At 34.7% G+C, this 121,896-nt stretch overlaps 1 protein-coding gene across 1 annotated transcript; it reads left to right on the top strand.

Moving 5' to 3' along the window:
* Nucleotides 1-4,679: 4,679 nt before the first annotated feature.
* Nucleotides 4,680-61,670, top strand: LOC145692593 (uncharacterized). Its single transcript, XM_081767913.1, has 12 exons — nt 4,680-4,709; nt 15,937-16,225; nt 18,897-18,950; nt 20,121-20,202; nt 20,637-20,731; nt 22,412-22,700; nt 35,239-35,394; nt 35,844-36,023; nt 40,330-40,452; nt 45,758-45,842; nt 55,585-55,870; nt 61,618-61,670. The coding sequence occupies exons 1-12, from the start codon at nt 4,680-4,682 to the stop codon at nt 61,668-61,670; spliced, it is 1,722 nt and encodes a 573-aa protein (XP_081624039.1).
* Nucleotides 61,671-121,896: the final 60,226 nt, after the last annotated feature.

Raw genomic sequence — 121,896 nt, 5'->3', positions numbered from 1 at the left:
ATAGGCATAGCTTTATCAGAACTAAGTATGAGATCTAGCTTCTCATAAATATATGTCATAATAGGTTCTCCTTCTTTTTGATCTCTAGAACGAATAGTTGTTCCTTAACCTCCTTAATTACAAAACATTCAAATAATGTAATCATACATCTCTTTATGTCAACATACGACAAGTTCACAAATTCGCCTGCTCCAGTTAAAGCTAAAAACCACCCTAAGGCCCCGTCCCGTAATAGATATGGAAGCAAATGACATTTCTTCACTGCATTCAACTCATAAATGACGCAGTAAGATTCAAAATATTCAAAAAAACGAACAATGTCTTCCCCACACTTGCCGTGAAAAAATGTCGGGCGCACAATAGAATCTAGAGACGTAAGTCGAGCTTGTGCCATAATGCTAGATTTCACCATTTTCTCTAAATATCTCTAAACAGTATGGCTAAAAATGCACACAAAACAAAATAACACAACAAATTGAGAGGGTGGGGAGAGGGTGGTAAAACAAATATAATGTCATCAAATTCTAACGATGGGCGGGAAATAGACTAATGTAAAATAGATTTTAATTATGTTCAGCTAAATGGGAAAAATCGAGGGTCACAGATATGTGTGGATCCACACAAGTTAAAACCACATCTCCGCCATGTGCATCCGCCCCTTGTCGGTCTGAGAGCTTAGATAATGCGCTTATAAATAACGTAATTGGGGATGTCAGAACCGACAAGTTGCGCCCAGGATTTTGTATACATTGAATTTGACAGAACGTAAGATAAGGGATCTGACCTGGGTTTCATTTCAATAAAATCAAACATATGCAAAAGAAAGACTGTGATGTTAAAGGGGATGAGAGGGGTGTGAAGGGAGCAACTTTGAGGACAGGTTAACCTACTTGCACTTACTTGTAGATCTGGATGTTGCCTTCTTGCTGATTCTCACAGGGCTAATGTCCGTCCATCTCTCTATATGACTGGCTGATCGTTCAAGCAGTCGAAGGTTAAGGGTTAGCGAAACCCGGACAGGAAAGCCAACTTTACGAAGACCGCAAGTTCAATCAAAATCGAAACTTCCTTTTAGAAAACAATTCATCGTCGTTAACAGCTATGTAACGTTAGCTGAAACAAAAGTGTTCTTTAGGACAGAGCATGGCTAAATTTGTCGTAAACTTGAAGATGAAGTTCTCGGTCTACATCTTAGCTCGTCTCTAATTCTATGTCGACTCTCCCTTCCAAAAGTCTATCGATCGTTTTGTTTAGCATCTTTTCCGGGTTCATATCCTCTGTCATTAACTATGTTTTCCATCTTGATGAAAAAGTGCGTGCTCGTAGATTAACCAAGGAAAGGTGATGGTAGGAATGCGGACGGGGAAGCAATCTGTTGTTTTTATTAATTGAGAAATTGCAAGTGTAAGAAGGAAATAACAGACAGCAATAAGACTTCCTAGCAGGAAAGGCAAATGAACCTAGAAACAAATCGAAAAGTGATTTAACATTAAATTAATGATTATGCTTTTCACTGTAATGATTTTTAAAATAATATGTAACATAGTTCGAAATAAGATATTTTGTTGTCTAAATACACATATCTTCACAGTACTATAGTAGTTACACTGGAGGGGGAGGGGAGTGTCTAGAGTCAGAGACTAAAAGAAATGCTGGCTTAAATTTACGTACGGTGTTTGACGTTATTCCAAATGTTTCTCTTTACTAATAAATCCAACACATTATTTTTCAAACAATGGGCAATTATTAAGATAATTTTTTTGCTACAGAATACATATGAAAGCTAGACTATTGTTGACTTATGTAATATTTCTAATGTTTCAATTTCGAAAATTGAATTACATATTTATCAAGTGCACTTAAAACGAGATGTGGTTCACGATTCTCTGTTTTTTAATACGATTCTTGGTTAAGTTAACTTGATAGTCAATGTCAGCCTTTGGTCAGTGTTTGCCTAATGTACTTCACAGTTTGAATAAACAAACAGATGAATAGAATTAGTACAGAGTTACAATAAATGCATATGTGATAAAACACGAAGTCTTTTGAAAGTAATTTTCAAGCACTATGTATAAGTTCTGCAGTAAAGGGGCACCATTAGGCTTGAAACGTATCTGTAAGTCTTAAACGAATACATAAAATTATTGGAACTTTGCACGGTAAAAGTATGGACAAGTTATATTATCTTTGGCAGATTCTGCAACGCCGTAAGATTATTGTTGTTCTAAAACTAAGATATATAAGACTTTAATCTTATGTTAGGTTAACACGTAATTCAAATTTACATGTTAAACTAAAACGATAAACATAAATTTATTATTCAACTATAGCAACTAAGGACGTTAAAGTGTTATCAGAATTCAAACGTTGTGGGAGTTTATAACAGTAACAATGCAAGTGAGGATGATGTGACACTTCTCTGGAACATATCTTCGTGCAAAATGCTATGATCATGATATTGCATATTCCGAATGACTGGGAAAAATTACAGAGGATTGGAAAGTTGACATTTTCCCAAAACATCACTTCAAAAATGTGTCATGTTATGTGCCTCGCCCAATACACTGATAGTTGGAATAGGATGTTAATATAATCGCAAAGGAAGCCATTTCGTACAGTTGGCCCTCTATCATTCTGACCACCTGACCCGCTATCCGGAATGTATTTCATATCCAATCTCATAAACTGTATTGATTGTTTTTAATTTCTTGAGTGTGATACTTATCTCTTGCGACTTATCAGTGCTAAATAAACGATGCAGACGCCAAAGATTCTCTTCATCTTTTATCCAAATAGGATTATTGCCTAAACCTTGGTCATGTTTAAAGGTTTACCAACAAAATAACTGAGCTGAAGTACCGGTTTTCACGAAACCAGTACAGCACTCAGATAGAAGTAAAGATAGATTAAGGTTGATTTATTTGGCAGTCACCCTTGAACAAAATCATTTCAGAGAGGTTATTGTAAAAAAAAAAAAAACTAACTTTTTGGACAATACTTTTTTTGAAATTGCCATTGCTCATAGAATACACTACAAGTACATGTGTTACATCTTAATGCAAATTTAGTAGTTTTCAATATGACATAATCAATTTGATTGGAACCTAATTTCCTTTCTAATTACTGTCTATCTTTTGAAATTTGTGGGAAACCTACTATTTTTCTATTTACGCTTTGACAAGTAAAACTAACTTACTTTTATGTAACGTATTGTAATACTCCGCTAATCTTATCCAATTAGGTAAGACTTAGTTCAACAACGGTCTCTGAACATTTCACGAAGAAAACGTTTCAGCATTCGTTGATTTACACCCAGTACGGATTGTGTCATGCATTCAACACAGCATTTGTTTCTTCATTCAGGTAAGACATGGTAGTGCTATTGAGAGTATTTATAAAGGATGCTCAGGGCATCATGTTTGTACCATTAAGTTTAGATCCATTTACATATATTATAATATATGAAATTTAACATTGAAACTCAAGCCAGAAGTTTTTCTTTATTTACTTTTTCCTACTTCTCTTTAACTTTCGTTACAGGTAGCCTGTCTTATAAAAGCAAAATACATGATAATGTATTCTGAAATATCATTGGTAAGAAATAAATCGTTGACACACAGATTTGTGTCCGTAATTGTTCTCATAGTCGTTCGGAAGCTGTTTGTATAATGTTGTGCGATATAATCTTGGAAATGTTGGATATGCGTAAACCCACACGACTAGCTTTCATCATCAAATTTTCATTTTCATTGCTCAATATCTACTATATACAGCAACGCCAGAATATATGAAATCGTGATTGCGATTAGAACAAATATCTTTAACATTTTCTTGAGGAGATTCACATTACATGCACAAAGAATAGAAGAATCATTATTTCAAAACTTGCTGGATAATGTGTGTCACTCAATCAATTTGTTATATTGTTAAGAATATGCAGTCATAAAATGATTGTGCTGTCATTGCTGTGATTGTGCTTGCGCTTTAAAACCGTAATTTGATTGAAAGTTTTTAAAATTCATTAAATGCGTTATTTAAAGTAGGGGTCTGCGAGATCTGCAAGTTGTGACTTTTAAACTAATGGCTATATTGCGGACACGAACAAGTTTAAAATGCATTAAATGCTTAATTAGGAATGTTTTGTTTCAGTCCATGAGATATGCTGATTTGCATTTAACAGCATATAACACACCATAGATTTGATCTAAAGACAAAACATATATCTCTTTTGAGAGGTAATAAATTATCCTTTTCAACTATGTACATGTTATTGCAAGCGTGCCTATAGGATGGAAGTAACAGAGAGATTTTTTTTAAAATTGCCTCTAAACATTTTTCTTTATAGTTATCTCCTGGTATTTAGTGAAAACTATATCAGAAGGGCAACCAACGTAAACTGGATAAATGTAACATTTTATGTAAAAAAGGTAGTTAAAGATTAAACGACGCTGGAAAGGGTAGTTGAGGAGAACATCATGTTGTGACTGGAAACCGAAAAAAGAAATCTTTCTTGGTCCATTCAACTATTTATTTCAATAATATTTAATAATAATTTATTGTTTTGCAATAATAATTATTTACAGTAACAGTGTCAGAGGAATTTTACTAATTTTAGAATACAAAACAAAAAATGGTTCAATACAAATATGCAGTATGTAAGAAAGATACTAAAAGTATAAATGGACGCGGATTCTGTGATATATACAAGGGTAAGTGCAGTAAGAGAAGATAAATAAATATCGATCAGAAACCTAACGTCAGGATTTTCGACACAGTTTATGATGTGTTTTCAAAGAAGATTTTCCAATACATTACTCTCTTCTTCGATGTATTTTGCAGTATAAGTCATTAGATCTTCTATTGTCCTGTGGTATCTTCTATTTGGTTGTTGGTGTTAGTAAAAGCCTGGCTCGATGTTCTGTATTAATTCGTCTCTTCAACTAAATTTTTGACTGTATACCATGTTCTTCAACCATCCCCAAAAGGATATGTCCATATCTGTTTGGTCGAGAAAACGAGGTGGCCTGTTAACCGGCATTTCCTGATCGATTCAACAATTAGAAATTTTTTGAATCATCTACTGACGTACAACGTGAGTAGCATGAAATGTTACTTCATTATACTTGTATATTAATGACAACCTAGTCTGGAGAGGTATATTCTCTATAAAAGAAGTATATTAAACAATTGCATAGGAACTGTAAGTAGGCTTCACCGGTCAAACGCTGAGATAGGAAAAAAGAGACCAATAATCTTATTATTAATAATCCCCGCCCACATTTTTATAGCAATATTTTTTTAAAATAATTTCTTGCTGTCGTTGCTCTAGGATTTTTCGTTACTTCAACGATGTGAGCTGTAAGTGTTCTTGAGTCTCTTTCTGGTGAAAATCACCTTATCAGTAAAGAGAATCTATGTCGAAATGTTATAATGCGTCTCAACTCATTCGCAAGAAGCAATACGTTGTTCACTGTTTCCTTCAAACATTTTATGTTCATGTGAAAGCGAAATTTAAAGCCGACGTGAAATCCTTCTCTCATTTCCTGTTGGGCTTTGCTGCAGAGTTTAAGTAATGTCCTCATCTTCTTCAGGGGATATCGTGAATATCGCTCTAATGTTACTAATACTGAGACTCTCACCAGTCTGAAGTAACTGATCATACACATGTGAAAACGTTTGTGAATTTGAGACTCTACGATCAGGAAACCTTCGATAGTATTCCTCTACCGCAATTGTACACTTGACACCATAAACATAATAGGAATACAGGATGTCCACATTCTGAACATGTGTGACTATGTATGAACGACATTCCACTGTAAATCTTCTCCTTATACACTACCATTTTAGTAATCCTGAAATAAACGTCACTCTTAATATTTGTAACTAAGGAAGTAATAAATTATATTTAATAGTATTTCTATTTTTAATATTCTGATGTAGTTAGCAAGTTATACCGTCTACCAGGGAAAGAGTTTTGACGTTATTTTACATCTTACGTTATTATGCTCACCAATACCCTAACAAAATAGTATGAAGTACCTTGGTGTCACTTTCGACAAACATCTCTCTTGCAACGCCCATCTTTCAAATTTTCAAGGTAATACACACCCTCAGATCAACTTGATACGCAGTTTGAAACAAACTCATTCTTTGTACGTATATTTTTTCGTCCGTCTTTTGCCCATGGACTCGCAGCCTGGTTATTGACTCCTCATAAGTTTTATGATGTGGAATGCCATGCCTACAAGTCCTGGAATGCCATGCTTTACGTTTTCATGTTTATTCCTTAATAATTTGGACGTCAACACAAGAGATCTGCCGTGTCAAATCTAAATCAATACTCGTACCGAATCTCAATACTCTTCACTCTGTTTATACTATTCAATGTCACACAGCAGAAGCTCTTCCGATTATGCATAAACTCTTAGACCAGATCCAACTCTACCATGTCACTCATATTCACTGTTAGATCATCTTCTTATTATCTATGAACATGATCGGGTATCCTCTCATTATAACCTCTGTCGTTCTACATATTGTCGCAAATAAGTCATCCATTCAACATTATTTCTGAACTGCACACCTTTGTCTTCTAAAATAAGGTTTTAAGTGTCTGAATAAGTTCTTAGTATTCAAGAGCAAAAGATTGACACCTTCGTTGCAACACTATAAATCCTTGTGCTCTGCTGCTAGTGCACTTCATTTCATCATATACATTATATACCATGCTCAGATCACATTTTCTATGCTTAGCACATAAATACACCAAGAAATAAATAAACTCTGATAACCATCTCGAAATGAAACTAAAAATAAATAAATACTCGTGGCCCCAGAGAAGACTAACTTTTGCGTCCTGCCGATCTTCGGGTGGGAATGAAATTGCACTTTATACATTACAGATACTGTTTTATTTGATAACCATCTTACATGGATTATACACGTCCATTATATGTAAAGCGAAAATTTACTTAAAACTGTCTCTGGTACAACCCAGGACCTCCATTCCTCCACGCTCATAAACAGGAATAAAGTCCCCTCCGTTCCGTTCATAAGTATAGTTTCACCTCATGCATATCAGCAAACTCAGAACACTACGAGAAACTGTTAATACTACAAATTTAAACATTCTGGATTTCGTGTTAAGTAGTACTTTCTGCATTTAAGCTCAAATAACGTCATTTGTGTTTCAGATTTATTTGACCAAAAACTGTATATATAATAACAGGTAGCCTCAGTTTGCTTTTAGTGTACTGATTGGCTCCCTGTCCATGAAGTCATGTGTAGGTATCGGTGAAGGTTTTCTCGTCTGCCTGGCTGTTACACTTCGTCTTTTATTCATAAATATGGATTTAAAACATCATTGTGCACTTCCTTATCTTTAAAAAATCATTCATTTCTCGGGAATCGATGATATATTATTACATTTCTCTTGCACCCTCTATTATTACCATAAGCTACCGCAAAACTAAGATGGATTTTGCTCATCTTGAATCTTGAAACAGTATACGATCAATCAGTAATTGCTTAAGAACTAAAATACATGTTCTCTTGAGTGATACTCTACATGAAATCACGGGCCGCAAAGTATGCTCGCAAAAACAGCAGAAATGCCTAATAAGGGTTCCCTGGTATTTAAGTTTTCATTTGAGACACAAACTGACTAGTTTATCATTGTATCTGTACTGAACATTGGTTTAAGTAAACAATGTGAGAAGCGTTTTTTTGTCTTAACAAACACACAAGAGTGAAACCCTCTCACGTCAGGCTACGTTAATATATGTAAAGTGTTTATATGTACTACAGATAATAGATATTTTACAAATTTTGTCTTTGTACTATGATAGGTTATACTGCATAATCTGTTCTCTAGGACACTTGACTGCATGTTTTATTCTACTGCCATTTGTTGTTCACAAACGTAACTGAAGACTGTGTACATCTGTCGAGACTTTATCCTACAAAGTTTAAATTTTTTTCTGTAGGATAATTGTAGCATATATTTTTACGATATTTCGACGATACTGTTATTCAAAATTGCACATAAATAAATCATTGTTGAATTAAACGGTTGTAATTCCCAAGATGCATTGCTTTTATTGGCGTACAGTACGAATATGATGCTTTCTCGACTACTATTCCTACCGATAACGTAAATTTTTTAACAACTTCCTGGACATAGAGTGTAGTATCCGCCCTGGTTTTACTGTTGCCCTAGTGATATCGTTTCCCCTCAATAACAGGAGATAATTGTAAAGAAAACGGAATTTAGAAGAATAATGTGCACACCGTTGGAAAGCTTACTTCAATACAGTTTCTTTTTACATCAGCTTCAAGGAGTGCAATACGATCTTAAAACTGAAACTCAGCAGCTTTCAGGAGCTGAAACGGTACTACCCTAACTAGAAAAGCAAGGGATCTAACTAAATGTTCATATACACCTTTAACTTAGTGTGAGCCCCCAGTATATATATATATATGTATGGTTAATTGTGAATAATCCCTTATATATTGCATTTCAGTGACGTAAGTGATACTAGCGTTCGAGAGAGCAAAGTTCAAACAATATTCAATGTAGAAGATTTCTTCAGAATATCCGTGTTTTATCCAGTCAAGAAGTCAAAGGTAACTCTCTTAAGAACACACAAAATTATAGGAACAATATACGTAATCATTCTCTTAATTCATTATAGCAAATTTTGTAAGATATTTTACTGTAAATACAGTGTAGTGAAGTGAAATACTAATCGATATTTACTGATATATAACTTATCAAATAAATATGGCCGCAGCCGTGGTAATATCTAAAAAAATTATAGTTTATAGCAAATAATCATTTTAAGAATATTAATAATTCTCAATTCCTAAAGATTACACACGAGGTGATTTTGAATATATCATTGTTTCTAAAATTTACTACGAAAATACCATTATGTTGTTATTAGGAATATGCAATACATAAAGAATAGAGTACATAAGTGTTCTTTAGAATTCACTCTCTTATGCTGGTAGTTACGTGAATTATAGAAATACTCTATTTCCATTCTTCATTGTCATTCCTTTCTATCTATAACTACACTAGTAAATATTCAAGAAAGTACAAATAGTAGTATTCAAGAAAGCCTATATTATGATGTACACTCATAGCCAAAGTTATTGTCGCATGTCTATAAATATGTTGTTGTAGGAATATAATTTGATAATGAATTCGCCCGGAATTTCTTACAATGTTAGTATGTGTATAATCAGCAATGACATGTATGCGGCAAATTTCATATCAAAAAGAGCAGTAAATAAGAACAATAGAACAAAAACAAAACTTTCTTGTTCATTTAGCAACATTTTCTTTTACTCATTCTAATTTTGGCATTTATATCTTTTTTCCTATGAAATTTACCACAAATACATATTTCCCGATTATATACAAAGTATCCTAGTAAAAGCACCCTGCGAAACCATTATCAAATTATATTCTTACAAGAAGACAGTTATAGATATGCGACAATCATTTTGGACATGAATGTACATGATAGACAATAAAGTCTCTCCCTGATAACAAACGTTAATAACAAGAGAACTTTTAATGAAGGATGGGGATTACGGAAAATAATAGCAAAAATCAAGTAGTGTTATTACCTGATTTAGAGATTTTCAACATGTGCTCCATTAGTTGGCCATGCTATGTTGCATGCGAGACTTGTGCGTCGGAGATGGTCTTTTTATGTTATATTGAATAATCTGCAACTCATATTCATATAACTTCAAGCTTTTGTGTAAAACTTTTAACACATGTGACTTCGGGATGTCCAGTTCACATGACGCAACGCAAGGATTTCCCTGGTCTTCGGGTTAAAGCAACACGAACCGAATCCACACGTTCCTCACTAACAGCTGGTCTACCGCTTCTATCATGATATAAACACTTCCTGTTGGAATACACGTGCTATATCATTCTTTTATGCTCTTAAAATCTGGTTGTTGTTCTCCATACTCTCTTCTGAATGTTTGTTGAACTCAGTGTTTGTACGTTTCTCTAAGAAAATTTCCCTCGACTGATACAAAATTGACCCTTTCCTTATCAAATTTTCCCTAGTTTGTTGAATATCCATTACCTATATTAGCTATATACCAATACCTATATTAAAGGAAATATCAACCACATTTGTTTTATTCATTTGCTTCTATATTTCGTCTACTTTTCGTTCACTTTTTTTCTACAAAAGTATACACACACATACACGAAGCTAAAAAAAAGAAATGCAATGAAATCTTTCAGCTGAACTTCCCACGATTATGCCTTTAGGTTAAGAAAGACGATAATTAAAGTAAGTGAATAATCATAAAAGAGAAGGAGTGGAAGTCTGATGAAGATAGAGTTATTGTGTTGAAACTGTTACGTGATACTGTTTTTTTTACATATTATCACATAGCCTTGCTCAGTGTGTTATCGTGTATTAGTACAAAATGGAAACAAGGCCTGATAGAATAGTTATCATAAAAGAATGTGAAAGTGGAAGGAACGGCAATACCTCGAGAAAATCTATGAGCACGATATTGTTTACTACAAGTTCACTTCGAGCCAGGGAACCTACGCACCAGACGTAAGCACTCTACCACTGAGCCACCGTACACTTCATCAGCCAATAATGGGTAAAAATTATGCTACTTTCAGCACACACAAACCATTGCCATTGTATTGGTTTACTTCTGAAGAACAAAGACAAATTTAAGTGTTTCTATTGTTCAATCAGTCAGCTAGTGAATTTCCCTGGATTTTTCACGTTTTCTCAAAAATTTCCCTTCTTCACCTTTTTGCTAAATTTACCTATGAAATTTCCCTAGACCAGGGAAATTTCCCCCAAACTACGAACACTGGTTGAACTGTGACGGGAGACTTTGTTTCATAGTGTGACAACACACTTCGCTTTATGCTGTGCTGACGTCATTTTAAACAAATGACTGTCGCGCTGTGATCAGCTGCAGTAGATACCAGCACAGGCCGTGGCAAAATCTTGCAAGCATTATCCAAGCAATTATTTAAGACCATATGCTTCTATCACTCTTTGTTTTCTTGTTATTAATGTTTGTTATCAGGGAGAGACTTTATGTCGATTCCATGGTACATGTTGGAGTATTTTTTCCAACCTTTTCACGAAACATTAATTTCAAATCACAGATAGCATTTCAAATCACACTATTAATCCGTTTGAATTCCAAGACTGATATACAATATATAACAACTTTGCGCAACATTCCACAGATTTTGATTTTTTACGAACAGTGTCTTCAAAGTTCAAAAAAAAAAATAATATGGGGCATAAGATTATTTCTACAAGTAACTTAAATATGAAACTGCTCTTATCTTATAAAGTCTCCTTAACCTGTTAACTGGTGAGTTTCCGAATCAGAAAGGTGCATCAGAATGGGGAATAAATTTGTTAAGAACACGTATTATGAAATTAAATAAAATTTTTGAGTTTTACGTTCCAATGAGAATACCTTTCAATTCGTCATGCCCAATACGTCATCTTATTATGACTAGCGTAGTCGTCAGACTGCAAATTCAAGTGAAATTCTCATGACGAGTTGAGTCGTTATTGGCAATTATGAGGTTCAACATATATTTCATTGAAGTTAAATACTTCAAAACGAAAATCGCATTGTAACGTATGTTTTAAAGATAGGATGATATCATATTAGTGTTGCGTTGTGCAGGGGGAAAATCCTGAAATCTCAAATTATGGTTCATATTGCACAAAGATCAACTATATTTTATATAATTTAACTGGAAGTTATTTTTCTCAGTGTTACAGTTCGGGATAACGTTGATGAGGTAAATTCTCCCTTATTATTGTCTGATTTTAATTGCACATACTGTGGACAAGGGAAACTATAATATCAAGAAAATTGGACCATAACCAAATATTTTATAACGAAAACAATCATAGAATTTTAGGAAGGTTTGTTTCATTCCGTAAGTCAATACTTGTTATAACTTCATGCAGAAGGAGTGATTGGGGCAACTACAAATAATACATATTCCAATGATAACTTATAACTGAAAATTTTATAACGACAATTATAAAGGATTTTTTTTAAAAAAATCAAAAATGTTTCTTTGATGACAACCTGCAGCAAAATTCTACAAACTGGAGAAACATTTACGGAAACTGCCTTTCCGTAAAAGACCTTCTTCAAAGTTACCTCCGTGGTTTGATGAGCAACTAAAGTGCATACTTCGCAACAAAAAAGTGCATGAAAGCTATGGAAAGATTTTCCCAGTGAATATACCTACAAGAACTTTACAGATATTAGAAGACATAGTAAATATCTTATGAAAAGAAAGTATGAAGAGTACATTGAACACATCATACTTGATACACGTAAAAACCCTAAGCGTTTCTGGACCCTAATAAACAATCGAAGAAATAGTTCTCGCATACCGACAGAACTGACCTACAAAATTGCTTGTGTAAATGAAGAATACATGGCAAAGGTATTTAATGAATATTTTGCTAGTAACTTTGCTTCATCCCCTCCCACTTCACCTTCCTTCCCCCACTCTCTTTGTTTGTTCTGAGTCTTTGTCTTCTATCAGTATCACACGGACTGAAGTACTCTCTGTTCTCTTGTCATTGCCCCAACAGCGCGCTTTAGGGCCAGATAATATCTATACTTGCTTCCTACGCAGTGTTGCCAGCTCGCTTTTGGTTTTACTAAATCGGTTTTCCGCAGGTGTCTTTCCCACCAGTTGGCAGAGAGCTAATATCACTGCAATCAGCCAGGTGAAAACTGGTGGATAGGCCAACGTTTCGAGAGCTGTCATCGTTCTCATCATCAGGGCAATTATGTAGAGATCAGCGGATATAAGTAATATATACTCTGGACTGGCGAGAATGCTGGTTCCTGATTGGCTGAAAATGCTGGTTCCTGATTGGTTGATACAATCTGAAAAACTGGAGCTGTGATTGGCTGGCTATGTTCCGTGGTCCGTGGTACTGATTGGCTGAGGGTTATCTGGATGTTTGAGTGTCGTTTTCTTTGCTGTGGTACTGATGACCGGGTTCTACAGGTGATGATGGATGGATTAGTAGTAATGGACATTAGATTATTCCATCCAGAAAAATCAGGTTTAGCTGAACACAGTTTAACTGAAGGACATAAAGTTTTATTTAAGGACACATCCATCATTACTAAGAGCACCAATTACTGGACCAGGATAGTAGCTGAATCTCTTGCCATAGTTCATGAACCGAACAACGTTAATAGAGACACTGGATTTCAACTCAGCCCCCTGTGGAACCCGGTCATCAGTACCACAGCAAAGAAAACGACACACAAACATCCAGATAACCCTCAGCCAATCAGTACCACGGACCACGGAACATAGCCAGCCAATCACAGCTCCAGTTTTTCAGATTGTATCAACCAATCAGGAACCAGCATTCTCGCCAGTCCAGAGTATATATTACTTATATCCGCTGATCTCTACATAATTGCCCTGATGATGAGAACGATGACAGCTCTCGAAACGTTGGCCTATCCACCAGTTTTCACCTGGCTGATTGCCCGAGAAGAACTTTATCATATACGCCGCCAGGAAAGCTTCAAATCTTACTTCAATATCACTGCTGTTTATAAGTCTGGTAAACATAAAAATTATGTGTCCTCCGATTGACCTATTTCTTTATTATCTCCACTCTCACTTGTTTGTGAAAAGATAATCAAAAAGAGGCTCTTTCAATTTGTTGCTCCATTTATAAACTTCTAACAACACGGCTTTTTGTCAGGAAAATCTTGTCTTAGTAATTTATCAGTTCTTATGTCCGATGCTGTGGGCAGCATCTCAGAAAATGCTGAACTCGACATTTTGTATTTGGACCAGTCTAAGGCTTTCGATTCTCTTCCACACCATCTTCTTCTATACAAACTCAGTTCTAGATTCAATATACCTGGTAAATTACTTAGTCTGCTAGAAACGTATCTCAATAGTAGGACACAACGAGTTCCATTTTCAGGTTACTTTTCTGAATTTATTCCCGTAACTTCTGGAGTTCCTGAAGGCAGTGTTCTGGGTCCACTTCTATTTTTATTATACATGGGCGATCTGCCTTCTTTGTTCACAAACAGCTCTACCAATATTCTTCGCTTTTGCTGATGATTGCAAACTCTACAGACAAGTTAAATCAGAGCACGATGCTCTTGCTCTTCAGCAAGATGCTTCAATTCTTCTGAACTGGTGTAAGTCTTGGAAACTTAATTTAAACATCTAAAAATGTGCTTCTCTTACGGTTTCTCTAAAAAAGAAACCTATAAACCACGTCTACAAAATTGATAATATGAACATAAATCCTGTCACCTCTTTCAGAGATACTGGTGTTATCATTGACAGTAAGCTTACTTTTGCGGAACATATAAACACAATTTCTTGTACTGCTATGAGAAAACTAGGACTCCTTTATAGCTTCACTGACGTAAAAGATCCTAATTCCTTAAGCTTGTTCTATAAGTCATATGTTGCTCCACCTATTGAGTACTGTTCTCCTATCTGGTCTATGGCCTGTCCTACTCATCTGAAAAAAATAAATTCTGTAATTAATTTCTTTTTAGCCATTGTATCCTACGGAGTACCTCACCGTGGAACACTTCCAAAAACTGACGTTTTAACATTACTCATTATCAAACCTCCCCTACTGAGAAACAAAATTTCTTACCTAATATTTTTGCATAAAATTGCAAATGACCATATATCATGTGAACAGTTATTAAGTCAGATCAATTTTCGCGTACTCACTAGAACAACACGGTCTAGTGATCTCTTTTACACTCGAGCTGCGAGAGTTATTATTGTCAAATGGCCCCTTCTAAACCGAATTGTTAGCACGTATAATTAGTTACCAGAAACTGTAGACGTTTTTTCAAATGAGCATACCTTCAGATCAGCTATAAATAAACTATCTTTGTAACGTTGTCATTGTACTGTACCATCTCGATTTCAAATTGTGATTCTATTGTTATGTTACATAATTGTTAAAATATTTCAGTGTAAAATGACCTAGTGCTGTATCTGAAACCTATTATAAATAAATAATAATACCTTAGAAAAACCTATAATAATTACGAAACCTATAATAAATAAATAAACTTTTATAAGTTAGAAAAATGTAATAGTGTTAGCAAAATGTAATAGCATTAAACATGATTTTATGTGCAAAGTTTAAAATTCCAGTATGAGATTTAATTTAAAACTTTTAGAATTTTTCTGTCCACGGATTGCAACAATAAACATATTGCTAATTTTGAGAGATTGGTGTTCTAAACCTATCAAATTTCATTAAGATCGAATATGCTTATGTTTTTCTCGTAAAACAAAGAGACGGACAGACGAACGTCAACAAGTGTCGATACCGTCAATATCAATAGTTCCTCATTCATTACTGATTTCACTTACATCTATCAGAGGGGCCAACCCTCACAAGAGTAAGAATGGGTCTATTTTACCCCAGCTGGAGATTTTGTACTTTTATCTGCGTTTAGAAAATGTATGTTAAAATTATTTGATAGGAACTGTCGTACAAAGATCTCTGACTATTTTATCTACTTAATAATGTTATTTCAGTTTAATTTGTTTATCTATATAAATTGCAAACGGGATCACATTTAATACACCTTAGGTAACCAGGGAAGAAATGAAAATTTTCGATCCCTTGTCACATTCCGAGAGGAAGAAACAACATTTTTCGCAACCTGACAAATGTAGTTCGCTAGAGGCGCTGAAAGTACGGCAATCCCTACAAGCAACTGCAGGCCTCTCCCTCAGATCGTTTGTTCGTGCTATGTGATATGCAATTTGTAATTTTGACTGTTCAATTCTGTTCACATTCTGATATGCAAAGCACAATAATGCTCACTTACGTTTATATGTTTTTTCAGGTGTTTTTAGTATCACCATATGAGTTGCCAAGTAAACAAAGCGCATATATTTCCTACATGTTTCTCTCAGACGATCCAAATCTCATTGGTTCCATTTTTCAAATAATTCCAACAGTTACTTCTCCGTCATTGAGGTATTTAAGTGTAAGTCAGAGAAAGTGTTTGTACGGAGATGAAGTAAAATTAGAAATCTACAGCTTATATTCAATGCAAACTTGCCAAACAGAACATTACTACGCACATGCCATGAAAAAGTGTGAATGCTTTCTACCAGGATTCTTCAATTCAGGTAATATAAATTATCATACTTACCGTGCAATTTTTGTTTCGAGTCTGTTCCAACATGATTCCGAAGTAAAGTACTGCTGATAAAATATTCAAGCAAATGCGGGACAAGCGGAACTTTTTCCACTTACTTTTAACAGGTTGACTGCCATGAGTGCGAATAATGGTACTCACATTACTTGCCACGGTTGCCGTGAGTATCAAATTTGGTATTCGCCACGTGTCTTCCGTTCTTTGATATGGGCCTATATCGGTACGTGTTTTATTATCTGTTTGGAGAGAGTAAAAATCATGCTTTAAAACGGTAGCTTTAGCATTGAAATATCTTTATTTTAAAAAAGTTATTACACTATAGATATCAGTTTTCTGTCCGTATATTACTGCCCGAATTACTGTGGATTTCTACATGCTCGGGTTTCGTTTGATCCCACTATTGCAAAAAAAAGCAGACTGGTGAGATATGGAAGTTTTTGACATAATTATACCCTAGCACCATGTATGGTACTGGGATATAATTGCATCATCACTCTGCATATCCAGCCAAAGAATGAATCTTTTGGGACTGACAAGAGGGGAATTCGTCCCTCCCACCCGGAAATAACAATTCGGCTGATCTTATGCAATTTCTCCCATTTGCCTTACTCTAGGGATTCATTCCTTGCAAGAATATGGAAGTGGAAATCGTCATTATACCCAAGTACCAAATTTGGTACTCATCTAAGAAGAGCAAATTTTTATCTCGGTTGCCATGAATAACCAAGATGGTACTCGGGCATAGTTGCGCAATGAACTAGCATATTTAACCAAAGTCTGCATTTTTGGCAACTGTGGGGCCAAACGAAACTGATAATGTAAAAAAAGTAATGTGGCCTGGGGGGCAATGCGTACCATAATGCCTTGGCAGTCAACCTATGAATCAAATATATACGCCGAATACAATTAACGAAACTGTTAAGCTTAGAAGCTTGAAACGTTGTGTGGTTTTACTACAAACAGAAAATGAATATGTAACAAAAGTAAAACATATTTTCCCTCACTTCTCTGGGTTTGGGTTTCCGAAACTCTCACCAGTGAATTAGATCTTCAGAAATTACTGAACTAAGTATTTATTATATATCAGGAGTGGTTGAATCAGTGATAGAGGGCTTACGTCTAGAACGCGAGTCTTTTGGTAGGAACGACGACAACATTGTGTCAGGGGGTTTTCTTGAGGTGCTTCCATTTACTCACACACATTAATTTACCATTTATTCTTACACCATGAATGACTTGAATTACACATTCGTTACACCCATGAACATATTCAAAACACCTTACATGTAGCATTTCAACAAGTTGAAAGTTGGTAAACCTGTAGGGCATTAATTTAGGTTTCGCTTTTGAGTTGACGCACGAAGAAATTTCTGTATTTAAGACTAATCTATATTGTTTCGACACGAACAGAAATATGTCGTTTGGTCGCGGTGTTCTTGGAGAGACAGTCCCAGAAATTGAGACGTAAGCCATCTGCACAACGGGATATACCCCAGTTGACTACGCAAAAAACATGAAGCCACTGCCGAACTAACAGAAGCTGTGTAACAACGTTTCACCAATTCGTGTAGGGGTTTTGTCCTCATGTGTTACACTTTTCCAATACCTCGCGCGGAAGTTTAAAAACACTGATAAATTTGAAACTTCTCCGAGCTACTTTCCTCCGAGTTCTGGTGAACGACACCATATTATAGGACCCAGATCCACTTGATCAAACCAATACGGCTTTTCGTATTAACTCACATAGTACTTAAACCTTAAGTACTACGCGGAGTCTGCCGGACTCCGCGTTCGCCATAACTTCCTGTTCTATCGCCTCTCCAAATTGTCGCTTCCTCTACCTTTTTGGTTATATTGAGTGTATATGCGAAAATTAACAATCTGTCGTTAGTTTTTCCGTAATACATTGTTCGGAGTCTGACATACTCCGCGTAGGAGTAATGTGACAAAAAACATGCGTAGTACTTAAGGGTTACATAAATTTCGTTGGATTATCTGCTGAAAAAGGAATAACATGATTTGTTTATAGGTCCAATTACTTATGTTTCCACTTCTATTTTGAATCATCATCTATGCGAGCTTGATACCCAGATAATAATTATGGTATGTCGTAAATTTGACAAAGTAATTAAATATTTAACCTATAACTAAAACGAGAATGGAAATAGGTGAAGAATCATTACTACAAAAATACTATAATGATTAACCATCTCGTTCACGTGATTATCAAATCGTTTCTCAACATATTCAGACAACCAACTGATGACATTTATCTTTAAAGTTGTACTAACTTGGGCAACTGTTGCGCAATTATTGTGTTGTGTTTATACTTCTATTGTTAAAAGTTTAATGGCAGTATGTAACAATTAAATATTGCAGAAATTCTCATAATTGTTGTGACAGTTTATTTAATTTTAAACGTTCCTGTTTATTTAATGTGTTATCACATAATCATATTTCAGTTGCTTATTTAAATATTCTTTCATGTCCGTGAGAGGATTTACTTTTTCGTTATTAGCAATTGTGAAGTATATTGATATAGGTCTTGTTATGAACAATAGCTGTTTGTTTATATTATTATATTGATTTGCTATCGCTAATAAGTTACGGAATATACTAAAATAAATTTATATATATTTCAGGAAAATTCAAGGAGTGCACCATTGAAGACCTTTATTGCTACATTCATCAGTTAAGTGAGTAACAGCTTTTAGTTTTTGAATATAGATGTTCTATTCAAATAAGGTCATTGCGAATTAATTGTGCATTCTAGTTGCGAGTCATTTAGTATTTGATTGTGCTTCATACACACATATATTTAATATGAGAAATGATTGCAAGCGATTAATATAGTACTTGAATTTATAGTTGGATCTGAATATAACGTCAGTTACAACAGACCTGAGGTCGAGCGCTAACCATTTGTAACACACATTTACCAGAAATATTGTATCCAGAAACATTTTATGTTCTTCATAAATCATCTTGTTAAAGGTATATTTTCTATCAGAAGGAGTGACAATACTTTGACCGTCTCTATGAAAAGGGTGTAACTTCAAAATTTTAAAATATCCAGGAGGAATCTTTCAGCTTGAAAATCGCATGTAAATCTCAGCAGGAGACTATTATTCGCCATAAGTATTAGAAAATAAATTAATAAGAATGCTTTTCTTTGTAACTAGGAAAGACATATGAACACTTTATGATATAGTAAAAGTAAAAATTCTGGAATTTTCACTTAGGATTTACACTACTTGCTGTTCACGCGTGGACTTCCAAGTATTGTGAGAAAATATTCCAATGTAAGTAAGTACGAGAGGATTAAGTTCAAAATGCTGGAAATTAAACAAAAATGTTTAAGTGTATGAAGTATTAATTACTGCATACAATTATGTTTTATTTATTTACTTTCTTTAACATATTTGTGACCGTTACCAGTAACTACGATCTTAAGCAAGTCACGTATTAGCGATTACGTTTCTCGATAAATACACTATTCGGGAAAGTGGAAAAAAGAAACAAATGGGGCGTGTCAGGACATGTATGTTAAATATCATCCCACCATTTTACTAGTCCGAATAAAGAAAATCCAGTAAGATTATCACTTAATTTCTAACCTAAAAGTGCGGATCCTGTTTGACCGGGTCGCCTATACGGAATAGAACCACATATTACCCAAACTAAGGCGAGAACGTCAGTCGCAATTCTTCTTGGTGTCATTTATATTTTCTTAGTCAAATATTTTGTTGTATTTTAGTGATTCGCTGTATAACTATAGACTTCTAATTTCTACTATTAATGTTGACTTCTGACAAGCATCAATAACTGTGACAGATTAGAATATTAACACACACTATGAATTTCAGGATCTGATGCTCATCTTGAACATAAATGTCTTCCTTCCTGCGAATACATTAATATTCTTCAAAGTGTAGCATTTGAAAGCAGGTAAAGTAGCATGCTTGATTGCTTTGCTTTTAGTTAGAAAACGGACATTCTAGTCTTTAGTATTTTAATTAAAAATATTATGTGCTGTCGTATTTTTATATAATTTACAAATATGTGCTGTCCGTTATATAATTTACAAATATGTTTTGCCATACGGCAACAGCGGCTAGTAAAATATCGGAATTGTGCACCATTAAAAAAACTAGATATGTTTTATACTTGAGAAACCTAGTATCAAACAATAATTTTCATTTAAAAGTACGGAAAATTACTTATTATGATTAACAAAAATAATAAGCAACAAAATAATTGATTGTACTAGTGCAATTTAATTTAATTCGTATATCTACATTATAAAGAATTGATCAGAGTTTTGTAGAATAACTCTTTCTGTAACTTTGACTTCCCTACTTACACTTATTTAACATTTTTAGGTCGAAGATGGGCAATGCTGTTGGATATGTAATGGACGATTTCCCGAAAATTAGGTATATCCGAGAAATTCTTTTCGGAAACTTGGAACTAATTGGTAAGTACATGTATGCATTAGTTTTGTAACATTTTACTCTGAATTTTAACACATATTTTCCAAACCATTAAATGTTTAATTTCAATGAGTGATATACTGTAGAGCTTGGTTATAAGAGATAGTAAAGACCGGACAAATTTTGGGTAATCGAAATTCGTATAAAATAAACTTCTGCTAATTGAAGAGCAGTACATTCTGTTAAGAAGTAAAGGTCTAATCCATGGGAGTCATTTGGTTAGGTAATGAGGCAATTGTCTTCTCTGAGCTTTAACAATAGATAATTCTTGATAATCTGTATAACAATTTGCTAATAAAAGAAGCCGAATTCTTATGTCGGGGTACAGTCACGATCGCCTTGACAAAATCTGATTGATGTAGTTGAGGTGAAGTCCAGTAGATAAATGTGCGTATATTAATCGATTACATCACGTTCAATAATTACAATGTAAGTTGAAACGTAAAACAATGCAAGAAAGAAACTTAAATAAAAAAAATTACTGTCTTTCAAAAATATATTATAAACTAGTACTGAAGAATAGATACCGTTGATAGCAGTGTTTCATTATCTTTGCCAGGGTGTTTACACGGATGTTTATAAAGCAAAAATACTAGTAATAAAAACATATTTGCAATACGACAGTGAGAGTGGTAGTATAGCATTTGGGAGGCCTGTACACAGTGTCTAGCCGACCAAATATGCGTTAATCAAGTGTCAAAGTCAGAGATCACGGTCAGATCAAGATCACGGTCATCTTGAGATTCTACTTGAATACACTGAAAACAACTCAATGTCCGTTCCTCATCATGTCAAATGGATTCTCAAGGTAACCTGTGACCTTGATCTGACAGTGACCTCTAACAATGACACTTAATTGACGCATATTTGGTTGGATTGCGACATAGAATCATACCATACAGCTTTTTCTTTGTTATCACTTTGATTTACGTTTTTTCAGGCTCTTTCGGAATTTAACATTGGAATCCCATAAGGAAAAAATCGAAATTTGATCTTTGATCTTCAATACAAGTAACATACTTCTATGGCGAAACAAAACTTATGTCCTTCGTCTAAAGTTACACGAAATTCCACGGCTTTACCTCACCACTTTTGCACACTGAACAAATGAAATTGACACACGAATTATTCAACACTCTGTATATATATAAATATATGAGACACAAAAATAATGTATTCAGTATTATTGAAAACCACCCAAAAAGCTGGAACAGCATATACATAACAATCTTAATGTAAGGCGTAAAATAGATTATAAGTACAAAACGTTTGGAGATTTGGGTTTGAAATTTGCATTATTATTGTTTTATAGAAATGACACAATTGTTTAAATTATTGAATTGTAGTGTAATTATTTTTTCGCGAAACTTTGCAGTGGTGTTTTATATTACTCTTTTATCCTTCAGAATCCAATTAGTATTCTTTCTTCTATTAGTATTCTAAAGATTGCTGATATGGGTATTTGTATTCTTTATTTTTTGAAAAGCATTCAATTTTATTTGTTTCCTAGCTTTAAACTATTATTAAATAATCTTTAGCACGCAGTTGAATATTTAATTTTTATTAAATATGTTCCTAACTTATTTAAATCAATCACTGCAAATAATAATTATCTAAATGCTACACAAAGAATATATCACTTACTGTCTTACTTGCTTTTTTAGTGTCTTTTGGAGGAATTTGTTCCTTTTTTTTCGGTGGCAGTCTACTGTCAGTTGTGGAGATAGCGTATTTTCTAATTACACCTGCTTGTAACTATTTATACAACATAGTGAGGCAATACAAGTGGAAAAGTACTAAAGTAGGAATATTACCTCTACGAAAACAAACCCAGAGACTTCCCAGGGGCATGGAAAGTCGTCGAAGAGTGTTGGAAAGTTACCAGAACTGTAACCAGAACATGGAGTCTGTATTGTGGATAAACTTTCATACATATATGAGAGGAGGCAATAGGTAAAATATCAATAAATATTATATCTTTTAAAAATTTTATTCGAGGCTGAAAAAATACATGTTTTACATTTTGCACTTAACATTTCGCAGAATTGGAAAGAAATCAAACTACAAATGTTAAAGTATAGATTAAATCAGAAATTTGAAGAGAAAGCTATGCTAACGAATGTATATCTAATATCCATAGAAGTATTCTTATATATTTCGCCGAATTTTTTCAATAGTTTTCAGCAATAAATAGCTTTCAGTAGAGGGGAGTTTTCTGTTCGGAAGTAATGGGTAGAGATGCATTTATATCCAAAGTTTTAAAACTTGAAAACAGCAAAGTGCAACGTCTAAGCATTACCTGAAGATAGCAGATCATGTAGTTCCTTTCTTTCTCCTAATTTACAGATTTTTCAAAGCCTTTGATATTCAAAGGCTCTATATATCTAACAGTTTTTGACTTTACAGTTAGTACACATATGTATCATAGGAAGCTAGAAATTCATTCACAAAGTAATGCAAGAGAAAACAAATATTACTAATAATTTATATACACATTTTCCAAGTTGCCTTTAGTTTTTATTGTTTTCTGGTTAAACTAGAAGTATAGAAATGTCATTGTGATAGGTAAAAATTTGAAAATCTTTAGTCTTACACCTTTATTAACATTTAATCCCAGAAAGCCCAAGGGTGGTCAATTTTTCCGCTAGTTCTTTTATATTTAGTTTATATGAATTAACATGTATTCAGTATTCTGTGTTTTTGTTATTGTTTCTTTTCATGAAAGATTTATTTTTGCTTTTTTCAAGTGGAATATACTGCATTGTTTTTCGTAAAACAATCCATGGTGTGCGGATCAATTTGACGTTTCTTGTTCATAGGGCCTACCCGATATTTGTTTTCCCCCCAAAATTCCCTTAATTTGTTTTTTATATCTAAAAGTTGTATTAATTTTCGAAAATTTTATTTTTCTCCTTTATATAACACTTAGGCTTTCATAGAACGTATCGAGTGTAAGTTATAAATACTGGTTCTGCATAGTATTATAAGAAATATAATGTTTTAAACTGAACAAATATGTTCTGAAAACTACTTAAAACTGTCGCTGGAAAATTCCCTCTCCCACTGGTCCTTGACGTAGCAAATGCCTTTCTAAGGCTAACAAAATCTGAATGTAAGAAACTAAGATATATATAAAACATTACAGACATTACTGATATGAAAAGTATTTTAGATGTGAGCAGACGTATTCAAACATGGATTTACAGAAAGAGTAAATGCTATTATTATTTCTGTAAAGTAAACAGAACATAAAGATTCTTTACAATTATCACTCTAAATATAAACATAAATTTGATACTAAAATACATTGTCGTCAAACATTTTCTTCTAACACTAATAATATAAAGTACACTAGAGGAATAATCAAAAAAAAGCTCAAAACTTTTATTTGCCCCTATATTTTGTTATATTAGCCATTGTAAAACCATTATGAATATGTGGTATCGAATACTACTCATCCTAGCTTTAGAACTTCGTGTATAAAATAAAAGACAAATTCTCACCAAAGCGTATATCATCTAATACATAATAGCGTTTCAGTTTCAGCAAAGTATTAATACAATCATCAAACACGTTACAAATACAAATTCTAACACTATGGCTTAAATATCTCAACAAATGAGAGAAAGTCAAATCTAGGAACTAATAAAAATCCGTCCTTTCATTTTTAACAATCTAATTGATTGCATATTTTCTACATTTAAAGGCACAACTTACACTTAAAAGTTAAACTTTTACTTCACACATCTGTGCTATATTCAAGAAGAACTTTAAGAGGAACTAACCTTAAGCTTTTAATTATCTGTTTGCTAATCAATAAATCTTTTTACCTCTTCTATCTTCTCAACTTTATCCAATATTTTTCTCCACACATTATGAATATTTAGTCCATTCTCCAAGTTGATGAGTTCCTCGTTTTCTTCCTATGGTATCCATTCCGCTTCTTTCCAGTTTCTTACAATGTTTCTTTTCTTCCTTTCCCGTTCCTCTACACTTCCTAGTCGATTGCAGATCCTGTCTGCTTCGCATGTTTATATATTACGTTACTATCTCTCTTCAGTGTAACGTCGTCTCTGTGTTGTTTCGTTCCTTCTTCCAGCCTCTTACCTGTTTCTCATATATAACTACCAGCACATTCTTTGCATTTAATTTTATAAAGAACACCTTCATCTACTAGTTAAATCTCTGTTTCCTTTCTTTTCTTCCTTTTCAATATATCTAACGTTCCTCTATTCCCTCTACTGTATGTTCCTACTCCTCTTTTCTGCACTAAGTTCTTCATAAATTCCATTTTTTCTCCAATGATCTCTATTTCAAAACATCTTTTCTTTTTTCTGCTCAAAGTTTCTTCCTCTCCTTCCCTTTTCTTTCTTGTCATTCTTCTTCAATTTAGCTTCACTATATCTATTCTGCACTAGTAAACTAAGGAACTATTCTATGTTTTCCTTACTCTTCTCTCCACCACTGTGTATGATTTTCATCGTTTCCTTCACGCTTATATTACAATTCCTTTTAGTTACTTCATCTACATAATTCCTTGCGTAGTAATAAACACATAGTGAACCATCTTTTCTATACCACAATTTTTTGAACCCTACTTCATCCTTCCTTATTTTCATATTTAAAAACTTCACTTTACCCTATTGTTCTAATTCCATTTCTTGGCTTATTCTTTCCTCTTTATCTTCTATTCTTGTCATAAATCGTTCGAACTGAATCTAATTTCTTTGCAATTAGCAGATATCAATTTTCAGATAAGTGGATGATTGCTTAGGTACTTGACAAGAACCTAAATAATCATCAAAACAACATTTTGCATATCTCTAAAACAAGACTGAAAAAGGCTTCTTTCATCGTCATTGCTATCAAGTTATTGCTATACTTTTTCATGTGAAAAGGAGTACAGGCAAACCTTTGCGGTATGAAATTTTAGAATTATTTAACTGGGGTATTTGACTTTGTTATTTTTTTTAGACACATACATATAAATATTGGTGGCAACACTTCTATTACACACACCACAACTATAAAATTATTTTTTTTCTTTTACATTTATTAGCACTACGACTGGTAACCTCCGGACTTCCTTGAGGTTAAGTTCCAGTCCTTGGCAGGGTTTCTTTAATATTAATCAGTATTATATTATAAATCATTTTTATAGCTGTTACTTTTTTTAGTACAATTTCAATTAACTATCATTTAATTTATTATTAATTTTACATTATCTTTCAACAAGAAGAAACATACATAATACAACCTAATGACATAATATGATTATGATAGATAGTTCTTCACAGAAGCATTCGCTTGTGAGTGAGAGACCATCTTCATAAAGTATATATGAGTGAAATTTTATCATTTTTATCTCTTTTTTCTCTTTTTCTTCCTTCTCTCTTCCATTTTTTAAAAATAAGCCTCCCAGTAGTTGTAGATAAGCATATTTCAAGTGACGTTAGTCGATTATTTACTAATTTAATACATTAATTTAATACGTTAACGCTCTTAAGTCATCATTCTTTATTTCCTTTAACCAATTAGTTATTAGTATTTTTAATCTATGCATTTTTCTTCTTCCCTAATTTGTTTTGGAGTATTATTATAAAGTTTCGGAGCCAAATAATATGTTTGATTTTGTGATATACCCTTATTTACTTTTATTGTTTCAAGATCTTTTTGAGTTACTTTTCTTGTTCCATACCAATGAGAAATTTTATTCCATTCATTTTCATGTTTTTTTTACATAGAGTAGGACTGCCTTTATATATAATTTTTCAACAGTTAAGACTGAAAATTCTCTTTACAGGTTTTCTAGACTGTCTTCTTTGTTTTTATTTAAACACATTCTTATAATATTATTTTGCTGAATTTTTAAAGGTCTTATATGCGTCTCATAGGCAGATCCCCAACTTAAGATACCATACTGTAATATATTTTGTGTTAGTGCATAATATACCATACGTAAAACTTTTAATTCTAAACACCCTCTTAATTGTACAAATTTATACAGCAATTTTCTTAATGTCTTGGCTACATGTTGAATATGCGATGTCCACTTTAAATGTTTATCAATTTTCACTCCTAAATAATTTTGTTCAGTTACTTTATTTATTGTATTACAGTTACAGTCTAAAGTATTAATACAGTTATGATATTTTAAGATAAAATTTTGTGGCTGTCCGGTTATTGTTGGTGAGAAAGCAATATAATTTGTTTTCGTTACATTTAGTACCAAGGAATTTTGTTCAAGCCATTGTTTTACTTTCTTTACTGTTATTTCTGCTTTTTTTTTATAAGTTTCTTCCCACTTTTTCCCTGTTATTGTTATAGTGGTGTCGTCTGCAAAAGATTGAATATAGCCATCAATGCCTATATTGTACAAATCATTTATATAAATTATAAATAAAATTGGACCTAATACTGATCCTTGTGGCACTCCATAGCTAACCTGTGTTAAGTCACTCATAAAATTTCCAAATTTAACAGCTTGCAATCTATTACTTAAATAACTAGTAAACCACGAGAGTACTACACCTCTTACTCCATAATGTTCTAGCTTAGTTAACAATATATTATGAGATATTGTATCAAATGCTTTGGTTAAGTCCAAAAATATTGTTATTACTTTATCATTATGATCCATGTAATTTGTTATTATTTCCGTTAGTTTATAAATTGCATCAGATGTACTTCTCTCTTTTCTGAAACCAAACTGATTTAATGCAAGTATGTTATTAGCTTCAAGAAAGGAAACTAATCTCTTTTTAATTCATTTTTCTAATATTTTAGCACAATTACTAAGTAGCGATATTGGTCTATAGTTATTGAGATCCTTTCTTGACCCTTTTTTATATACTGGTTTCACGAGTGCTAATTTAAATTGATTAGGGAAAATACCTGTTTCTAAACTCATATTATATATATGCAACAGTGGTTTAGTTATTTCTTCTTTTACATTTTTCAATATTTTAGCAGTTATTTCATCTAGTCCTGGAGCCGATTTTGCTTTTAGTTGATTTATATAAAATGAGATTTCTTGTTCAGTAATAGGCGTAAAAAACATACTATTTTTAGCTTTGTTTCCTAGATTTTCATTCATTTTGATTAAATTTACATTTTTTACTAACCTGTCACCTATATTGCAAAAGTATTTGTTGAATGTGTCAACTACTAGTTTAGGATATTGCTGAAAGTTAATGTTACCCGTAGCCGTTTGTATTACTTTAATGTCCATGCTTTGGTTTTCTTTTTTGTCATTAATGTTTGATATTACATTCCATAATTTACCTGTATTGTTTTCACTATTAACAATCTGCTTTTTATAGCACTCATTTTTTACCATTTTTACCAGTTGAGTTACCTTATTTCTATATTTTTTATAATGTTCTTTTATTTTTAGATTATCTTTATTTTTTATTACAAGTTTGCTTAATTTGTCTCTTTCTCGTATGTGTAATATCAATTCATCAGTTATCCATGGCTTTAACTTACGATATTTTGGGATAGTTTTTTCAATTACTATTTGTGAAGTTTTAATACATTTTTGTAATGTCAAAATGAAAGCTGAAGTAGCTAAATTTACATCCAAACTTTGATACACATTCAACCAAGTACACTTCTGTATTTCATTTTTTAGTCTTTGGTAATCTATAATAGTTCGAGGTTTGTTTGTTATTGATTTATCGGCAATTTCCATATTTAAGTTAATACTAGTAATATAATGATCTGTAATTGCCGTATGCAATATTGCTGCAGTGACATTTTGATTATATTTTTGCCTTAAAAAGATATGATCTATACATGTTTTAGTTGTTTCAGTTACTCTTGTATAATTATTTATACATGAAATATACCCGTTTTTATAAAGTATGTTTAAGTAGTTGTCTACATTTTCGTCGTACCTATTATTTAATATATCAAAATTTATGTCTCCAATAACCAACCCATTTGTTTTGACATTTTTAAGTTCATTTTCAAAGGAGCGTAAGAATTCTTTTTCATTACCACTTGGCGTTCTATAAATACACATTAAATTGTAGTTTTCTTTGCCATATGAAATATTTAAACTTAGACCAGAAGCATCATTTAATTCTAATTCTGTAATATTCTCAATACTAATGTTATTATTTATAAATACCATTACACCATCTGCTTTATTTAGAGATCTTTTTGTGAAGAAACAATGAATTTTTTTTAAATTTATTTCATATTGATTATGCCATGTTTCGGAGAGAACTAATACATGTATATTAAAATCTAAATTTTGTAATAAAATTAAAAGCTCATCCCAATTTTTACGAACACTTCTAATATTAAGATTCAAGATGTTGATACCAATTTTATCTTTAAACACATTATTAAATAAAGTAACAGTTTCGCATACCTTAGTTTCGATATTTTGTTGAGTATTTGTATCTTCAATTATAGAACATGTTTCAAGATTTATTTAACCCTTCCTACAATTCTTACTACCTGTTTTTGCTGAAAATTACGTCAATTTATCAACATCTTCTAGGCTACGTAATATAAAAAACATCTTTATCTCCCTCTCTTTTACGCAACTTTATGCTACCTGTACTATCTACCCACAGGAAGGCATAATTCTTTTCGCTTTTAATTTTCCTGGCTTTTCCAAATACCTTTCTGCGGTTTAGAGTTAGACTTTGATTAACATAGATGGGTTCATTATGGTTATATCCTAAGTGGGTACAATTGAGATTCCTCTTTACTTTACGTTTCTGGAGGAAATTTTCTTTAACCTCTCTCCGAACAAACTTAACCATTATTGTTCCTGATGTTTGGTGAGGAGCTTTCTTTACTCTATGGCACACATCTATCATTTCTCTTTCAATGTCTATGTCTAAAGCACGGCCCAACTGTTTTACAACTTCATATGTATCTTCGTTCGTTTTTTCTGGTACACCCTGTATTTCTAGCGTGTTTCGCCTTCCATACTGGTCGAGATCATCTAATCTCATCTCAGTGTCTAGTAGCTGCTTTTTGAGAGCGATGTTTTCTTCCTTCAGCCGTTCAATAGTAGCAAGGCACGCAGAATGCTTTCTGTTTGTTTTTTTGATGATGTCTGCATTTTCATCCAGTTTCTGATGCGCCAGGTCAAGAGACTTTCCAAGTTCACGCTCAAGGTCGGTGTTGTTTTTTTTAATCACGGAGATATCATCTTTTAGTTCTTTTAACAGTTTATAAATGTCTTCGATAGATGGAAGCACTTCATTCTGTTCTGAATTGGTATTACGCCTAGCTTTTATGCAACCTTTACACTTCCAAGGCAAATTTGATTGTTTCATATATTCCACGTCACTTTCTTTTAACTGGGAACATTTTAGGTGGGACCAGTTTAGACACTCAGTGCGCTGAATTTTGGAGGTAACGTCTTGTCTCAGAACAGGTTTGGAACACTCAATGCAGGAGCTCATGATGTTTGTTTATATCTTATGATCGTACTCCTATTCAGGTATTTGATGTTTACGTGTCAATCAATTTATGATTTTTGCAACAGATAGTAAAGTCAGCGATATTATTTAACAAAATGTATCTAGTTAAATGTAAGAGTACTTACCGAATTCGTTATTCTTGTATCACTTCACTCACGTAAACAGTATCATTTAAATTTAAACTAAATATTAGGAGCACTTTATAATGTGTCTTTACACATCCATACCAGTGTTGCCAGGTACTTGAGGATGGTGGATGATTGCTTAGGTACTTGACAAGAACCTGAATAATCATCAAAACAACATTTTGCATATCTCTAAAACAAGACTGAAAAAGGCTTCTTTCATCGTCATTGCTATCAAGTTATTGCTATACTTTTTCATGTGAAAAGGAGTACAGGCAAACCTTTGCGGTATGAAATTTTAGAATTATTTAACTGGGGTATTTGTAAAAAAGTGGTGTTGATAAGCAACTTCATAGTTGAACATTGTTTTAAGATGCATGGGTTCGTCAGTGTCTCAGAGCAATTTCCGAATAGAAACGGCATGTCTTAATCCCCTGTTCAATTTCAACATCATTTATGATTTGATAAACATTTTAACGCCCCTATTCCGCTAGAAGTCCAGCAGAACACAGAACAAGCAACCAATCGTAAAAATTAAAAAAAAATATAATTGACTAATCACCTTGTATTCAACTAATATGAACCCCACAGTAGACGAGGCTACGGGTACTAGGAGCCACAAGATGCAAACTACCTGAGTGCTTGAATAATTCAATCACCAGAAATCTGGAATAAGCTACAATACATATAGGTATATAAATAAATCAATTAAATACCAAATTTTTAATTATGACAATCTTTATTACAAGAAAACCTTGTGCTGAATATATACTTATACGTTAGATAAAATATATATTCAGCCAACGCAACACCAACAGCAATAATTAAAAATATTGATCAACCTGCGCATATATACATATAAGCACGTTAAGATTCTTCAAATTTCAGCAGGTGATCGGAATATTAACTAACAAATCGTTTTGATAACAATTGATAGCAACAAAATTCAATTCCTATTTCTGTCTTAGCTTGAAAGGTTAAACATTTATCTATTTCTCCTAACGATTAGGAAAAACCTAAAATTAATCAGAAATTTGCAGAATAAATCGAGGCAAATTGTCAATATAATTTAAATATCCAACAATGTTGACCAAAGACGCGACTCAATAATTTCAAATCTCACAAACAATCTCACAAGACGACAATCTCACAAACTTACTCCAAAAATTCCGAGTAATTTAGCTAATTCAAATTCGGTTACATTAACTACTAATCTGTTCATTTATAAATACTCTATGAACTTGAATAACCAGAATTACAAAATTTGTTGCTAGTCACAAGAACTCCAACTAATAGCTAGAACACCATGTTCCGCTTAAATTGGACTTATCATTCTCTGACTAACAACTTTAATTATACCAAACTTAATAATCTTAGTCCTTTCATTGCAAACCTTCACTAATTATCTAACCAATTCGGTCATTGATAATTCATTAACGAGTACTTTCACTTTAGAAAGTAAGGCATTGAAATTCGTTAATATTTTTTTTCGGGAAAAATAATAAAAAAAGATCTGATCCGGAAAAATACATTAAAACAAATTCTTTCGATGAATTGGTTCATTCAGACAATTGACATAGTCAACTTACTTCAGAAAGTTAGTTCGGAAATTTTTCTTGGGGCGGGGAGAATTCTTAAAAAATTCCTAGTTCTCCCAAAATATTGACTCTAATGCAGAACGCAAAATCTCAATTAATCAAATCCCCCTTCACCAAAGGTTTAATGAGCCAACTCTTACTAGCTGAAGTCGGACACTTACCAAATTCAAGCAAAATTAATTTCCACTCATTTATCTTCTAAATAACCAGTTACCCGCCTCAATCGTCTCTTTTTTTTGGATGATAATATGCTCCAGATGTGACAACACATTCACACAGCACAAGTTGAAGTGCGTCGTTATCATTCCGTCAAACAGATTATCGCAATGAAAAACAATTTCTCAATTTACGGCGTAATAGATAGAAAAGAATACACTGAAATATCATTAATAAAAGAACAAAATACAGCTTTAGCGTGCACTTCGGAAACACCTAACTGCTCCTCACTTAACTTTTTTCCGCGATTTTTCTAAAAAGTAATTTCTCACAAAACACCAACATGCGAAACAAGGATACGAAATAACACTAATCCACAGCTAATATTCATAATCTTCTGTTCGGTAACGTTTAAACCAACTCACTTCTGTTGTTATACTCTCTTCCTTCATTTAAACGCTCCACCATTCGACACAACACTACATCAGAGGGAAAGCTAGAACACACGTCGTTCATAGCGAACAAACAAGAAGCTCCTCACACCTCAGAAGATCAGAACCTGCTCTTGCCAGCGAGGAACGAGCCCCGCAACCAAGACACGGTTCGAATGTTGCCAGCGGCTATTCCGATCTCATTGCCTTTTCTTCCTTTTTTAAACATTTTTAAAACTTTACATTACATAACCAATTCAGCTTATATATCTCTTTAACGATTTTTACAACATTAACGACGATTAACATTAACACTATTAACGTTTTTTTTAATAATTCATATTCCCTATTCTTTTTCTTTTTAAATTCGTCCACTTTTCCTCCTCGACCAGCTACCAAAAATACTAAAAATCCAAACCAGTTGAAAGTAGCTGCCTGCTACAATATCCTTATCCTTTTATCTGGTTTGTCTCTTTGTTGAATATTTTTTTAGGTAATGCCGATTTGGAGATCTGCGCAGGATATGGTGACTCTGTAGTAGAGAGATTATCTCTGGTGCTTAGAGTCCTGTTTTCAATCCCCGGCCAGGTAACTTTCTGGTGGATAACATAGAGTGTGCGGGTTTTATATGGGTAATTGTTTTTCCTTCAACAAGATCATTGCACCAATTTTTCCATCGTCGTTGACTAGCTGCAATGAACGTTCTCCAATATTCTTAATACCATAATCTTCGAAGGTTAAAATGAAAGATTACATTTTATTTCTATATTCCTTCCCGGAATTTTTCAACAACATCAGGTAACACTAAATTGTGTTTTCAGTTATACGGATTTCCGTAGAATACTGGGTTTCCGATCTTTAACTAAAAAAATCAATGTGTGCATTTTGCCATCAACAAACTTCTCTTGTTGATCTGGACTTGAATTTCGGTGGCAATCCAGCAGCTTGACTCTTGATCGCTGATGAGGTTGGGAACGACCAGTTTAGAATCTTAAGTATTCTTATTTTCATCCTCCGGATTTGGTTAATGTTGTTTCTTGCCGCAGCTGATGTGCTTATTATGTCTTTGTTTTTTTGCGATTCTCTTGCTTTATTCAGAAAAATCGTAGAATATATGTTATTGTTTAATCGTGTGCTCACTTCTCTCTGCTGAAACGTCTTGACAGAGCTCTTATTATCTAGGCTAGCGGTTGGTGCATTCTGTGCTGTTTTATTTTCTAGGAATCCATTTGCGTTCTACTTCTGAACATTCTCAAAGCTTTCCGTTACATGGTGGCAGACATACAACCGGAATGCAACGTGTTCTCGCTCACACTTGTAGTTTGATTATGCTTACAAATGCCTAACAGAACACTCATTTCCATGGTCCTCTGTGTCTTTGGTCCGTGTTTGTACGTTTCCAATATTTATATAGACTTATACAAGAATTGAATTTAGCGTTACATCACTCAGACTACAGCATACAACTAAGAAGGAATTCCAGTAAATTGTTGGAGCGTTTCTGGAATAGTGGTTAAATGTAATTGTGCTTTATGTTGACATAACGAAAAGTATGACTGTGACTGTGACTGTGTTTTTCTCACAAGGAAGATTATTTGGAATTACTCTTTGTGGCTTTTGTTCTATGGCCACTGCCACATCTAGGGCTGTTGAGCAAGGTCTCCACCACGTACTTTAGTATTTGTTTGTTGTGCTTTCGGTACTTAACAGAATAAAAGTATCTCTCAAACATGCTTTCTAAAACCTTTAAAATATTTCTATTATTGAAGTTCCAAGTACAATAATTTCTTGAGAATGCCATCAGCATCAGCAGCAGAACTGTGTATTTGCTAGGTGCTGGGCTAGAATAGATTTGGACTCGGGAAATCGAGCATACCGACACGGAAGTCAAGAACTTCACATTCACTATGGTTACACTGGTACACACACTCTAGTGCTTTGAATTCTCAAACGGATACGTTGCGTCTGGCATGCGGAATTGAATAAGACTAGCGGATACACACTTTATTCAGTAAAACCTTTTTTCGGTAATTGGCAAACATTACCGCGGATATGTCGGCTTTATGAAGTGATCCTGAGAAACTTGCCTATTGTACACTCAAATATTGGATGTTTCAAAGTAATACGTACCTTTACCCATAAGTATGGGGAAGGGTATATTGCTCTACAGAATCCACCTATTCACAGTATTCTTCTAGAATTTCCAGAATAATCAGACGACAGACTGAATAGGATCTCATCATGAGGATAATCATACTTTTAGGAGACATATCATCTTTAGTGCCAACATTCTCATATTTGTTTGTGTGATTGTAGTAGCTAAATGGCTTTGGGCTATTTTCTTCTAAATGTGTTTTTCTTACTACTTCTGTTATGTCTGTTTTAAAGTTTTAATTTTATTGTCTATGTTGTGTGTCTTATTATACCTAGGTATATATATTCCTTTATAATTTTAGCGATTTGTCTTAATTTTCATTCCTTTAGATATACACCTTAGTTTTTAATTCTTAGTGTCAACTTAAAATGCACAGATTCTAGTAGTCATTGACGTTAGCATGGATGAAACATTAGTCTGCTTCTGATGTCCGTAATAAAGTCTAAGTAATCAATATATCAAGATCTTAGAATCTGAAATCAGAGAACGTAAACTAGCTTTACTGTTTTGTGAAACATATATAATATAAATGTATATACTTAGTTTTTAACTCATTCAGATAATGCCATATTTTTAGAGATCATGCTTGCATCAAGAGGAGCAGGAAAATAAAATGGCAGAATTTATTATCTTCACTTTCATCTTATGTCAAGACAATATTAGAAGAGTATCTGACACAAAGTTCTATGGATGGTGTAAAATATATTTGGAAAGCTCCAAATAGAATGTTAAGGTATGCCCGTAGAGATGTAATGTTATTTCCCTATTTTATTAAACTCTAATACTTTACACACTGAACCAAAAACGGAATGTTAACTTAGGACTGAGGAGTTTTTTTTTGCAAATCGTATCATCTATCAGGTGTCATATAATATACGATTGTTACTATACAAAATATTAACAGTACTGTATTTTACATGTCACTTGGTAGGCTATAATATTGAAAAAAATAACTCACACTGAGTCCTAAATTAACATTCTTTCCGTTTGTATTATGTGACGAAATAAGTAAATGTGTATTCTCCCCTCTGAAATTTACAACAGCATCTGATATTTGGATAGCTTTCTCTCTATATTTTTAATTCCTTATTATATGTTGTATACACCTACTTCAGTGCAACACTTTCAAACCCGATGATTCATCTATAATCATCCTAAATATTTGATATGTTCTCCTTTCAGAATATTCTGGATTTCAGTGTGGATAATCTTTGCAACAGCAAGTTTGATGGCAGCTAAATCATTATTGTACAGCTATAGTAACAATGCAGTGTCATATATTATGGAGAGGAATGACAACCTTTTCAAAACAACTCTACCAACTATTTGCACTTGCCGTATTGATGCTCAGTATTCTTTAATGTGAGTTTTTTAATTATAAACACACATTTTCTTCAAATTCTGTTTACTTTCATCCTTATAAACTAAATTTATCTATTCTTCAACACAACTTTAATTACATTACGCATACAACATTTTACAGCATCTAATATGTGTCAATTGTTTCTTATACCCATGTATTAGTATCCTTGTTAGCAAGATATATGAAATGGAGCGGTTGGATGCGAAGTGGTATAAATCCAGAAATTGGACAAATGGACTAATGCTTCCATTCCCTTATACTTGGTACCTGCTTAAAATAATTTTGTAAACATTAAATTATAAAACTACAAACTACAAAGTTATGATTATGGCTGACAACGCAACTTTAATCTCCATGTTCATGATACATTGGACTTCAAATTCCACTCCTGCAATATATAAAGTTTTGGTACAATATACTTGCCACTCAAGCGATTTACATATCTTTTATATTGATTGTCTTTGGTATTTCATGAGTAAATCAGTTCTAAGCGTATGGGTAAAGATTGCTTCAAATATCTTCCAACTTTAACGAAACAATGAAAAATATATTATCTAAAAACTTTATATAGCATATGAAATCATCAAAGAAGTATATAAAATAAGAAAACAATCTTGTAAATCTGAAAGAGTTTTGTAAAATAATAACAAAGTATGAAAACAGAAAACCTCTTGCACAATACCAACAATAAAACTGAGACAAACATTTGAGTAAAAGAAACTTCAAAGAACTAACTATTACTAGCAGTTAATGTTCTCTCGAATATAAGCGATAACACACGAAAGAAAAACATATTTATTCAACACAACGTGACTAATATTGTCAAATAATGCCAAATATGCTCTTATATTTATTATTTCTTACATTTTGCAAGTATGTATCAAAGAATAATATTAATGCAACAATCTTCATAGTAGGAGTCCTCATGGTATGAAATATATAAGAACGTGAGATGTGGAGCACCTGCAGTGAAAGAGTGCACAATTAACCATTACTAATATGATACAAGCTCTACCAGGTATTCTAAATACACTTTATGGATTGAAAACACTTTTGCGTTCCATAGTACATATTTATCTGTCAATGAGATATCTGCTGTTGAAGAAAATAGATGTAGCAATTCAGACACCGATTATTACAAATCAGTGCTACTGTTTCTAGTGAAACTTGCTTGGCGTGTGAAAGAAGCATCCTGAATGGTGTCGAGGATTGACACTTCTGACACAAAGGTGATACAGTCCTCTTATTGCAACCCAAAATTATCTTTTACAAAATCGTGTTTATTAATTATGTCTGCAAATTATAATAACTTATTGCGGAGGGATAGAGATCAGTGCACGACATAAACTAATTAATACGCTACATTAATTGTAGGTCAACTGGTGAGATTCAAAATTAAACACTGAACACAGGAGACAAAATTTTAACGACTTGGAGGTTGTTTGAAAGCAGATATTATAATGAGGAACTATCTCTACAAAATGATTGAAATGGCCGTTCCAGTAATGATCAAACTACTTGCTGTTATTTAGGGCAAGTGTGTTACTCTGCAAGTTAAGCCAATTAAATATGTAGACTCGGGAGGATTAAGACACATTTCGTAGCAGAATAACATGAAGGCTAACAAAGAAAATTCAAAATAAATACATCACACACATCTGAAGCATGTGTACCATAGTACGTAGGTAATAGAAGCACTTCAGAACTGAATAAATTTAGGTAACATGCTAGCAAGAAACATCACGGAAGAATGTACATGGTGTACTAGGCAGAGGTTAATACTAGTATGTGGTTGACTAGTTAAAGAAAAAGTGATGGATATTTAGAATAAGTGTCGTAAGGACAAAGAATAGAAGGAGTGAATAAGGTAACCAAAACCTTCTGTCGGATTTCCCATCACGTTCAAAAATCGTTATGACACCTGGGAGATTAAAAATAGTCCCCATCAGCATAGACGACCTTCTACCAACTTTCTGGAAAGCCATGGATTCCATCGCGGTAGAACTAGGTGGGCTGTGAAGCGAAGAAGGTATAAAGTGCATTTTGCACCTCTACTAGGGATTTTAACTTACGTCCTCAAAGGCTTTGTCCAAGCAATGGAACAAGGAATAATCGGAAGGTGTAAGTCTGGGAGTATAGGTGTTGCAATACTGTTTTACATCCAAGGCGTAGAATGGTGTTCCAGGTAATGCTAACCACATGGAGCTTAACTTGTTCTGCAAGAGGAGGACCTATTTGCGATTCAGAAGTGCTGGCTTTAAATTTTTCTTGAAAACGGCTTAATTGCTGACAGTTCACAGTTGCATTTATGCTCTCCCCAATGCATGAACACTCTGTCCAGAAATGGCTCCTTCCTCAGATGAGACAGGAAAGTAACACAGGTGTCCGCTCGCGTTGCCTTCAGACCCAGAGTCAAATAATGTGGACCCATTGACGGCGCCGTGGAGCTTCGTATAAGATTCATTTCTCATCACATGTCAATACTCTGTCCAGAAATGGCTTCTTCCTCAGACGATAGAGCAAAGAAACACAGCTGCCTGTTCACGTTGGCTTCTGACCCACAGTCAAATCATGTGGACCAATAGACCCAACATGTACTGCTTCCCAAGTGAAGATTTCCATTTTATAAATGAGTTGGTGTTCTGGCACGTGGTGCGTTTTCGATTGTTTCGTCACCGTCCTTAAACTTGTTAAGCCACAGCTGGACTGTCCGCGTACTCACAATACCCTCACCATAGGCCTGGCGTATGATTTGCCCCGTTGAAGCGGCGTTTGACTCCAGTTTGAAGTCATACAACATACACGCCTTATGACGCTCTGTAGAAGTCTCATATTCACTCTGATCTTGTGGAAGTTCACGAGGTAACTGAACTGCTGCAGCCATTTAGTATGTTGTATATGCCCACACCAACAACTGACCGTCTTACTCAAAGTGTTGTGCCCAATGGAACACATAACTCCACAAAAAGCGACAAAACCTTCTTGGTTACTTTTTATAGTGTTATATGAATTTGTAAGATTCCAAAGGTATATATTATTAAAAAAAGACCAGAGAACAAGAGCACTATTAAAAGCAAGAATAAAACGTGCAATTTGTATACGAGTGAACACATTAGCTTGATTAATGGTGCAATACGATAGAGTTATTTTAAGATAAGTATAATTGGATGCTAAGTAAACTAGCGAAAATACTCTTTAAGAAAAGTAACAGTTTTACATAATTCTTTATAAAAAGATAACGATGGAGATGGTGGAAACGTAGCGGTTAGTGGAAATGTAACGAAACATAAGTGCTTACTTTTTGAGAATACTCCATTCAGGTACAATGAGAAACTACACGAAGGAACTTCATAAAATTGTCGCAAGGAAATAAACACACTTACAGGGTAATACAATTATATAGCAAAAGACCAATCACATGACAATGAAAGCATTCAGTTTTACAAAACGAAATTCATTTCAATTGAATATATTGACCCGGTTGAAGTAGTTCAGCTTGTAAACAAAAGATTGTACACTATGATGTATCTGAACTAAGAACGATAAGTACGAATCATTGGACTGTAGAAGAAAACGGACACTTGATTTAACGCGAGCCATTTCCAATATCTTGAAGGAATAGAGAGCGACATTAAGTATAGGAATTTTTATATTAGAGCATAACAAGAAATTGGAATTTGTACCTGAGTCAGGCTTCTCTTGTCGGCTACAGCAGAGAGTAAGATAAAATAAATGAGGATGGGTGTAATTTATATCAATGTATATTAAAAGTTATAAATAGTAAAGTCTGTAACTTATGTAGTATTTGCACAATTCTATAATGAAAACATTACCTCATCTGGGCTATTAGAGGTACTAATTACAAGTAGTACAGGAAATATTGAAATAATTTTATCACTTGATTATTACATTTATAAACCATTGTTGATTAGAAATTTCCGGTCCTAATAAGATACATTGCAATTTTCACGTGATTCACATAAGTTTGATATTAATAACAATCAATATTCTGTTCATTAACATGAATCAATGTTGTTCCGTGTATTCTTCATTACTGGTTCTTTTCATAGGTTACATATCTATTCAATAATGCTTTATTTTTTTGTTTCCTGCAAAAAGGAACAATGAATAGCAATTCAATGTTAGTAGGAAACCTTTATTAATTTTCACACTATACGTGTTGCAAGTTTTTATTATGTAAAATTAGCACCATTAAACTATTAACATAAATAATTAACAGAAATATACCCCATAAAAATTGTTTGCATGTAATTGTATATACTTCTCTTTTTTGTATTAAATTAGTCCATGTGAAGAAGTTTTCTTAGAGTGCCAAGTAAACGGGGTTAGATTTAACTGCTGTTCACACATTGAACTCTTACCGTCACCAGGGTTTAACTGCTACTATTTCAATTCGAAACAAACGAGGTAAGACAAATACATGTTATGTTCATCCATAGATTTGTAGACATAATTAATTATTTTTATTTGTTTGAAGCATGTAGTTATTTTATAGTGCCAAGAGCTAGATTATTCAAGGTTATGAAAGTAGTTATTGCTCTTCATGGTCTTAAGAAAACGAGGCATACAACACACGGCACTAAGTGTTAAGTATCTTAGTAACCTTTGTCGGTAGCCAGTCTCTTTATTTTTTATATTTACAATTATTTTGTTTTTAATTTTATTACATTTTTTATTTAAACATTTTTCTTACAATCTCTGAATATTCTTTAAAATTAGCCTTGCTGCATTTTACTTCTACATCGATTTTTCCTTGTCCGGGCAAGCTATTTTTGTAACGTAAACGGCAACTAGGGCCTTACCAAATCTATTACCCTTACCAACTCAATATGTTCATGACTTTAACTTCGACTAAAGATAGAAGAATTCAAAATTTTATGTCACCGAAACATGTATGGTTATTGAGAAATTCGAAAATAAATATGAAGCTACTGAGCCTGGATACTATTACAAAAGAGTAATCATATAAGGTACTTATTACAAAAAGTATGTGCATTCTATAATATATAATATAAAGGAAGAATTCGCATACTTCTTATTCGCGATACTAAATATTTTTATTTTTTCTTCAATAAGTAAAAGTACATTATTTTGTGAATGTTACTATTATAAAATCAGATTCATTAAATTACCATTTTATTAAAAATAACTGATCCCTCTAAAACACTATTTTCTCTGGAAGAAGAAATTTACAACAACAACAACAACAACAACAACAAAAATGCATATGTTATTGTCACACAGTGGGCGGAACAATCGCGTCATCGCTGGCGGGCGTTCTGAAGTTAAATATAGAAAATCTTCCTCCTTAGAGCTAATAAAACAAATAGTGCTTTCTAATAAGAATGAACGGTTTTTAATGAACATTCAGGTGCATTATGCATAATAGCACTAAATCAAGTTACTATTGGTTCAGAAATAGGTAGAAAGGAGGATAGGTAGGTCCTCTACGAGTATAACTAAAAGTACCATAATTGCCTATTTAGCCCCAAAACTAACACAAATCATAAAAAACCGTTTCCAGACATTTTACTGGGAAACTAGAAAAAAGCCCATCTTCGGGATTCCCTGGCAACCAACTTGCATTTTGAATGCAAGAAAAATACAAGTATATGAGTGCATGCCAAACGTTTTCCTCATTGTTGAAGGATTTCGCAGGATAGCTTATAGACTGAAGTAGGAGGAGGTGATAATTTATATTTCTGTAACATATGGTGGATGGACATGTCTACCAGCAAAATCGCAAATGCTATCCCTAGTTGTCCTTCCTACATGTGGTTTCAGGAGGTTGTTGTGCACGTACATAATTTCTTAACGATTACACAAACCTTGCTTCTTCTGTTGCAGTAGATATTATACACGTTCCAACTGCAGCAAGTACAACTCGGTAGTAATGGTCTTGATGGAATATGAGAATGGTACAAAGTGCTTAAGAATGTGACACTGACTGTTACTAGGTAAAATGAGAGATAACCTGTGCAAATAGAATGCATATTAGATAGAGCTTTGAAGATGGTTTGATCTTGTGATTCAAGATTATTCAGAAGATTATAAATGTTAGAAATACTATAAATATTGGAATGATATGCTAAGATAATTAATTTATGAATGATGTAGAGTTGAAAGATTCAGAAGATAGTCAAGGTATAGATTAAAAATAAAGAGATTTAACAAGATATTGTCTTTTGTGGTTATTGATGAGTTTTGGTAGTGTCACGATAGTCATACACTTTTTGTAACGCAAAAGATCATAGAACTGATCTTCCTGTCTCTTTGTTTGGATAGAGTCAAATAGATTAACAATGGGGCAGTCGGTAGGGTAACGGAGCTACGTTTTCAGCAGCATATGAAGAAAAATACAAATCCTTAGATTTTGTTACAAAACGATGGATGGCAGCGGAACTGGAGGAACGAGACGTGCAGATAGCATTGTTAAAAGAAGAAATTTCAGTCCTAAAACAGAGAATAATGTCAAAGCATGGTGTCTCAAACGATAATTAAGGGTTCAGCTACACAGGACATATTATACCAAATATTGCAACAGCTCATGTATGCAAAAGATGTTGTAGAGCACATGGAAACAAAGTTTGCCCAGCTAAAAACAAAAGATGTCATCGTTGCTTATTTTTTGGTCATCTGGCTCGAGCGTGTCTAGCCAAAAGACTTAATCCAGCTTTTAAATATCATAAATATATCGAGGGTGATGAGGTCGGTTGTTTTCTGCGTGAGACGCCAGCTAACGAGAAACCATACACTAACTCAACCAATAATAGAGTGCGATCCAAACCAAGAAGATATTCTAACAACTTAGGCGTAGTAGAAGATATTAAGAATCTTACACAATCTAATAGAATGGACGAACATACTATAGGGTCGCCATCATCGTTGAAAAAGGCAGGAAGACTGAAGAAGGAAAGAATATTGCTAATCAAAAGCAGTTAGATCAAATATTTTCTGAGGACGTGACTGAGGAGGCAAAAGATGGAATTCAACAAGCGTCTACGTCTGATCAACATGAAGGAAAGAAGCGATTTAAACATGATTGGCGAAAGTGGCTGAATATTCCAAGTGGGACACTTGAAAGACGGAAGACTACTGACAGAAGGAATACCAAGTGTAATTCTAGGGAAGCGCCGAAGAACATTTTTTTTTGCCGGAACAACGGCAAGATCGAGATGAACTTATCGGGTTGTTCAAGAAGCAGAAGTTCATGCAGGAAAAGATGGACTTTCTGAGGCATAGATGGTACGAACGGAAGAAAAGAATTAAGCCTGAGAAATGACAAGAAAAAATCTTATTCAGAGTTTTAGATTCGGGTTATTGTTTTCGTTGTAAGGTTCTGTTTCATGTGTATAAGTTCTCATCTGATAAAGGGGGAAGAATGATGGAATATGAGAATGGTACAAAGTGCTTAAGAATGTGACACTGACTGTTACTAGGTAAAATGAGAGATAACCTGCGCAAATAGATGCATGTGTGTTGTGTTGTGTAACTCTTTCCAGAGGCTGCTGAAGACCGACAGAGTTTAGGTGAATCTTTCCTTATCAATTTTTTGCGTTGCTAGTATATTACATTTTTCATCCAGTTAGGTATGCATTCTTTGCAGCTAGTTAACTCACAAATCTAGTCTGGCAAAGTTCATTCTTTAAAAAGTCATTAGGAATTACATGAAGTTTCTTCTCTTATCTCAAGTATTTCCCATAAAGGAATAAAGAACGAAATAATCGTATACATTTTAAGGAGTGTAGAAATCAAATTTTGTGTGAAATAAACCTTGCGCACGTTTTCTTATTTATCAATATTATTGATTGTTTAAAAGCATTGTATTTGTGAAAAGGGTTCACTACTAGTAGAATAATTTAAGGTAGTCAGTAAGACATTGTAATGTTCAGATTTATATAAGAAATACCGAAATTTTTGTCGGCGGGCATAAACGTCCTGAGCATGAACTATTTTTTTTAATATTTGTTCGTGTAAACGGGTTATTGTGCCAATCACATATATATCTCAAGATTATTTTAAAACTATTGAAAATTAACAAAATTGTTACAAAATTGTTAGAAGATTAAGTGGAATAGAGAGTTAATAGTTTTAGAGGTAATTTGACCTCAAAAGAAATAATACATTGCTCAAGAGATTGTTCTTCGCTGATTTGTTGAAAATCAAAGTAATCTTAGTTGGAGTTAGTTATATATCGTTAAATATATAACGATAACTAACAATTTAGTGATTTCAATAATTTTTGAAAATTTTCTCATATGTTCCAAATGTCTTATTGTCTGAAAAAGTGAATGGACTTAAGTTTAGAACAAGCAATTAGGTTTGCAATTTGCATGAGAGTTTTGGGTTCCACTCCCTTGACAAACATTTTTAAATTCCTTTACTACTGTTAGTATTATTATTATTGGTAATAGTAGTAGCAGCAGCAGTAGTAGTAGTAGAAAAGTATTCTGCCTTCCGGCAGGTTCTGAAACTATTGATTTTTATTTTCAATTTTGAGCCTGGAATTATTTCTTTTAAATTTCTGGATATTCAGCTTCCTCTTTTAACTTCCAATATTGCCCTCTATTTTTTATTTTATTCGATCACTTATGTTTTTCTTTCCTTCCTTTCCTTCCATCTTTCCTTCTATGGCGGTATGAAGGAGAACATTTCTTCACAAGATGTGCTTAATAGAGGTGGCCTTCCTACGAAAGATGCTGGCTAAAAATATCCTCTTCTCTTCTATCTATTTCAAAACATCTTCGGCTTTTGCTCCATTTTTTCGTGTCTATCTTCCTGCAGCACTACTTTTCAAAGCTCTGTAAATATAGGAGAGTATATTCCTATAGGAGAATTCCTTTATAGGGAACTATAAATTTTAGCGTTTATGTAAAATCTTCATCTATATTGTAAACTATTCTGCCCTTTATTTCTTTAAAAGAACAAATTGTACATAAAATTTTAGCATTGTGTTGGCTCCTAATTATAATCATGCTAGTACTACATATATGTATATGATATTTCTTTAAGTTATTATTTCGTTCAAGTGAATAAAAAATATTTTATTATACTTTTAAATTTCCATATCCTCTTACAGCTGATCAGTGTTGTTTGTAAGAGTTCCAGGCTAAGGATTCAATTTTTCTTTTTTAGCAGCCAACCTTGTTAAGTTTCCGGAACATTGGACCACTCTTCTGTGGCAGTGCATCATAAAGTACACGACAATTGTGGCTTCTAGTATTAAAAGCTGCGAAATTCATTTTTTTAAATCCAAAATTGAGTTATATATCGCTCGCCAGAAGTTTGATTTAAAGGAATTCCATGGAAACAGAATTTTATTTAAAAGCTTAATATTCCATACTAAAAAAACTATTTCATATGTCGGACTTTGTACGCGTGTAACTTATATGGAGCTTCACTACGTGTTATGCGAGATTATTGGAAGCAAAGCGAAATGGATGTGGCGACTTTTCAGACTAGGCGCTTCAATTGTTTATCGTTGTTCGGTCTTTAGTAACTAAACATCATTGAATGTATGATTTACTACATTCAAGTTGAATTTCAGAGAAATTGTTAATTTATGTGCGTGTGTATAAACTGTTTTTTACTTTTATAATGTTTTCTCTTTAACATTAAATTGTATAATTAATGTACAGTAACTGAATAAAAATGCATACTGACCAAAAAACGTTAACGGTAGAAACACACGTTTCTAAATTTTATATTTCAGGGTATCAGCAATGGATATTGAACTCCACATTGGCGAGACAATAACAGTCGAAAATTTGGAATTAGTGAATGCAACGATATCTACGGTATGTCGTTATGTTATAAAACTTATCACGTAGCCTTAATTAAGTAGCAACATATAGTATAGAAATTTATTTAGTATTTAGTTTGACTCGGTCTTCATTATATATACAGATTTCACTAAATATATACATATTTATAAAGATCTTAGTCTACAATAGAAAAAAAAAAAGAACTCTGATTTCATTAGTTGATCTTCTGTTTTCCATGGCAATTCATTTACCCTTTTATCAATGTGTAATAAATTTCAAACCTGTGCCAAATAAGTCAGTGAACAGAATAAGTCAAATAAGTCAGAAACACAATAAATTCATACTCAAAAAGTATTTAAAATATAAAGTAAACGTGGAAATTTCTACGTCTGACTGTCTAGGATTCACGTAAGTCGAGTGATAACTATTAACAAATAAGAAAAGAAACTACTTAAATATGTTATAACAATAGCACATTTGGTTTCATTTCTATCGTGAGCGTACGTAATATGCTTTATAATTTTCTGTAAATAACATTGGATTCTGTGAAAACCTTTTTGTCTTCTTATAATTTTCATATCTTTTCTTATAATAATATTTGGGTCATAGATGCTTGAGGAACCAAGTTAATAGATTAATTTGTGAACAGCGAAGAGTTAATTTTGTACATTTTAGTTTACAAATACCATATCATTATATATTGTCTATGCAGAGATAAATGACGGTGAAGAAATCCATACTTCGTTACTATTAGCATAATTAATTTTGCAAACAACGGCAGAGAATTACAAAATAAATTGAAAAAAAAAACTTTATTAAAACTTGTATCTGGAAATGTAAAGACTAAAGGAATGTAAAATAACTAGCTAACTATGTGACTACAAGGCTAGCTCAGAAGTCATGCAATATTTCCACAACTCGAGAAGCGAAGGGTGTACGACACGATTGACCTTAAGCACAACGCCTATCTCGTAAGAAGGCGGTTGTGACAAGCGTAATATGTTACACGAAACCTACTATTTCGCAGGAACGATAAGTGTTCGAAAACATCTAATATGCAATATTTGTCTTTGTGAACTTGCACTCGTGCATAACGACAAAGCAGCAGTTCTAAATAATTTCCCATTCTTAAATGGAAGTATCAGTGACTACAACACAATAAGTTATTCGTTGCAGAAAATCCTTGAAGATTGTATAAACGTCAAAGATCATCATACATTCGGCCGTCACAGTGTAATATATTCTGAGGTAACAGACACTCTATAACAGAAAATAATTCCGCCAACACAAGAAAATTTCCAAAAAATTTGAGATGTCCCAGTTCACTGTAGGGCTTTACGTTCAAATCTTGGAAGACTTTCCAGAAGTTGCCTTGTTATGCCACATTAGTTGACACCATTTGGGGCGACTGGAGTGTGGATATTTGGCGATAAGAGTTTGAAGATGTATGTAACGTGGATTTTTTAATCGAATTGTTACATTCGTCGAAAAATGAATGTAGTCTGAGGTTTGAATGCGCACAAGTATTGGTGAGTTGAGGCCCAACTTCACGATGACGTTGCTCAAGAGGAACATGTCAAGCAGAAAATCATGATCTCTGTGTGGTAACCACTTATTGTAGTTTAGTTCAAACTCATTTCTAACTTTAGTGCGATCAATGTCAATCATTATTCTAACAGTTGAAGAGAATGTATGCCGCATTATGCTAAATATAGAGTGTGGACACAAAGCGCATCCGGCTGCAAGAGTATAACACAAACTCACATTACCCTTGAAAAACACAACAAAATATGCATGTCCTTAATGGCATCGAAATGTTACAACACCTTGGATACGGTCTTGACTTTGATAGTTCTGAATACTTCCTGCTGCGGTCGATAACTTACTTTCTGAAATCACAATGCTTCATGATCAGGACTAGATTGACAGAGTAAGGATTTACTTCTTTGCTATTGCAAGACGTGGAATCGATGACCTGGCTGGAAGATCGCTTCAGTCGGTCCAACATAAGAGACTTCCCGCTATACTTTGAACGTTAACCATTAGAATTACATAAAATAATACTGACCCTAAATACCAAAGGGGTCCATTAAACTCCAGGACTCAATACTCATGATTTAAGTGCAATATTCTTCTATGTAAATGAGAAATTGTATTGTCAACAACAATCTTTAGGTTATATTCTCACCATAGTATAATAGTGGTTTAGTGATAAGTATGTGGCGGCAAAAGATATTTAACTGATTAATAACATGAAATCCCTGTTTTCAGTTAATACAGGGTTAATTTACACGTGATCCTAGACATTTGAAAGTAACCGTTTTGTCTAAAGTATTATTTGGTATTTTAACGCATCCATAAAATACAGTACTAGTACAATCCCGCCTAGCTTCCATGCATTTAGTTTTTTTTCCGTATATACTTTTAAACACATATCCTTGCAAGCGTTAATTAAGATTTCTGGAGGGAACAAATGTGAACGTTCTACCAATGATTTAGCGTGTCCCTTACACATACATGCTTTGTGAACTCAAACTAAAGAAAAAAGTTGGTTTTTATAAACTTAAAGAGACAAGGAACAAGCATCTCTCTTTACAATATCATCTAACCAAGCTAAAAAGCTTTTCAGAATCCAAATGAAGCGAGAAATTTTTTTCTCTTCATTACGAATCCTCGAATGAAACAAGAAGAAAATACATTTACAGATCTCTAATAGCATAGGCGAGCAATCTAGCACTGAGCTATCATGTCCCTGAAATTTTCAAATTCATTTTTATTCATACTTTGTGAAATCAAAGCAAGGAAGACTGTTTTTAATAACTTAAAGAGAGACGGAAGAAACATCTCTAATAGGACAGGTAATCGCTCTACCAATAAAGTAACAGACCTTGTATACGTACATAACTAACTCAAAGTTAACTTATCTTTCATTTTATAATATTTCGTTTTCTTTATCATCCTTCATTCGTTCATTCTATTTATTCAAAACTATGTACCGGGATCGATTTGCAATGTGGACACTCTATCAAACATTTATGCATAATAGGTTAAAATACATTATGATGATAATGAAAGTGCACGAAACGAGAGAGCCCTCAAGATCTTGCGTATTCAGTAGAGAATCGACCTCCTAATCACAAATAACAATTACTTTAGAAAAGTCTCATCTTGATCCTGGGTTCGATTTCCGAGGTGGTATCATAAGTAATTATTAAGGAAAACAAGATTAAATGTAGAACTATATGAATGTTCGTAATAAGATCATAAGAGAGAACTATAGAAATGTAGAATGGAAAGCAAAAATTGTAAGCGATTTCCTGCGCTTCCAAGTAGGGTTGGCATATTACCTGATTTTGCGGGCATCATCCGAATTTTGAGAATAATTTTTGCCTTAATTTATAACAGTGCAAACAGAATGGAGCCCTCTTCTATGACTCCCATCATGAAGGTCACTTCGACACTGCGCCTACTCATAAATTTTTGTAGAAGTCTCGGCTGATCTTGCTTCTCGAAGTATTCTATCTCGCCTCCATTCTCAAAACTTTTGTCGCCTCATCTCATTTGGGAAATTTAAGTACGGAATATATGCCTTGATTTCATCTAGAAGTTATTAGTATCCTTTCGCAGCTTTTGTCGTCTCGTCTCGTTTTGGAAATTTAAGTACAAAATATCTGTCCTGATTTCATCTAGAAGTTATTAGTATCCCTTCACTTTCTTAGAGGTCCATGAAGGGTGTGATAAAAGAATATATAGACGGTGATGCATTTATTATTGTAGTGTATTGTACAGTGATTAGGTATTTTCAAACCAAACCTTGAGAAATGTAATTCATCGTGTTCGTACAATTACTTTATCAATTTATAGTTTTTATACATGACTCATATAACATTAAAACAGTATTTAAGATACAAAATTTGGGTGAACTAGTGTTGTCCATAAGTCTCAGATGTTTCTGTATCGTCTCGAGTTTGAAAATGTACTTGTCGATTCGAGACTTCCGTTTTCGTACCGAGAAGTTTCTAGATTCATTGGGAATACTAGTTTACCCGAGTAATAGTATTTTGAGGTTTCAGCTTTAGATCTTCCTAGCAAGTCCATCAATCCCTGCATTTGTACATTTTGTTTTTACTTTTATATCTCGGTAGTTATTAGATAAGACATAAAATGTGAACGTGATTTAAAAACAAAGATATAGTAGGAATGACAAAAGAAACATTTAAATAAGTAATAACCTATTTTCTGCATGTTTGAATAAGAAAAAGTTATGAAAAAACTCTATGGAATAGAATCAAACGTTACCCATTCACACACGATGAATGTACACCACAAAGCTCATTAGAAGGGAGCCGGCATTGAACCCGAGGCCGTACACTACATTTGAGGTACAATTCATGTTCATTCCTGTTCTTCGTTTGTTGTGATAAAAAGGTGTGTTCAAGGTCCGACTCCTATCATTCCTTAACATTCGGACTTTTATGTAAATTTTGTCTAATGTGGACACCTCCTTCATCGAAAGGAATTTCTGTTCACGTCTCTGGTTGTAAGTATTAAACAAGATTAATATGAGATATTTAGCTTCATAACTTTGTCGTTCTTTTTCTCTGGCTGCAAAAGTTTGCATAAATTGTTAGTATTTATCTTATATCTATCACTACAGACTTGCTTATCCATGGATCATATGAAAGACTCGCAAATGTTGATTCTTCAAAATTTGAAAAGAAAAATGAAATGTTTTTAATTCCACCTGTAAATTAAAAAAATATATCTACTTCGGAATTAATACATCCTTACGTTTCCATTAGATGCTTATCAGCAGTCACATTTATAAATAAAATGTGATGTATTTCGAAACGTCTCACGCTCTTGGTCCCGAGTTCACGCGAGTTATTCATCGTGTTCGTACAATTACTTTATTAATTTATAGTTTTTATACATGACTCATATAACATTGAAACAGTATTTGAGATATAAAACTTTTGTGAACTAGTGTTGTCCATAAGTCTCGGATGATTCTGTATCGTCTCAAATTTGAAAATGCATCGTGTTCGTGCAATTACTCCCAGGAGGGACGAGTGTTGAGTGGGGGTCCAAACTAGGTACCCAATGCAACTCTCTGAGGATATAATCAAGCACTCTCTTCATGAGAGACAAAACTTAACACACTCACACAGGATAAAAAATTTTAAGCTCATCAATTCTCCTGAGCATATTCTGAGAACATGATATCCTAACAAATCACACTAACAAGGCCATTTCTTTGATCACATAGAAAGTAAATCGTAAACGAAATATGAATAAGTTGAATTGCGTAAATAATGAAATTTGCAACTAAGCCAACGGAGAGTGTAATGAGATAATTTGCTCATCATGAGTACAAAGATTTATTACATTAAAGTTACAACTAAACTTATACTCAAAAAAGTGCTAATGCTATATACAGGCATATCAATTATTTATTAACTTGAGAAAGGCCTAAGACTCGATTATGTGGGAAACGTTGTATAACATTCTTACAGAATTTGAAATACCAAGAAAAGTTATTCGTAACGCCGTCATACCTCTCTGTGAATGAATGTATCCATCACAGTTCATTATATGATAAGGACAGTTCTCAAAAGCGAGATATGTTTATTACTCGTTCGCACTCGGAAATGATATGATATTGTATTCTTCTTCTTCTTTCACACAAACTCTCTTCTTGCAACGTGATACAAGGAATTAGCTTACAAACCTCAATCTAATCTTGCATTACATGAAATCGAAGAAAACGACGACAACGTCTTATGAAGAGGCATCTTATCAAATACATGAACTTTCATAGTGGTTCGAATTCCTTTACTTTTCGCATCTTCGTACAGCCCCCTCAGCTGATGCAGCGTAATTAAACTATAATTCCGTGTAATTCTGAAGAATTAGGTTTCTTAAAAATTGTCTCCGTTTATGCTATAACTGTACGTAAGCCAAAGCTATATGTATGCAGTAACTCAAGGGTTTTCCTTACGTTTTTCCCTATAATTCAGCGCAGTTCTGCCAGCTTTTAATTTTCATGAAGTAGAAGGCATCTTCTAACGACATTCACTTGCTTCGCGTTGAAAGCATATTTCTTTCTTTACGTTTCAATACTGCTTTGATCAGCATTAACGAGTTCCGTTATACACATACCCATTAACACATGTTTACTTACATGGGGTCCGGGTTCGATTCTCGATGAAAGAGGGAGAGAGAGAGAGAGAGAGAGAGAGAGAGAGAGAGAGAGAGCATTCATACTTGAAAACATTATAATGCTACGGAATGAAGAGCTTCGAACGATGAATATCGTATACTATACTACATGGGACCCAAGGCTAATCGATTACCGCTGAAAATTTGGTGCTCTAGTGGTTAGCGCAGGTGTCATACACACAGTCCAAAGCTCGATTCCCGTTGAAAGGAAAACATATTTTTTAATACCATTTTGTTCAGCATTAGGGAGTTTGATTGTACATACAACTATTAACACGTCTTTCCTAAGCTCGATTAACGTAATTTCATACTTGGCCTATCCGCAAAAGTGATTTTGAATACTAATCATAGTATCGGTTCCTATTGCAATGTGTTTCGAAAAAATATTTAATCACAGCTTCAACACAATCATCAAAAATCATAAACCACAATATTGATCTTAGCAACCCAACGCTCAGGAAATGTTCCCAGGGCGAAACTTTTCTCACAGAGGGTCCTAACACTTAGCAACAGCATGTTTCATGATTTCAATTACTAACATATTACATAATTCATGTTTCATCGTTTTCTATGGGAATGTGTTGCGAAACTGCATCTGCATATACGGTTTCTCATCCCACGTTTTCCAAAAAATTATGAAATACAATATTCATCTTAGCAACTAAGGTCAATTTTACAGTCAGGTGGGAATCTGCGGTCATTGAATATCACAACTTCAGTTCATAACCTACAGGCGTTTCAGTAGGGGGTACGACCAATGTTAAAACGCTTGAATGGGCTGCGGTGAGAGGGGAAAAACGTTCTTAGCTTCGCAAGAGGGACGAGGTCTGTGTGGGGTGTCCAAAATAGCTACCCAATCCTATGAGAAGCTTCCGAGGGACGAGGGTGGGGGTACGTGCATTGAAGACTTGAAAGCATTATAATGATTCGAAATGAGGAGCTTCGAACGATGAATATCATGTACTACAATATTCGAGATAATACAGAAACATCCAAGACTCGTACTCAACACTAGTTCACCCAAGTCGGGTGCTATTCTCGGTGAGAAAGCATTGAATGTTTTAAGACATAAGTTAATTCGATCCTTTCTGTCGTGAAACGAAAATCAATGCGAAGTGCAATATACGTGAAATTCTTTCTTCATGCAAGGGCTAATAAAACTCTAAACCGTGAAAGCAAACCATAGTTTCTTTTTTACGTTTTAATATCACTTTGTTCAGCATTAGGTAGTTCAATTATACATGCATACAACCACTAACATATCTTTTCTCAGCTCGATTAACGTAATTTCATATTTTGTCTATCTTCAAAAGTGATATATTTTTTTCGAAGCTTTTTTGAAATAAAAGTCGAATCTATATGTGGACACTGAGGCTCAGTGGTAGAGTGCTCACCTCGAGTTGGATTAAATTTATGGTGAACAACATCGTGTTCATAGTTTTTCTCGGGGCGTTCGATTACACATGAAACCAATAACACATCTTTCTTAAGCTCGATTAACGTAATTTGATGCTTGGTCGATCTGCAAAAGTGACTTGAATACTAATAATCATAGCATCATACTATGGGAATATGTTTCCATAAATATCTTATCACGGATTCAACACAAATTCGTTGGCATAATTTGATCTTGGGGGTTCTCTGCATAAGTGATTTTAATTAGTTGGGAATATATTTCAAGAAAACCTTCTCGTCACGGCTCATCATTACAGAGATCATTAGTTTTCGTTGATGTAGTTATTAACATAACACCTTTCACATCAAGACTTGGGAAAGTCGTATACCAACTACATTCATTTCTATGGGAATACGGCTACAAAAGCCCCCCTGGTAAAACTTGAATATACAAATTTTCCTCCTACGTTCTCAAAATATTACGAAATGCTAAGAGAAGCTTCCGTTATTAGACCATGCTCAATCTGATGTGGAAGTCTGTCGAAAATCTATATATTTCAAATTAACTTGAAGATGAACGTCCCACGAATATATTCAACTATACATAGTGAAGTACCAAAATCGATCCCAGCTCCCACCAGAATGGATTTTGTGCACAGGATCTTAATCGTGAGTTAGCGAAGCTACAAAACTTCGATAAATTAAATCGAGTACTATTCTGATTAATGCATCTACCTTTAGTACTTACATGAAATAATAGTTCTATTCTAGTTCCTCCCTAAGTTCGATTCTAGCTGAGAAAGTACACATATATGCCTTTAGGGAGCATTATGTCCACAAGTTAGTGAACAAACTTAAAAAGTTAAATGCAAACAATTTGAACGTACAGTTAAGCAATTTTAACATATAGCGTACAGTAAGCCAAAGGCTTCGGCTACTACTAATAAAACACTTCTTTTTTTAGCCTTTAAAGCTGGTCTAATATCTAGCACGCATTTGTGGTGAACATGGTCCCAAGTTCGATTTCCAGAGGGAGAGCATTGAAATTTAAACGCACTTCACTTGTTTGTATTACAGTTTAAACTCTTGATACATGCCTCAAATAGTCCCGGTGCTGCAAAGAAAATATGTCAGTTTAACGTCCCACGATTATGTCCATTCTGCTAAGGGAGACGGATGATTAAGGAAAAATAATGATTGACTAATTCGTAGAATAATAATATGGGAGTAGTGCGTGAAAACCGACCTACACAACATTGTCGATCATAAGTTTACTTTGTTCGGGAATCAATCTAAAGACCCGGTGCACCAAATACGAAAACTCATGAAAACCCACGGACACGATGTTGACCATCGTTACTACATGGGACCCAAACCCAATCAACATACAATACTATATCACATAGCAATTGCTCCCTTGGTAACTAAGATCATTTCGATCAAAGATCAAATCACGATCTTCGCGAGAGACGCAGGGGTCCAAAATAGTTACCCAATACAAGACGAGAAGACGAAAAAGAAGAGGAAAACGCAAATTTCCATCCTACATTGTTAAAACTTTATGAAATGCTATAAAAAGCTTCCGTGCTTAGTTTCGCAGGAGTAACCAGGACGTGTAGGGGTCCAAAAGAGCTACCCAATGCTATGAGAAGCTCCCGTTTTTAGCTTCGCAGGAGATGGCGGAGCTGGTGGTTCAAATAACTACCCAATACAAGACGAGAAGGCGAAGAATAATAAGAAAAAAGGCATATTTCATCTTGTTTCTATAGTTAGTAGATGTCCGTGAGCATGAACTTACGTATACTAGCTTAGCAACTGCGTCGAGGGCACGTTCCCGTGGGAAAATTTTTAAAAAAATTTTGATGAACCCCCTTTATTCTACTAGGAAGTTGCTCCAATGTCATATTTATTAAATAAGTTGCTCGTCTTCCTAGATTTCTTTTTATTATGATATAGTATATGATGTACAATACTTTTGAGGTAAAATAAATAACCACTCATCTTTCAAACGTACATTTTTATTATTAGATAATTATTGATAAGAATACTGTCACAGCATTAGGTTATTCATTAGACAGCACTAATTTTTATGCAATTTATTATGAATTTCATATATAAATTCAGAATAAGCTTATTGATATTTTTCCATCCATTTCAGGGTAGAGTAATATCCCAAGAAGATGTGAATATGATGAAGCAGTTTGTTGGTCTTAGGGATGTGTTCACCAAAAGAGCATATCTTCATGTAAAGGTTACCGAAGAAGTTGCAGACGAAGAAGTACATGTAATACCAATTGAGTCCAGAAAATGTAGATTTCCCGAGGAAACGGAAGGATTATGGGCTTTTAAATATTACAGTTATAACGCTTGTATATCCCAATGCATCACTGAAAAGAAAATGAAGGAATGTAATTGTACTGACAAATTAATTGGACACACAACAGGTATTAACTTTTTCTGGTATACAATGTATCCAATATATACTTTGAATATGTCACATTTTGTTGACATTTTTGAAACTGAAAAAATGTTTCAATAATGTCCAGATTGGACTGAACGTGACGGATAAATTTGAAAATGTTACATCAATGATGTTCATATTGCGTACGTTCATGAAATGCCATGTTAAAGGATGAGGATCCATAAGAGGAAGTGTTTGGCTCTAAGGAGTTAACATTCTGAGTTATGTATTTATACAGTAGAATCGTTAGTATAAAAATATATACAAACTAAAGCCAAGAATTTATAATAACTTACCTGAATACACTGAAAAATTCTTAGTGCAACAAATCCCAAAAGCGTAAAACATGTCTGTGGTTTGTACGATAACCAAATAGATTATGAGAAAACCTACGCAGTAATTAGTCTGACTCCTCGTCACAGCTTTCTGCACTCTCAGACAAATGAGAAACGTCAGCATTAATGATATAGGAGGCGTGCTTGTAAATATCTTTGGTAATCCAAATACCAGAATGCAGGGGCTGTATGTTCACAACACCCAATCACCTGTACACCAACTTTGCGTTCACAACAGCAGCCACGTATTGAAAGTGGAACACCATTGTGTTACTGAATCCATGCGTTGCGTATTTGGGAAGACGTTTAATGTGATTTTAGTTGGACACGAACAATATCATGGCGCTGTTTGTAAACAAATAGTACATAAAGACCCAATTTACTCAAATGCTTCTCTGTATAGGACTTGGCCTCCTTAATTCGATACACCATAAGCGTCATGTCGCTCAACTCTCTAACAGTCAATCTTGAGAAATCTATTGAAGTGTCAACAGACATCTTGTATCAAATACTCTTTGAATTTTTCCAGTTTTTGGTTTCTACTAGTATTTGTTCACCAAGGTTATCATTAGTTCGGCGATGATTTTATCTTCCATATCACTTGAGATACAAGAAGGTCGAAAAGCATTGCGCATAACACAAGTATTTCAAACAAACTCGCCAATTATGGGTATGTGTGTATTCGGCATCACCTGTTCTAGAGTTTTCCTTCGTTTACCCTTTTCCCTTTCAGGATTTATAGTATATTTTTATACCATGGCGTAGTGTCGCCTTTGAGTGCATACTTAGGTTCTGTAACAGATACGTTTACCGGATTACTTTATTGGTCAAGTCAAGGATTGACCAAGGAACACCACAGATGTATTTTGGAACCGGATGATCAACTTGGCAGCGCCATGTGGGGGCGGAGGATAGTGAATTCTTATTTCTTTCTTAAGGCAAATTTTCGAAAATGTTTCACGCCTTTAATTTTCAAGATATCAGATTGAAGCTTTGTACAACGCTTGTGTGTACGTTGGGGAATTTCTCAATTTTTATGGAGGCGCGGTGGCTCAGTGGTAGAGAGTTCACCTCCGGTGCTTGGGGCCCTGGTTCAACCCCAATTCGCGCCATGTGGACTTTGTGGTGGGCAAACACTGTGCTCGTGTGTCTTTTCGGGGTTCTCCTGCTTCATCCCACTTACTTCATTCCACAATTTCATTCATTTCTCATTATCACAGTCTTCTTCAGCCTAACCGGCATAATCATGGGACGTAGAACTAAAGATTTCATTTCATTTTTCTTCAGTTATTTTTGATACGGGGCCGAGACAGAGGGGTGCAAATGTTCCGAGGGGGTGATTTTCTCAGAAAAATTCAGTTTTTTCCCGATTTTTCCCGTTCAGATAAATAATGCGGAGATGTGAATCGTACCGTTAGAAATAGTTGTTATACTGATGAAAATGACTCTAAGGCAAATATTTTCAACATTTTTCCGATCACTGTTCTCAAGATGAAAGATTGACATTTTGCACACGTATTATATATATAACAACATATTTTTAAAAGAAAAGAGACTCATATCCCTACGTGAACGCAGGACCGGGCCAGAAGAGCAAAATAGTTTTGTGGTAATTTTTAAAAAATCCGGGTTTTTCCCGAATTTTCCGGGTCACGTGTACCATACGGACATGCGGGTAGTACCGTTGGAAAGGGCTCGTTATACTTAAGAAAATGATGTTTGATCCATGACTCTAGGTTAAATAGTAATGACGGAGTACATTTTGAAATATATATATATATATATATATATATATATATATATATATATATATATATATATATATATATATATATATATATTAGGGTGGTCCTTAATTTTTGATTTCCGAATTTCTTTGGTCTCACCACCTAAAATGGTTCCATGTGGGACTAAATTAATCCAGAAGAAAAATTAGCTTCATTGAATAATATTAAATGGTGCCGCAAGCGAACTAAAATTTTGAATCAGATTACAGTACATAATATATGGGAAAAATCTGGAATAAAATCTTTAATTTAGAAACGGCTTAAGGGAATGCAAAAATACCCTGGATAATGGAACTAGAAGAGGAAACACACCTAATGTTGTATAGTATTGTCACAGCGGCCATCTTGAAGTTTGCCATTTTGGATTCAGATCGAAATTTTTAAATAGGAAGAGGGTCATGTGACATATCGTTTTGAGGTGGCGTTTCACCAGAAACACAAATCTGGCACTATTTTAACGATAGCTTTAATCGTCTAAGAATTATCACCTGTGAAAATATCTCTCTTTTTCACAAGTAATAACTCTTACACAACTAAATGTAAAGACATGAGTTTGGCTCGAAAAGAACAAGAGGGATATGTGCGGCTTCATTAGAAAGAGGAACGCAAAAGAAAAATGCACTTCTGAAAATGATTTGTATGAATTTTACAGCAAAATACACAGAGGTAAGCATTTCAAGAAATGAAGAGGAAAACCCAGTTGAGTATGTAAGATAAAATGTAAATATGTGCCTGTGTGCGCCCGGACCCTGCAAGAGATGTAAAAGGGGAAAAACTAATTTTAAAACTCCAAGACAGGTTGCTGCTCTTGATCGATATAAGTCCACTGATAGAACGAGAATTCATATTCTGACAGCGACGGCAGAAACATTTGGCCATAATGTAAAGGAACTAGTAATAAATATGCATCGATGCTGAGAGAAAATCCGTAGCGAAGTTGCATAAGACCACAAAAACAATTTCGGAGTGCATCAAGTGCGTTAGGTGTGCAATGAGACGGAAAACTACTGCCGAATTTGACTGGTAGAGAGACTATCGACGGGTTATCAATATTTATTACAGGAGATGCTCATGAGAGGCTAATTGGTGTTCTCAGTTTGTCATCATGAAGAGGAGAACGAACATATTATTTCTACTACAGTTCATTAGCTTGAAGAATGGAACTTGGTAAAGTTCGTGCAGGCAGTTTGTTGTCACACTATTCCCTGGAATATGTGTCATGGTAACGGTGCTTTCATTCTGCTAGAGCAGATGCTCCAAAATGATCTTCTATACTTTCCTTGTAGACACTACATTTATGAATTGGTTTTAAAATGTGTATTTGACAAGTGTTGTGTTTCGTTTGCATCTGGACCGGACGTTCCCCTATTTAAGCATTTTCAGCACGATTGGTCTAAAATAGATTGTACTAACTTTATTCCAGAATTGATGATGATAATGACGTAAGGAACAACATTTCAGATGTAAGAAATGAAGTATTGAATTTTGCTATCAAACTTGTAGAAGCAGGACACCGCAGAGAAGATTACAGTAAATTTTTAGAACTGACATTCTTGGATGGCATACCTCCTCGAAGAGTTTTCTTTCGTTTGCCTGGAGCAATTCACCATGCAAGGTAGATGGGAAAAGCAATATATTGTTAAAAAGTATTTCTCTTTCGCCAACATTTTCGTTTAACGAAGCAAGTAGAAACGGGTCTTCGGAATGCAGGATTTTTTCTGATACAACTATATGTCCAAGCTTGATTTAAATGTGATCAAGTATCCCATTCACCATTACAAGACCTGCAATTTTTGAAAGCTTTGTACAGTTATAGGCAAATAGATAATGAATTATCTGAAGTGGCTCTTTCTAAATGTTTTTCGGCATCTCTGGTACTTGAAGGAGGAATACGTAGCATTGGAGTTTTTTGATGATGAAGTTAACATAGTGGAAAAACAAAAATTGGTTGAAAGAATTAAAACTGTAAGGAGAGACCGTGAAGCAGCAAAGAGGCTTGACGCAAGGATAATATCATAAAAATCCTAGCGAAAAGAGAGATCAGTGATTTTGATACAACAAACAATTTTTTCTTGTGAGATTTAAAATACCCAAAGGGTTTCTTGAGTATGATCCGATTTCATGGTCAGATAACAATGACTATCTTCAAGGAAAGACAATAAAGACAATAGACGGAATTCATCTCCGTAAGATGCAGCAGAGAGGCGAGTGAAACTAACAGAAGATTACAACATCGTTTTTACGAAAAATGAGTATCCGAAAAAGTTTATTTTGCATATAGTGAATTCTCATAGATAATCTTTTCCTAGATGTGACAAAAGTGAACTGTGTAGTATATAAGATTGAAAACCTATTGAAAGCTTACCCCAAAGCTACAGTACTACATAAATGAGGGATATTTCAATTTCTTCCATGTTACATTTTTTGTTTTTCCTCATAATGGTCTATGAATCATCTTGATGGAAAAACTTATTGGTAGTTCATGGGGAAACAAAGATTTAACTTTCTCTAGCAGTTTGCTTCCAGTTTATGTAAAATACTTCCAAAATTCTTACGAATCTGTGGTCTATAACTACAATAAATAACATTACATGGAAGCATTTCGTTTTTCAGACGTAATAACTCTTACAAGATTACTGGTAGCTTGAAAAGAATACAAGATTCGTGCTTCAGGGTAAACGCCATCTCAAAATAATATGTAACATGACCCTCTTCCTATTTGAAAATTTTGACCTGAATTCAAGATGGCGGACTTTAAGATGGCTGCCATAATAACGCTATACAAAATTAGGTTGGTCATTTCCTCTAGTTCCATTATCCAAGATATCTTTCCATTCCCTTAAGCCGTTTGTAAATTACAAGAGTTTATTCTAGTTTTTCCCCATATACTATGTATTGTAAACGCATTCAAAATTTTAGGTCTTTTGGGGCACCTTTTAAAATTATTGAATGGATCTAATTTTTCTCCTGGCTTAATTTTGTCCCATATGGAACCATTTTAGGGGGTGAGTCCAAGGAAATTCCTAACTTTATTTTTGCCCATATAAATAAGGACCACTCTAATATATATATATATATATATATATATATATATATATATATATATATATATATATATGGGTAAACTTCAGACTTTCAAAAAATTCTCCCGTCCCTAGTTTTCAAGATACAAGATTGAAATTGAGATAGTTCAAACCTTCTTTCTATCATAAATGCAAACTCCGTGAGATCAAATGTGATTTCGTATGGTCTTCACAGGCAACTTTCTCTTACATGACGTCAGTGCAGCAACTACCTACTGATACGCTTTTTTTAGTGTGAGTTCAATCGTGATACACTTTGTTATTTGTATATCTTATGTGTTGTTATATGCTTGTTATATTATATAAAGAAGATATGGTATCAACGTTACGCTCATGGTTTAACAAGCGCGAGACTAACGAAAAGTCAGCAATGTTTCGCAATTTCCTCCAACTACTCGAGTTTGGGACTAAAATAAACCTACATATGCAAAGCGCGAAACAAATATTTATAGCATCGTTACGTAGGTATATTGTATATTTAACAAGGGTAATTAGAATTACTGTAGTATTCATTTTATTTTTTAGAAATTGTCAGAGAAGATACCGTTATTGACCCTCATCCTTTAATGTTTCAGTGAGATGTTTTAGGTCATTTTGAAAGAAATAAAATGAAATCTTTCAGTTGAACTTACCAAGTTTATGCTCTTCAGGTTAATAGATACTGATTATTAAGACAAGAAAATTATGATGGAAGCATTTCTAGAATGATAATGTGGGAGGAAATGGGAGTAGTCCGAGAAAACCCACAGAGAAAATGTTCACCACCGAAAATGTTCTTCGCCGGAAATAGAAGCAGGGGCCTGATATAGCGCTCTACCACTGAGACACCTCAGATTATTTTGGAAACAGTGATGATATAGAAGCGATAAATGCCACTGTTTTGATAACATTGCAGCTACAAATATTCTTAAATAGGGAAGATTATATTAGAAATTGTGGTCATGATTATATAGAAGGCATGTTCGGTACAGTACAGGGAATTACTCGTAAACTTGTAGTGTACAGGGTCTCGCGTTTGATTCGGAATATGAGAATATTTAAATTTAAAAGGATTCCAGAGTTTCGAGGTATGTATCTAATTGCAGATCCACCGCACATATAACATAATTTTTGAAAGGTAGGCTGCTAATATTCAAACAATAATCAAACAGATTCAGAGAAAGTACCAATTTAAGAACGAGGATAATCTTTATGCTGAGGATCTTTGTCACAATTTCTTCTCGTCTTGTCGACACTTGAAATGATAGAAGAAATTGCTGCAAGACTGTTCAACTGCCATGTAATAACTTTTGAGGTGACAACTGAATAGTGATGGAATCACTATCCATATAGAAAATTCTCTATTTCCTCGGGAGACATATAAATATTGAAAAAAGCTCTATTCATCAGAACCACACCCTCAATACAAGTGAATTATTTTCGTTTTATGTTGTTCCAAGTTAACAAATAATACATTCTATAACATAACCTTTATTTGTATTATTTCTTTATTACAATATGAAGATTTATTTGAAATTGTAATACCTTGCACAATGCAATCTTTAAGAGTTTTGCTCAGATTTTGCTCAATTTAAAGTAACGAGAGTTACATTTCTCAGATTTAGAATATTCAAATAGTATGCTAATAACATTCAGTTACTTGGAGTGAATGCAATGAAGAAGTACGTCACAGCATCTTACTTGATATCTTAGACTATTAACAGTTAGAAAAAACAATACAACCATTAAGGTTCATAATTAAACTTATTTTCCAAACGCCTTTAAAATTCTGAGATAGAAAGGTATATACATATGTTTTACTCAACGTAAGCCTATGTGAGTGATGCAATAATGTGCGATCGCATTTAAACCTCATTAACCTCTGTTAGAAATAAATTTGGAATAATGAAACTTCTGTTCAATTCATGAATAAAATTGTATAATAGTTTGTCTATAATAGAAATTAACTATCCAACATTATAGTAACAAATTTGACTTTATTACTATAGTAAATTAAATTATACTTTATAGTGTTTAATGAACAACGTTGTTTGTCCATTAGTGTTCAAATCATTGGAGTTAATTTTACTTGAGTTTAGCTTAGAAGCAATAAAACTGACATTGTTTTAATTTAATGGAAACATCTTCACGAAATCACTTTTAACAAAATCATGTGCTTTATTGAGATTATAATGATTTAGGCAATTATAATGATTTAAATAATGATCACATTACTTAATTTATTATCTGAAAATCTAATTATTGAGTGAAACTTTCATGCATATATATAGCCAAATTATGAAGTAGGATTTTTGAAGAATAATTCAACAAATCAGAAATTGGTTAAAACAACGATGACCAGTACGAAGTACCTACGTTTTTTACTTTAAACAAATAACAAAACACGTAATTAAAAAAACATTTTACTTAACTTTTAGGAGGCTCCTGTATTCTAACCTTTCTCCGAGCTACTTTTTCTTCCTATAATTGAAGTTTGCCGAATTTCAATCACTAGTTTCATTACCTTATTATGTTATGGAGAATCTTTATTTCTTTTCCATGTTTGATGTTTCTATTCATAAATGTAATAACTTCTTTTACTATCGTCAAAGGTAAGAACGAAAACGGGAAACAAGTCATTATTGTATGTGGAAATCTTACTTAATAATCGCATTTTACGATTTGAAGATTATTAATTCTGCTTTGCTTCTAGTCATATCTGTCCCTGGAGAATTGCATACTACGTTGTACACCGATAATACTCGATTTTGTTAGGAAAATAGAGGCTGAAAACCGAACACTTAACTGGTGATTTGGAAGGGCGTGGATGACAGACAGAAAGCGATACCTATTTAGTAAACAGGGTTGTCCGCTGGATAGGCTACACATTGCTCTGAATAATATGACCATAGATTGCCCTGCAGAAATATTATGTCCAAAGCGGCCTAATTATAAGCTGTATCTCCAAAATGCCCATATGCAGTGATCAGTGCTTACATCAGTGACCAATGCACTTAGCTAAAAGAAAATGATACCATCGAATTGGCATGCCAGATAAATCGAAGTGTGCTACCATGCCACAACTGAAACATTGTGTGATTACATTGTGCTTTGCTATCCCCTAACTTGATTTCGTATATTTTCGAAGCTCCCAATAATTTCAACACCCGATACACTTTCGATGCACAAGAAACGTCGTTACGGTAGCTTAACTGTCTGAAAACTTTCGAACTGCATCCTCCCTTTACGTTCGCATGTAAATTAATGTTATTTCTTTGAGCAAAGGTATGACAAAAATTATTTACTGTTGCCAAGTGAATGATGTCTACTTGTCTGGGTTCATCAACGAGAGCGCAGTGCGAAGGACTTTATTGCAGCAATATTCCGGAAAGAGGCAACTTATGAAGCTATATACGCTCTATCGAACCCTGTCATGGGCTTCGTTAGAGTTTGAGATGATTTTTATCATTACCTTTCTATGTTGACGTGAGTCTTTATGAAACACATCATTGAGTGAATCTATATCATTTGTATATCGAGGCTAAAGTATTTTCAAGTACCGACGAAATAGTTGTGATTTGGTCTTACACAAATAACAAATATGTCTATTTTACAATTACGGTATGTTCGGAACTTTTAAATGAAACAAACGGCATAGATTGGTATATTACTGCACTGATTATTATTGAGAATTTTATAATCATGACATTTACTATACATTTACTTTACTATACATGACATATAATATGGTTGTGTTTTATATTTAGATACAGGAAATACTCGCATACTTCACTCTTATTGTTTCAAATTAACCTATTATACACATTGTTTTACAGGCAACCAGAAACTTTGTGATAAGGACGGTATTGCTTGCGTGCATGAATTAATGAGTAAGTAGTCCAATTCTTAGTTTTTAATATAATGGCGATTAAGGAACGAAATTAGAAATACAAGTTAGCTATTCTCGTAGGACAGAATGAATATCGTAGATTGGTGTATATTCCATAAATACGTAACTTACGACACTATGTGAGTTTTTGATTTGCTAATCGGTAAGGAGAAAATGGGGACTGTTATAATATTTTAAAATGGCCATCAGTCGTCACAAAGAGTATGCAACTGATATTTAAATGAATTTTTCATATTTAGTATATGATTACCTGATGATACTATCTACATCCTGTAGCACATAAGTCTACAATTTTGACAAAATGTCAAATACAGTAGCCAACACATAATTAGAGATACGTATGATGCACCCTATCAACATGAATTATATTTGTATTCAGAGTATAAAATACTCATTATCTTTGTTGTGTACGGAAAGTCTCGCCTTCAGAGCATTGGGTACATTTCCTTTCCAAGCAGGGTTACTTGCAAAATACAAAGTGGAAGTCAAACATATCTGCTGACCCTGAGACACTATTTGCTAAATAATATATTGTACAAGAAAGAAGAGAGTAATTAAAATTTGCCTTCTCTTAGATACATGAGGAGCCAATTGTTACGAGGAGGATACAAAGCCTCTCAGAATTTTTTCCGGAAGAAACCATCAATTATCATTCCCATATTTCAAATATCCTCTGCGATTTTCACTGCATCAGCGTTTTCTTTTAACATGTGACTATAAAGCTAGATTTAGTGTTTCATATTTCTGTAGTGTATAAAAATAAACATTTCAGACTATTTAACTTGACTTTATTACAGAAGAACTTAAAGATGCATGAACACTTATACTCTAAATTAAGGATTGACAAATTTATTCTCAAAATCGCTTCATTTATAGACGTTAGCATACGTGCCCGAAGTAGATTGACTTCGCGTTTCAAATTATAATGTGTGATTCACATATGCAAGAGAGGAAAGTATATATATCATGCATTCAAATCATACTCAATGTGATTACCAACTATAGGTATCAAACGTTATATTAATCAATTAATTAGCAGTAAAGTTAGACTATTCTGTGTATTATAAGGTATATTTTATATTAAATAATACATCTACCATGAAGTATGAATACATTATGGACACAAAATATAACATTGGCAATCAATTATTGAAAACTTAATGGAGATTAAAGTAAATTTCCTTCCCAAGAAGACATTTTTGTCGGTTTATTATACTATAGCCGAAGATCCAAAAATTTAGAGGTAAGCATTAGAACAAGAATTGCTTTTGGTGCGTATAACATAGAAGGAGACAATTAGTTGTGTTACTCTAACGTATTAGATTTTCCTTTTTACTCCACTTTACTACATCAGTGCACAGGGCCGTGCTGGGATACTAATGAGGGCGGTGGACAAGTCTACTAAAAGGGCGCCGATACAAACGGGAAGGATGCCTTTCTATATCAAAATCACCACCAAATATGTTTTAGTATTAACGTAAATAGCTAATTTGTGGAAACCTTGAGTCGAAATCCTCTTTACTAGATAAAAAACATTTTAGTTCCTCTAATAACATTTTTGTCAAATAAAAAGAAGCTAAATGTATCAACAATTTAATATACCTCCATGGCCTATGGACACAGGAGGTTTAGTGCCGCATTTGCAAAAGCTTTCCATTGATTTCTGTCCTTAGCCTACTGGATCCAGTTTCTACTTTATATTTCAATCTCTGCGAGAACCATTTTAATATTGTCGTCCCATCTGCGCCTCGGCCTTCCTAATTTTTGTTTTCCTATTTGGATTTCCAGTTAGAACTTGAAAGCGTTTCTAATTTCTTCCATTCTGGCTACATAGCATGACCATTTGAGCCTCCTAGACTTGATGACCCTAACAATGTTTTTGTAAACGGTATAAAATTATTCAGTTCCTCGTTATGAAATTTCCGCCATTCCCCATTCCCATTCCTCTTGGAGCTCGAATATTGGTTTAAGAATCTTGTTTTGAAATACTTTCAGTCTGCGATTTTCCCTCAGATTCAGTGACCATGTTTCGCAACCATACACCACAACAGCCATGATTATCGTCCTATATTTTAAGCTACAAATTCCTCAAATGAATTCGCGACAACAAAAGATTTTTAACTGAATAATAACACGAAATCCCTGCTTTCAGTTGACATCAATTTTTTTAGTGATTATGGTTTTGGTCTGTTAATAATGATTCTAGATATTTGAAAGTATCCACTTTGTCGAAAGAAAATATTATTTGGTATTTTAACGTATCCTTAAAATGAAGTATTACAATCCCGATAAACTTCCATTTATTTAGTTTTCTCTGCATTTACTTTTAAACCCATATCTCTGCAAGCGTTAAGTAAGATTTCTGCATTCCTTTCTATTGTTCTATCATCCCCTATTAAATTTACATCATCAGCATACGCCATAACCTGGTAAATACACTTCAGCTCTAGGACCTGATTACTGTCTTTGATTTTTCTTTTAGTGTTCTCCAGAACAAACTAAATAATATTGGCAACAACGCATCTCCTTCTTTCAGGCCATTCTCAACGAGAAAGCTCGTGAACAAGAATTTCTCTACTCGAACCTTACTTTGGGATTCATTTAAACATACCTTAATTAATCTACCTTTTTCGGTATTGCAAATTCTGTAAGCATGTTGTATATACATTGTTTCCCTCCTACCCTAGTCTAAAGTCAATAATTGATGTGCCAGAATATTGTATTCCCATTTCTTTTTCAAGTATTAGTTGAATAGTAAATATCTCATCGATAGTTGATCGATTTTACCTACATCCGCTCTGATAATCTTCAATAATTTCATCTGAGTATGGAGGCAATTTTTATAATAGAATATTTAAGAGGATTTATTGGATGTTGACGGAAGAGAAATACCTCAATAATTATTAAATCAGTTTTGTTGCTTTCCTTCTGAACTGGAAAAATGATTCATTCTTTTCACTTTTGTGGTAATTCCTCCTTGTTCCAGATAAGAAGAATAAGTTTGTGTATCTTGCTCTACAATTGCCCCCCCCCCAGCTAAAATTAAGTCAACCAGATTTTCGTCTACACCCGGAGATGTGTGTTTCTTTAATTTTTTAATAGCGATTTCTATGTCTGTCTGTTAGGTTCTGGAATATACGGTTATGCTCTATGCATTTCACTTTTTCCACGCACATTAGTTTTTGGTTATGTGTTAAGCAAATCGTCAAAGAAATCTTTCCCTCTATTTAAGATGCTACCCTGATCAGTGAGAACTGTTCCTTTAGCTTTATTTAATATATAAGCACGAAATTGATAGCCTTTCTTAAGTCCGTTCATGCATTTATACAAGTCCCGAATGTTTTTATTTTTACTATTATCTTCAAGTTAATTAATTTTAGCTTTCAAAAATCGCGTTTCTTGGTTCTAAAAGTTTTGGAAGTTTTCCGCTAGATGACAGTGAAATTTTATGTAGTTTTTTCGTTTGGATTTTGTAGCCAACGCTGTTTCTTCTGTTTTCTCTTCTCTGCTACTTTAGTGTATTCCTGGTTGAACCATGCTTTGTTCCTACGTGTTTCTGCGTCTCCCAATATTTCTTTTGTTGAAATCTTAATGTTATCTCTAATTTCAACCAAGTGTCCTGAACACTAGTGCACTCCGAACCTTATAAAACCGAGAATCTATTCGAGACTTCAATCTGGCTCCCCTCTCATCTGACTCTCCTCTAATTTCTTTAAATTAAACCGCTCCGTTTTCAGATATTGAATATTTCCTTTATTCCACGATAGTCTCTCTCTTACTATCGCAATCAACTCCTCTGAGGACCGAACATCAGTTGTGCTAGACTGTTCTTTTCTGTCTACTAAAACATGATCAGTTTGAATATGTGTTTTTCCATTTGATGAAGTCCAAGTATACTTATGAATGTCATGATATTGGAATTTTGTAATCTTCACGATAAGGTTTCTGGATATTGCACAGTTCACGAGTCTAACGCCTTTGTCACAACATTCCTTATGCAAACATTTATTCCCTATAATCGGTTTGAAAATACCCTCTGATCCTACCTTCGCATTGAAACAGCCTAACAGAATTTTCATATGGTATTGCAGGAGATGATCAAATACCCGTTCTATTCTTTCGTAAAAAGACTTTTTATTAATTGTCACCCTTATTTTCTGTTCGGGTATGTACATTTAAAACAATAATATTACACCACTGACCCTTAAGAGAAGTAAAAGAAAATCTATCAATACCGGTAACAAATTCAACCATGTAATTGCTGATATTACGTATTCGTTTGTGAACGAAAATTCCTGATCCTAGTTGGTAATTTTTAATTCGTTCCCCGTAAAAGAACGTAAAATTTTCCGACTTGACTCCTCCATTTCCTTCTCATCTAACTTCCTGATATCCCACTAGGTCCATCTTCCATTTCTAAACTCATTCGTTACACATTTTAACGCGTCTGCCCTATAGAGATTTCTCATCTTCCATGTTCCAACTCTCATGTCGATTTTACTTTGCTGAGTTCGTGCCAAATTATCAGTTCTGATCCGGGGATTCTGCGAATATATATCTGAAGAAACCTTTTTTTTTTTACAGGATGAGTTGTTAGCCCAACACCAAATCCCCAAGCTGGAGGATCACTCCTTGTCTGTCCACAACTGCTTATTCAGTATATTCGCAGCTAATCTCTATATCCCAGAGGCCTTCTCCTTAATCCACAACCTGAGGACGCGCCGTGCCGTGGAGACAGGACGACCACATTTTACGGAAATTAATATAGCTATATTTTAGAATTACAATAGACACTGATTATTCGAACACTGATTTAAAACACAAAGGAACAATCAATATACTCGGATATATGGATGCATATTAAGATTGTGAAAGCTTCGATGCCGTAAAAATCGTAAATTAGGGACTAGTGTCAGTGTGCATTTCATGAATGCATCGTACGTTTGACTATCCGAACTATTCTTGATTTATTGCATTGTTTCGTTTTATAGCTACATAACTTTATAATATTTTTGTAAGTGATTATACTCTTTACCTGTTATTCCAATAGCAACTGTATGAATTTATAATACAAAACTGAAATACAGAAAAATATATATATATTTTAATGTTATATTTCGCAGAGCAATTCATGGAAAGGGCGCCTTGTATTCTTCACAGCTTCTTTATTAACAATCACTATTCGAATTTATTATACAAAGCTGGCACACAGGATAACTAAAACCACTTATCTATAATGTTTCGTAGGGCGCCTTATGTAGAAGGCACACTGTACCTTTCACGGATTCTTTACCAATAGTAACTGTATGTATTTATTGTACAGAATGGTATACAGAAGAGTAAATAAAATCGTTCATCTTTGATATAGACTCGCAAGGGCGCCTAATGTAAAGGGCGCACTGCACCTTTCACGGGTTCTTTACACATAAAACTGTAAGAATTTATTACTAAATCTTGTACCTTTATATATATTGTGATGTTTCGGAGGGCGCACCGGGACACGTCCCGGTGTCCCGGTGGACCAGCACGGGCCTGTCAGTGCACTCAAGAGCTCAATCTTTGCAATGTGGATAGCCTTTGCTGTAGGATATCTTTGTTCCATTTGTACATAAAAATTACATGAAAGTGAATGAAAATATTTTCATACCATGTTCCCATTGACTTCCATGAAATAAGTATTTCGATTTATTTAAAGTGAAGATGTTTTATGTGATTTATATAGACATTAAGTGTATATTACACAATTTATTAGAATATAGAAAATACATTATATAGTAGTAGCGCACTCACTATAGATTTGTCTAGTGATAGGACTGTCAGATGTAGTAAAACGTTAAAAACTTTAGTCTAAATTACATTACAGCAATATTGAACGAGTACTAATTCAAGACATCGGTCCAAGAAATTAACAGCTACGCTTTAGAAATTTTTCAGGAAGTACAAACTGTTAGAGCTCCTTCCTGTGATACGTAGCCTGTTACAGCTTCTTTCCTTTGATATCTTAAGAAACATTGGTTGGAGCTGTACCGCTCTTGTATTTTTTTATTTATAAAGGTAACCAAGGAAGTCCCTTCGCTTTCTGTGGAGATCTGTGTTTAATTAGCTCTTGCACCGTGAGTTCAATGTGAAGGTCAGTTGTCGGTGTGGGTTTATCCAACAAACTACCTGGTTGCGGCAGTTTAATTACCCCGTGAACTTGCGTGAGGACAGCATGAACATGTGATCTCCAGAGAACGTGTATGCTGTACGAGTTTAAACTGGGGCCAACCGTCGTTGCAGCGGGGCGGAAAGTATCCCAGGCCTTTGATGAGAGTCTCGTGACTACGTGCACAGTGTAGCAGTGGTTTAAGAAGTTTAAGGACGGGACGAAGCGCTCGAAGACGCACCAACCTGGAAGGTCAATACCTGTTCAAAATGAAGATCTTCAGGCAGTAATTGACTTGAACAGTAGCCATACATGTGAGGAACTGGAACTACAATTCAGTGTGAGTGGAGAAACCATTCGGTAGCAATTCCCTCAGCTTGGGAAGCACTACAAGTTGAGTCGATAAGTGTCACTTGATTTGACTCTGGGTCAGAAGGCAACATGAGCAGATACGTGTGTTTCTTTGCTGTCTCATTAGAGGAAGGAGCCAGTTCTGGACAGGGTGTTGACATGTTATGGGAAGTGGGTAATGTTAGAAGCTCCCGGCGCCGTCATCGTTGGTTAACATCCCAAGAGCCGGTTCCAATACAGCCCAAACCAGCACTTCACCATGAGATGGTCTTCTTTTGTGTTTGGTGGACTTCTCGCGGAATCGTACATCGAGAACTGCTACAAGCTAGTCAAAGCATCAATGTAACTGTGTACTGTCAGCAATTGAGCCGTGTTCAAGAAAAAGTGGAAACTGTGGAACTTCTGAATCGTAAAGGAATCCTCTTACAATACAACGGGAAGCTGCATGTGGCTAGGATGACCTTGGATACTGTTGTCCGTCTTGGATAGGAAACAGCATTGCATCCACCATACTCCCCGGACACTGCACCGTGGGATTTTCACTTGTTGCATTCCTTGGGCAATGACGTTTGAGGACGCCATTTGAAATCCTTAAAAGTTTACTAAACTTAAAAGATTAGCAGACGGTGATAATGAGAGATGAGGGAAAAAGGTGCATAGTAAACTTGGTACCTTCTTTGCTTCACGGAACACCAAGGTCTACCGCTATGGAATATATGACTTTCTGGAACGTTGACAGAAGGCCATCGATGCTGACGGGAACTTTTTTTTGATCTTCCAGGTACGTATTAGGTGACATATCGACGTTCAAAGGTGGTGGATGAAAAGCTATAGAACTTTCTTGGTTACGTTTGTAGAACTGCGGGATGATACCCTGCATAAATATGTTGAAATAGGAAAAGCTGTCAAATTATTTGTTTGCATCATCCATTAAATTAAATTAATGCAAGTAATTTCTACAAAAGTTATTCTAAAATTAAATAATATATAATTTCCCATGGTTTTTAACTTCTTCATTTTTTCATTATTTGAGTCTAATTTGTAGAAAGGCAGTTCGTTTACAAATGAGAAAAATGAATATGCAGTCTTTAAGTTCATTATGCCGGTCTCGCGTCCCACGATTATGCCGGTTAGGAGACGGTGATAATGAGAGATAATATTGAAATGGTGGAATGAAGAAAGTGTGAGGAAACGGGAGAACCCAGAGAAAACCCACGAGTACGGTGTCTGTCCACCACAAAGTGCACACGGCGCGAGCTGGGATCGAACCAGGGATCCTAAGCACCGGAGGAGAAAGCTCTGCTACTGAGCCGCCGCGCTCCCTGTTAACAGACCATTTCCTAAGAACTGTTTTGTATCTCGGTAGTGCTCATTTGGATGGAACACTAACTCACGTTATGGGAGATTAACAACTAGAATGAGCGCTCAATCTTTTAATTCTAGCCCCTATGTAATTCTTCAAATGAAACAATCATTGAAAGAGTTCAGTAATTAACATAAAGTTACATCAAAGCAGGAAGTATACTATCGTATGATTTTTTACTATTTCTGAATTTATTATATTGAAACAAGTAAATGTATTAATACGTAGTACATCCATTTTAAGGTCATTATTACATGTGACAAGCAAAACATTCATTCGGAAATAGAAACTACTAATTAAACCTAAGAATTCTCTGATAATTGGGTGTAAATTACTTGGCCTTTTGCCTCAAATGTCATTTCCGCTTCAGATAGTATTTATATCAGGAAATAAACTATATTTTAATTACTCGGAATCTATCCACAAGATATAAAATGTATGAAAGTAAATTATTGCTTAATCTGAAGCAATATACACCAGATTACTTATTATTCTGGTATTATCATTTAATTGTTCACGCTAGTTGTATTTAAAACGTAACTAATTAATAATTTGATAAATAAAATCTTAATTTTCTATGTAACGATATTTATTTTCGAAGTAAGTCTATTAATTGCTAGTTTCTGAAAATACTCTAACTGTATTTTTTCGTTTCAGAGGATGAGTATTCAATAAGTAAGTTTGGAAAGCAACAACATACTGATTGCAACTGTCTGCCGAATTGTGTAGAGAAGAGAGCTGCTTTAAATTACATGAGTACTGTTAAGTACGTTCATTTCTCTTTATTTTATGAATTATGTATTTAACATCCATTTACAAATTTGTCATAAAACACCTAATTCTATACCATTATTAAAACACATTATACGTAGAAGTTTAATATAATAACATGATATGCTGTTATTTTGTACTCAAACATATGAACGGCTAGGGAAAAGACACTGTGCTATTGAAATTTTGAGTTTTACGTCCTTTTCAACAGCAAGACTATATGAGACTGTGTATTTGAGTTATTAGGTGCAATGAATAGAGGTCGAACTACAGAACAGTAGCAAGGTAGATCAATTTCAGAAATGTGCTTCGACAAAACTGACTGTAGTAATTACCGAGTCACTTCTCTTCTGTCAACATCCTACAAAATACTTTCAGACGTTCTATTAGCAAGGTTGACCCCATACACAGATATAATTATTGGAGATTATCAGTGCGGATATAGATGAAATCGATTAACTATCCACCAAATATTTACCAGCTGAAAAAAACTCGTAAAGAAGTGGAAATACCATACCCTGGCCCATCAAATATTTATTGATTTTAGAAAGGCTTACGATTTGGTTAGCGGAGAAACAACGTACACAGTTCTTACAGATTTTCTAAAACCGAGAAAGCTAATTAGATTAATTAAGATATATTTAAATGAATCTCAAAGTAAAGTCCAGGTAGGAAAATATTTGCCCACGAGCTTTCACGTCGAGAATGTTCTGAAACAAGGAGATGTGTTGTCTCCATTATTATTCAACTCCATGTTATTATTCACTTCAAAATCAATTGTTGTCGCGAATTCTGTCTAGGAGTTTGAAGCTTAAAATATATAAAACGAAAGAAATGCATGTTTTCCTGCATGGTTGCAAAACATGGTCGCTTACTCTGAGGGAAAAACTTTTGAGAGCAAGATAGGACGAGACCCAAGAGGAACGGGATGGGGAATGGCGTAAACTTCATAACGAGGAACTACATAATTTATACGGTTTACCAACCATCGTTCGGGTGATTAAGTATTTGAGGCTTAGGTGAGCAGGTCATGTACTCAGGATAGAAGAACGTAGGAACGCTTTCAACGTCTTAACTGGAAGGCCAATCGGAAAACAACAATTACGAAGACCTGGGTGCAAATTGGAGAACAATATTAAGATGGCTCTGGCAGAAATAGGAATACAAAGTAGAAACTGGAAGAAGTTTGCTAAAGATAGAAGCCAGTGGAGAGCTTTTTTGAACGCAGCATTGAGCCTCCGGGTTCTGTAGGCCATAGAGTTAGTTAACCAGCAGAAGGCAAGAAAAACTTGATTGGTATATAACTTTATTGCATATTAATATTGGATTTTCTATTCAAGTTTAATTAAAATTTTGAAAATCTGATATACTATAGTCTTCCATTTAACCAAACATACAAAATTATGCAATATATATATATGGCATATATACTTCAATATTTATTTCATGTCACATAAATTACAAGGGTTTATTTATATTACTAATCTTTATTTATTCAGCAGGAAAATGTTTTCGCATCATAATATGCAGATAGAACTGTTACCTGAGTTAGGCGTCCAATACCCTATATTAAATGAAATGAAATTTAATCAGTATTCGTGTTAAATATCCCTCTGTTATCCCTTCACACGATAACAGTTGATTAATGAAAGTGAATGACGATGAAATAATTAGTGTAATGAGAATGCGGGAGAAAACGGGAGAACCTGAGAAAACGCACGCCCAAGATGTCTACCAAAAAATTACTTCGCGGAAGATGGAACCAGGAACCCCACGCACCAAATGTAATCACTGTGCCGCTGAACTACTATGTCATCCTATTTCATATATATATATATATATATATATATATATATATATATATATATATATATAATGTTCAAGTCAAAGCAAAATATCATAGGTAAGTTAAATACAGGAATCGGTGCTTTTACTGCATCATCTAGTCTGCTCCATTTTTCGTAATAATACATATTGGGTCTTTAGAATTTGTACCCGAATCTCTTTTAAGAGCTCAACATATTTATATGGAGAAATTGGACACAAAGATTATGAAAGTAATCGTACGTTTCCAATGTACTTAACCGAACTCTACAAATGATATATTCTCAACTATGATAATTAAAGTTGATCTCTTGGGTTCTAAATCCAAAGTGAAGAGTTAGTAAATCAGTTCACTCGGAAACATTAAATGTGTCATACACTAATTTGTAACTACTTCCAAAATTAGTATGATTTAGGTTATTCTATGGGATAACTGAATCCAGTTTCTAAGGTTTGGAGTCATTTACACGTTTTCATAACAGAGTCTATAATTCGCGGAACTGGAAATAATCTAATATTCAATTTCAGTATAATCAATCAAGAACAGAGTTGTATTTATCAAGGACTACGTGGAGAAATGATGCCTCACTAAAATCAAATATAAGAATGGAAAAGAGTAAGGACTTGCACAATTTGAAGTTTCTATATTTATTCCAAAGTAATTGTGTTGCTCATAAAACCATTTAGTATCAGCATTGTGTGTATATAGAAGACGATTAACGGGTACTCAGAAACACAAGTATACAATACGTAACACTTTCTTCATCCTAAACTGCCAGATAATGTAATTATATTGTTTTGTCATATATTACTGTATTGGGTTCAGGTACCATCAAGTTAATGAAGGATGTTTGGTTATATGCCCACCGTCGCTGAGGAACCAATCGTACCGCAAAAGTAGAGTTAGAACGTTTCTCGTCAAGAGTCTCATATAAGTTATATTTGTGTTTCTGAAAGTCTCTTATAGCCTCAGGAAGGAAATTCATGAGAAACATAAAACGTAAAGTTGAGCACCAGATGATTGAACAGAGGAACTAATGTACCCTTGCACTATGCAACGTTAACTGCGTTATCACTATGGCAAGAATAAAATATTAAAACATGCATTCAATATACTACATTACTTATCCTGTTAAAGAAAATATCACTATGATATACACACAATTATACTATTAGCATGTTATCACTTGACACAGAGATTAACACTCACAATAAATATTTTCAATGCATATATTTTAACCTTTAGGAAATCACAAGCACATTCGTTTAACACAAACAACAATATATTCTTGTAAAGGAAATATTGGCCCAAGACTACGGTTTTTAGATAAACGAGCACGTAAAAGATACCGATTAAAACGCACGAATATCACGATTTCGGTAGTTCATTCATTCAAACACGTAATCATCCTTGGAGGCAAGATACGTAATCTTCTTTATGATCATTCGGGAAATTAATTCCTTTAGGAGGGCCCTTGGATGCTTTTCCATTGTTGCGTAGCTTATGACGTCGCTGAGCGAAAAAGCTTATCCACTATTTATTTTAACTGATACTTAAATTTTATCCACTACTTCTTTTAACTGATACTGTGGTTGGTAATTCCGCAATTACATTTTAAGTATGCATTTGTTAAGATATTTGGATAATCACTTTGAACGTATATATTTGTTCAATACTTTACAGGTGTATTTTCAAAGTTCTGAAAATCTTACAAATTTATATGCCATGGCATGAAATATCAAAATTTCAGTGAGTTAGTCAAGGAATCACATATTGTATCGCCTCTTTCCAGGATGTTACTCCTCGCGCCTCTTCTGCGAGTTACCATTCTTTGTCACTCTGAAGGCGTATGAATATACTAAACACAGTGGAACAAAACACAGTTCCCACACTACACTTAGTTTTTAAGTAGTTTCTTCCCTGCTAAAAGTTAATTAACTGATTATTGTTTTATTGGGAACACATTAACCACATTTAAACACATAATAATGTAAATAATAAATAATTATTATAAAAATGCACATTATGACGTATAGTCCAACTCTGCCTTTTAGCTTGGGAATTCAGCTTTGGGAAGGAGGGAGAAGAGAATTAATTTAAGTTCAATTTTTTGTCCGTATTTAGTCGTACGAAGAAAAGTAGGTGGGCAGACACACACACACACACATAGAAACTTGTGAGCAAGAGAGTTTTTAGCATTTCGAATTCTAAGAATTTTGTCCTGGTGTGCACTAATTCAAAGAAATCCTTTTCGTATACGAGGGTTGATTAAGAGATATATAACGATATCGTTATACATATATGAACTGGTAACAGAATCAAAATCACCTTTTAGGAAAATTAAGTTTAAATCAGTTAATACAATTCGTATCTTGGTAATTCTGGTTACGTGCGTACTAACCGAGACACAAAGTACATAAAACTAAAATAAACACGCACTACTAGGAATCTTAGACAAATATATTTCCAGTGTCATAGTACAGTGTTATCGTCATACGAGTTGGAGTTTTACATAATGTTCGGCTATTTTATAGGTACGCCTTTACACATAAAAATGTGAACCATATATACGTCCTTCTAACTTTTACATTTATTGATACAGAATGCTCAATTTATGTACTCTTGAAGTATACACGGAAAAGACATCTGACATTATAACAAGGCAAACAGTGCTATGGATTTAATCTAAAATTATATTTTCCCAATGCACTGCATCGTGTTACTACATACTCATGTTAAATGAAAGCTGCATGTTAAATGAAATATTTCGATACTACAGGAATTTATCATTGTTAAAATCTAAGGACCCTACAGTATAAACAGACATCGGAATTTATTTAAATTTTCAAGATTCTACTAGAAATAGATTTGTTTACTGACAAAGACTACGGTCAGCGACAGATTTATCTATAAAAAATAGATCAATGCTAAACTGAATTAAATGCTTGATTTATATCGTTACTGAGGTTTTATTTGACGTTTTCTCGAGTTATCTAAGGAATTTAGATATAGAATTGCATAAAAATGTTATGAATCTCATTTAGTGGGATACTTACCTATTTTGTTTTGTAAAAAAACAATACATATGAAAGAAATCAGCCTTTAAATCAATTGTAAGATTATTCTTTTCATCCGAAATACACCATGCCATGGCAATAGTCTTAGACACTAAAGACTTCGTGTATATATGCACGTTCGCTTCATTTTTGCTATCAATGTTGTAGAGATCTCCAAAATTATATAATCGTTCGCAAAAATGAATGGGTGTGATATTATATGGTTTCGATCAACAGACAGATTTTTATAATTTAAGTAACTACTCGTACTGCCAATTGAAAAAGAACATAAGTTAAGTTTGAAACATTATTAACATTTCGTTATTGTAGGTTATGTAAAATAGTGTATTTCGGTCTATAATTCATTGGTACAAAATTATAGATTTTGGTAATTAGCATTATATAAAATAACTGATTTTGTATATTAGTTTAAGCGTAAGAGCTGCATCTCAAAGTAAATGGCCCATCCTATTTAGGTATATATAGAGTGTTAACGAATTATATCCAAAAATGTAAAATGTGATATTGCAGCATATTTCAGTAAAATGGAATGGATGCGTAAAGGATATACTAAAGTAAACAATTATCAAACATGCTCTGAATACAATTACTAGATATGCTCTGATTTAAAAGTGGGTAAAAAATTGACAGGAATAAGTCTTGATATAACTGAATACGTAATATGTATTCAGGTATTTTGATGTTTCTGAGACTGCCTCGTATAAGTATTAATGCGCGCTACTATATATAATTTTTAATGTTATCCTTGTAAGAAAGGAAGATTTTTCTGCAATGGGATAAATAGGTTTCCAAACTTGGGCATTCATGGTGTTCCTTGAAAACACTTTCTAATATAATATTGATAATGGCTAACAAACCTTGTTATAGACTGTGTCACCGAAATGAAATCTAAAGAAAAAAAACGGAGAATGGTACTTTCGTTCACCATTCCTGATTCAATAACATTGCTATTGTTCCCAGTTTGAATTCGTGACAGAAAATCATAGATTGTATGTTCTCTATGGAAGACTTCCTTACTACCATCTTCAGAAACAAATAACTAATTATTTTTACCCTGTTCGCTGGACTTCCAGAATTTTGGACGTTAGTCCAATGACGCTAGTCCTCCCTATTTTAGAAAGAACAGTTTTGCTCCGACATGAAAACATTTAACTCACGCCAACCTAATATATATTTATTCAAATATTAAGCCATACTGTTATTGCTTATTACAGTGCACAGACTAACGAAGAGACGAAGTATTTTCGGATGTCAGCCACGTTAAACTTGGATTCATTCAAAAGAAGACTTATTGTAATCAAAAATTATCTGAATATCGTTGGTAAGTAGGTTAACTTTTTATGCAACAATGACTAAATAAGATAATATAACAACTATACGTACATGTTGATATCGTTGACATGTTCAATAGGCCTAATAAAGAGGTTAAAAACGGTTACATATTCGATTAAAATCCGATTCAGTCAATACTGGAATAAATAAAAATATGAAAACAAATTCTTTAGAAGAAGGCAACTTCATAACTGAGAATAGCTAGTAAACCCATTTTCCACATCCTTGATAGTAGCATGTGAAAGATCATGAAGTTGACAAAACTTAGGATACGATAATTGATTTTGGTTTTCGATATTACGTAAATTTAAATTAAAATACTTTTGACCAATCGAAATGTATGAATAAAAACTTTCAGAAATTAATTTAGTGATTGATAGAGGTTTATTAGGGATGTTATTGTCGAGGCTATTTTCCCCCTCATGATTAACTACTGCCGTAAATAAAATTTTAAGCAAAAACCTTTCAAAGCACAGTAGAGTCCCCGATTATCCGAGCTAATATGCACCGGATTTATCTCGGATAAGCAAAACCTTTGTTGACACAAATTGCTATATAGATAATTTTGTACAGTATTTATTATTGTTTGTTGATTTTTTCTTTATTACATTGTTTATTATTAAAATATTTATTATTTAACTGCACGTACAGTGCAGTACATATAATTATACATACGTAAGGAACTAGGTACAATACAGTAAATAAAATGCGGTCTAATATTGATAGGTACATAAGTAAAAACCAATACAAAGTAAGGTACTGTTTATCATACACTCATTTCTTAATATTCTTTCATAGTGTTCTTCTTCATTAAAGTGGCTCATTTTTGGCCGGTATATTGCGCAGGTGTCTCAACATCATAATGTTAGCTGATACCATGTCGTTTTGCTGTTCGATGTTGAGCCGTGTCGTCAAACTAATACTTAAGGCTTGCAACAATCATATCTCGCTGTCTTACGTGTGACAACGTCCGTGCGGGGTCCTTATCTTTACACTAGCTTTACTTTTGCTTCTTTTACTGAAATAAATGCCTGCAGACTGCTTGTCATTGTAACCGATTTTTTTTTAAAATTTCTGTTTGTTTCGATTAAGCTCTGAAATTTGATTTTTGGTAGTTCTTTACCCATGAAAGGGAACGTGATGGGTCACCCAAATTTATAGTGATACATATTGATGTCCTATACTATAATACCAAATGCATATATTAAACAATTTCCAAAATTTAATGGGTAAGCCAAGGTACCCCTTTCAAAAATTAAAGGGGATGCATCAATATAACCATGTCTTTTGATAGGGAATGGACCCGTGTATACGCCCATATAACCATATAAGGTAATAGGACCTCATCAAAGGGGATAAAATTGGCCAAAAAACAAGCAGATGGTAAAACGTGTTACTTACGTTTATATTTAGGCAATTTTGTACCTCTAAAAGGGAACGAGGTGGACCACCGAAATTTATAGTGATCTATATTAGACTCCTATAATATAATACCAAATGATTGAATTGGGCAATTTCTAAAATTTAAGGATTCTGTCAATATATACCTCCCAAAAATTAAAGGGGTGCATCAATATACCCATGTGTTATGAAAGGGAATGGACCCCTGTATACGCCCATAGAACTATATAAGGTAATTAAACCTCATAAAAGTGGATAAATTAGGTCAAAAAACCGAAATTTGACTTTTCGGCAATTTTTTACCCATGAAAGGGAACGAGATAGACCCTCAATACTAATAGTGATACATACCATTGTCCTAGACTACCATACCAAATTTTAGATTTGGCGATTTCCAAAATTTACGCTGGTGGTCCTAGGTACCCCTGCCAAATTTAGGGGATGGGCCAAGGCACCCCTGCCAGGGTGTGGTCCTAAGTACGTCGGTGATTGACCTGATGCTCCCGTTTGCCATGGGCGCAAAATTTTTGTGGAGCGTCGGCGCCACTAGGGGGCGCCAAAAGTTAGACTAAGTGGGGCTAGTACTTTTTTTGAAAATAATATATTTAGAGTATAGAGTCTTGTATGGGATGTGACATGTGTTGATACTTTCGCTCCTTCATACATATCACTAACCTGTGAGGAAGCAGGAAATGCAGCAGAAGCAGCCGTTAAACGTAAACATACAAAGTACTCCAGGCTGAAAGAAGATCATCTTTTTGTTGCCTTTGCTACAGAAACGATGGGGGTTTTTAGCAAAGAAGCCAGTGAATTTTTGAATGAGTTAGGGTCAACTTTAATTAAGAAGTCAGGCGACCCAAGAAGCAAACACTATTTAATACAACGAATAAGCCTTGCAATACAGAGAGGAAATGCAGTCAGCATTTTAAAATCCTTCCCATCAGCACAAGAGCTGGATGAAATTTTTTACTTAAAATAAGTAGTATAAACATGGTGATGGACGGCGATTTGTTTTTCTAAGTTTATTTAGTAAATCCGTTCTATTTCCCTTTATATTTCTTTGCTGGTATTATATTCTTATTTCAATTTTTTATCACTAATTCCGAAAAGATTTGACTAAGATATTGAACTTAAACGGACTTCTTCCTTTTTTTTTAAAAAAAAAAAATAGTGCTAAACTGTGGTCTCCAGTTCCTGTTCTGTGTTCTGGTAACATTGAGAGTGTTTGTCGTTGTCGAAAATTGAGTGCTAGGTGTAGAAATGTGTGATGAAATAGATATTTTTTTTACGTTTATCAGATGTTGAAACATGATATATGTGACTGTTTCACAAAATGTACTAAATCAGTATGGGTTATTACTGAGTGTTCCAATTATTATTACATGCATTAATCATATACATTGCAAATGTGCAGAATAAAAATTACATATAAGTCAAATGCACAAATATATTACGGCATTAAAAGAAAGAAGCATAGAATAACTACAAAAGCATGTAAATTGCTAATAAATAAATTTGACTTGTCAAAAATTACCAAAATATTATATATTGTTAGATATCATAAATTACAAACAAAATAAGCTTCTGTTCTCTCAGTTATTAAAAAAATATCATTTTCAAACTTTACAATTCTTTATCCATATAAATGTGTGTGGGTGTGTGTAAACTTTTATATACTTAACAGTTTTATCTCCTGAGTAAACTCTGACATTTAATAACTTTTTGGTTTAGTATCTATTGCAGGTGCTGTTTCTCTCTTCCTTGGGGCTAGCATAATAAGTTTGGTAGAACTGTTCTTCTTTGTTCTCATTCGACCATTATTCATCCAATACCACCGATTTAAAAATAAGTAATGAACATTTTTGTTATCAGACTCTCCTGGCCATACTAACACTTGCAAGATTATTTCACGACATGATGTTACTACGTACATAATGGAAGTGTAGATAATATCTTATGAAAGATATGCTCTCAGTGCTTCAAGCTAGTTTCTGATATTAATCACTCTGTCTAACATAAGACCGATCTTCAGTAAGTTTGCAATACTAATGCTAATATTAAGTTTTGTACTTTAAGATGTTTTCCTTTTTACTATAAACACCGTGCATATAATTACCAAATCATAAGAAATATTCTATTATAGCAATGCACTTCTTCTAGCAAGTGACAAGTTTAATCGTACTATAATGAAAATAAAGTTTTTGCTTCGGAAATTATGAAAACTGTGAAGTTGTGTTTTTATTACATTCGATTTTCGAAACTTTTTCAACGGAGATAATCCATCCAGGAAACAACATAAATAATATTTAAATATGCCGATAGTATGTCTGTATGGTTGATCTGGAAGGATTTCGTATTCCAACTCATGTAGGAATGAGTCAATTGTTCTTGTTACATGCTAGGGTAAAAGATCGTGCGAGACAAAAGGTACTTTTCTTTTAATCCATAAAGATTTCCATGTTGAAGTAGCGTCGTAACACACAAGTGATCTTGGCCTGTATCATTTACCGTGGAAGTTCGATCAGGCTCTAAGAAACACGTTAAGTCAGTGAGAGTATACAAAACAATGACCATAATCTTGCTAGGAGAGAAATCTTTCCTGTGAGGAGAAAAATCTTTCCGTCAAGGAATTAAGCATTCAACGACTGTGTGATGGAATTATGATGAACCACCATTTTTTGAAAGCAAGCCTGCATATGATATTCCCTGAACCGAAATGCAATGCACTTGTACAAGTTCTTTCGGGTACTGTCCTTCAAGTCCATAGAACGTCAATTGATTCATTATTTTTACGTTTTTTAATTTCCTTCAGGCGGATGCAAATGCTTTTAAAGTTCAGTTCATCTCTGCAGTAAGTTGTCTTTATTTTAAAAAGATAAGTTTCTAACTAAACTATCAAACCGTGTTTCTCGAACGTGTTAAATGTCCCACTAATCATCAACCAAATGGTTTATGTTGCCAGTGCGAAACTTCTTGAACCATATTGAAATTTAAACATATTTGTGGTTACAGATTCAAATATTGGTATCATCTTCCCCAATAGAGCACAATTTCCACTTATAAAATAGAAAGGTCAGCACAATAGGGTTCAGCATAATGTATAGAACTGTTTCTTACAAGAAAACCACTGAATGATATGGATGAGAATTTTGACGCTATTCGTGCAGGGTTTCTGCTAACTTAATGTAAAACCGGCTAAGTTTAGTTGGAATCAGTACTGTGCTTAAGAGACGTCCTTCCACAAAATAACATTTATTTGTACTTCATCCTGTACTACTACAATTTTGTTGTTTCAAAATACGGAAAGTTCCGTAACTATGTATAGTTTTGTACGTTAATATGTATCTGTGTTATTACTAATATATTCCAATGATTAATATCTACTTAAACTCTATTGACACAATTGAACACATCGGTTGCCGGACATAAATCACCCATGGTTGTGTACCAGACCAGGTTTTTAGGTACACATATTGTATGAAATACTTGTACCACTTTTAGGCACATAGCATGCCAGAGAAGTCACTTTATATATCACTTTTATACATATGGCAGCAAATGTGTTAAATACTTCAGTTGCATTGTAGTGATAAGAAGCATGTTTATTATAAACATAATAATACACTACGTGCGAGTTATTATTACCAGGAAAAAGCCATAACCATTGTTAGATGTGAGAATCACTATTTGTGTGACTACAATTATAGTGATGACAAAATCAAAAGCGTAGTGTATGAAATTGTAGGCTATAATTATATGTGATTTTTAATAAGATCCGGTTTTTTGGATCCAGGTCTGTAACCGGTTCCGCCGGAACATGGAACTCTGTGACCATCCCTACCCTAAACCCGAGCGGCTGCCAGGCTGTGAACAGTGTGCTAGATGAAATAGTGAAAGGGACAGGCAAACGCTCATGCGGCTGCCGCTTGTCTCATTTGGCTAAAAAAAAAAATGGGTAACTGCAAACTCATTGCCTAAACAAACAAACCGGGAAACTCATTTGGCTAAACACCCACTAGTGGATCATTTTTTTGGCGAGAGCAAGTGGGTCTGGGCGGGGAGAGCACAAGCGATTGATCCTCTTTCCAGAATTATGATAGTAAATTTTGTGCCTCCTTTACGTGTCTTTGGGGGCATTCAGATCCAGGTCTGGAACCGGCTAGTAATATCCCGTTCTGGAACCGTTTTCGGATCCAGGTCTGGAACCGGTTCTGGAAACCAGATCTCCAAGAACCAAGAGGAAACGGTTCCGCCGGTATCGGAACTTTGTGACTATCCCTGATTATAACTACGTAACTAAAGACATGTAAGTTTTAGAGCTCACGACAGAATTTTGAAGTTGGTAACTCTTGTATGTATTACAGTTAACGCAATTTTTTTGTATATTTTTAAGTATGTTTTTTCTATAGAGGTCGCGATAACATCTCATGGAAAACCAAAAATTCTTTGAATTGTTATATTGAGATTTAACAAAACGACGGCCCAGGAGAAGTTCTGTTACAATCAATGTAGATAGAATTTATCAAATTATATGTAACTGTCTGCAGTGCAATGAATTTACACATTCACAATGTTAAATGAGTATTAAAATTTTAAATATCGTTCCGAGTTTAATTATCAATATCTAAGGATTTTGATAATTACATGTAAGTCTCTGCAAAATATTAATCTTTCCCATCAGAGTAAGGGCACAGTTTTTAAAAATCAGAGGTAATCCGAAATTCAACCTAAATGTAATGTCAATCATTTCTATATTAGTTCAATTGCAATAAAATAGCCAGTCGTTCACTAGAGAGTAACATGACTTACAGCACTTATGACTATTTGTAAAAGTTTGATTAACGTTTACTGATTAGGTTAATTTTATTTAATTTAAACGAAATATAATTGTATTTAATTTGTGTAAGTTCTGAGCATTAATTACTGTATAATCAAAATAGTTAATGTAAAATAACTAGCTTCACTTTCTTCACCAATAAGACATTTGTACATTACGAAATTGTATTATATGTTGTTTGAAATAAAACATTTATACATGCTCAGGCAGTATTATAATTTAATCTAATTAAACAGGAATGTAAGAAAAAATAAAACAACTATATAATAATTAAGTCATTGGATCAAAGGTTGAACACTACTTGAGAAAATAATATTTATGCAAAATATGTAGTTCCACTATTGTATCTCGCTAATTCATGTCAATTAAATAAGTTAGTTGATATCCATTTTTCCTTATTGATACGTATCGGACAATTATATATATATATATATATATATATATATATATATATATATATATATATATATATGTATGTATGTATATATATATATATAACGACATATAATGACACATATATGGACAAATATGATGTTGAAATATAAGTTGTGTCATCTACACTCTCTTCATTCTGACATATTATATCAAAGTCGTTACTTCAGCGGATAAGTTCTTAGTTCAAAACCATCTTCAACCACGTTCTATTTTTCACGCATTTCAAACGTCGTTCAGTATATGACCACTGCAGATTGTAGCATATTCCCTACAGCTTTAGTTACTTATGTTTCGTCCATACAACCTTCTGCATTCACAGAAGATGTCTTCTACTTTTGGTAGTTTGGTTCAGAAGTTTACATATTAATGTATTGCTTTGAAGATCCCAGGGTCTTTTCCCTATATCAATATAGTTGAATTATATGGATGAAATGGGGGATGGGTTTCCACACTTTAGTGTAAAAGACAACAACTTCATTCATTTATGTTATTGGTTCAGATAACGGACAATGTTGCATTTTCATTTAACATTCGGCGCATAAAGAGTGTACAGTCCTCATAGTAGGGGGTGCTGTGTAATCCCATGTGCATTTCTTGTCAAAATTGAACTAACATTTGATTTTTATGATGATATTTCGGTGATGCTTTGAAATTCTGATACTGTTGCCATTTTTGCGTTCATCCGAATCCAATATGGCGGCTATCAAAGATGGTCGCCTTCGCCAATGCATAGCGTTCTCTTTAAAAGACTATATCTCCCAAACTAATTGACCAATCTTCACGCAACAAACACCAAACGACATAGAAAATAAGTCTTTAAAACGGACAAGAATTAGTACTTATCGATGCTGTTAGTAACGTGAAAAATAATAATATTTCCAATTTTGCACATTTTGTTATGTGTTTCTTTATATTTTTTACAATAACAGGTAAACAGCAAATTATTGAGAACAACGTTGTGTACCTTTTAAAAGAGTAATAAATTGTCTATAAACTGTCATATATATCATTCAGTTTGGTTAAGAAACAACGAAATTATAACAAATTAATATTTCCTTTTTTGGCTTGATTTTCCCACATGAATAGAGGGGGCTAAGAGTAATAAAATAACCAAAGAGTCAGTTTGCTGAAATCTTTCCAATGGGATGTGTTGTTATTATAATACGATGAAAGAGGAATTGAAGTTGTCCCAGTCTGACACGTTGACCGAATCCAATATGGCGGTCATCAAAATGGCTGCCATAGCGAAAACATTGTTCTCGCTTACACCCGGTAAGCACCTATTATGTTGATCTGTGGGTGATATTTCTGATGAGCGAAAATTGGTAATCTAGATATGGATTTTACCTCTGACAACCGAATTCAGAGCGTGTAAGCAGGTGTAATTAAGTTATCCTCTACTCCTACGTCCTGCTCCTGTTTTCTTTTGGTATTAATTCTGTTAGTAAAATAAATGATAATTTTATTTTGTTTAGTGTGTATTCGTGTCTACTGTTGTTCTCAGATGTTCGCTTTCTCGGGACCAAGGTGCGTTTGAGTATATCACCAGTTTAACCAGCTACAAGTCTATGTGGCCATCACAAAAGAATAGCTCGCAACCGGGGATGCACTCACTCGCTCCATAGTCATGGGAGAAAGAATCGAAGACCTGCCCTACAAGTGTATTATCTAAATGAAGTTTGCGCAACGGAAAAAAAAAATATAAATAAACTCGAAAATTTGAAAAGTAAATAAAAAAAATAAATCTCAGGTTTCGTGACATTCACTGATGGGTTCCCCGTAACGTTTCACTCATATCATTTTCCCCTCGATGATTCCTTTATCGGATTGATAGGAAGACGCACTATTGATCTCATGTTTTACTATAAAATTTCTACTCTACTGTATCTCTGTTATATGGAATAAAACATAATTGTCAACCTGAAGCTTTACTTGTTTCACCGAAGCTTTATACAAACTGTTTACACTTAGTTTAGGGGCACAACAACACATCGCATTACACTTTAAAGAATCATTTTTACCGTGCGTGTCACAATTCGTGACTAACCATTTTTTTAAAATATTACATGCACACATACTCTCATAACTTTCAATTTTATTTCACATATTCCCAATATTTATTACTTTATTAATAGTCACTTATTTTCGACTATATTAAGGAAAGTGCCTCTCATTGACATTCATATCTTTCATTTTTAAAAAAAATCTTATGTTTTAGCTGTTCACAGCAGCTACAATTACTAGGCACCCTTTTCCTCTATTTATTCATTTCTTGCCTACACATTTTATTAAAAAAAATACACATGAAATCACTAAATCCTTAACCTATACTAACCTAAGACACATTCACACTACACACTCACACCAACAAATTTGTTTCATAACGTAAAAACGCTTTGGTTGGCAGTCCAGGCCACATTTCTTTTAATGGGATTCTGTTACTTAAAAAAAATTATATGAATGTTCGCACCGTGTAGAAAACCAATTGCCCCTGTCGAAACTTGTGACAAAACGACCCATCGTGCTTCTTTTATCAAAGTACAGCTTCGGTTTCTTTCTCATACTTTACGGATACGTTAAGATTAAAAAAAAACTTAAAAGAATAAAATATATTGAATATATGTTCTATACCGGAGAACGTCATTCCTATCCTATTTGTCTAGCTTGGTTCTAATGTACAGCCAAATGATGCATAGCCAAATAAAAAAAAATCACAACAATAATAAAGAATACTGCATATAGCCTTTCACAAGATTTTTGCTTTCTTTGAATAACAGGAATTTTGATGGTCACTCTAAATGAAAATTTTACACTCGCATGTATATTCCGTCAGTATTTGCTCTACCTTTATTTCCCCCCTTTATAGATAAGCCTAAGCCGTCACATATTGTCTCAGTAATTGTATAGATCCTACGGGAAATGAATTTACGAAGACATAGTTATATTATTATGTTTCACTAAACACCATATTCCAACGGTATAACTTGGTGAATTTCGAGGTTAAAAAGAAAATATTCATAAATCCAGGCTACCAAGTTACTTCGCTTGAAACCACTTTAGAAATAAAGTAAATCTTACTTACAGTTCGGATGAGTTTTTATGCAAGCAGAATCCAATGTTTTTCTTACAAGTACCCGTTCCTGTTAACCATTCTTATTTATTTTTGTGATGGATTTCATAGTTCCAGAAGAAACAACTATCACTCACATCCTTTATAATATACAGTCCAACCTGAACCAGTTAAAGGCTATTAACTATCACGGTTGTTCCAAAAAATCAGGATCCAATTATGTAGAAATCAGATTTCGTCCATAGTGCATACAGACAACTTACAACATTGGGCTGCTTCGCTTCACTAATTCCCCTCGCTACTCGCTCCGTTTCGTTCAATAAATAACACAAAATTTATCGCAAATTTTGCAATCGAATCTTTTTAGATCTTTTATTAGGAAAAAACCGTTCTGGAGCGGCTTTCTTTACCAGTTTATGCCGATAATATCTGACGGGCGATAACTGAGGAATGCTTTCTTAGGCTGACGCCATTACAGTACAACAACAATGTGACGTAACAGTCTGAAGATTGAAGATGAGCTAATTATCATAGAGTTCAAATGAAAGCGACCAATTATAAATAATTCTGTAAATCTGTGCTACTGACGTCACACAAGACAAGATTGAAGATGATGCACCAAACCGAGTGAATCTTGACGATTTTCTATCAAAATGGCTGAAAATCTAAAGAATTTTATGAAGAATAATTTTAAAATAAAATTTTTAAAGAAAATTTTGGGAGAGTTTTTCAGAATGATTGGAGATAGGAAAAGCGTTCTACAGATAAAAATAAAAGAAATAAGCAGAATATTATTAAAGAAATATAGGAAATTAAGATAGAAATAAACAAAACATAGACATTAAATACGAAATAAAATCCTAAACCTATTTTAATGCACGTCCTAATTCAATCCTACCTTCTAATATTACAAGAAAATTAAATGACAACATTACATCCTTACATATCCTATATTATATATTATTCTACATTATTATACAGGGCGTTCGAAAATTTTCAACATGATAACTCTATGTTGGGAGGTATCATCTTCCGCGGTCCTTCGAGAAAAAAAATTTTTCTTACATCATGAATACACTAACATCATTTATCTACACTAAAAGAAAAATAAACGACATTTATACTAATCTAAATCTCTTAACCTAATTAAAATCCTAAAATGTTTTGTTTTCGCCTTTGAGCTTTTATGGATTCTCTGCCTCGCCAAGAAGTTGTCGTCGCTTGAGATCTGAACATCGAAAAAGTTTTAGTTTGTCGTAGCTTTGCACTCCAATATTCTCTGTTGATAATGTTTGAAGTTGAGCTGAATTCTTAAAAAGTTTAGTTACCAAATATGGTCCGAGATATGTGAACATGAATTTTGAGAATATCTTCTTTGGTAACGATGATAAGTAATGGGTCTTGAACATTACCAGAGAACCTTCTTTTATCTCATCTTTTCTTTTCTTTTCTTCTTCTTTCCTTTCTTTTTTCGGTTTTATCGCAGGTATGGAAATAACGAATTTCTTATCGTCTGGTGCGGATTCAGATTCCCTTGGCCAATAGAAATTTCGTTTGAAATCCTGAGAAACTGAGTAAGAGAGGAATATCTCCGCCGGAGTGCATCCCAGGGATTCGCACATTGAATGATTGCAGAAGTCTTGCGCCTCGTAGCTCCATCTGGTTTGATTATCATGACAATATAGACGAAGTATCCGATGGAGGTCTCGATGCCTTCTTTCGACAATGCCATGGGAAGCAGGATGATAAGGCGTGGTCAGTATATGTTGTACTCGATGTTTTTGGCAAAACTCCTTCCAGACTCGCGAGAGGAACTGCGGGCCCTGGTCACTCACCAAGTATTTGGGATAAGGTAGATTATAAAAATATCTCCTCTCAAGGACCGCCACAATCTCCTTTGCGTGCGCCGTTCTCAGTGGAAAGAAGCACACAAAGCGACTGTAAACGTCCAGAATCGTGAGAATATATTTGTATCCCTGACTATTCGGGAGTGGTCCTACCAGATCTAAGCATTGCTTCTCATGAGGAGAAGAGGCATCTACATGATAGGATCCCTTCCGAATCACCCGATACGAATACTTGGTGCGTGCACAGGAAAGGCATTCCTGAATATACTGAGTGAAACTTTCACGCATTCCTTTCCAGTGAAACATAGCCTTGGCGAAAGATAAGCATCGCTTTAGTCCCAAATGTCCACGGTTGTGAATCGCCGAAACAACTGATTTTGTCATACTGGCAGGAATGACCAGTAACCAATGGGAATTTTGTGGAGATCGAAAATAAATCAAACCATTTTCTTTACAAATTCGTGTATTGTCATGACAATCCTTCCAGATGCTATACAACTTCTCACAATATGCATCCTGTTGCTGTTTTCGTTCTACCTCTGTAAGATCCAAGAAGGTCGAATCTGCAGACGTCAAAAAATTGATGAAGTGCTCTTCCTTCACTTCCGGTATCTCAGGAGGAGACCTACTGAGTAAATTGTCAATCTCGTTATCCGAGCCCTTTATGTGCACGAATTGGAGATCAAAACGCTGGAGTTTTAAGATCAAACGAGTGGTTCGGGCGTCAAGGTTACGAAGACCAAAAGCATAGGTTACGGCGGCATTGTCGCAGTGGACAATCGTCCGTCGCCCTAGAATGAAATAAGAAAATTTCTCGCATAGAAACAAGACCGCTGCTAATTCAAGCTGGAAGATGGATAAAGAGATCTCATGTGGTTTGATCCGCCTGCTCGCGTAAGCAATCACCTCTAGGTCGTCATGACCAGGAGGAAATTGAGCCGCGAAACCGGCAAGACATTCCGCAGAGGCATCGCTGTAAAGGTGAAAATCTAACGAAAAATCTGGTTGAGCCAGCGCTGGTGGACTACTTAATAGATCTCGAAGATGATCGAATCGCTGTAACAATTCTGGAGAATACTCAATCTTTCGATCCTTCTTTAATAAGTCATAAAAAGGAGCTGTTAATTCAGCGAAGTTCTTGAAATGTCGCTTCCGCCACCCCACAAGACCAAGAAATCTCCGTAGAGCTTTCTTCGTCCGTGGAAGAGGGAAGCATCTGATGCCCTCGTTACTCTTAGGATGTATCTTCACTGAAGTCCCAGATATGATGTGTCCGAGGAAAGGAATTTCTGTTGCAAGAAAGTTACATTTATGAAAATTTAACGAGAGGTTAGCTGAATGAAGAATTTTGAAAACAGTCTCCAGATGATGAAAATGATCGTCGAAAGAAGATGAAAAACATAGAGCGTCATCCAAGTATATAATGAGATATTCTTTAAACGATGATAACCTGAACAATGAATGCATGACTGATTGAAATATCGCCGGTGATGATTTAAGACCCATAGTTAAACGCGTTAGTTGATATTGATGACCTTTATAAACGAAGCTGACGTACTTGTAACTGTCCGGATGCAAAGGAATACTATGATAGGATTGGGTACAATCTAAACTCGAAAACACAGATGCGCCACTGACTCGAGCAATGAGATCAGGAATGGGTTCAACTTGGATTTTTGGACAGATGACCTTCTCATTGAGTCCTCTCAGGTTCAAAACTGGCCTCAGTGAGCCCGAGGATTTCCGAACCACATGAACTGGGGATCGATAGGGAGATGGTCCCTCAATAATGATTCCAAGACGCAACCATTTCTCTAGAACCTCTTCAAATTCCTTTTGAAGATGAACTGGTACCGGATACATCTTTCCGACCACTGGTGAGTCGTCGGAGAGCTGTATGCGATACGGTTCCACTTTAACCACTCGCGGATTCTCCGTAAACAAACGTCGGTACTTTAAGAGTAATTTAGCCAGCTGCTGCCTATGTTCGGGTTGAAGATCTGAACGCTTTGAGATGTATGCCTGAATATCATCTACTGTAACCGAAGGTGTGAATAAAGTCTCTTCTAGATGTTCTTTTGAAGTATCAGCAATTGCGACCAGACAACGATTTGGTTGTTCTAGATCCCACGTTACCATTTCTGATGAATCTGTGTCCAAGGAAGCTTTCCGCGATTTACAATCCAGGAGAACTTTGTATCTAATAAAGAAAGGGTAACCTAAAATACAATCGGGTTTTAATTTGGCAACCACGTATAGTGGCACTTCAAAAATATGACCTTGAATGGTTAAATTCAACACCTGAAAACCTTTAACATGATGAACTTCATCTCCAGCAAATCCTTTTAACGTTAAGTTAGTATTTGGGCCTAACTTAGCAGATGGATACACTGATTGAATCTTTCTCCACGCATCCATAGACAGAAGTGAGATATCTGCACCAGAATCCAGGATACAGATGAGAGATGAATCACCAATCGAGCATTGTAATGTCGGTGACGGGTATGTGAGAATGACCCCTCGGTCACCATCACTCTCACATTCCCGTTCATCGATCACGAAGCAAATCGAAAACACAGGAGCAATTGTGCGATGTTTCAAAATTTCTATATCTCTCGAAACGTTCAATTTTGAATTGACTAAAGGTTTACTATCCAAAACAAGATTATCCGCCAAACATGAATTTTGATAGGTCGAAACTTTACACAAAGTGGTGTTACCGTCTTCTTCTTCTTCTTCTTCTTGGGGAGTCAGGGAATCCATCTCGCAGTTCGCAATCTCCCCTACTCAGAACTGCGATATGCATTTCCCGTCCAGTTTTCATTCGTTTGACTTCCAACTGACGTTGGTGCGAACGTCGGGTGAGATGGGTATGATCCCGCCACAGTCGCCATTTTCACCCCTGGGGAAGGTGTTGTATGGGATACACTACCCCCTCCAGGTGGTGGTACACCCGATGCATATGGCGGACTGGCACGCATCCCACCAGAAGTTCCATTTCCATTTGGGAAAACCTGGGATCCACTTGGGTAATTCCCGTATTCTCCACTATTTCCATAGCCATAGGCTACTCCTGGTCCCTCTCGGTATGGGTCATACCGCGGTCTTCCCGGGCCACGACCTCTCATGTTTCGGTTGTAGGAATTTCCATTCCTCCATCGATTCCTGTAAGGATATCGTGATTTCCACCCTTCCGTACTGGAGGAATCTCGTGAATTACTCATCAGAGTTTTTTCCTTAGTCTCTTCGGTTTGTGAGGACGACTCCTTGGTTTGTTTCCCTCGTTTTCCAAACTTCTTTTGGACCACTACTTGTCGTACGAAAGGTTTCCTCCATTTTTTCTCAGTCTCGGCTCCAGTGTGTTCTGGGTAACCCTCTAATTCGGTTAATTTTAAAATTAACTGTTGTGTGGATTTGGGTTCCACAGCTATTAATATCTTAGACTCATTCGGAGGCAAACAGTCAAGCAGAATTTCGATTAGTTCCCCTTCATCCGGATGATGCACGACCGCATAATACTCCGCTATCACTTTCCAGGCGAAGTCTGTCAAACGAGGGTATTTCGTCCGGTCATATCGCATGTTTTGTACGAATTTCTTCTGTAAGCGCTCCATCCGTAAAGAGAGAAAACTGTCCCTGAATAATCGAACAAAATCATCGTAGGTTCGTATCTGTTCTTCGACCGTTTTATACCAAGCTCTAGCCCCCTCTGTCAAACAACGTGGCAATAATAATAATTTTTCTCGGTCAGAAGCCTCTAACAATTGGAAAGTCTGTTCCAAGTTTTCGAGGAATAAACTAGCTTGTCCGAATTCCCCTGTAAACATGGGTAAGTTCCGAATTTCTGACAATCGGATGCTGATATGTTTGTTGCCGTTTGCTGTGTCCGCACGTCCATTGGTGTTCTGAGGAGTGCCACACTCTAATACGGGGCCCCTTTCCGTCGGTGAATTTTGTCCAAAAGTTACAAGGTTATTTAAATTTTGACCTAATGAAGATTTCTCGGAGATGGTAGTCCCCCTCCTCCAGAACTCCAACGCTCGTACGCACCCCACTCGGAATAACCTGAGCTGACATTAGGGGAACATGCGTGAGTTGGCAACACTGATGAGGCAGACAGGTCACAGTTGTCAAAGGAACGCGCCTAATTACCCCTTCATTTCTCTCTCCATCAATTCTTTCCTCCATCCGTCTCACCACCTCATTTGGCATATGACTGGAAAGTTGGGTGACATTTCCACAAATTGCATCCCTGGCCGTTGACAGGCACCCTGACACCGTCACTGTAGTGATGGTTGCAGTTTCCCCAACCAAAGATACTGGAACCTCCACTAAAAAATCAGAATCTGAGCCATCTGAATCAACGGATCCAGTATACAAACGTTTCCTATTTCCCTTAGGTACTCTATTCATGACGCGGTTCGTAAGGGTCTGTACTTTGATCTCAAGTTGCCGGTATTCACATTAGTATTGACTTGTTCTAACTGAGTGTTCATATTAGCATTGACTTGTTTTAACTGAGTGTTCATATTAGCATTGACTTGTTCTAACTGAGTACTAACATTACCAAATTTCTGATCAAATTTTACACTTAATGTTTGAGTAAATTGCTGTAAAAGTTCAGCTAAGTTAGACGTGGAATGTGACTCTACCGATTCCTGCACTACAGTATCATTCTCTACCTCGGTCACCTGCGGAAGAACTACCAGTGAACCCCTCTCCGTGTCATTTTCTCCATTGGACGCCGGCAAGTCTACCTGTGCCGCACGTTTTACAGTACAATATTTGCAATACCACGGTTCCACACTTTGTTGCAGTTCGGTGACTTCCGTTTCCGATAATCCCTGGCATTGGGAATGAATCCACAATTGACAATCGTCACAAAAGACGCTTACTCCTTCTATTAGTTCGTCACAACAACTATACTTGTCCACAGACTGATTGGTCTCACTTAACTTTTTACACGACATATTTTCTCTTCCCTTTTTTACAAACTTTCATAAAATTCCCCGGATCTACCAATTACTAAGACAATATGCAACTATTCCTGCTCATCTATAAAGATTTACCACTTTCTTCAACTCGCTTCTTTTTTTTTTGTGACCATCCTTCCTTGAGAATGATATAATCGAAACATTACAAGTTTCATCACCGAATATCATCCTGGCTGGCGTAGCCAAATTTGTTAGTAAACATAAATTTGATTTTTTTTGTTTGTTTAGTGTGTATTCGTGTCTACTGTTGTTCTCAGATGTTCGCTTTCTCGGGACCAAGGTGCGTTTGAGTATATCACCAGTTTAACCAGCTACAAGTCTATGTGGCCATCACAAAAGAATAGCTCGCAACCGGGGATGCACTCACTCGCTCCATAGTCATGGGAGAAAGAATCGAAGACCTGCCCTACAAGTGTATTATCTAAATGAAGTTTGCGCAACGGAAAAAAAGTATAAATAAACTCGAAAATTTGGAAAGTAAATAAAAAAAATAAATCTCAGGATTCGTGACATTCACTGATGGGTTCCCCGTAACGTTTCACTCATATCATTTTCCCCTCGATGATTCCTTTATCGGATTGATATGAAGACGCACTATTGATCTCGACTAAATCATGTTTTACTATAAAATTTCTACTCTACTGTATCTCTGTTATATGGAATAAAACATAATTGTCAACCTGAAGCTTTACTTGTTTCACCGAAGCTTTATACAAACTGTTTACATTTAGTTTAGGGGCACAACAATACATCGCATTACACTTTAAAGAATCATTTTTACCGTGCGTGTCACAATTCGTGACCAACCATTTTTAAAATATTACATGCACACATACTCTCATAACTTTCAATTTTATTTCACATATTCCCAATATTTATTACTTTTTAATAGTCACTTATTTTCGACTATATTAAGGAAAGTGCCTCTTACTGGCATTCATATCTTTCATTTAAAAAAATCTTATGTTTTAGCTGTTCACAGCAGCTACAATTACTAGGCACCCCTTTTCCATATCTATTCATTTCTTGCCTACACATTTTATTACAAAATACACATGAAATCACTAAATCCTTAACCTACACTAACCTAAGACACATTCACACTACACACTCACACCAACAAATTTGTTTTATAACGTAAAAACGCTTTGGTTGGCAGTCCAGGCCACATTTCTTTTAATGGGATTCTGTTACTTAAAAAAAAAAATTATATGAATGTTCGCACGGTGTAGAAAACCAATTGCCCCTGTCGAAACTTGTGACAAAACGACCCATCGTGCTTCTTTTATCAAAGTACAGCTTCGGCTTCTTTCTCATACTTTACGGATACGTTAAGATTAAAAAAAACTTAAAAGAATAAAATATATTGAATATATGTTCTATACCGGAGAACGTCATTCCTATCCTATTTGTCTAGCTTGGTTCTAATGTACAGCCAAATGATGCATAGCCAAATAAAAAAAAATCACAACAATAATAAAGAATACTGCATATAGCCTTTCACAAGATTTTTGCTTTCTTTGAATAACAGGAATTTTGGTCACTCTAAATGAAAATTTTACACTCGCATGTATATTCCGTCAGTATTTGCTCTACCTTTATTCCCCCCCTTTATAGATAAGCCTAAGCCGTCACATATTGTCTCAGTAATTGTATAGATCCTACGGGAAATGAATTTACGAAGACATAGTTATAATATTATGTTTCACTAAACACCATATTCCAACGGTATAACTTGGTGAATTTCGAGGTTAAAAAGAAAATATTCATAAATCCAGGCTACCAAGTTACTTCGCTTGAAACCACTTTAAAAATAAAGTAAATCTTACTTACAGTTCGGATGAGTTTTTATGCAAGCAGAATCCAATGTTGTCCTTACAAGTGCCCGTTCCTGTTAACCATTCTTATTTATTTTTGTGATGGATTTCATAGTTCCAGAAGAAACAACTATCACTCACATCCTTTATAATATACAGTCCAACCTGAACCAGTTAAAGGCTATTAACTATCACGGTTCTTCCAAAAAATCAGGCTCCAGTAGAAATCAGATTTCGTCCATAGTGCATACAGACAACTTACAACATTGGGCTGCTTCGCTTCACTAATTCCCCTCGCTACTCGCTCCGTTCCGTTCAATAAATAACACAAAAATTATCGGAAATTTTGCAATCGAATCTTTTTAGATCTTTTATTAGGAAAAAACCGTTCTGGAGCGGCTTTCTTTACCAGTTTATGCCGATAATATCTGACGGGCGATAACTGAGGAATGCTTTCTTAGGCTGACGCCATTACAGTACAACAACAATGTGACGTAACAGTCTGATGATTGAAGATGAGCTAATTATCATAGAGTTCAAAGGAAAGCGACCAATTATAAATAATTCTGTAAATCTGTGCTACTGACGTCACACAAGACAAGATTGAAGATGATGTACCAAACCGAGTGAATCTTGACGATTTTCTATCAAAATGGCTGAAAATCTAAAGAATTTTATGAAGAATAATTTTAAAATAAAATTTTTAAAGAAAATTTTGGGAGAGTTTTTCAGAATGATTGGAGATAGGAAAAGCGTTCTACAGATAAAAATAAAAGAAATAAGCAGAATATTATTAAAGAAATATAGGAAATTAAGATAGAAATAAACAAAACATAAACATTAAATACGAAATAAAATCCTAAACCTATTTTAATGCACGTCCTAATTCAATCCTACCTTCTAATATTACAAGAAAATTAAATGACAACATTACATCCTTACATATCCTATATTATATATTATTCTACATTATTATACAGGGCGTTCGAAAATTTTCAACATGATAACTCCATGTTGGGAGGTATCAATTCAATCATATTAAATATTGTAAAACACAATTTTATTTGCTTTATCAGACTTCATAATAATAATTCAACGTCTTTAATAAAACTTAAGAAGAACGCTTAATGGGCGGTGAAAATAGTTTGCTCAGACAACATAAACACTTGAAAAACCATTTAGGTTTTACTTTTAGATTTTCAAATACTTCAAGCTTGCTTTTCTGCAGATCTTGCATTTCTGCGCAATACTGAGTAGTCATTCTGGCGTAGCTTAGTTGATCATTTGCAAAGAAATATTTTATGAGGTCTTCTTGAGCAGGAAGATAAAGGGACCAGTTGACCCCCCTTGTGGCAAGAATGTAGTGCAGTTCAAATTGTTTCAATAGGTTCAAATTATTTCATATAGTTCCTTACAAACTTTTTCATATCACTCAATTGTCCATCTTCCTCTTGCAGAATGCTTCCAAATTTTCCTCCTAAATCGTTCATATGATATCGTTATGTTCTTCTCTAATTTCCTGTCCGGCAACCCATATATAGGGAATATAGACGTGTGTGCTTCTATTACTCTGTATAAATGATTTCCCTGAATAATTTGACGGATAGTAGTGGGGCTGTAAATTCTAGCAGCAACCCAACAAACATCAAACCCGCTACCTTCAATATAGGATCCTAGAGATTGCAAACATGCCAAGACAGTGTGGAGTTCACCCAAACTCAGTACGAATTTTCCTCTCGTATCCTCGAGGGCCATTAGTTTCTGTGCTTTCTCGTACAACGGCATATCAAGGGTTAAAACACATGAAGAATTGAAGCCCATAACTAAATCGCAGATGCGACGTGCATTTATCAAGGCGCTAAATAGTCCTGAATAGTTTGTGGGTGAGATTCTTAAAATGGATGCAATAACGGAAACGTTGGTCTTCTTCACTGGTTCAAACTGAAAAGCGTTGTACGAAGTCCAAGGAATCATGAACTTTGCAACAGGTTTTGGCCCACAACGTTCATTTTCTTCTTGTGAATCACATGTGCATGCACATGATGACATAATTCACATAATGTCCTTCTCATTGCACATCTGTAGTTCGTCACTTGGTTTAGTAATACAATAACCTTTGTGAGTCATCTTACCTTCGAGGATTGAAGTGCAACGTTTGAATCATCGTTACTTCATTGGAATACTGCTTTTGACACATTACGGTTCAAGTTCCGTGCCTTTTCTTTGGCTGTATCTTAATTAAAGTCGATGTTATCAATAACAAACTACACTGGCTTCTCTTTAACAGTGAATGAAGGTATATGAACAACATCATACTGTCTCACTTCTGTCTGCATTGCATGGGCAAATCTAACTTCTATGTCCTCTATTTTCTTATAATTAACTCCAATTCCCTAGTTCCCTAATGCATTTACGAGCTGTTTGCTTCTTGTTTTATGATGAATAAGTAGCGGAAGCCCAATGGTTAATGGTTTCCGCTTGTTGTCGGAAATTACTATCGTCATGTTTTGGATGATAGTTAATTTGAAGATCAGATCTATACCTAGCGACAACCAATTGCCGTAAATTGTTCACGCCTTTATTAACCTTTTCAGCTCGTCGTGTTGTCTGAATTTCTGACTTACAGCCTTGTATCAGCCAACGCATGAACTGTTGGATAATTGGCAGAGTGCTATACCCGTCAAAAGATTAATCAAATATCCAGTGTTCACTGGCAAGGATTTCATCACGAATTATTTGTGATGCTTTGAGTACTGCAGTTGCGTCAGGATGAGAAATTTTTCCGTAGCTATGAACGGTCTTTTCAATCGTCTTGGAAGCGCAGAGATTCTCAGGAGCGTTCATTTTTGGTGGACTGACATAGTTCACATTTGGTAACTTCTTCTGTATTTGTGATTTCAGATGACGCTTATAGTTGCCATCAACTATCTTTCCACTTTTCTCAGAGAGAAGATTAAGATAAGTTGTATTGACATCCCGCATACTTATTATAGCATCTTTATCCCGATACTATATGCATTGCAAGATAATAATAATTCGATGTCAGCCAAAACATCTACCAAAAATGTTAACAATCCAGTTGATGTGGTTCTGATAAAGATTTCCTTCTTTTAGCATACACCAAGCATTTTAAGTAGTATTTCATGTCATATGCAATTGCGTCCCCAGGTTCGTTCAACAAGGCGAGAAGGCGGACCTTCAATTGATCAAAATATTTTCAACAACGTTCTTAATTTTTTGCCTCATGGACGTCTGCACTAAATGAAGTTCACCCTCAGCTTCTTGACAAAATATGCATTTGTTTTTCTCAAATTGAAAGGTAGAAGACCTTGTTGAACTTGGAGCATGAACTTGGAGCATGAACTGTTGTCTCCGAACTTGCACTATTCACTGTTAATTTCGATAGACCTCCTCTTTTCGCAACCGTAGGCACTATGGATACATGTTTTAAAGCCTCCTCATATCTCTGCTTCGATTTATCATAGTGTCCTTTGTGAACTAAACTAGAGTAACACACTTTGTGGAAGAATGTTGCCTTTTCCTGTAGATGCTCAGGAGATATCGGTTTAGGAAGAGATGTGACCGCTGAATACTGAAGTTCACCATATTCCCTTCTGCTCACCGCAATTGTTATTAGCTTTTCTATTGATTCATGAGATGGATTTTGAGATACGTGTCCTTTTATTCTGATCTTGGCACACGATACATAGATTGTAATCAGGTTCTTTCGGAGTCGGTGACTCCATCTTAAAAGTTAATTACACAGTTTCATTTCAGAAAATACAAGAAAGAATTGGGGAAACACTTTAGAAATGAAGAATAAGTCACAAGACGCCTAAAGGTAACGTAAAGCAAGTGATAAAATACAATACTTACGTTGCAATTGAAATTCGGCAAGTAACCATACATTTTGCCCTGCTAACTGTAAGTAGTCCCACTTTCCGCCGTATTTATATACTTTGTCCGAATGCTAGAAAGTTCCAGAAATGTCCATTGATTTTTGATGGAACGTCTAAGACCCTATTGAATTCTAATGGAAAGTTCTAGAATATTCGAGAAAGGTCTAGAACATTCTATAATTTTCAAGAAAGTTTTAAAATATTCTTGAATTTTCGGGTAAGTTCTAGAATGTTCGGGCAAGTTTTATAGTATTAGAAAAAGTACAGAAAGTTCTAGAACGTTTTAACAAAATGCCGCGGAAGCCTCTAGAGCCTCCTAGAACGTTCAATTGGAATTTTATGGTTATTTCTGGAACTTTCCAGAAGTTTTGCACAAATGGTTATATACTTGAGGTGCGCTAGTAGGGGTGTCTGTCAGGCTATAGCATGCGACATACAAAAATACTTGTCTTGTAGTGTAGATCACGGGTTCATGGTTGGTTTTCGTATAGGTCTCGGTCTTACTCTACTCATCAGGGAAAATCAAACAAAAAAAGAAAATATTAATTTGTTAAAATGTCGTTTCTCAACCAAACTGAATGATATACGTGACAATTTAAAGACAATTTATTGCTTTGCACAACGTTGTTCTCAATTGTTTGCCGTTTACTTGTTATTTAGAAAAAACATAGAAAACAGAAATATAGAAAACAGATCATAAAATGTGCAAAATTTGAAATAAAATTATTTCTCAGGTTATTATTTGCATTGATAAGTAATAATTCTTGTCAATCTTTAAACATTTTATTATTTTCTACGTCGTTTGGTGTTTGTTGTGGGAAGATTGGTTAATTAGTTTCGTCAATTAAACTTATAAAGACAGCGCTGGTGCATTGCTGAAGGCTGCCATCTTGATAGCCGCCATATTGGATTCGGATGAACGAAAAAATGGCATACCTTTCAGAATTTTAAAGCATCACCGAGAGGAAAAAATCAAGTGTTATTTCAATTTTAACAAGAAATGCACACGGATGTGTAATTTCAGATATAGCGCACCCCACTATAACGGCTCATCTATTTCTTTTAAATCATACACTATAGATTGAAAACATATTTGTAGACGACTTCCCCCTCTTACATTTTGTTGTAACTCTGATAATAACAGAGTCACTTTATGCCAGAGGACTTTAGAGATATCCTATATATATATATAGTAAGAAATACTCTTTAAGTCACTTCTGTGCTCTGAAATATGGTTAATCATACCTAAATAGGCAGTAACACAAGCAAGAAAACGTCACTCGACAGAAGGAAACATCGGATTGTTACATTTGTGTGAACGACATGTGAAATTCACAAAATGAGAAGGAATATGCCCTTACTTGTTAGAGCTGAAACGATTGGGCAACAGACAAATGTTTGTAAGTTACGGAGTTAACAGATATTGCACATATAAATTATCTCCGGCAATGCGTTCCCCATGTTGTTCCTGTACAGTCCTTTCCCTGTTAGTCTTCCCGTATTTTACAATTCTTGTATTATAGTTCCATGCTCCATCTATATAAGTATACTGTCTGCATGAACAAGATTTGAGAAGAAAGATATGTATAAAAGACAGCAGCAGGATTTTGCCTTTACCCTCTAGTGGTTTGGTACTTTGTCAAAGCATGGGACAGAAGGAAATCCGCACAATTCTCACGGAATTGGAATATATCTTTGGTATCCAGCCAAAGATACGTACATAGCATTCTTCTGTGTGAGGAAGTGCGAATAAATTTTGCTCTCTTTTCTGTCTCAGCACGTTGCACAGCTCAAGATTCCAGCTACTCCATGTGACCAAAAGTATCCAGAGACCCCCAAAACATACGTTTTTCATATTAGGTGCATTGTGCTGGTACCTACTGCCGGATACTCATGATCAGCGACATCAGTAGTCATTAGATATCATGAGAAAGCAAAATGGGGCGAATTCACGGACATCGAACATGGTCAGGTGATTGGGTGTCACTTGTGTCAGAAGTCTGTACGTGGTATTTCCACACTCCTAAACATCCCTAGATCCACTGCGTCTGACGAAATAGTGAAGTGGGAACGTGAAGGGACACGTACAGCACAAAAGCGTACTGGCCGACCTCGTCTGTTGACTGAAGAGACCATCGACAGTAGAAGAGGGTCGTAAGTGTAATAGGCAGACATCTATCCAGACCATCACACAGGAATTCCAAACTGCATCAGGAGCCACTCCAAGTACTATGACAATTGGGCGTGGGGTGAGAAAACTTGGATTTCATGGTCGAGCGGGTGCTCATAAGCCACACACCATGCAGGTAAATGCCAAACGACACCTCGCTTGGTGTAATGAGAATAAACATTGGACGATTGAACAGTGGAGTGTACCGTGGAGTGACAAATCACGGTACACAATGTGGCGATCCGATGGCAGAGTGTGGGTATGGCGAATGTCCGGTGAACGTCATCTGTCAGCATGTGTTGTGCCAGCAGTAAAATTCCGAGGCGGTAGTGTTAAAGGCTAAAGGTGGGCCAACACCATATTGAATTCCAGCAGTACCGATGGAGGGTGCCACGAACATGTAAGTCATTTGAAGCCAGGTGTCCGGATACTTTTGATCACATAGTGCATGTCGGATGCTGCATAGCTCAATATTCTAGCTATGCCGGACATTGCAAAGCCAAATGTTGTTGCTACTGTTGGACAATCTACATTGATTAACTAATATTAAGAGCAGAAGTTAAAGATATGCACCATTTTGGTTTCGTCTTTTACCGTAGTGATTTACAAGTAGGGAGTGTTCTATCAGTGGGTTATTGTGCCCTCCTAAGGATTAAAAAGTATCATTGAATATAGAGGGTGAGTCTTTAAATTCGTCCAATGTCTATGGGCCAGAAAAACTGTAGATAAAAGGATAAATCAAAAACTGATTAAAAGAGGATGATAGGAACATTCCAGGGAATTAATCGAGTTGAATATTTTCTTACTATGTTCCGTTCTATAGTTCTTATTATGTTCTATATATATAGTTCTTACTATATATACACACAGAGAGAGAGAGAGAGAGAGGGAGAGAGAGAGAGATACAGGGTGGACACTTTATCTCGAACATCCGTGATAACGAACAAAACCAGAAGAGGGAGACAAGTGAAACTTCGCATGATGCAACCATAAGAACGGGGACATCGTTTTACGTCACATGATTACATATTCCAAATCAACAAGTTAAACGAAAACTTAATATATATCACATTTTATTACTCAGTTTTGCAAACAAAACATGTGATATCACAAGCATCAAAAGTTTGGAATCCTCTATCACACATACAGCACAATGCACATCGGAAGTACCTTGGCGTTAGATACTATGGTCATGGTACGATTTTTTTGAATGAATAGCAACGAAGTTACAAGGGCTTGAAAATTTGATTTTTTTCAAAAGTCTTTATTTCGAAAAAAATGCATAGATAAGTATCATATGTAGTTTCTTATGTGGTTTCCAATTGACAACTCCTTTGGCCATCTACAGCACTTTGATATCGTAATACTCATACATGAGCAATGAAAAAAGGCCATATGAACACAGGTCAAAAAACGCGTTGTTTCAAAGTTACGAGATACCAATATCGAGAAAATTGTAACATTGATGCCGCGTAGCTTATGCCACGAAGTATATATATATATATATATATATATATATATATATATATATATATATATATATATATATATATATATATATATATTAACAACCTTCCACCGTCGTGCCTATATAGCATGGGGATGAAATGTAAAATGACGGTCGAAGATCGCTGCTACTCACCATCTAGAATGAGTAGGTACAGGATGACGGAAAGAAACCACATTAAATGACTTTGAACTAAAACTTTGTATTTTCATTAAGCTTGTGTATTATTGTGATTGATCGTTGACTGAATATAATCGCAAGATCACATATCTTTAAGCAGCTAGGAAGTTAACCACGATGAACTCAAACATAGCTGAGATACACGTTCCTTTATACAGCTGATGACTGGAACTGCTATCGATGTTCTGGACGATCTCTGTATTGCTGCCAATAGTCTAGAATGGTCGACTATTGTGTACCATTATCTACTATAATGGTCTGCTGAACTATTAGATCTCCTGATCTAATACTGAACGTAGAATCACAGAGAAGTGACTACTGTGACATGAGCAACTATGTGACTACTAGACGTACGATGATCTCTTAGACTCAACTCTGAGACAAATGCTCGAAGACTGCTCCCTAGAGACTGATCCTCGAATCCTCCTCATCTCTAAAAACTATAAGGTTTTATACGAAGATTCCAGACATCTTGGAATTCATTCTCGTCGACTTTCTGTATATCTCAGCTATTGGTAAAACGTTGGTTTCACCCGAATTACATCGTGATCAAATTCTCAGACTTACAAATTTCTGCGAACTCAACGATTATATCACAGTCAAAGTGTGTCAATGTTACAATGTGACAATCTGATGACAATTCAAAACATTACAAATACAAATTACAATATCTTACGAATTGACGAGCAAGCGTCTAGCCGTAGAACATTCATTACATACACACAACATTGATGTCAACACATAAACACACACACGTGTTTACGTTACGTGATAACACTTAGTTTCTTAACATTCAATCTTATTAACCCTTTACTGTTTTTTGTTACCATATGGTTACAAAATAATCGAACTTGTCTAACGTGAACGCTAATTCAATATTCCGTTGTTGGTCATTGTTACCATATGGCTGCACCTTTCCGCTTCGTACGCTGACTCGTTCTGACACCTTGCAGTGGGTTCGGGTAACTTTATGTGGGAAAGATGTGTTGTGTTTGTTAGTAGAAGCCAGAATTCACAGAGGGTGAAGAGGAAATATTCCTGGTTGTTAGGTAAGTAACAGTAATTTTGTTTTGTTGACTTCTAGTTGTTTATAAAGCCTAATTGAAAGATTTTAAATTTAATTTTATCAATTATATCAATTTATGAGTACGTTTAGGTTTGTTAAACCTCGCGTAACCATATGGTTACATTGTTCAATGAGGGAATAAAATTATATTATTTATTGAACTGTATTCTTCGCGATTTTATGTACAAGTGTATTTACTGAATTGTTGATATTCATACATGAAAGAAATGCTTTATGTGTTTTTACTCTGTGAAATTTTCCATATTACAGTTTGGTTCATCAATTTGTTTCATTAAGGCGTGTCCATTTTTATTTTCGGCTTTCGTAAATCTAGTGAACTGTGATCAGGAGCGTTGTCAGTAAAGGTTTTGTTGGTATTACACCATTTCTAATAATACTTTTATATAGGATATCGTTAAATGTAAATGTGTTTTAGGTACAATTTGTGTACCCCTTTTTCTTTTACCCAGATCTATCCTGAACGCTGATCTATGAGAAATCAATTTATAGCTTACTGACTTATTATATTTTTTAGTTTGTTCATTTCAGAATTCAGTTCGTCGTCGCTCAAAATGGATGGGGATGATATCTCGGTCAATGTGTTTTACGAAAAAGTCTTAAGGAGCAACAGCTGTTATATCCGATTCATCGCAGTTGCCTGACATTGATTCGTCCGAATCCGATGAAGACCTAAGTTCCTCAAGATCAAGATTATGTACCTGACAGTGAGGTATGTTGAATCATTTAGCACCTATATATGTTTATGCATCTCGTAGAAGTATTCTGCTGTTGCAAATTTTCTTTGTGTTGCTGCTAAATTTTAGCATATTATATGCTTGATATTGAATATACAATTCAAAACTACTAGTATAAAGAAAGTGGATAAAAACCCTTCCCTTTTTGTTTCCTACATTTTCACTATTCTCGTCCTTTGGCGTAATATCTATAACTTGCTACTGGTATTTTCAGTAAATTCTATGTAACATAATACAATTTTAAATCACGTTCTTTGAATCCAGATATTCACCAAAATCTATTTCATGTTTGAAGGTTTTACTTCATAAAAAAAAACATCGAAAAATATCTGATTTAGAATAATTTTACCTTTGTTTCTTTTTTCAGAATAATAGCATTCCAAAAGGTCTTACATCTCTACCGGATGACATAATCGATTCTGATGCTGACTCTGAAGTTTCAAAGCAAAAATGCATGTTTAGTGCCTAGCCATTATCAAACGATAAAACAAACATATAGGAGCAGTGGATAAATCAAATATGCTAACTATAATTTATCGTACAATGAAAGCCAAACATTGGTACCTCAAAATCTTCGGCTACATCCTAGACTTGGCTGTAGTAAACAGCTGACTGATATGCAGGAGAGACCGTAAAATGGTTAGAGAATTACATATACGGTTGAAGGTATATCGTTCCGATATTTCCTACGCACTTGCTACGTGTGGGAAACCAAAGAGAGGATGGTCCTCTGTAGAATCGACAATAGAACCGCAAGGAAAGACAGGTCAACCACTGAAAACTTCGCCCGAGTGATGATACTACAACAGATAATATACCCCACTGGCCTATCCATACGTCCAAAGGAAGGTACCGGTTTAGAAATATGGTACTAGTCGAATTACGTGCATGAAATGTGAGGCAAGGTTGTCTTTTACTGAAATAAAAACAAAAACTGCTTTCTGGTATTTCATTCGTAGAAACTAACTATACTGCTCTAAAAATTTTATTATATGGTAAAGAAATATGTCCATAAGCACTACATTACAGTGCAAGAAAACATCCAATACTATAACCATTATTTGTAATTTATTTAGTCCAAATAAATACACTGTCATTTTTATACTAACTTGCACGCAAAAAAGTCACCATCATTTCTTGACAAGTGGCTGTAAGTTGTAATTATATGCCCCAGATATTTGAAAACATGACTATTTAGGAGCTGTAACACAAAAGTATTGTTTGTAATTGAACACGGTTTAAAATATATTCAGTATTTTGCAACTGGACTCTTATATCAATTTACTATCGTACTGCTCTAGTAGAAATGGTTTTTACATAACAAGCACACCATATTGACCAATGTTACCATATGGTTACAACTATGAATACAGGCATATTGTACAATGTAACCATATGGTAACAATTCATAACTCGAAGAGTTTTGGCGGGAAAATTTTCAAAATCAGTAGAGATGATATAGAGTGCCTATACATCATCCTGTACAAGTTTGAGATTTTTTGGTCAACTGTAAGTCATAGTGAACAGTAAAGGGTTAAATATACTTTCCTTTACCAAAATAATATCTTTTTGAATAAAATCAATGACATGCCTCAACATGCCCCTTCTTTAAAATAAGAGAACTCCGTTCTCGACTCAATTTCTTCCTTGAAATTGACCGAAAACTAATTACATATATTACATAAAATAATCATATATATTCAACCATCACCCTGTATATATCTTTATATTCATTTTTCACATTCGAAAGAAATCATCAAAACATTATTTATTTACAATCATTGTTTTCGTTTTAAAAAAAAAATACTTTTCAAGAGTCCTCATCAGAGTATGAGCTCCTGCCATCTATTGAGTTACATATATAACTACTTGAAGTTGTGTTGCATTTCCTGTGCTCGGAATTGCTCATATATATACTTTTCCGTTCTCGTTCTTGAAAACTTTCCACTGAAGTTAGTCGCAAAGTTCAACTCAGTGTTTATTGACTCTGCATAGTTTCCACTAATACCAGTGACCATATCACTGATGCTTTCCATAAAAATAATGCACTTCATTATACACTAGATTTGTTGTTGTAAACCACTAATACACTAATGAACAACGTCTCCTATCGCTGCATGATTTTGAGACACAAAAATAAAATTTAAAAATATTATTCACTTCACTTATGGTAAGTTTGCTATCTATAGAGTTAGCAACTCTTGATACACTTCCTTCCGCAAAATGTTAAGTCAGCAAACGTTTTTGACACTGAACTTGGACAAACTTCCACGTCTTATCCTTTTTGCCGCGTTGCTTCGATGTATAAAGTTAACTTTGAATACGTGCTCCGCATTGTTCGTGAAAATTTCGGCAAAATGTTCACAGGACCAAAATGTCGCAAGGACGCATGTATAGTTTTTCGTGTTTCAAGTTTGTGACTAAACGTTGATCCGTTTTTTCTGCTTCAAAACCGGATAATTCGTGATTTGTGTTACATCCCTCTTTGGTTTTGGTGCAGTGCATACCAACAATGTTTAAGTTACCTTGTGGTTCCTTTTTCTGCTCAAGATAGTGATCTGCTTTGTGTTTTGTGCAAATAGTGTGCTTTTTAGTGTGGTTTTTATTTATTTCTGCATAGATTGGAAATAATCCGCAGTTTTCTACGTTACTAATATCATCATATACTTTTTTATCCTCTACTCTTCCTTCCTGTTTTTTCTTTCTACTAAATCTACGTAATTTAATAATTAAATAAATGATAATTATAGACGTTGCTAGTACTAAGGTTATTAACGATGTTAAAGCAATAGCCATTACGGTAAACTTCTTTTCCATAATACCTGTAAATATATAACTAAGTGTGAAATCGTGTTTTTATTTTCTTAAAAACTTATATAACTATACCGCGGTCTATGACTCTCTTCTGAACAATATATTCATAATTTCAGCATAGGCCTAATGTTAATGTTCATTAATCGTTCATTATTTTCTTTAAAATGCATAATCGATGCATATTCTAAATAATGAATAGTGTTCTAATCACTATGTAACCTATTCGGATACAAAACTGCTATCCTTGTTACATTTTCATTCGTTTGACGCTGTTATTGTCTTTTTTTTTTTCAAAGTCGGAAAATCCTACATTTTCGTGCATATTTCAGCTCTTAAATACACTTTATTACTAGTTTTAACGTTGTTTGTAGGTACAGTTATCTTTATTGATGTTTAATCTATCTTATTTTAACATTCCAACACTCTCTGTCCTTAGAATTCATTCATAACGCATCAAAATCATTGTGAATACAAGTAGCTAGTCTCCCGTGGGTGGGACTTGTTGCTACGCTGGCGGCCATCTTCTCGTAAACCACGCCCCTTAGCAACCGCTCTCTGCTGCATGAGCGCACAGAGCCTCGCCAGGATGCAATCGTCTCGTAAGTATTAAACAGAAAACTACTCAACGGAGTACAGTACTCTCATGAATATCAAAGATACTCATAACCTAAATACAATAACTTATTATAATACAAATAATCTATATACCAATTGATCATTTGATAATAATAATGAATCAATAATTCCTCTCTCATTTTTTAAAAAAAACGTGAATTTAGAAAATGAATTTTGATAAAAATAATGTGTTTCCATACAACTTAATGATAATTATTGATATGATGCATTATGATTGTATTCTATTTGCGTCTATTTCTCGTGTCTTATCTATGATTTTCCTACTTTTCTATTAAAACTATTTACTTCTTTTCAACGACTTTTTCGTACTTTTCCGTACTTTTTCCGTACTTTTAACGACTTATTATTGTAGATTTGTAAGCTTACTTGAACTAGTTTATAACACTAGTATCTACTTTATCTATGATTTGTCTATTTATCTAGCTTTACTAATAGACAACTTTTCTATTTTTCTTCTTTTCGCTTTTGTTTTCTATAGCTTGAAGCTACTGATTTCACTAATATTCTGATGTTATTTAACTTAGCTATTATCTATTTACATGCTTTTATCTATGCTTGTCTATGATGATCTATTATCTATGCTTATTTTCTATTGCTTCTTTTCTACCAAAAACAAAGAGTTTTGTCGTACTAGTTCTACGTAACCATTTTATTTTTTTCCAACGATTTAATCGTTTTCACCGACTCAACTAGACCAATCCTAGTTTTATCTAGGATGACAACCAAAAGCTTTTCAACTCACAACTACCTCATGCTGTAGGTAAGTATGTCTACATATTACCACTTGTTTTAAATGTTAATTCGATATTCCTTTTCAGGTTTTATTGCAACTTAGATATATTTTTTTTTCAAAAATAAACTCCATTCTTCTCCATATCCATAAATGTAAAAACTTTTTTTTTTCATAACCCAAGGCACATACGATATTCATTTACATACTACGCTTACTTTATTATTACTTTCTGATGATTATTATTATTATGATTATTATTATTATTATTATTATTATTATTATTATTATTATTATTATTATTATTATTATTCCTGATTTTGAATTTTATACTTCCGTATTGCTCTATACAGCTTACAATACAGTACTAATAACAATATTGTTGTCAAAATTAATGATATTATTACTCCAAAAATTACATACATGATATAGTCTGTTTTTAAATGTAGTTCTGGGATCGAAGTATCGACTTTCAATTTTAACAATTTTTCAGTTAAACTATTTAGCTCTTGCGTATGCAAGGTGAAATTTATTTGTCTCTCAGTCCAATTACCGATCAATTTAATGTGTTTATTTTGAATCTGAATTATCCGTTTAGATGGAATGACCAGCTCTCCAATTATTATATTATCAAATTTATCATAGTTTATGAAATTTGATTTAGCTTTGGTTTGATCAAGTTTTGTTGAAGTAACTTCTTGATGTACACCCACTTTTGTCATGTACGCTTCTTCAATAGAAGAATACATCACACCAGCGTGTGTATATCTGAATATCACATTCCCCAAAAATTTTTCCGAATTTTGCTGGCATCCTCCTAGAGATTTATTTAAAATAATATTATTCAAACATTTCGATTCATGGTCCATAGTTATACTCTCACAAAAATATAGAAAACTTTTAAATTCGCATTTACTTTTATCCAATGAGTGAAATTTACCTTCAGCCAAATAGACTGCTTCAGGTAATTGATAAAATATTCTTGTGTTATTTATTAAGTAGCCCATTGATGTAACGTCATACATTATTGAAATGCTAGTATCATATATTATCGGAGTCTTTATTATTAAATCAACATTATTATCTTCGTAATGGTATTTTACTAAATATACGCTAGACATTTGGTAAAACATTCCAATGTCTGACCTATAAATAGTATTTTTCAAAACACCATGAAAATTAATTAACTTTTTAACATCAGCATTAGATAATATATGATATGTTAACTCATTATTTAAAATGCTATTTACTATTTTATTTACTCTCTCCTGTACAAGATGAACAAACAAGTTTGCCATTATCCTGCGTTGGGATTGATGTAAATAACAGTATAGCTCCTGAATTTTATTTTTAAAATCTTGCAACACCTGTTGTACTTTTACGACTATCCCGTGGACTACTGTTATCTCATTATTAAATGATTCTTTTAGATTTTTAATTTCATTAGTTAATACATTCTCATGCTTACTTAACTTATCAATAGACTGAGACAATTGTTTATTATGAATTAAATTATACGTCGATAAACCCAATGGACGACAATCCCTGTTATGTTTTCATTTATTTATTTTACTTTGTATGTGTACCTTGGATTATTTTACCAATTTAAATATATTTACTAGATATCTCTCTAATTTAAAAAAAAATTCTCTAATTTCCTAGTCACTTTATGCTCTGTAAACAATATACTTTTGCCAGTTAAGGGATTTTTTGATGGAAATCAACATTTACTTTGATTTCGGGTACACGGACTTTTGTTGATAAACAGCGGTCCACCTCGCTGTCTCACTGACAAAAACATCTTGTTTGCAGATACCTAACAAAAAAAATATTAAACTTTTACTAAAACTTATTCGTGTTTTCGTAGTTGCAAAAAAAAATTTTTTTTTTCATTAGACATCACTGTCTAAATCCGATTCTTCTTCTGGTCTATCCGAATCTTCCTCTTTTGCACTTACAAATGGTTTCAAACGTCTTATGTCAACAGAATCTGTCTTCTCTTGTCCTTTCTTAGTCTCGTATCTCACTTTATATGAGTTATTATTCAACTTTTGCACTATTACTCCTCGAATGTTATATCGCTTTCCAAAACAAGCTGGAATGCCTGCTCTTGGCATTTCACGAATCCAAACTTTTTGTCCCACGTCGAAGTTTGGTTGAGAGAATTTCTTCTCAATTTGTTTCTTTTGGGATTTGAACCGCTTCTGCAAATTCTGGTACGCGACCTTCCTTGCTTCCTTCACATTTCGTATCCGCTCTTCGTTTTCCACATACTCACAAGGTATGTCCAGATCCTGTTCCAAGAACGTTCTGGGTTCACGCCCTGTAAGCAAATAGTAAGGCGAGTGTTTTGTCCCGTCATGAATCTGTGTATTCATGGTAAACACAATTGAAGGTAAGATCTCGTCCCAGTTTGTAAACTCACGGTCTATATAGTGCTTCATAATTTGTTGAATTGACCCAATGGCTCTCTCCGATGTTCCAATCTGGTAATGGGCATCTGTATTGGCAAAATTTAACCGCATACCAAACCGTTCAGCCATCTCTTCCATCACTCGGCTCCGGTGTGTGCTATGCCGGTCCATCGCAAGAATTTCAGGAATCCCATGTTTTGTAATTAATTCTTCAAAAATTGCTTCTGCTATAATTTCAGAAGTTATAGCAGGAACCGCTCTTGCAATTACGTATCGAGTAGCGCTGTCAACAAATACAATAACATATTTATTCCGGTGATTCTTCGATCTTTTAAATGGCCCAATCTCATCCATAGTTACATGCTGGAATGGCATATAACTCGGGTATGTTTGCGGATGCAGTGGTGTCCTACCAGCTTTACGTTTTTGGATTTGGCAACTGATGCACTGGCTGACCTTCTCTTGAAAAAATCTTTTCATGTTTGGGAAATAGATGGATTTCAATGCTCGATTATAACACTTGGTGTAGGAATAATGTCCTCCTCCGTATATCGAACAATGCAAGTTTTTGAAAACTTGTTCCCTCAAAGAAAAAGGAATGCATAATAGGAATTTCTTCCCATTAGCCATCTTCTGAGTTCGGAAAAGTTTTCCGTCCTTAATTTCATACCAGCGCGCCTGTTTTTCTGCTTTTTCATCTGCTTCTTCCGGATGTTCTATAGCCTTCATTATTGAACCGAAGAAAGGATCTTTCCGTTGCAACTCAGCCACATTCACATCTTCGTCGAACGTGATGTTGACTTCAAGGTCTTCCATCTTGACTGGTAATGCATCTAGATCGATGTCTTCATCAGTTGGTTGGATGTTCGTGTTTCTTGATAATACATCGCTAGGATTTTTCTCTCCTGGACAATGTACTGGCGTGTACTGGTACTGCGCCATCTCTAGACTATACCGTAACAGTTTCGGCGATAATTTTGGCGTTGTTTGAAGGTATTTTATACACCTGCAATCAGTGTATAGCTCAAATTCTATATTGTACAAATAATAGTTAAATGCTTTGAAAGCACTAACCACGGCCAAAATTTCTAGTTCCACTATATGTCTTCGTGTTTCGTTTGGTCTCAATACTCTACTATAATACGCTATAGGTGTCCACTCTCCATTCGATTGTTTCTGCATTAGTACCGCCCCTATTGATTTTGTAGATGCATCCGTATACACTCTAGTTTCCAACTCTTCACGGAAAGGTGCCAATAAAGGTGCACTCATCAACGATTCTTTTAGTTTTTCAAAACTAAGTTGGTGTTCTTCCGTCCACACAAATTTATGGTTTTTCCTTAATAATTGTTGAAAATTATATGTCATTTCCGCGTAGTTTTTACAAAATTTCCTCACATAATTAGTCAAACCAAGGAATGATTTCAACTCTTTCGCGCTTGTAGGTGGCTTACAAGCTTTTATTGCTTGAATCACTTTAGGACTGATTTCGTAACCAGCTTCGCTCACAATGTGACCTAAAGCCATTACCTTCTCTTCCATGAAGTGACATTTCTCTACTGATAACTTTAACCCATATTTCCTTAACCTTTGAAAGACTGAGTGTAACACAGATACCATTTTCTCCTGATTATTTAAATATATAAATATATCATCCATGTAAAATGACACCGCCTCCGGATGAACGTTAGCTAATGTCATTGCCATGATTTTTGTATATATAGCGGGCGACTGAATGTAACCCATTGGGAGCTTAGAGTATTGATACGCTCCTACGCCAGGGATATTGAATGCAGTATACTTCCTAGAATCCTTAGAAATTGATACCGTATGATAGGCACTCTTAATGTCCAACACACTAAAGTATTTGTGACCACCCATACTTGTAAGAATTTGATGGATAGGCGGCAACGCCACGGAATGGAACCGTACATGCCGATTCAGCATTCTACAGTCCAAACAGGCCCTAATCGATCCGTTTGGCTTTTTTACGAACAACATAGGTGAGTTATACGAGCTATTACTTTCCTCGATGATGTTTTGTTCGAGTAAAATGTTTATCTGTTCTTTAACCTTATCCTTCATTGCTATCGGTATTGGATATTGTTGACGTCGAAACGGAACTTCCGTTTCCAACTCTATCTTGTGTTCTACTCCCTTGACTCTTCCTAATTCGTTTTCTCGCCACGCAAAAACATCTGCGTAATCGTAGCACAATTTCTCTAATTTCTTTCTGATTTCTGGTTTAGTATTATTGCCAAATTTTAACCGTGATTTATCGTAGTTTTTTCTCGCCTCTAACACCTCTTCAATTTCATCCTCTGATAATCCTTCTTTCCTTAATTCCGATTCATTCATGCATGCTTCTGCATCTCCAATTTTTAAATTTTTTGTCAACATGATCGTCTTATTTGACGGATTGATAACTTCTAAACACTTATTTTCATTCGACAAAATTACTCTAGGTACAAATATGTTATATTGAGACTCTAATAGCTTATCTGGCTCTAATAGAAATTCATTGTTCTCCCAAGAATTAACTAGGTTAACCTCGACAGTTGTCCTAGTTCTTGGTAACAACTTCACCCTATGACCAAGAACCCATTTTGGCTTTAAACTTGATTTAATGCTAATTGCAACATTATCAGAAACTGTCCTGGTTTCCTGATCGTTTCGACAATGTTTAATTGGTTTCCCAAATCTTTGAACAATAATTTTACTAGTTCCATAATCAATTCTACAATTTTGTGTTTGCAAAAAGTCATTCCCAATCAACATTTGATATGGGAAGTCTTTTATTATTCTAAAAGCCTGATGAAACGTTTGATTTAAAATTTTGAACTTAATTATGGCTAATTTGTTAATTACCAGCGTGTTCTGCGTGATCCCTTTGATCTTAGTTTGTTGTGGGATTATTTTTGCACTCGGTGGCACTAATTTCTCGTTTATAATTGAAATTTGCGACCCACTATCGAGTAACGCTTTGATCTTTCTATCATCTATTTCTAATGGTAAATATACCATGTTGTTATCTAAATTCACTGAGGCAATTATTTCTCTTATTCGGACATTTCGATTGCCTGTAAATGCGCCTCTCCCATTTACAGATGTGTTCCGTTTAAATTACTCGAGCCTGATGTTTGATAATAAGTAGTACCATTTACTTGTGCTGGTACCACTTGCACAAATCTCTGCTGATTCGGGTTTTCGAAATTATAAGACTGGTGACAACACGAATTCTGACAATTCCCTTGCCAGTTTCCTTGCTGACCACGTCCCCTATTGTTTCTCCAAAAATTTCCTCGATTACCACGCTTACTGTAATAACGGTTATTACCTCTATTGTTGTTTTGATTCCTATCACTATTACTGTGCCAATTCTTATTTCTATTTCCATTTCCACGGTAATTATTTCGATAACCACCTCTATTCTGCTTATTATTCCTATAATACTGATTTTTCCCTTGTTTTCTCGCGTTATTCTCTTGTTTCTCGTCGTCTTGTGTTTTTGCCGACAATGCTAACTGTAATTTGTCTATTTTCTTTTCTAATTCCGCGATTTGTGTAATACTCGGAGGTTCCTGTTTAATCTTACTTTCTTCTTTATGTTTTCTTACAACCACATGATCTAAATCAGATCCACTCTCCTCATCTTCTACCTGCTCTCTAATTTTCTTCACAAGATCTTTAATTGTAACTTTGCCGGATTCCTTTTTCACACGCTTTGCTATTTTACACTTATTCTTTTCTATCTTTTGCAAATCCTCCACGAATTTGTCTAAGCTAGAATATTCACGCGTTCCTACCTTTTCCATATAATATGGATGTAGACCTCCAACTATAATACCTATCTTCTTGATATCATTCATTTTTGAATCTAGTCGTTCACAAAGAACGAGCATGTCATAAACGTAATTAATTACAGCTTCGTCTTCATGCTGTAACCGCTCCTTAATTCTATCTTCAATATCTATAGTTACATTAGATTTCGTAAACTCGTCTACTATTTCAGACTGCAATTGTTTATACTGTATTTCTGCCATGTTTCTCCGTTTCAGGAACAACTTTATCCATTGCCTCCCTACTCCTTTGAAAATATTGGGCAGTAACTCCTTTCGTTTGCTTTCGGCGATGCCTGCCATTTGACAAGCATCGTCGAATTCATCGAAAAACGACACGATGTCATTATCGTTCTTGAGATCGAATTTAGGCAATTTATTAATATCTGCGTAAAACGTAATGTTAGACGCCATAGTAAAATTCTTATTTTCACTATTTACTAATTTCGGATCTAAATTTATGATTGAAGGAAAGTCTTCCGATACAGATTTCGTCACCGGACTACTTGGGAAATTAAAAACTGGTTCTTTACTCAAAACAATTTTAGGACTCGCGACTTTATCGTGACTACACGCAGTATTTTGTCTTTCTGGTGTCCTCACACCAAATAAATTCACATCAATATTTATTCCCTTACTCGCTTTCTGTGCTCTAGTCAACACAGTTCTTTCATTCATTTAACTTAATACTTAAATTCAACTTTAATTTACGAAGTGAGGGTGGGTGGTGAGGGTTAACGTATTACTTATTCTACTTGAGTCAATTGCCTTTAGTCATTCGAGATCCGAACCATATCTCGTCTTTGAGTGGTGAACGATTATAATACAAACTCTTAACATACTAAATAACTTAAATCTAAACCGAATTTAACCATAACCTAATAAAATATATTCTTAACACTAAAATTATTCCGTTTCGGGATTCGAGTCATAGCTAATTTCACCATAAGACTGGTGCGACCTACTTTTAGCACTGTTCGGGAATCGAAACAAAATATCTCCACCATAAAACTGCCCTGGAATCGCTACAAAAACCAGCATCTCTACCATAACAATGGTGAGAGTTACACTAGTACTTTTCGGGAATCGAACCTCACCATAAAACTGGTGAGAGCTACACTAGGACCGCTACAAAACCAGCATCTCCACCATAACAACCTTCCACCGTCGTGCCTATATAGCATGGGGATGAAATGTAAAATGACGGTCGAAGATCGCTGCTACTCACCATCTAGAATGAGTAGGTACAGGATGACGGAAAGAAACCACATTAAATGACTTTGAACTAAAACTTTGTATTTTCATTAAGCTTGTGTATTATTGTGATTGATCGTTGACTGAATATAATCGCAAGATCACATATCTTTAAGCAGCTAGGAAGTTAACCACGATGAACTCAAACATAGCTGAGATACACGTACCTTTATACAGCTGATGACTGGAACTGCTATCGATGTTCTGGACGATCTCTGTATTGCTGCCAATAGTCTAGAATGGTCGACTATTGTGTACCATTATCTACTATAATGGTCTGCTGAACTATTAGATCTCCTGATCTAATACTGAACGTAGAATCACAGAGAAGTGACTACTGTGACATGAGCAACTATGTGACTACTAGACGTACGATGATCTCTTAGACTCAACTCTGAGACAAATGCTCGAAGACTGCTCCCTAGAGACTGATCCTCGAATCCTCCTCATCTCTAAAAACTATAAGGTTTTATACGAAGATTCCAGACATCTTGGAATTCATTCTCGTCGACTTTCTGTATATCTCAGCTATTGGTAAAACGTTGGTTTCACCCGAATTACATCGTGATCAAATTCTCAGACTTACAAATTTCTGCGAACTCAACGATTATATCACAGTCAAAGTGTGTCAATTTAACAATGTGACAATCTGATGACAATTCAAAACATTACAAATACAAATTACAATATCTTACGAATTGACGAGCAAGCGTCTAGCCGTAGAACATTCATTACATACACACAACATTGATGTCAACACATAAACACACACACGTGTTTACGTTACGTGATAACACTTAGTTTCTTAACATTCAATCTTATTAAATATACTTTCCTTTACCAAAATAATATCTTTTTGAATAAAATCAATGACATGCCTCAACAATATATATATATATATATATATATATATATATATATATATATATATATATATATATATATATATATATATATATATATATATGCGTGTGTGTGTGTGTACAGGGTGAGTCAAAAGTCCTTGTACACCTGAATAACTTTGAAAATCAAGTGGAAAAGCAAAAAGTGATGATGGAAACAGGGGATTGATGAGGGGCCGCAACTTTTGGAGTGTATTTCATTTATGCCTGCCATCTTGAAATCCGCCATTTTGGATTCAAGTCATGTTTTTAGCTCAGGAATTTAGTGGTGTAATTTGTATTTTCTATCTTGTACTGTTTAGAAGTTATGAATGTTCAAAGGTGGGAAATTACATTGATACTGAATGCTACAACACATGTTCTACGTGTTGTCCATCCCGTGCAATGTACAATTGTAGTCGCCGCAACCACTCTGACTGCACACGGAGGAATATGTCTCCTGAAATTTGGTGACAGGCTTGTTAGATGCTTTCCTCCAGGTGTCTCAAATCACGAATTGTCTCAGCATACAATATCTGCGTAAGATGTCCCCATAGATAAAAATCAAGGCGCGTTATGTCAGGGGATCTGGGCGGCCACTCCACGGGACCACGGCGACCAATCCACTTCCCTGGCAATTGTTCATCCAACAATTCACGGACGCAAAGCCCATATTGTGGAGGGGCTCCATCGTGCAAAAAATAAGATGGGAAAATGCCGTCAGCGTTTAGTGTGACAAGGAACTGTGGACTGTGGTGCAGTTAAGGTTTTGTAAATGAAAAATGGCCCAATGATGCGCGTGAACCATATGTCACAGCACAACATCACCTTCGCTGGGCTATGTTCGGGTCAACCCAGTTCGGATTTGCGTCACACAAGTGTAGACAATTTTGTCGATTAATCTCCCCGTTCAAAGTGAAATACGCCTCGTCGCTGAAGAATATGTACTTAGCAAACGTAGGATCCAGTTCGTGTTGTTTAGTAGCCCACGTGCAGAACTCCAACCGGCGATCAGGGTCATCCTCGTTCAGTTTATGTTGCATGTACAGTTTGTAAGGATGCCACTGATTGGCAAACAATATCCGGATAACGGAGGTTTGGCTTATTGCACGTGCTGAGGACACACGACGGGTACTTTGTTTAGGACTTATCACAAACGACTGAACAACCGCCGTTGCAGTTTCCACAATGGTGGCAGTCTTTGGTCACCCACTACGTGCCCTATCTTGAACAGAGCCCCTCTCCCGGAATTTGGTGATCACGTGAGCCACCGTGCTGTGCGATACCGGTTCTCTGTCTGGGTGGCGTCTGTTGTAGTCAGCTGCTATTGTTCGGTAGCTGCGTCCCCCTGATATAAGGATGATTTCGATCTTCTGTTCACGTGTGAGACTCATTTTAGATCACCTGGAACAAAGAGAGAACTGGGTCAGTATCAAGGTAATTTCCCACCTTTGAACATTAATAATTTCTAAGCTGAACAAGATAAAAAACAAAACAAATTACAC

Source organism: Thermobia domestica, chromosome 8 (assembly GCF_964235325.1).
Source record: "Thermobia domestica chromosome 8, izTheDome1.hap1.1, whole genome shotgun sequence".
Lineage (NCBI taxonomy): Eukaryota > Metazoa > Arthropoda > Insecta > Zygentoma > Lepismatidae > Thermobia > Thermobia domestica.
This window is presented reverse-complemented; position numbering and strand designations above follow the sequence as displayed.

Bases quoted from the DNA above. Each gene is read 5' to 3' on its own strand.
- LOC145692593 (XM_081767913.1), top strand. From the start codon at position 4,680: ATGGACGCGGATTCTGTGATATATACAAGG. The intron at 16,226-18,896 runs GTAATATAAATT...TATATATTTCAG, and splicing joins ACCAGGATTCTTCAATTCAG to GAAAATTCAAGGAGTGCACC. The intron at 45,843-55,584 runs GTATGTCGTTAT...CATCCATTTCAG, and splicing joins TGAATGCAACGATATCTACG to GGTAGAGTAATATCCCAAGA.